At 33.8% G+C, this 140,273-nt stretch overlaps 11 protein-coding genes and 3 pseudogenes across 13 annotated transcripts in view; 7 read left to right on the forward strand and 7 right to left on the reverse strand.

Moving 5' to 3' along the window:
* LOC145616152 (uncharacterized) overlaps positions 1-562 on the forward strand; it is an 11,540-nt gene extending 10,978 nt beyond the window's left edge. Inside the window, exon 4 of the mRNA XM_081670850.1 lies at positions 1-562. This exon is cut by the window's left edge and continues 1,823 nt beyond it. Coding sequence (XP_081526976.1) covers positions 1-431 — 431 coding nt within the window. The 3' untranslated portion in view covers positions 432-562.
* Positions 563-6,659: 6,097 nt separating this feature from the next.
* Positions 6,660-8,720, forward strand: LOC145618005 (scarecrow-like protein 30 pseudogene; annotated as a pseudogene).
* A 5,381-nt stretch (positions 8,721-14,101) lies between these two features.
* LOC145618260 (scarecrow-like protein 30) lies at positions 14,102-17,048 on the forward strand. The gene has a single exon (XM_081673036.1). The coding sequence runs from the start codon at positions 14,543-14,545 to the stop codon at positions 16,607-16,609; it is 2,067 nt and encodes a 688-aa protein (XP_081529162.1). The 5' UTR covers positions 14,102-14,542; the 3' UTR covers positions 16,610-17,048.
* A 5,063-nt stretch (positions 17,049-22,111) lies between these two features.
* Positions 22,112-24,818, forward strand: LOC145617318 (scarecrow-like protein 30 pseudogene; annotated as a pseudogene). The gene is made up of 2 exons (XR_014107706.1): positions 22,112-22,288; positions 22,513-24,818. The product of XR_014107706.1 is annotated as a scarecrow-like protein 30 pseudogene (transcript).
* Positions 24,819-26,523: 1,705 nt separating this feature from the next.
* On the forward strand, positions 26,524-39,079 carry LOC145618193 (ABC transporter G family member 31-like). The gene is made up of 24 exons (XM_081672978.1): positions 26,524-26,852; positions 27,106-27,226; positions 27,322-27,410; positions 28,547-28,631; positions 29,167-29,329; positions 29,608-29,684; positions 29,783-29,927; positions 30,037-30,338; positions 30,427-30,708; positions 30,950-31,266; positions 31,371-31,531; positions 31,614-31,717; positions 31,812-31,962; positions 32,095-32,157; positions 32,243-32,355; positions 32,450-32,782; positions 32,874-33,164; positions 33,250-33,333; positions 36,913-37,046; positions 37,152-37,379; positions 37,611-37,782; positions 37,918-38,005; positions 38,253-38,419; positions 38,522-39,079. Exons 1-24 carry the CDS (start codon positions 26,524-26,526, stop codon positions 38,786-38,788), a joined length of 4,266 nt encoding a protein of 1,421 aa, XP_081529104.1. The 3' UTR covers positions 38,789-39,079.
* A 7,110-nt stretch (positions 39,080-46,189) lies between these two features.
* Positions 46,190-49,920, reverse strand: LOC145618636 (sucrose synthase-like). The gene is made up of 13 exons (XM_081673408.1): positions 49,844-49,920; positions 49,558-49,666; positions 49,304-49,455; positions 49,018-49,210; positions 48,599-48,934; positions 48,409-48,504; positions 48,141-48,314; positions 47,929-48,045; positions 47,668-47,834; positions 47,344-47,568; positions 46,700-47,263; positions 46,448-46,586; positions 46,190-46,245 (listed from the first exon to the last, which is right to left on the reverse strand). The coding sequence occupies exons 1-13, from the start codon at positions 49,918-49,920 to the stop codon at positions 46,213-46,215; spliced, it is 2,382 nt and encodes a 793-aa protein (XP_081529534.1). The 3' UTR covers positions 46,190-46,212.
* Positions 49,921-51,308: 1,388 nt separating this feature from the next.
* On the reverse strand, positions 51,309-53,483 carry LOC145618229 (scarecrow-like protein 30 pseudogene; annotated as a pseudogene).
* A 3,420-nt stretch (positions 53,484-56,903) lies between these two features.
* LOC145618099 (uncharacterized) lies at positions 56,904-60,514 on the reverse strand. Its single transcript, XM_081672888.1, has 5 exons — positions 60,354-60,514; positions 59,979-60,082; positions 58,530-58,611; positions 58,339-58,421; positions 56,904-57,639 (listed from the first exon to the last, which is right to left on the reverse strand). Exons 1-5 carry the CDS (start codon positions 60,393-60,395, stop codon positions 57,393-57,395), a joined length of 558 nt encoding a protein of 185 aa, XP_081529014.1. The 5' UTR covers positions 60,396-60,514; the 3' UTR covers positions 56,904-57,392.
* A 257-nt stretch (positions 60,515-60,771) lies between these two features.
* Positions 60,772-63,545, forward strand: LOC145617299 (ubiquitin fusion degradation protein 1 B-like). The gene is made up of 10 exons (XM_081671991.1): positions 60,772-60,845; positions 61,052-61,091; positions 61,399-61,479; positions 61,796-61,820; positions 61,966-61,998; positions 62,082-62,203; positions 62,316-62,446; positions 62,533-62,756; positions 62,858-63,117; positions 63,226-63,545. The coding sequence occupies exons 2-10, from the start codon at positions 61,089-61,091 to the stop codon at positions 63,319-63,321; spliced, it is 975 nt and encodes a 324-aa protein (XP_081528117.1). The 5' UTR covers positions 60,772-60,845; positions 61,052-61,088; the 3' UTR covers positions 63,322-63,545.
* A 912-nt stretch (positions 63,546-64,457) lies between these two features.
* Positions 64,458-67,021, reverse strand: LOC145617302 (suppressor of disruption of TFIIS-like). The gene is made up of 9 exons (XM_081671995.1): positions 66,856-67,021; positions 66,245-66,315; positions 66,098-66,163; positions 65,895-65,992; positions 65,750-65,787; positions 65,542-65,629; positions 65,111-65,440; positions 64,938-65,003; positions 64,458-64,844 (listed from the first exon to the last, which is right to left on the reverse strand). The coding sequence occupies exons 2-9, from the start codon at positions 66,300-66,302 to the stop codon at positions 64,701-64,703; spliced, it is 888 nt and encodes a 295-aa protein (XP_081528121.1). The 5' UTR covers positions 66,303-66,315; positions 66,856-67,021; the 3' UTR covers positions 64,458-64,700.
* A 755-nt stretch (positions 67,022-67,776) lies between these two features.
* Positions 67,777-74,438, reverse strand: LOC145616574 (ATP-dependent zinc metalloprotease FTSH 10, mitochondrial-like). Its single transcript, XM_081671325.1, has 8 exons — positions 74,077-74,438; positions 73,727-73,958; positions 73,552-73,623; positions 71,723-71,862; positions 70,058-70,537; positions 69,130-69,897; positions 68,811-69,038; positions 67,777-68,396 (listed from the first exon to the last, which is right to left on the reverse strand). Exons 1-8 carry the CDS (start codon positions 74,125-74,127, stop codon positions 67,917-67,919), a joined length of 2,451 nt encoding a protein of 816 aa, XP_081527451.1. The 5' UTR covers positions 74,128-74,438; the 3' UTR covers positions 67,777-67,916.
* Positions 74,439-77,608: 3,170 nt separating this feature from the next.
* Positions 77,609-79,094, forward strand: LOC145617868 (uncharacterized). The gene has a single exon (XM_081672623.1). It carries the CDS (start codon positions 77,736-77,738, stop codon positions 78,912-78,914), a length of 1,179 nt encoding a protein of 392 aa, XP_081528749.1. The 5' UTR covers positions 77,609-77,735; the 3' UTR covers positions 78,915-79,094.
* Positions 79,095-85,574: 6,480 nt separating this feature from the next.
* On the reverse strand, positions 85,575-92,856 carry LOC145617495 (abscisic acid 8'-hydroxylase 2-like). The gene is made up of 8 exons (XM_081672202.1): positions 92,473-92,856; positions 91,935-92,253; positions 91,592-91,741; positions 91,059-91,316; positions 90,019-90,108; positions 89,530-89,715; positions 88,239-88,357; positions 85,575-86,208 (listed from the first exon to the last, which is right to left on the reverse strand). Exons 1-8 carry the CDS (start codon positions 92,730-92,732, stop codon positions 86,115-86,117), a joined length of 1,476 nt encoding a protein of 491 aa, XP_081528328.1. The 5' UTR covers positions 92,733-92,856; the 3' UTR covers positions 85,575-86,114.
* A 29,259-nt stretch (positions 92,857-122,115) lies between these two features.
* LOC145617727 (uncharacterized) lies at positions 122,116-126,159 on the reverse strand. 2 transcript variants are annotated; one of them, XM_081672471.1, is made up of 4 exons: positions 124,117-126,159; positions 123,981-124,012; positions 122,887-123,705; positions 122,116-122,366 (listed from the first exon to the last, which is right to left on the reverse strand). In XM_081672471.1, the coding sequence occupies exons 1-3, from the start codon at positions 125,071-125,073 to the stop codon at positions 122,910-122,912; spliced, it is 1,785 nt and encodes a 594-aa protein (XP_081528597.1). In that variant the 5' UTR covers positions 125,074-126,159; the 3' UTR covers positions 122,116-122,366; positions 122,887-122,909. The 2 variants fall into 2 exon arrangements, with proteins under 2 accessions (XP_081528597.1, XP_081528596.1); XM_081672470.1 differs by having other exon boundaries at positions 122,116-123,705.
* Positions 126,160-140,273: the final 14,114 nt, after the last annotated feature.

The following is a 140,273-nucleotide window of genomic DNA, read 5'->3' on the forward strand; positions in this document are numbered from 1 at the left end:
TCAATCCTGATATCTTTATGCACGCGGTTGTCAATAGCACATCGAGTGTTCCATTCTTCCTAAATCGATTTAAGGAGGTCATGTTTCATTACTCGGCCTTGTTTGATATCTTTGAGTCTACAATGAGTAAGGAAGATAACGAGAGGTTGTTACTCGAGAGCAAGATATACGGGCCTCAAGCATTGAATGTAATAGCATGTGAAGGTATAGAGAGGGTTGAGAGGCCTGAAAGCTATAAACAATGGCAAGTTCGGACTCAAAGGGCAGGGTTTGAGCAAGTAGGATTAGACCGCGAATTATTGAGAAGAGCAAGGGCTATGGTTAAGAGGAGGTTTAGAGAAGAATTTAGTTATGATGTAGATGGAAATTGGGTGGTCCAAGGATGGAAAGGGAGGATCTTGTATGCCATTTCTTGTTGGAAACCTACTTAAAGAGTTATTGTTTTTGTATGTTTTTAGCTGAGTTTATTGTCATGTCATATTACTGACCATTTTGTACAATTGTATTGTGTAGATGGTAGATAGTAAGCAATTCATAGATGATATGATATTGTTATTTGTTACTATGTACTTATGCTTCCTCACTATTTTGTGATAAATGAAAAATTAAAGACTATCACAAATTTTTAGCCGGTCTACTTCAGCCCAAGTTTGGTTTCATAGTGGTCCTAGCACGACTGGTTGGGCCATTTTTGTAGGTATGTCTAGACTTATTCTATGAAATCATCTTAACTTACGTATTACTTGTATTGTTTTTGAACTACTTGTAAGATAACTTAAGTTAAAATTAGATAAGACAAACAAACTTTTAGGGTTTGTTCTCTTCAACTAAATATTATTTTAGTTTAGTTCAATTCAATTCAGCTCCAATCAGTTCACTTCAGTTCAATTTCTAATTTCCTTCTCTCATAAATAATTCATTTCAGCTCAATTCAGTTCAGTTCAACTCCAATCAATTCAATTCAATTCAGTTCAGTTCAGCTTAGCGCAGTTCACTAAATCAGAACATGCCCTTAATTGATTTTTTATTTTATTTTATGATATTTGGACCAAGTTTTTCAATATACGTAGTAGTTTTTTGAAGGGAAGTTTTTCACGTCACATCACTTCAATATACTTATATGACATCATTATAAATATAGTCAAGTCACATTCACATTATTACACTTATATGACATCATTATAGTTAAGTCACATCACATTATTACACTTATATGACATCACTATTAGGGGTGAGCAAAAAATCAGGGTACCCTGAATCGGAACCGGAACCTGTTAGGAACCGCAGGTTCCGGAACCGGAACCTGTACAAGAGGTTCCGGTTCCGGGTAGCAAATTGGAGGACCTGTTGTAATAGGTTCCGGATCAGGTTCTCAAATTTTTGGAACCGGAACCTGTAGGGTATCCTGTACCTGATAAAAATATCACTTAATTTTTAATTATACACTAATTTGTACTCTATTTTTAAATAATATGTATCAAAATTGCAATTACAAAAATATATATATTAAATTTGTTAGACAACTACTATTAGTTTGTCTTATATGCGAGTTGTAAACATTATAAATTAGTGACTAACCATTTTTTTTATTAAAAAATCTACAAAAAGTTAGTGAGTATTTTATAATACAGGGTACCCTGAATCAGAACCGGAACCTGTAGGTTCCGGTTCCGGTTCCCAATTTCTAGGAACCTGTTCAACAGGTTCCGGTTCCGGTTCCCATTTTGAGGAACCTGTTGCAACAGGTTCCGGTTCCGGTTCCTGGAATTTTTACAGGGTACCCTGTTATGCTCACCCCTAATCACTATATTTCATGAATGTCAAAATAAAGTCAAAACTCATTCTTGGTACTTTATGTACATCTTTATCAGCGTCTAATGGTTTCAAACCTCCTTATATGACCCCAGGAGTCATCCAACACATTCAGTTCATTTTTTGAAAAAATGTCAAAAACTAACCCGAAATCGTGTATTATAGCCTTCAATTTTGGCCAATTTTCCACTTATTTTAACCCGGAAATAAAAATTGTCGAGATACTTACCATGGACCCTAATACACCCCGGGAGTCTATTTGGGTGGTTGCAACCATCCAATATGCCTTTAAACGGTCAATTTACCCGTTCGCACCTTACACCGATTTCGTAAACTCAAGCCTACCACAGACATTTATGACAACATATAATGGTCATATATGCTTCCAAACGACATATATGACCCTGAGATGTATCCCCTAGGATCTCATCACTTTTCGCCACCGGGCCTTGTAACCTCCAAAATTCCTCAAAAAGCGTGGATAATAGCCTTCAATTTTGGAATTTTTTTTTACCTTTTTGCGCCCAGAAATAAAAAGTGCCGAGATGTTTACCATGATCCCTAATATCCTCTGGGAGCCCATTTGGGTGGATAAAACCATCTAATATGTCTTTGAACAGCCAGTTTACCCAATCACAACTTGCATTAATTTCATAAAATCAAGCTACACCACGGACATTTATGACAACATATAATGGTCATATATGGTTCCAAATGTCATTATATGACCCCGACATGTACGCCCAAGCATATCAAGACTTTCCAATACCGGGTCCCGAACCTCTAAAATTCCTCAAAAAATGTGGATAATAGCCTTCAATTTTGACAAATGTTGACTTTTTGGGCCGGAAATAAAAATTGTTGAGATGATTATCATGGACCCTAATACCCTCCGGTAGTCCATTTGGGTGAGTGGAACTATCCAATTTGCTTTTAAGCATCCAATTAAACCATTTTCGTACACGCCTCTTGTATTGGCTATAAGCTTCCACGGGGCCTTTACGTAGCCGAATAATGGTCATATATGGGTTGAAACAATATTATAAAACCCCGTGATGCATGCCGTAGTGTTCCGTGAATTTTCGACATCGGGTCCGGACCTCCTAAATTGCTCCGATCTCATGTATAGTTGATATTAATGTTTTTTTTAGAAGTTGGAAGCAAAAATTGCATCCAACATATTATTTTTTCCCTGATTGGTTAGTGATATTACATTGGACATGTTCCACACTAGATAGAAAATTTGAACATTTGACTATGTAATGGTGGGGTAATTTTTAGTTATGGAGGATAAAAAGTTAGTATTGTTAGCTATTGAAAATTATAAGTAGTTGTTAATAATTTGATCTATACTTTAAAGAAAAAAAATTATTAATCTTTTTATGTAACACCTACTTTATTGAACACTCACACTTTAAAATTATTTATTTTCACAATTAATAGCTAACAATTATTATCACAGTTACAACTAACTCCACAATTATAATTTGCCAAACATACCCATTGTATTATATTTTCTAAAAGAGTTGCATTATTAATAATTAAAAAAAAAAAAAAAGTTGCAACTTTATATACATATTACATTTATATACTACAAATTTTTTTTAGTCTAGGGTTGCACATTTGAATGACTTGTCTTGCAAAATTGGCAATCTTGAGCATCAATCAAGTTTTATCACTTTCGTGACTATACACAATGGAGTTCCATCAAAAACGATGCAAAGACATAAACTTATACGGGAGTCGTTCAAATAAAAGTGATGTCATTAATTAGTTTAAGGGTATTTAGTACGAGGTATTTATTGAAAATTTACATCTCATAAGGATGATTTTAATTGTTGAACGACAATCAAGTCACCCCTATTCATTCAAAAAGAAAAAAAAATTCATAGAAAATGTGGATATTGTAATAAATTTATTTTAATACGGAGTATGTTATCTTTGTATACCCTCTTTGTTTTTAAAAGTATGTATGTTCTTCCTAAGATTAAGTAGATACTCGTAAAATGTCATTTTTTTTTTTTTAATTTTTTATATAGGAAAATAATGCCCTTAAATTGTGCAACCATGACTCCTTGAGTTGAAAACTATGTGGGACGGCGGCTAAGTTGTCATTTGTTTAGGTCAGAACTTCAATTAGTTTATCTAATTTTTTGTAAACTGATTATAGAATTATAGAGACTGCAAGATTCCAAGTATCTAACAACTGCAATTTATAGCACTCAATTTTTAATATTGCGATTGCGAGTTTATTCATTGAAGATGGTTTTTATACTCCTTATTAATTAATTCCTCGAAAAAAAATAAAATAAAAAATCCTTATTAATTAAATCATAATGCATTGGCTTAATATATTCATGTTTTTAATTGACGGATACATTTAGCTAAATTTGACCACTATCTAGATGTATTTTTGGCCGCCAAACACAATCAAATAAAATATACTCTTATATTTTGTTATCATCTCACTATAATCAACAAAAGTTGAGTATACTTATTTTTCAGAAGTTTCAATACATTTATTTGTGCATGTACAAGCATGCTCCCTTCAGCCCTTCTCAATAAGTTCAATAATTGGAGCCTACGACATATCAATCGAGAGACAAATTGAGCTATGGACTTCATTATATTGTTATTGTTAGTCGTTATTTATACAGTGGTACGTATGTAGTATGAAAGTATAAATTACAACAAAAGAACATATATGTAGGAATTGAGGGAGTAAAACTAATGGTATCTTTCTCTTAAAGAGGTAACTTGCTTGTACTATCCACTTTATGCTAACCCAATAAGGCCAAATACATGCACCATAATAGGAGTAGTTAATTAAACCACTTGAACGAGACCTAGAGCTTAAAGAAAGTAGTATTAGTTAGATTATTTTTAAGTGTAGATAATTATGTTTCAAAAAAAAAAAAAAAAAAAAAAAGTTTAAAAAAGTGTAAGAGGTTAGCTACCTGATTAGCATTAATTAAGACAAAGAACTAACATTCATGTCTAGATACATAGTCTGGAAACAAAGGTGTTGGATTTGGATGTCATACATTATAAATTTTTTGTTTTGTATTGCTTTTCTTTTGGACATAAGCTCTCTGTTTTTTAGAATCACCATTATTTATTTATAAAAAATTTACAAAATACACCCACATAGATTGAGCAGGTACCTTTACAATCCAACATAAGCCTTACAGATTTTCTTCTAATTATTATGAGAGATATTTATAATCAAATTAGGGCTTATTTTTTTTCTTTGCTAGGTAAATTAGGGCTTTCTTTCTTCACCTTCATCTTTATTTATTATTACATAGTATTATTTTTTAAAATCATATAAAAAGGCTTAGATCAAACCAAACTAGATTGATTCTTCTTATTCTTATTTTCTTACCGCTGTACCCTGAACCCCCCTCCCACCCACTTTTTTTTAAATGCAACACTTTGACTTGCGAGGTAGAAAATTAGGCTAAATTAGCTAAAATGTTATGGAGTATGTTCATACATGAGGTTTGTTGAATAATATTAATTTAAAATAGCAAAAAATAGATACTGCCTCCATTTTTTGTCAAACAAAAATCTTGAGATATTCTAATACAAAGTATTTTTGTTGAATTAAAACTAATTTTGTTAAACTAAACTTATTTTTGTTTAAGTTAAAACTATTTTTTTTACTGAATATATTGTTTAAAGTAAAGGGAACATAGTCTTAAGTTTTTTTCTTATACATTGTCATACATTTAATTAAGGTCAAGGTGTAATCAACTAATCAAATCAGATGATTAAACCATATAAGACCAAACGGCGGAAAATTCAATAAAAAAACACCTCATTTTCAGGTGAAGTGAGCAAAACCTATATATCGAAACAAATAACAATTATGAAAATCATTTTATTATATATGCCTTGCTTACCTGAATTGGCTGTAAGAAGATAATACATCGTAATATATTTATAGCTATATATAAAATAACTATCATATACGAATTATTATGGAGTGTCATTCAATATACATGTTTTTCAAGCCAAAAAGTGTCTACTTTAAGGGTTTTCGAGTTTACCTTCTACTAAGATTTATGACAATATAATATATTTTTTAACATGTTAAGAATAAGATTAGGCGAAAGCTAACGAACGTCTCAAGTGCATTGGATAAGATAACTAAAAGTAGAAATATTCAATTAAAATGAATATTAATTACACTAATCAACACAATTTGACATGCATAATAAATACTTATCTAATGCCCTGAGTTCGTTAGCAAGATCCTTAAGATTAATACTACTTTAAGTCTGTAAGAAATATTATAAATGCTAATCTAACGCCCCCGCGTTCATTAGCAAGATCCTTTACTATACTTATGGAATTTGTCCTCATATATATGCAAATCAGATAAAACCTAGGATTTAGGAGCTTTGGGTTAAAAAAATTAAATTATTTATGTACTCCAATTTGCCATTCTTCTTTGGCACATTGACCATAATTAAATGTCTCGATTTCTATTTGTAGCTCCTTCCATGAAACTTCATACTACGTACTACACTACACTTTCATAATTCATATTTCTATCTATTTATACACCGGTTTTAATCGAATCATAGCCACATTCTTGATTCTTCAGTATATGTTCATTAATTCCTCATTTTTCTTCGGCTAATTTGGTCACCACTTTTCTAACTACATTTCAATTTGTTAAATTATCACTTGATTTCTTGATTTTTGATTGATTTTTGGTTAATTTTGTTGTTGGGTTACTGGGTTTTGGTTTTCTGTAATACCCACCAACTGTTTGATCATTTGCTTGTGTGAAAAACCATTCATACTCTGTTTTTTTTTTTTTTTCCACTAATTGCACCATGAATTCTGTACTTGTTGATTCTCATCCCATGAACTTTGTCTTCAAATTAAATCCAGAAATGGGTTCAAACCCAACTTTTGGAAATTTCATTCAAAACCCTGAATTTGAGAAAAATGAGAGTCAAGTAAGTTCAGAAACTCCTCATTTGATTAGTGAAAGTACTTCTCCACTTGATCAAAATGAGAGTAATAATAATAGTTTTTTGAAAATACCCAATTTTCCTGATCATTGCCTTAAATTCATAAGTGATATTCTTTTAGAGGAAGATTTGGATGAGAATCCTGCCTCTGCACAAGAGCATTGGGCTCTCCAAGCCACTGAGAAATCATTGTATGATGCACTTGGGGAGTTATACCCTTTTCAACATTTATACACTCCTTCACTTGATTGTTTCGCGTCATCTCCGGATCGAAACACTATATCCCTAGATGATAGCTCTTCCGGAAATAGTTTTAGCTCTTTTGAGTCTGATTGGGGTCACAGCCAACCTCAATTAGACCTCACTACTGTCAATGTGGATGACTTTGTTCAATCCTTCTTGGAATTGAATCCACAATCCTCTGGCTCGAGCTCTAAGGATGGCGATGATGAGGAAGTAAATGATGTTGTTGTCCTTAAGAAGCCCTTATCGACTGCTTCCAAGAAAGGGGAGAAGCCGGTTAAGGGCTTAAGGAGGAAGAAAAGTCGTCAAAGGGATGATGTTGATTATGAAGGAGGAAGGTGTAACAAACTTCAAGCAACTAGTAGTGAATATTATGCTGAGTTGGAGCAGTATGATGATATATTGCTTTGTAGTGAAAACAAGATGCATGCCTCTTTAAGTCCCAAAGAATGTTTAGTTGTCGAGTCACGTGGTAAATTGTCCAAGACAAAGGGTCATGGAAGTAGAGGTGCATGTGGGAAGAAGCAAGACATCAAGGTAGATGAAGTGGATTTAAGGAAACTTTTGATTGAATGTGCACAAGCGATTTCAAATTTTGATCGTAGGACGTCTAATGAGCTGCTTAAGCAAATTAGACAGTATTCCTCGCCACATGGTGATAGCATCCAAAGGGTTGCCCATCATGTTGCTAATGGTCTAGAGGCGCGTTTAGCAGGCACTGGCTCAACCATCTCTACTGATATTTGTGATATGAAAATCTCATCATTCGATTTCTTAAACTCCTACCGGCTTTATGTCTCAGCTATTCCTTTCAAAAGAATGACTTACATTCAGGCTAACAATACTATTTTAAAGTTGGCTGTGAAAGCAACCAAAATCCACATCATTGATTTTGGTATATTTTTGGGTTTACAATGGCCCTCCTTCATACAAACCCTCTCAAAAAGACCAAATGGTCCACCAGAACTTCGTATTACAGGAATAGACTTTCCCCAGCAGGGTTTTCGGCCAGCAGAGAGGGTTGATGCTACAGGGCACAGGCTAGCTGGTTATTGTAAACGATTTGGTGTGCCCTTCAAGTATCAGGGCATAGCTGAGAAATGGGAAAATATACAGCTAGAAGACTTAAAAATTGAGGGCGACGAAATGGTGATTGTGAACTGCATGTTCAGGTCTGGAACACTACTTGATGAGACAGTTGAACAAAATAGTCCGAAAGATGCATTCTTAAGGTTGATAAGAAACATTAATCCCAATCTTTTCATACATGGAATTGTGAATGGTACATTCACTACTCCATTCTTTATCAATCGATTTAAGGAGGCGCTCTTTCACTATTCTTCTGCATTTGAAGTGTTTGATGCAACTTTACCTCGCAATTCACATGAAAGACTGTTGATTGAGAGTGAGATGTATGGGAAAGAAATCATAAACATTGTAGCATGCGAGGGTTCGGAGAGAGTACAAAGGCCTGAAACATACAAAAAGTGGCAGGAGCTTTCATCAAGGGCAGGATTAAAGCAGGTACCATTAGACAGGGAGTTTGTGAGTAAAACAAAGGCAATGGTGCAACAAAATTATCTTAAAGACTTTTTCGTGGATGAAGATAGGCATTGGATGCTCCAAGGTTGGAAGGGAAGAACCTTCTGCGCCCTCTCCTTATGGAAACCCTCTTGATAAGATTGATAACTAACTATTTTCATGATCATATACTTGTAATATCAATGTATCAATCTATTAATATGATGTAAATATGTAATACAAGTATACAAGCTCCAATTCATATTAATTAATAATTTTTTTTAGTCAGGTTTGCAATGCACAATTTCAAAAACAATAATTTTTAATAATCAATTCTTTGTACTAAAAGTATTATAAAAAGTTATACGGATTATACATTCAAATGAATCTAACAAAAGTAAGTCAAAATGACTTAATTATGTGAATAGAAAGGGCTGAGAAGCTCAATATTAAGTACGAACTTGTATGTAAGAGTATCATTTCAAAGCTATACATACTACGGAGTAAATTTTTAATTTTTAAGTGACTATGTAGAGAACTGAAAACAAGGTAACTTTTTTTTTTTTTTTTTTTTTTAAATTACTGTATTATTTATTATAATAAATTTTCAAATGTTGAAAGAACTAGAGACAAGGCTGCATGTATCCGAACCTCTGCAAAAGTTTAATCAATACGGTCTATGGAGTACATAATTTGTTATTGATCATCATTTTGTTCCTCATGTGCAGCATGATTGATCACACTGATGCATGATACTATCATGCAGAGGTGCTGGATGCAGGCTGATAAGCTGGCTCACTGAAGTTTCTAGAACCTTCTAGAGTTCTTGGTGTAATAACAGAATATATATGTCTGTAAGACTGTAACAAACTTAGAAATTAGTTACTAGTGTCCTACTAACAAACTCAGGGAGTTGGTTAGTTTGTTAATGCAAGTTGTTAGAGTATCTCCATTCTGTTGTAATGAGCTGGATTTAGTATAAATAGCTCAACCTTGATATAAATCAATTCATTTTTGTTTTTTTGTAAGTATTGCACTTTCACCAGCACATAATTTTACGTAAACTAATTGACTTAATAAAAAAAGACATAAATAGGAGTCGTAAGGAAAAGAAATAATTAAAAGTAGCAGTGAATTTAAGTGTGAATCATGAAAGGAGACAAAAATAATGTTTACATGAATAGTTTGATTGTCAAAAAAACGGCCGCATTAATAAATGTTACACTTAAAAAAATCAGAGGAGTATTGTCGCCGTGCATAAGTAAGAAATTTGATGCTAATTGGGTCGTCTTGGTTGAACTACTAAGGAAAAGTAATTGCTCGAACTTTTTTCTAAGGCCTAATTAAAGGGTGCTGATGCAGTCATATTTTGGTCAGTCAAAGACTCAAAGTAATAAATGCAGAAACAAGGAGATAAAATGAAAAGAAGTTGAAAAAGTTTGTAGGATGAGAGCTTATAAATATACGCTATAACACTTGGATATACTATTTGACTAATAATGCGCAGCTTTATGTGACAAGTTTAGTGGGAATTTTAGGTACTAGTCCCGCCGCATCTTGAATTGGTGTCTTTAATGCTTCATTTTAAAGATTTTCAAGTTGAAAGCTTTTACCAAAATTGTAATCATAAGCTCAAGTTCTCAACATCGATCCAAAACCTTTCAACTTATTAGTCTACCTAAAAAGTACTATGTCACTATTCTAGCTCTCGTATCTTTAAATGTTATTCTCATGTCAAATCTTGCAATTATGTAGTATTTCAAATTTCAATTTAAGATAGGATTTTCGTCTTTTTATTAATTTCCAAGTTAATAAAAGAGTAAAACTAATAATGTACTCCACTTTGTATTTTATTTGTTTCAATGAGTGGCTAATTTTCTAACAAGATATTAATTTTTTGTAGTATAAATTTTACTATAAGATATGTACGGACAAACTTGCAATCATAGAAAAATTCTAATACTCCCTCCGTGTTTTTTTAAGTGATACACTTTGACCGGCACATGGTTTTAGGCAATTTAATTGACTTAAATAAAATAAGAGGTAAGTGGGGTAGTGGAGTATTAAAAAATTGTTAAAAAAAGATAGTGGGGTTAATAGTTTATTGAAAAGTAATGAATGTGAGAGGAAAGATATAATAAAAAAGTAGTAGTGGGTTTGGGTGGGATCATGAGAGAAGAAAGATATAATATTTTAATGTATTTTTTTGCCAAAAAAGGAAGTGTATCACTTAAAAAAACACGGCCGGAAATGGAAAGTGTATCACTTAAAAAAAACATGGAGGGAGTAACAGGGATAACAACAATATAATAAATTCAATTCGATAAGTAATTAAAAAAAAAAAAGTATTCTACCTCAATTAAACTCCCAAAAATTCAAGTTTTTTTAGATTGTAATATAATTAAATTAAAATTAGATAGATATTCATGCAACCTAATAAAGCTTAGGGTTCAAATTGTTTCAAATTAGATAGATGTTAATTTTTTTTTTTTTTTTCTTTTTCTTTTTTTTTTTTTTATAATTTTATGAAATAAAGTTGAATTCTCCTAAAATTCTGTAGCACTAGCAACAATTGCAACATCTTATTATACAGTAGACTAGTCTTAATAGAATCATTAATTACATACTCGTCTCATACATACTCGTATAATTTTCCTAGCTAAGATTTAGCATGTCCCTTAAATCCTTGCTCGTGCATTATGAATCCATGTACCAGTATTAGAAATGATGTGGGGTCGGCGGCGAAGTTGCCATCTTTGTTTTGGTCAGATGTTCAATTAATTAATCTAAAATTTTGTAACTAATTATCAAGAGTCCAACAACTGCAATATACCCAATCAATTTTATTAAAGATGCTTTTACATCAACTAATCTTTTCTATGTTTTCTTTTGGCCAATCATAATGCATTGGCTAAATTTGACCACTATAAAAAATGCAATTATACTGACTCTGATTGGGTATAATTTTTTAATTTTCTATGTTTTCTTTTGGCCAATCATAATGCATTGGCTAAATTTGACCACTATAAAAAATGCAATTATACTGACTCTGATTGGGTATAATTTTTTAATCAAATAATCTCAATGCACTGAGGAATTATACCTTTTGGGGGTGACACAAAAACATAGATAGACTGGGTATTTTTTTTGTAATCCTCTCACTATAATATATAGCACTACTTCAAAAGTTGCAACAAATATATTTGTGCTTGTACAATCATCTGATCAAAATTATTCAGCTTGTTGTTTGACCATGGTAATTTTACCTTTACTATATCCCACCTAAAGTTGAATTTTTTTTCTTTATTTATTTATTTATTTTATTTATTTTTATTTTAGATGTACTAGAGCGTAAATGTCCAAGTGTGTAACCTACAATATTTAGGAACATAACGAAATATGAAAACTATATTATGTGAGTTACTACGCATCATATACTAGAGAAACATGTAATAAAATAGGAGTGAGTTTGTCTTTACTATTATTGATAGCTAAAGTATGGAACCTTTGGTCTTGTAAATGAACCATATATTCCTTCCTTCTTGTATGGATCGCTCATTAGGATCCATATCCATTTTCATATTTAGCAATTCATTACTAGAATTTTAGCTACTACCTCCGGTTTTTATTACTCGCAATAAAAGGGTATTATTTGTGAGACATAAAATATTCCTTTGTTGCGAGCAACAAGACCCGGAGGTAGTACATGAAATCACTTATTATATATATTTTTTTTTCATAAAAAAAGTCACTAATTATAAATGATCAAAACTAATTGTCTCTTTCTCTTATAAAAGGCAACTTGCTCATGTACAATTACTAGTTTAATTATTTATAATCATATGTATCCATTTTATGCTAGGCCAATAAGGACAATTACATACAACATAGAAGGAGTAGTTAATTCAACCACTTAAATGAAACCTTGACCATAGTTTAGGAGGTTAGCTTTAAGGAAAAGATCATGGATGTCCAGATACATACTCTGGAAAGTGGAAACAAGTAAGTTGAGATTAGGATGTCATTTGTTTGCCTCACTTTTAAAAAAGTCCCTCTAATATCTCTATAAACTACTTCATCCGAATCTATATAACTTTTGTCTCCTCTAGCTTTTATAGCATCAACATTGACCAAATATTGGTTTTTCTTACATGTAGAATATAGTAATATACTGCGTTAATATTATACTTCATACAACATTCAACTAGATATAATGTACTAAGGGTCTGTTCTCATTGACTGAACTCAGCTGAACTGAACTGAACTAAACAGAACTGAACTTATTAGAGCTGAACTGAACTGAACTTATTAGAGCTGAACTGAACTGAATTGAGTCATATGAGAACAGGCCCTAAGAGGTACTTTTACAATATAAATTTAATTTGTAAAAGTGTTCCTCTATATAATGAGAGACATTTGTACTATGTAATCATAGCTAGATTTCAAAAGATAATACAACTGTTAAAGTTATTTACAAAGTATTATATTCGTATATATAATATATGTATGTGTTGTTTATATATAATTGCATAGTTGAAAGAAGATTAATGTATTTTGTAATAGATTAGACGACACTCCATATAATGTTAAAATGTATTTTGTTTATATATAATGTATTTTTAATATATACTTCGTATATATACTAGTAAAATATAGAGCATCATTTATTATTGATGATATCGTCCTATAATGTTAAAAAGATATGGAACTAATATTGAATGAAAAATATATACTAATTAGTGTTGATTTAAGATCATCCAATAAGAATTATAGACATAGGAGGAGATGTAGGGACTACCATACTACTTGGCTAAGATCTTGTTTTATTTACCTTATTTTCATTTATTTTTTATGAAAAATTAATCGAGATTAAGGTTGAAAATTCAAATAGGTATAACTAAAACATGTTCGATAAAATTAAGTTTTAGTAAGAGTTAATAAAGATAACTCAAGTTCAATTTGCAACTAAAATAACTAACAATATGACAAATTATTTCGGCTAAGTTCAATTACACCGTAAGTAATTAAGTGAAAATCAACCGAATAAATCACACCCCGATATTTGATTATTGTAGAAATTAGAGAGTGTGTCATGTATTTGTTGCACATCATTATAGATGTACCGTGTACTATGCACCAAGCTGTAAATTAAAAGAAAACTTATGAGTTGTTAGATATATATGTATGTTGAGTAAAAAATGTTGTTATCATATTACATAAATACAATTGAAATTTTATGAGTGTATGTGTTTATCAATAAAACTACATTTTAAAAACATATCCTCTTAACCATTAAGCAAATCAATAAAAACAACTTTCGTAATGACATGTAACCATCTAATTGGTCTCAATTTGTCATAACTACAAGAAATAATAACAATCATGCAACAACCATCATACTATTAATATTATATACTCTAAATTTAGCAAACCCTTAAACATATTAACGACTATTCCTCTAGACTTTGTCCTCACATAATATATGATAGTCACATGCAAATATTTAGGATATATGAACTTGGGCAGCAAGAAAGAAAAGTAACAACTTATTTCTCAAATTTGCCTTTTTTTTCTTGGTTCACTCAACATTCTACTAATGCTGTCTTTATCACATTGACCATATTTAATTATCTTCAAGCTCCTTCCATGAAGCTTCATACTTCTACTACTACAGTACAATTTCAATCTCTACTTAAAAGGGCTATAATTCTATTCAAAGATACAATCTTGAGTTCATTAGTTTCCTCATTTTTCTTCAGGTACTTCTATCAATAATCACTTTTCTTACTACATTCAAATTTCAATTAAAGCTTGCTTCTTTCTTTCAATTTGTTCATTTATCCCTTGATTTCTTGTTTTTTGATTGATTTTTGGCTGATTTTGTTGGTGGGTTTTGGGTTTTCTGTAACACCCACCACCTGTTTGATCATTTGCTTGTGAGAAAAACCATAAATACTCTGTTTTTTCATTCTTCTGCCATGAATTCTGTACTTGTTGATTCTGATCTCATGAACTCTGCCTTCAAATTCTACCCAGCAGAAATGGGTTCAAATTATCTAAAGAACCCAACTTTTGGAGATTTCTTTCAAACCCCTGAATTTGTTGAACCTCAAACCCTTGAATTTGAAGAAAATGAGAGCAAAATCAGCTTAGAAGCTCCTGATTCGATTAATTTGGATACTCTTTCAATTGATCAAAATGAGAGCAAAAGTAGATGTTTGAAAATACCTGATTTTCCTGATCATTGTCTTAAATTCATAAGTGATATTCTTTTAGAGGAAGATTTGGATGAGAATCCTGCCTCTGCACAAGAGCATTGGGCTCTTCAAGCCACTGAAAAATCTCTGTATGATGCTCTTGGAGAGTCATACCCTTTCCAGAATCAATACCCTCCTTCATCTCATTATTCCCCGTCATCTTCGGATCGAAACACTCTATCCCTAGATGATAGTTCTTCTGGTAAGAGTTTTAGCTCGTTCGAGTCCAATTTGAGTCATAGCCAACCTCAATTAGACCTCAATGTGGATGACTTTGTTCAATCCTTCTTGGAATTGAATCCACAATCCTCTGGCTCGAGCTCTGATGACGGTGATGATGGGGTAGTAAATGATGTTGTTGTCCCTAAGAAGCCCTTATCGACTGCTCCCAAGAAAGGGGAGAAGCCGGTTAAGGGCTTGAGGAGGAAGAAAAGTCGTCAAAGGGATGATGTTGATCATGAAGGAGGAAGGAGTAACAAACTTCAAGCAGCTAGTAGTGAAGATTATGCTGAGTTGGAGCAATATGATGATATATTGCTTTGTAGTGAAAACAAAGAGGAGGAGGCCTCTTTAAGTCCCAAAGAATGTTTATCGACGACAAAGGGTCATGGAAGGAGAGGAGCGCGTGGGAAGAAGAAAAGCATCAAGGTAGATGAAGTTGATTTAAGAAATCTTTTGGTTCAATGTGCACAAGCAGTTTCAAGCTTTGATCTTAGGTCGGCAAATGAGCTGCTTAAGCAAATTAGACAGTATTCTTCGCCATATGGTGATAGCATCCAAAGGATTGCCCATCATGTTGCTACTGGTCTAGAGGCGCGTTTAGCAGGCACTGGTTCGACAATCTCTACTGATATCTGTGATATGAAAATCTCATCATCCGATTTCTTAAAATCCTACCGGCTCTATGTCTCAGCCATTCCTTTCAAAAGAATGTCCTATTTTCTAGCCAACAATACCATTAAAAAGTTGACCGAGAAAGCAACCAAAATCCACATTATTGATTTTGGTATATTCTTGGGTCTACAGTGGCCTTGCTTCATACAAGCACTTTCAAAAAGACCAGATGGTCCACCAGAACTTCGCATTACAGGAATAGACTTTCCTCAGCAGGGTTTTCGGCCAGCAGATAGGGTTAATGCTACAGGACGCCGGCTATCAGGTTATTGTGAAAGATTTGGAGTGCCCTTCAAGTATCAGGGCATAGCTGAGAAATGGGAAAACATAAAGCTAGAAGACCTGAAGATTGAGAGTGATGAAATGGTGATTGTCAACTGTATGTTCAGGTCTGGAACACTACTTGATGAGACAGTAGAACCAAATAGTCCGAAAGATGCTTTCTTAAGGTTGATAAGAAGTATGAATCCTGATCTTTTCATACATGGAATCGTAAATGGTACATTCACTGCTCCATTCTTTATCAATCGATTTAAGGAGGCACTCTTTCACTATTCTGCTGCATTTGAAGTGTTTGACGCAACTTTACCTCGCGATGCACATGAAAGATTACTGATAGAGAGTGAGATGTATGGGAAAGAAATCGTTAATGTTGTAGCATGTGAGGGTGCGGAGAGAGTACAAAGGCCTGAAACATACAAAAAGTGGCAGGAGCGTGCTTTAAGGGCAGGATTACGGCAGGTTCCATTAGACAGGGAGTTTGTGAGTAAAACAAAGGCCATGGTAAAGGCAAATTATCTTAAAGACTTTCTCGTGGATGAAGACAGGCATTGGATGCTCCAAGGTTGGAAGGGCAGAATCTTCTGTGCCCTCTCCTTTTGGAAACCCTCCTGATTAGAGTTATAACTATTCTCATGATCATATGTTTGTAATGTCAATCTGTAATATTGTAATATATAATTCAGTTTTTCATCTGTTTCACGGCCTACGATTTTAAGTCAGACTTTGAGCCTAGAAGAGCTTAGATTCAAATATATCAGAAAGGGCAAGGTGCAATGTCACATCTGACATTTTGACTATACCATGCTCATATACTATTGCAGATCACTTTCTACTTGATCTATTGGAAGGTCAATTAGGAGGTTTTTCGTGTAATTTATCTAGGATAGTATTGTAGTCTTTGTAGATGGTCTTAATTTATGTTGTAAAAGGGAGGCTTCTCTGTAATCTGTATACCGTCTTCCTGCAAATCTGTGAGAAGCTTTGTTTTGCTTCTTATTGATTGATGATTGTAATACAAATGTACTGGAGCACATGTTTATAATGAAGCTTCTTTCAAGCTAAGAATGATATAGAATACATAATTATGAATTCAGATCAGATTATGTTGTTTTGGGGGTGACTTGCAGAATCAGTCTATTTCGCACCATCATTTTCGAGTTTCAGGCTGAGAAATCTTAATTAAAAATAAGTTCTGATAGAGACCATATAGCAACATATGCACTGATGTAGTATCACACGGGTGCACATACACATGGAGAAAAGAAAATGTGAAGTACAGTGGTAGATTTGAATGAAACATAAAAACAATAATATAAATCACATTCTCAAAAATCTCAACAACAAAATTATAGATTTATATTAGTTCACATTGTTAAGGTAGTCTAATGTCTGTCTCTTGATTGGCCTGCACATAGGCCCCAAATTACTCATAGTTGCCAACTTTGAGTTGGTCAAAGGTTATACCGAAGTATTTATATTACTCATATTACAATTATTATAAAATTAGAGTGTATCTGTGTTATTACACATGATAAACTAGTTTGCCTTAAAAAGTTATTTGGGAAGTTAGTAGGGATAGTTATTTACGGAGTTAATGTTTCTGTACGTATTTTTTAATAGGGTGTAGATTTGGAGCAATCCGGTTGAATTTGACATAATTATTAATAATAATAATACTACTCCATTGATTTATTATTTTTGTTTGAGCAAGAGGGGGATAACACTGGTCAAAGGTTTTCTTGATCAGCAATTCAGCATATACAAGTATTAACTTTTTTGTTTTTATTATTTTTTGAGGGGATATAAAAAGAAGGCATCACAGCTTAACAACTAACAAGTACTAGTAGGACTTTGACTACTTTGGAAGATTCAAGATTAGGTGCTACTCGTATTAATTTAGGGTGAGGGTCATCAATCTCATCATTTAGTTTTATACCCCGCATCTTTATAATTTTCATGAAACTTTTAATCGATGTTTGGTCAAGTTACTCAAGTATCATCAGAACATGTTGCACATTCTAAAATATTACAAGTATTTTTGACTTTAAATGGTAAAAGTCTACACGTTAATGTGAGCAAGTATCAACCATAATGTGATTGAATTTTGAGTTATGAATATAAACTTTTTTTTTTTAATTTTTAATTTTTTATTCAAGTGTTGGAGAGTTTAGAGAAGCAAACATCAAAATAACTAAAGTAATTAAAATAATCGGGGTAGGATGTTATCGATGTCGATATGGTAACAACGGATCCGGGACAGGTCACACCACGCCCCAATGAATGCTTCCTATACCGGAACTAAGGTCATATCGTATATTTTCTATGCACGATTAGCCACGTGGTCAGTCACACTCTCCGCCACATGGAAGCCTACCACTTGCTTGACATACAAGTTACTCCTGATCATCTTCCTGTAAATATTTATGATTTTCTTATTAATAAGGTAGAATCTCTTACACAAAATTCTCTCTTGAATTCTCTCTTATCTCCTTATTCTCATAAACTTAAATTGACTTTATCATCAGAGTGGTTATTTTCGATCAACTAACCCATCTTGATTGTGTTTTTGTGTTGTGCTTAGCTGGATGATAGGTCTTTACCGATCTTGGATACGAGTTATTGGAGCATATCTAGAACAAAATCTATTTTTATTTTTAGAATTACAAATCACACTTATCTAATACTTTAATAACCAATTTTACTCTTACATTATTAATTCATCAGCGTGTTTTGTGCGACTTATCACACCATATATATGTGGCCGCTATAACACTGACCGAGAATTCCCTATAACAAGGGTTTTAATTTATTAGTATAATTTACTTTATTTGATTTTTTAATATGAAAAATGAAAGAAAGTATGGGTTGACTGTTGAATATTCAAACAGTATGTAGTATTCAACTGTTTGTTTGCTACATTCGTTGACACTAGACAATTCTATCCGCAACTTGGATAGCAAGAAATAACCAAACCACGATGATCTTACTTTTACCAATTTATCCCAAATATTTGTCATAATCACACGTTGATAATGACATTTAATTTGTGTGAACCCGACCTGTTGGATTTGATTTTTGTCCTAGTCTAATTCAATATCTTTTTGGTTAGATTGAAACTAAAATAGAATACATCCTCTTTCAAAAAAAAAAAAAAAAAAAAAAAAAAAAAAAAAAAAAATTAATCATGTAGAGTTGGCAATCTTAATGAATTATGAAGTAGGTCAAATAAAATATGTACTCTGTGTAAAAAAACCTAATAAATCAATCTAATGACACACCAGTTGTAAAATTTATAGCATTTCATACTACTCATACTTCATAGTATACGGAGACATGGAGTATTTTTAAGGAATTGTTATTAAATTAGTTGTGCAAGGATGCATGAATAGTTGAATGAAAGGTTAATTGGAAAAAAAATTACACTTTTACAAATGAAAAAAATTATGGGTCTGTTCTGATTAATTGAACTGAGCTGAATTAACTGAACTGAATTGAAAATTTTACTGTATAAGAGAAGAAAATTAAGAACTGAACCAAACTGAAAATAATTTGAAGAGAATAGACCCTACATATATCATTACCCAAAAATATTTTATATGTACAAAATCTTTAAAGCTCATTTAAGTATTGAAGAATCCATATTCAAAAAGTGAGTGCATGGACTATGATGAGATGAGTAAAGTAGGAAGGACTAATTAATAAATTAATGCTCCAAATTACCAATAATTCATGCAACTTTAATCATCCAAACCTTAAACTGAGGTTCCTGGGCTACTTCCTTTTAAAATATTTTAATGAATGAAATGTCCAGATTCATCTATCTCAACTTTTAGTGGACCCCAACTCTTCTCTTCAGTCCACTATAAAAGTGCCGGCAGACAAAAGCATGCCATTACGATTTCCTTTAATTATTTTGTAATGATCCTTTTTTTTTTTTTTTTTTTTTTTTTAGGTTTAAAAATATGGTAATTATTGATTAATTTTATATCATGACGTAAGCGCACTGGTAATATAACATACGAAGTACATAATACATCTAGCTAAGTAGTTTGCTCATACGCCCACATCATTAATACAATATTATTATACAAATCTCCCATCTAATAATTTTTTTTTTTTTAATTATAATAATGGACAAATTTGTTCACACAAATTTTTCAAAAAAGGCGAGTATATGCTAATTTACTATTAAAAGGGTTAAAATTACTATAAACGTATTTAAAGTTACCTTTGTACTACAAGAGTTACATACTTTTCAAATAATAAATTTTATCTTACAAAAAAACTTATTATTTATTAGATTAATTATATTAGCTTTTATATTAGGTAATACTTCCTCCGTTCTTTTTTACTTGACCCGCTTTAACTTTTACACTATTCATGACCCCTCCTTTGACCATATTTTGTGAATAATATATAATGAAAAACATATTTGTGAAAGATTTTTTTGAATTCGTTTCAATAAGTATTATCATAATATATAAATTTTATAATTTTTACTTATGGAGAATTAAAGTTATTGGTCCGTCAAGTTTTGCATTAAGCGTGATAAAAAAAAAACAGGTCTAAGTAATAAAGAACAGAGGAAGTAATGAATCTATAAGAAGTTACACATTAAAATAAAAGTTAAAAGTTACTCTTTAAGTGGTTAAAGTTACTATAAAAATAGTTAAAGTTACCCTCAAATTAACCGTCTTACAATAAAATTAATTTAGTTGAGTTGTTTATGTACTTGTATGAGATTTCTAAGTAGTAGAAGTAGTACTCTCTTCACATTTTTTTATTGTTACATTCAATTGAAATCCTTTTTGTGAGAAAAAAAAAAGATTAAAAGGAATATTATATGTTTTTATGTACGAGTGGTACATAAAATCTCAGTATTAATATATGCGCATTTCCCGTTCAAAAAAAAAAAATGCGCATTTAGTACTTTTAATGCATAAAAAAAGGGTCTAAACACACATAGTAATATTTAACGCAAATCAACTTGCTAAGGTTGACTTTGTTCAAGTCCCACTAATTACATTTGCTCGGAGGAGGAGATTTCCTAACCCCTCCCCTCTACCGTCACAAATTGTTATGTGTAATTACAGTGACTCAATCTTCTATAAGAGGTGTTACTTCAATAAGATCTACGTGCTGTGCTATAAGCCTATAATGCTAGAATATTCACTTGTGCGGCTTTCATCTTGTCGTAGACCTTGAGGACTTGACCCTTGGCCCAACAATAACCTTTACTTAATCAATAAAAAAAAAAAACAATAACCTTTACTTAAATTAATTAAAAGTCCGTAACAACATGTCACACATAACACATCATACAATTGGTGAAGTATATTACTTGGACAAATCTAAGCCGCATTCCGCATTCACACTATATCAAGTTCCTCAACGACCGACGTCCATTCAATCAAGCAAAAGTCAACAACATAATTCTAGACTTCCTTAGTCAATTGAAACCTCTAGACCACTTTGGCCCATGTCCCACCATATTCGACATTTTGAATTGTAAAATAGTTTCTTCATCTCAAAATAATGGTACTCCATAACATTTAACTTAATACTACGTATATATATTTCGTATGGTTTATTACATACTATAGAAATAGATTATACTCGTAGAAATTTAATATGCTAGAAAAATATATCATACAATCAGAATAACAAGCAACCGAGTAATGCTTATAGCGTGCTCATGCTCGTGCTCTTAGATCTAGGTCATTCAAGCTTATATATTGAGCCACTAAGACTTGAGCTTTAGTAGGCTATATCTTAATCCAGTTGAGAAATGACCAGGTCAACACACAAGCCTATATATTAGGCTCGTGTTAAATTCAAGAAATTTTGAAAATTGATTTTTAGGTAAATCATATGTTCCACTACACTAGCATACCTTTTGTGTTATGTCTGGGTAACAAAAAATTTAACCAAACTCATATCGAAGTGAAGAAGCCCTCAACCCTAACACGTCCAACTCTACGCAACTTTGAGATCGAAATGCATCAACAAAAACACCATTATCAGTTATAGACGATACATTTATATTATGCCCCACGGGGCCAGGTGACACTATTCTTTTTTTGACGGAACACTATTCCAGAAAGAGTTGATTTTATTTTTGTCTGATACTTGTATATTATTCCATTGCTCCTTGAAAACTCATCTTTTTTTCGAAAACATCGTCATCTTATTTTATAAACAAAAATGAAATCGGGTTCTGAGTGATTGCTGGTCACCCCCTTTGACTATTGATCTTGAAATCATTTTCAACAATTCTCTCTGTTCTTCCAGGTACTAATCCTCGCACCTCTTATCCGTTTTTTTTTCTCCACTAAATTAATACGGAGTACTAGTAACTTCCATAGTTACCCAGAAAACCAAAGTTTCAATTTTTATGATGTTGGGTTAATTTCTGTTTTGATTGGTTCTTCATACTTCTAAATAATTGATCTATCAATCATTTAATTGGTGGGTTTTGATTGATTTTATTAATTTGTTGTAAATCTGTATTGTAGGACGATTAAGATTTCAGACCCACCACCTGTTTGATAATTTGTCTGAGAGAAAAAATACCCAAAACCTGGTTTTTTTTGGGTTTTATTTGATGTATCCTGTTCTTGTTGATCCTGAATTAGTGAGTCATGAATTCAAATTCAATCCAGATTTGATTTCAAACATTAACACCCATCAAAACTTTGGAAATGGGATCTGCCAAGGTGAAATCTTTGGAAACGATGTTTTGGTTGATCAAAAACCCTCATTAGATGATTTCAATAAGAGTTTCATAAACTCAGATGTGCCTGATTTTTCTGATGCTTGCCTCAAGTTTTTAAGTGATATTCTTTTGGAGGAGAATTTGGATGAAATTCCTGCTACTGTACAAGATTATAGGGCTCTTCAAGCTACTGAGAAATCTTTATATGATGCTCTAGGAGAGGAGTATTCACCTACTGATAAACCTACATCATGTTTAGATCAAAGTATTGAAAACCCAGATGATGTTTTAGGTAGATGTTGGGATAATAGTTTTGGTGTTGGGTCCAATTGGGTGCAAAGTCAAACACCATCTGAACCTTTTCTGAGCTTAGATGATCTTTCTCAATCGTTCTTGGAATTGAATTCGCAATCATCAGGGTCGAGTAATAGTGATGATTGTAAAGATGGGGCAGCAACTTCTCCTGTTAGCACAATTTCATCACTTGCACCAGAGAAAGGAGATAAGGTGGTGAGTAAACCGAGGAGGAAGAAAAACCATAAAAGAGATGATGGTTCTTATGGAGGAGGAAGGAGTAATAAGCAACAAGCTTCGTCTAATGAAGATTATGTTGAGATGAAGCAGTATGATGATATACTTTTATGCAGGGAAGATAAAGATGATCTTGCTGTAGGTAATAAAGAATCCTCAGCAACTGATGTGAGCAAGAAGTTGCAGGAAAAAGGAGTGAAGGTGAAGGGTAAAACAACGCGTGGTAAGAAACAGAATAATATAGTGGAAGAGGTGGATCTGAGGACACTCCTCACTCAATGTGCTCAAGCAGTTGCAAGTTTTGATCTTAGGACTGCAAATGAGCGGCTTAAGCAAATAAGGCAGCATTCTTCTCCATATGGTGATAACATCCAGAGGCTTGCTCATTACTTTGCTAATGGTCTCGAGGCACGTTTGGCTGGTACCGGCTCAACAATGTCTGCCAATATTGTTGATGCACGTATCTCATCATCGGGCTTCTTGAAAGCTTACAGGGCCTATGTTACAGCGGTTCCTGCTAAAAGGATGTCATTTTTTCTGGCTAACAATACAATCTTAAAGTTGGCAGAGAAAGCAACAACAATCCACATAATTGATTTTGGTGTGTTGCTAGGTTTGCAATGGCCCTGCCTCATACAGAATCTAGCAAAAAGACCTGGTGGGCCGCCTAAACTTCGCATTACTGGAATAGACTATCCTCAGCAAGGATTCCGACCAGCAGAAAGGGTTGAGGCAACAGGGCGTCGTTTGGCAGGTTATTGTGAGAGATTTGATGTGCCTTTCCAGTATCAGTCCATTGCACAGAAGTGGAACACAATACAACTAGAGGATGTTAAAATTGGGGGTGATGAACTGGTAATTGTCAACTGTATGTTCCGATCTGTATCATTACTTGATGAAACTGTTGAGGCGGACAGTCAAAAGGATGCTTTCTTGAAGTTAGTCAAACAGATAAATCCTAGCCTTTTCATTCATGGGGTTATCAATGGGACTTATAATGCTCCATTCTTCATCACTCGATTTAGAGAGGCACTCTTCCATTATTCTGCCATATTTGATGTATTCGAAGAAACTCTTCCTCGCGATGACCATGAAAGGCTGCTGGTTGAAAGTGAGGTGTATGGAAAAGAAGCTTTTAACGTCATAGCATGTGAAGGCGCTGAAAGGACTCATAGGCCGGAAACATACAAGCAGTGGCAGGTGAGAACATTGAGGGCCGGATTTAAGCAGCTGCCATTAGACAGGGAGCTTGTGGGTAGAGCAAAGGCCATGGTAAAAGCTAATTACCACAAAGACTTTGTAGTGGATGAGGATAAAAATTGGATGCTGCAAGGTTGGAAAGGAAGAACCCTATGTGGTCTTTCAATTTGGCAAACTTGCTGAAACTTCCTCTGCTTCATAAGTTTTATGTAATATGTAGCACCCCCGTCCCCCACCCCCTCTCTTCTCTTTCCTTTTCTTTTTTTGCAATTCTCTCTCAAATTTTTGGTTAAGATTTCATTTATTTGTAATGTAAACATCTGGAAACTTTGTTTTTATGTCTCTTGCTCTTTTATATAATTTGTTCTTTGTATATATCCTGTTTCTGCCTAAATATCATAAACTTTTGTAGTTTGATCCAGGGCTAATCAATTGCTTGAATCAGATTTTAGGTGTAACTAAGATAATGACAGGAACAGCAATGATATTTGTGCTCTATTATGGATTTCTTAGCTGACTTGTTCTTTTAGCTGTCTATGTAGTTGATTCATCAGGAAATTCTAGGGTGCAGGTAAAGCATTGATTACCATTGCTATAAATTGTGGCATTGTATTTGAGCTGTATGTTGTTCATAGAGATTTATCCTGCTGGGAACTTATCTAATTTGGTTAAGATACATGTAAATACTGGATGTTAATTTGTATGCGAGTATGCACTTAGTATAATGCTAGGTACTTCGTATTGATTTAAGTCATGTGATTTGCGGTTCCTGCTCCCTGAATTTGTGATTCGCACAGTTGCTCAAATTATTGAAAAATGATTTGGTTGAGGGGGGACAGTGGTTGATCCACCTTCCATGGATCTGCTGCACTTTCATTTGTTTAACAAACCTTTTGATGACAAAGTGACATTGCACATTGTTTAAATTATACTTGGAACACCATTGCAGCTCTGAATTACAAGCGCCAGAGGATGATCTGCATCACTGTTATCAGCATGGGCACTGCATGAGCAATGGAGCATCCATTTATCCAGATATGGTACTCTTTCCAGTTATCAAAACAGTATACCACTCAGGCCTCAGGGTGTCTAATGCACTTGAACATAGTCTAGTAGTTTAAGCAGTGTGACCTAGCCATACACACACACGCACACAGCCTGTCAAGTTTTTCCTACTCTGTTTACGTAAAGCTTATGGTGTGAAGCTCTGCCGGAAAGGTATTATTGAACTTCTAAAGACTCATAGGCATATTAGCATATAGCACTCAATTTGCTTTCATGCAGTCTTGCAAAATTCATACGTAGTATTTTGCATTAGTTTCCGTTAGCAATTTAGCATACCTTAGCTTGTACAAAATTCTCATAAAAAATGTTATGTTTGACTACTGAATGTATCAGTAAAAGACAGTAATCTCTTTCTTTTTCCCTTCAAGATTATTAAGTCCACAACTTTACACAAATGAGGCTTCATCTGTAACACAACAAATGTATACTCGTAAAAGCCTTAAATTAATCCCTCGCAATATACAATCAATCGATCAATCAAATACAATATTATATTGGTATGCTCTTATACTACTCACACTGTCACACACATTGCGTGTGTTTCTAACCTTACATGTAATGATAAATTAAAACTTGCAACCCAATGACGACCAAGACCAAACACAAAATCTTCTTTGCGTGGTGTGAATCATCAGTTCATTACTCTACAATGTTGCAATATCAAGCATAATTTACGGCCATATTTATTTTTTTTAATTTATTTTGAAAGGATAAAAGTAGATTAAAAAAAATACTTCTAGAAACACAATTTTTTTAAAAAGAAAATCTAGAAGACTAGAAATAGCTGTATATTACTAAGAGATTTAATTTCGAAAATAATAACAAAATAAAAGATAATTTTACAGAAAAGTATAGTAGAATTTAACTCACCTTCTACTTCATAATTTCATATATACTCCTCCAACATTCCGTACAACATTACATATACAAAAACCCTTTATTTTTTCTTCATAAAAATTGTAACCTCATAAAATCACACGTACAAAAGAGAGAAAGATCACACGAAGGTGTTTCCATGGAGGCCTCGAATGGCAGCGAATACTTCGAATTAGACATTAACGACTTAGAATCTTCTTTCCCTAAGCCTTCAAACGCCGAAACAGTTGCTAAAGACGAAGATGACCTTAATTGGGCTGCTATCGAACGACTTCCTTCGTTTAAACGATCCAAATTTGCTCTTATACGTCGAAACGATGATGTAGGGGATGGAGAAGCGGGAGTTTCTACCATAGATGTCACTAAGCTTGATCGAAATCATCGTGAATTAGTTGTAAAGAGTGCTCTTCAAACTTCTGAACAAGATAACTATAATCTTGTTTCGGGTATTAAAGAACGGTTTACAAGGTATTTAATTTGTGATAATATATAAACTTTGGATTATAAATTTGCATGCATGAATTGAATTTGTTAGGCAAATCTTGGAAATTTTTATTTTTAACGTGAGATTTATTTGATTTCTTGCACTTTTCTTGATTTCTTGACGTAATAACTGTTGTACACATAACCTTGAGTTGAACCATGTAACATGTAATTGTTAGTGTTCATCCGAAAAAGTTTTGTAATCGTTTTATTTTATTTTTATGTAAATTTATTGTAGAGTTGGATTGGAATTACCGAAGGTAGAAGTGAGATTCGAGAATTTAAATATTACCGCGGAAGTTCAAACGGGGAAACGAGCTTTGCCTACATTGATTAATTTTACCCGTGATAAGATTGAGGTTTAATTTTGATCTAAACTCTTTATTATTTTGCAATCAAATAGATTATCTTATGAAATTTGATTTGGATTAATTAATTTTCGTAATATTTACAGGGTATATTAAAATTTTTGAGGATATCTCGACCTCAAAGGCATACATTAAATATCTTGAATAATGTCAGTGGATATGTCAAGCCTGGAAGGTAATTTTCATGCATTACATGTAGAAGTATTGTATAAGATATAGAGAATGTTTGAGCAAGTTTAGTAACTTCGTATGTGTTAATAGTTCTAAAAATTAATTGTTATTTTGTCAAACAAATTGCATTTCACATTGAAACGCCTGAAATTTTGGATGGTTGGATTTTGTGTGAGTGCATGTATAATAAGGTTTATTTCTTTAGTGATGGATTTGTAGTATGATTCTTAACTTTTTTGTATGTACTAATGGTAATGAAATTGCTAAGTTTGTACACCAAAACACGTGCTAAAAGATAATTATTGATTATTGATTATTGATTAATGATTAAAGTATTAACTTGCATACACTAAGGTCACTAACAACATTTTAAAAAATTGATCTTTCAAAGATATGTATTGAGACGAGTACAAATGTATTTGCACGTAAAGCATGGCTATATTATTAGTACGTATAAATCAAACCTATTAGATAAAGTTTGTTAATAGTGGTAAAATTTAAAGAATGATAGTTTTTGTAAAACAAAAGGAGTACCTTATAGATTTCACAATCAAGATTTATGATATGTTTAAATCAGAAATTATAAGTACAAATTAGATCGTTTTATAGGTGATTTTTTATCACTAATTGCTAGGGCCTGTTCTCATTTACTGAACTAATAAGAGCGGAGCTGAACTGAATAAATATCATAGTTTAATTAAAAAAATTAAATTCATGTAAAGTATCAACAAAATAAATATAGTAGGTGACATTTTATCTGAAAAAGAATAAAAAGTTTTTACCTTTTTGTTTTCCGTCGTTAAAACCCAAAATAGAAGTAAAACCCTAACCCCTTTTCTTCCCTCTTAATTCCGATTTCCGGCGACTTTCGACAACTCTGCTTTCCATTCGGCGGCGATTTCTATCTCCGGCAACCGCAATTCTCCGACGACATTTAAGATGGGCATTTCTGACCGAATTCGACTATAAAAGTTCCGAATTTTGGAGCTTTTATCGTCGAATTTGGTCACTAAAACCCATATTACAATCCTAAGGAAACAAAAATCAATCATACTATCAATAATTCGGAATTCAAAATGATTTTGGTATTAATTATCTATAATATTTGATTAATTAATTGATTAATTTGGAATGTTTCAGGATGACATTGCTTTTGGGGCCTCCTGGATCAGGCAAATCTACCCTGCTACTAGCTCTTGCTGGAAAACTTGACAATTCTTTAAAGGTCAACATTACTTCTTCTTCTTCTTCTTCTTTTATTTTTTTTTTATATTTATTAATTTTTATTTATTTTTTTAATATTCTATGATTTTCAACTGTTAATATATTTATTATTATATTTGTGTTCATTATAATTTAAATACTGTTTATTAAGAATGCACATGCTTAGTTAAGTAATTGAAGCATTGATGTTACTCATCAAATTTGCATAATCCTTTTAATGCGAATTACTCCCTCCGTCTCCTTTTGTTTTCCCGAATCTCCTTTATGGTCTGAGTTTAGTTCATAAAGTAACTAATCTCGAATGGGACAAATAAAAGAGGGCGGGGGTGTATTTTTTTTTTTACATTATTTAATATAATGCAATGCATGTGACTGTTAATGTATATCTTAGTTTATTAATTGTTATTGAAAAATTTATGTGAATTGTGGATTAGCAGACTAATTAAGGTTTTCAGTGTGTCTTGTTGCTCGATTGATTGTGGATTTATGGGAATTAGACTAATATTCTGTGGCCTATTCGACTTTTTCGTATGCAGAAAAGTGGAAATATAACATATAATGGCCATGAGCTAAGTGAATTTTGTCCACAAAGAACTTCAGCCTACATAAGTCAAACAGATAATCACATTGGTGAGCTAACAGTGAGAGAGACTTTTGATTTTGCTGCTAGATGTCAAGGTGCAAGCGAATCCGTTTCAGGTAAGGTCTGCAACTTCAAATCAGTGCATGGCAGTGGTGATCGAAGTTATTTATGTTGAAAGTAACATGCTGTAACAATACTAATTAAGTTCGGAAAATTCTAACATGTGGTTGCAATCTATGTAGTGTTTAAATTTGTTTTACTTGCAGTGTTGTGTGTTCTTAGTGTCCTAGATGGTAAACAAAGAACACAGTAACAAGTAGATGCTTGAGGTTTTGAGTCAATTATTTTTTTTCTCTCGCAATTGTAAGTATTGAGTATGGTATGTGATTTGCAGGATATATGGAGGAACTTATTCGATTGGAGAAAGAAACAAATATACATCCGAACCCAGAAATTGATGCGTATATGAAGGTTGTGTTTTTAGAAATGACCTTGTTCTCTATCCCTTACATAGAGACTAAGCTCAGGAGTTTACTAATAATGTAATTATTTGATGACATTTACTCCAGGCGTTATCAGTGGGTGGAAAAAAGCACAGCATTGCGACAGATTACCTTCTCAAAGTTCTTGGCCTTGATATATGTGCTGATACAGTAGTTGGTGATGACATGAATCGAGGGGTTTCGGGTGGTCAAAGAAAGAGAGTTACTTCAGGTTGTCTATTCTTTCATTCAACTGACTATACTAGTTGTCAACTTTTTAGTTTCCTTTCAAATGACATGCACTGCTTTGCAATCTTTTGATGCTATCTCACCTAATGCAGGAGAACTGATTGTTGGGCCGAAGAAAACACTTTTCATGGATGAAATATCAACTGGATTAGACAGCTCGACTACATTCCAGATTGTTAAATGCATGGGAAATTTTGTCCACCAAATGGACGGGACAGTGCTCATGGCTCTACTTCAGCCAGCACCTGAGACATTTGACATTTTTGATGATCTGATGCTCTTGTCAGAAGGTCATATGGTCTATCATGGCCCTCGTGAAGATGTGTTGGATTTCTTTGAATCTTTAGGATTTCGCTTGCCCCCTCGTAAGGGTGTTGCAGACTTTTTACAGGAGGTTTGATTATTATCAATTCATTGTCTTTAAAAACAAGTTTAGCTTATTCATTGAGTTAATTAACCCTTGAATTTGCCTTTCTTTTTAGGTTACCTCTAAGAAGGATCAAGAGCAATATTGGGCAGATCTTTCAAAACCTTACCGATTTATTTCTGCTGAACAAATTGCTGAAGCATTTAGAAATTCTCGATTTGGAAAGATGGTTGGATATACTCTATCTAATCCGTATGATAAAACAAGGAGTCATCCTTTAGCTCTGTCCAAAACAAAGTTTGCATTACCAAAATGGGAGCTTTTTAAGGCATGTTTCTCCCGTGAAGTTCTACTGATACGCAGGCAAAGTTTCCTGTATATTTTCCGAACCGTACAGGTATAAATGCACATCTAACTATTGCACCTTGATTACAAGAGTTCATGATTGGCTTCATAATAAACATGGTAGTCATACATACTTATTAGTGGATAACAATTTTTCATAGTACTTTTAGTTTTCCACGTAAGTCTTGTTTGAGTTGTTTCTGTAATCTAGTCTACAAAATCTGTTTTCATAGTGCATGTATCAAATGTTTGTTGCATAAATGATCAATTATCTTCCTATTATCATTTGGCAGGTCATATTAGTGGGATTTATAACAGGAACAACTTTTTTAAAATCAAGGCTACAGACTACAGATGTGACTTATGGAAATGTCTATCTTGCATCCCTTTTCTATGGGATCACACATATGATGTTTAATGGATTTTCGGAGCTGGCTCTTATGATATTTCGACTCCCGGTCTTTTACAAGCAAAGAGACAATTGCTTCTATCCTGCGTGGGCGTGGTCACTTTCGAGCTGGGTTCTGCGTGTTCCGTATTCTGTCATTGAATCTGTTGCATGGTCGTGTGTTGTGTATTACCTGGTTGGATTTGCTCCTGCAGCTGGAAGGTATGTCTGGCCAGTAAAACTTCATCGAGATATATAAGAAGTAAATAGTCTCATATAATAAGTCACACCAATTTATTCATAATTTTTTTTCTTACTTTCTGCAGCTTTTTTCGTTTTATGCTGCTGCTTTTTGTTATTCACCAAATGGCATTGGGTCTCTTCCGGATGGTGGCTACACTGGCAAGAGATATGGTCATTGCGAATATATGCTCTACAGCTTCCCTGCTTGTTATACTCTGTCTATGTGGCTTTATTATTCCAAAAAGTAAGCCTCTTGAATCTTAAAAGTTACATGAGATACTGTAATTTTAAGGTAAGCTACCCTAACTGGCTTATCTACATTTCAGCTATGATAAAACCATGGTGGATTTGGGCATACTGGGTGTCACCCTTATCCTATGCTCAAACTGCAATATCTGTGAATGAATTCTCGGCGACAAGATGGATGAAGGTAACCTCTTCTTTTCTATCTCTGGCCTGCAGAGTAATTTTAAAATTCCCAGCAAGTAACAAATAAACTTATAAACTTAATATGTGCATTTTAGGCCTTAGGAAACACTACAGTTGGGCAGAATGTTTTAGAGTTGCATGCTATACCAACAGATGGTCATTGGTACTGGATTGGAATTATTGCTTTATTAGCGTATGTATTTCTGTTCAACAACATTGTTACACTAGCCTTGGCCTATCTGAATCGTAAGCACCTAATGCTTTATTTCTTTTTCTTGAGTTGGACTTTTACTTGAGGAGCTGAAAACAAAGCCTTGCTTTCTTTTAGAATATAAATTAATTGTATTCGGGTTGTTTCTCATATGTACTTCATCACAGCACTAAAAAAAGCCCAAACCGTGATCCCAGATGAGGTCTCGGATGATTCCGCACATGGTGAAGGTCAGTCATCTTCTCCTCTAGCATAATAAGCATATATAATAACTGTTGAAAGTATTGCATTCTCCTAAAGTGTGTACTTATGTAGGAAAAGATGTGGCGATTACTTTGAACAATGGTTCTAAGAAGGGAATGATTCTTCCATTTCAACCACTTAGTATGACATTTCATAATGTCAATTACTTTGTTGACATGCCAAAGGTAATGACACCTGTTTCATATGCTTGTATGTTAGATGTGAAATAATTGTTACTAGCTCAGGTTTATTTGATGTTGTTTTTTATGAATTGTATAGGCCATGAAGGCTAAAGGTCTACCAGAAAAGAAGTTGCAGCTGCTTTCAAATGTGAGTGGAGTTTTCTCTCCAGGAGTTCTTACTGCTTTAGTTGGGGCAAGTGGAGCAGGAAAAACTACTATGATGGATGTGCTTGCTGGCAGGAAGACAGGAGGATATATAGAAGGTGACATTAGGATATCAGGCTATCCAAAAGTGCAGCATACTTTTGCCAGGATCTCAGGATATGTTGAACAGAATGATATACATTCTCCTCAAGTCACAGTGGAGGAGTCGCTCTGGTTCTCTTCTTCACTTCGCCTTCCAAAAGAAATCAGTAAAGAAACTAAAAAAGTTAGTCCTCTTGCTGAACATTACTTGTTGACATGGCTTCCTAATTTTTTTAGTTCCTGAATTTAATCAGTAAGCTACTATGATGTTGCAGGAGTTTGTTGATGAAGTGATGAGGCTAGTGGAACTTGACAATCTTAAACATGCTCTGGTGGGATTGCCTGGTACTACTGGCTTATCAACAGAGCAAAGGAAACGACTAACCATCGGTGTAGAGCTTGTTGCAAATCCCTCTATAATTTTCATGGATGAACCGACATCAGGGCTTGATGCACGAGCAGCAGCTATCGTTATGAGAACAGTCCGTAATACTGTTGATACAGGACGAACAGTAGTCTGCACTATACATCAACCAAGCATTGATATATTTGAAGCATTTGATGAGGTTTGGCTATACACGTTCTCTTATCTGCAATTAAAGAATCATGCAACTTTGAAAACCTATATGACATTCACATTTTGATGCACAGTTGCTTCTTATGAAACGCGGTGGACAAGTCATATATGGAGGAAAGCTTGGAGTTCACTCATGCATAATGATAGACTATTTTCAGGTGAGATTATTGATTAATAACCTTGGAAGTGTCAGTACCTTCAAATTTGGGTTTATTATTCCAGTGACCAAAACTGGACATTAGTATGATTTTATGATATTATGAAATACAATTAATCTACTGACTAACTCCGCCAGTGGGTTTCCCGCTGCCAGTCCCAAGCCTGGATAAAGGAGGAGGGTTACGGTAGGCCAGTGACAGCCAGTATAAAACTTCGTCACATCCCATGACATGAGCCAAACAGATATTTTCGTGGGGGCGTTCCCTACTCAGCGACGCGCTGCACTTCCTAGACCCGGGTGTAGTGATAAGTATGCAAGGGTTGCTAGGTCGTCGCCCAGAAGCGACGCGCCACATTGCCCGAGTGTGGTGTCAAATGAGCAAGGGCGTGCCATTGGGGCGTTCCCTACTGAGCGACGCGCTGCACTTCCCAGACCCGGGTGCAGTGATAAGTATGTAAGGGTTGCTAGGTCGTCGCCCAGAAGCGACGCGCCATATTGCCCAATTGTGGTGTCAAATAATCAAGGACTTGGAGTTGGGATCAGGAGGGAGCGTGGGAGAAAAGAATTTAGTTTGCGGATTGGTTCTTGGAATGTGGGGTCTCTTACGGGAAAATCAGCAGAATTGGTAGAAGTAATGAAAAGACGACGCGTGAACATCATGTGCCTCCAAGAGACAAGATGGACAGGAGAAGGAGCTCGAGGCTTGGTTTTGGGGTATAAGGTATGGTATGTTGGGCAAGAAACGAGCCACAGAACAAGGAATGGTGGAGCTAGGAACGGAGTTGGTGTGGTTCTCGATGAGAGGTTGGCAAAAGAGGTGATCGAGGTCTATCGGAAGAACGATAGGTTGATAAGGCTGAAGTTGCTATGTGGCAAGGAGATTGTGAATGTTATCAGTGCTTATGCTCCCCAAGTGGGTTTAGATGCAGAAGAGAAACGACAATTTTGGGAGGACCTAGACGAGGTGGTGCAGGGTGTCCACCACTCAGAGAAGTTATATATTGGAGGGGATCTAAATGGGCACGTTGGGGCGAGCCGAGATGGCTATGAGAGTGTCCATGGAGGCTTTGGGTATGGGCAGAGGGACGCCGGTGGTGAAGCTATTATGGATTTTGCCCAATCATATGATTTAATTTTGGCTAATACTTGGTTTAAGAAGAGGGATTCACACTTGATAACTTTTCGGAATGGAGCAAATGCAACTCAAATAGACTTCCTGCTCACAAGGAGCATAGATAGACAAAGTTGCATAAACTGTAAGGTTATCCCAGGGGAGAGTGTGGTCACCCAACACCGGCTATTGGTAATGACTATTCGTCTGAAAGAGAAGGCGAAGAAAAAAGTTAGACAAGAAGAACCAAGGATAAGATGGTGGACCCTAAGGGATGCAAAAGCTAAGGTTTTTACAGAAAAGGTAATTGAAGAAGCGGATTGGGATGGAGAGGTGGATCCGGACATGACCTGGTTACGAATGAAGAACTGTTTCCTAAGAGTGGCCAAAGAGGTCTTAGGGGAAGTAAGGGGAAGAACTTCGGTACAGAGAGATACTTCGTGGTGGAATGAAGAGGTGAAAGCAGTAATTAAGCAAAAAAGGGAATGCTATCAAGCCTTAGGAAAATGTAGGAGTGATGAAACCTTTGCAGCGTATAAGGAGGCTAAGAGTAAGGCAAAGGCAGCTGTTCGCCAAGCAAAAGAAAAGGCATATCAGGAGGTTTATGAAAAGCTTGATTCCAAGGAGGGAGAAAGGATCATTTATAAGATGGCAAAGAGAAGACAAGAGGCAAGGAAGGATATTGGCATGGTGAAGTGTGTCAAAGATAAGAACCAAATGGTCCTAGTGCAAGAGGAGGGCATCAAGGACAGGTGGAAGGGGTACTTCGATGAATTATTTAATGGAAGTAATGGAGTTGTGATAGGAGATACCTCTATGAGTGATGAAGAAATCAACATGGAGTATGTGCGAAGGATTAGGAGAGTAGAGGTGGAGATTGCACTGAGGAAGATGAAACCTAAGAAGGCGGTTGGCCCTGATGGGGTACCGATAGAGGTGTGGAGGTGTTTGGGTAAGATTGGTATTGATTGGTTAACAAACCTTTTCAACAAGATATGGACGGCTACAAGGATCCCACAAGATTGGAGGAAGAGCACCTTGGTCCCGGTTTATAAAAACAAAGGAGACGCTCAAGATTGTTCTAACTATCGAGGAATTAAGCTTATGAGCCATACTATGAAGTTGTGGGAAAGGGTGATTGAACAAAGGTTGAGGGCATGCACAAGCATTTCAGATAACCAATTTGGTTTTATGCCTGGGAGATCTACTATGGAGGCAATCCATTTGATAAGACAAATGATGGAGTTTTATAGGGTAAAGAAGAAAGATCTTCATATGGTCTTTATTGATTTAGAGAAGGCATATGACAAGGTGCCAAGAGAGATACTTTGGTGGGCAATGTTGAAGAAAGGTATCCCACGAAGGTATGTAGACCTAGTTAAGGATATGTATCGGGATGTGTCAACAAATGTGAGGACATGCGGAGGGTTGACAAAAGATTTCCCTATTACAATCGGATTGCATCAAGGGTCTGCATTAAGCCCTTTTCTTTTTGCAACGGTTCTAGATGAATTAACTAGACCAATTCAAGATGAGGTTCCATGGTGTATGCTGTTCGCAGATGATATCGTTTTGGTGGATGAGACTAAGGATGGGGTTAATGTCAAGTTGGAGCAATGGAGGCAAAGGTTGGAATCTAGAGGGTTTAAGCTAAGTCGGAGTAAGACTGAATATTTGGTATGTCGTTTTGGCACTCAGAGGGGGACAAGCAATGAAGTGGTGAGTTTGGATGGAAAGGATTTGACCATGAGTGAATGTTTTAAGTACCTAGGGTCGATCATCCAGAAGAATGGTGACATTGATCAAGACGTGACCCACAGGATTAAGTCAGGGTGGCTTAAATGGAGAGCGGCCACGGGAGTGTTATGCGACCGCAGCATTCCCTTAAAGTTGAAGGGAAAATTCTACAGGACTGCCATAAGACCAGTGTTGCTCTATGGTACAGAATGTTGGGCTTCTAAGAAAGAGCATATTAAAAAGATGGAGGTTACGGAAATGCGCATGTTAAGGTGGATGTGTGGAAACACTTTAAGAGATAGAATCAGAAATGAGGTTATTCGCAAGAAAGTAGGTGTGGCGGGCATTGTAGATAAATTAAGGGAAAATCGTCTGCGTTGGTTTGGACATGTAAGACGGAGACCCGAGGGTGCACCGGTGCGAAGAGTGGAAGAGTGGGACCATGGAGGGATTAAACGAGGAAGAGGGAGACCAAAGATGACTTGGTTGGAAGGAGTGAGGAAGGATATGAAGTGCATGGATTTACGTGAGGATGAAGTTTTGGATCGTAAGGGATGGAGGAGAAAGATTTATGTTGATGACTACACGGAATAATCAAATTTGGTTCATGTTAGCCGACCCCACTTTTGGGATTAAGGCTTTGATTGATTGATTGAATTAATCTACTGACTACTGTTAATTATGTGTATATTTCTAAATGGAAAATTTGGGGTGCTTTTCCTTGCTCAGGGAATAAATGGAATCCCTCAAATTCCTGATGGTTATAATCCTGCAACTTGGATGCTTGAGATTACCACCCCTGCCGTTGAAGAGAGACTTGGTCAAGACTTTGCCAGCATTTACAGAAATTCCAGTCAGTTCAGGTAATTTATGGGGGTTGCTACCTTTGTTTTGAAATAAGGTTGCTTCTTCAATATTTGTGTTCTCAATAATATTTTTGTTTTATGCTCATTGTGTATCAACTACAGAGAGGTAGAAGCTCTCATAGAGCAAATGAGTATGCCACCACCTGGATCAGAACCATTACGATTTGATACGACATTCTCTCAAGATATCATATCACAGTTTTGGCTTTGTCTTAAGAAGCAATTTCTTGTGTATTGGAGATCTCCTCAATATAATGCCGTGAGATTCCTATTCACTACATTTTGTGCCTTGGTACTTGGCTCTATATTTTGGGATGCTGGCTCAAAAAGGTAAGATACCTCTCTTGCTATAACATCTTTTCATACTAATAAATTTCTTCTTCTTGTATCTGATTTCTGATTCCAAATAGTTCCTTATCCTTTTTATAAACTACCAAAGTTTCTGCATCAGTAATGGTGATTCCTTTTTCACTTGGAATAAATTCAATCTATTATATCAAACCAATTTTTTACAATATGGATACCTATGTTGATTCCTTATGAACCTGTTCTAATTTCAAGGGATTCAATCATTAACCTGATTACAATCATGGGAGCCCTTCATTCTGCATGTTTGTTCTTGGGCGTCAGCAATGCTTCTTCTGTGCAACCAGTAGTTTCCACTGAGAGAACAGTTTTCTACAGAGAAAAGGCAGCTGGAATGTACACTCCACTTGCTTATGCAGCTGCTCAGGTGAAATACTTTCTATTCTTTCATAAATGATATACTCATGTTCAGTCAGGTGCATGAGTATCAAACAACTGAACATGAGTATCTAACATAGTAGGGAATATATCTATTTACATGCTTCCATTTATTTCGAATCAGGCTCTTGTTGAAGTTCCATATATTGCTGCACAGACATTGGCGTATGGCATCATCACTTACTTCATGATTGGTTTTGAAAGGACATTAAGTAAGTTGACTGTTTTTGCATCATATAATTTTTTTTTTTTTTTTTAAATTGTTCACTGAATTTTAGCATTTGGTAAATGGCCTAAATATGCAGAGATTTAATATTTTGGTGATGTCTTCCCATGTATCTGTTCCATCTTTTAACAACTCAGCTATTGCAATCTCATTAGCATTTTTTTTGGAACTATTATATTTCTTAATAACTGAAATCCTTCGGTTATAACTACAATTCATTGTTTGTTATGCAGAGAAATTTGTGCTCTATCTTCTCTTCACTTTCCTTACTTTCACTTACTTTACCTTTTATGGAATGATGTGTGTTGGCTTAACGCCAACACAGAGTATGTCAGCCGTCATATCTTCATCATTTTACTCACTTTGGAATCTGTATTCAGGTTTCCTCATTCCCAAAAGAGTAAGTTCTGTTTCCCCTTTTTGCTTGAATCTTAATGTTCATGGAATCTAGAAAAATCTTAATGCAACTTGCACTTACCGTTTTTTGTTTCTCTATCTGTAGTTTATCCCTGGGTGGTGGATTTGGTTTTATTACATCTGTCCTGTAGCGTGGACACTGCGTGGAATTATATCTTCACAGCTTGGTGATGTTGAGACTATCATTGTTGGAGATGGGTTTCAGGGCTCAATTAAGGAGTATTTGGATGTTCATTATGGCTATGGCCCTGGAATGATTGGTGTCTCAGCTGTTGTACTTCTTGGCTTTACGCTCCTGTTTGCTGGTGCCTTCATTGCTTCTATCAGATTCCTCAATTTTCAGAGAAGATGAGATGATAGTACTGGTATTTCTGGCAATCAGATATATATTAGAAAGAGATCTCTACGAATTGATTATAGTTAGATTATGTAGGATCCAATTCCAATTTTGTTTTTTCAAGTGTTGTATAGTTTAAGACTAGAAGCTTTTGTCTGAAATTATAAGTAGGAATATGGCATTTTTAGGATTCATGTGATTATGAGAAGTGTACTGACAGTGTTGATCATTTCTCATGCACGACTCAGATTTTCATCATTTCTTAAGCAAGTTAATTAATGCTAATTGCTAGCGTTTTCACTCTAAGTAGTCCAGGTTGGACAGAAATAATGTTCTAATTTGAATGACTTTGAAACCTACGTTATTTCAAGACTTGAGCAATCATCCCCTTAAAAGAGTTGAAGTATCACCTGTTTTACCATCTCATATGTCAACTAGCTGTTTATTTTTCAATTGCATTTCAGATCTTTAGCATTTGTTGCAATAAAACAAGATGATTAACGGAATTTGTTTGAATGCAAGTATGCCATGTTTAGAAGATGTGCCAGAACATTCCTTGATAGCTGTAAGGGTGGTGCACGCTACTGTACCAGAGATTGCCAAAGCTCTTGCCATCAGATTTGGGGTTCATTTGGCGAAAAGGCTTGGGTATGTTCGTACGTAGGTTGAAAGTGATGCCTCCAATGCTGTCCAAGCAATTAACAACCCGTGCTCAACATTAACTTGAACCCGAATATATCATCTATTAACCCACTCAAACCTGACTCACACACAACCCGAAACATGAAATTAAATCAGATCTGAATTTGGCTCGAATTGAACCCGACATATATTCGAAAAGGTAAACGACCCAGAATAAACTCAACTGAAATTGACCCTACCCGAACTTGAACCTAATATAAGGCTAGATTGACCCAACATAACCAGATCCTAATTTAACCCGAGACATGATTTGACCCAACCTAAATCCGACTTGAATACCTGAATCGACAACTCTACTATAATACACGAAATCGGAGCGATTTAGGAGGTGTTGTGAGTTGGTGTTGAAATTTCATGGAACACTACGGGATGAATCCCGGGATCATATAATATTGTGGGGACCCATATATGACCATTATCCGGCAACGTAAAGGCGTCGTGGGAGCTTATAGCCAATATAGGAGGCATGTACGAAAATGGGTAAAATGACCATTAAAAGGCAAATTGGATGGTTCTACCCACCCAATTAAACTCTCGGAGAGTATTAGGGACCATGGTAAACATCTTGGCAATTTTTATTTTCGGGCGAAAAAAATTAAAAAATAACAAAATTAAAGGCTAATCCACAATTTTTGAGGAATTTTTAAGTTTCGGGCCCGGTGGCGAAAAGTATTGAGACCCTAAAGCTGTCAAAATCTGACCCGACCCAAGGATCCGACCTTAACCGACAATGATCTGAACCCAGCCTGTACTCGAACAATGGGGTGAATTATAGCCTTCAATTTTGCCACCGGGCCCCAAAACCTCAAAATTTCCTTAAAATGCGTGGATTACAGCCTTCAATTTTGTAATTGTTAGAGTTCGCCCAGAAATAAAAATTGCCGAAATGTTTACCATGGTCCCTAATACCCTCCAAGAGTTTAATAGGGTCGGCAGAACCATCCAATATGCCCTTAACAGGTCATTTTACATTACCCGTTCACAAATTGAAGTGATTTCGTAAAATCAAGCCTACCACGAAAGTTTATGACAACATATAATGATTATACGTGGATTCAAACAAAATTCTATGACCGTGAGATGTATCTCTTAGGGTCTTAAGGCGTTTCGCCACCAGGCCCTCAAAAACCATGGATTATAGCCTTCAATTTTTAATCTTTTGATCATCTTTCGCCCGGAACTAAAAATTGCCAAGCAGTTTACCATGGTCCCTAATACCATCCGGGAGTTCAATTGGGTCAGTGGAACCATCCAATATGTCTTTAAACGGTCATTTTACTCATTCATAGTTTGCAGTGATTTCGTAAAATCAATCCTATCACGGACGTTTATGACAACATATTATGATCATATATGATTTTAAAAGTAATAATATGACCCCGAGATGTATCCTTTAGGGTCTCAAGGCATTTCGCCACCGGACCTAGAAATCTCAAAGTTCCTCAAAAGCATGGATTATAGCCTTCAATTTTGTAACTTTTTGACCTTTTTTTGCCCGAAAATAAAAATTGCCGAGATGTTTACCATGGTCCCTAATATCATTCGGGAGTCAAATTGGGTCTGTGGAACCATCTAATATGCCCTTAAACGGTCATTTTACCCGTTCAAAACTTTCAGTGATTTCGTTAACTCAAGCGTACCACGGACGTTTATGACAACATATAATGATCATATATGGTTTCAAATGGCATTATATGACTCCGAGATGTATCCCTTTAAGTTTCAAAGCTTTTCGCCACCGGGCTCCGAAACCTTAAAATTCCTCAAAAAGCGTGGATTATAGCCTTCAATTTTGTAATTTTTTGACCTTTTTTCACCCAAAAATAAAAATTGCCGAGATGTTTACCAAGGTTCCTAATATCCTCCGAGAGTCAAATTGGGTCTGTGGAACCGTCCAATATGCCCTTAAACGATCATTGTACTCGTTTTACAACTTGTAGTGTTTTTCGCCACCAGGTTCTGAAACCTCAAATTTTCCTCAAAAAGCGTGGATTATAGCCTTTAATTTTGTAATTTTTTTTACCTTTTTTCGCCTGTAAAAAAATTGCCGAGATGTTAACCATGGTCCCTAATATCCTCCGGGAGTCCAATTGGGTCTGTGGAACCGTCCAATATGGCATTAAACGGTCATTTTACACGCTCACAACTTGAAGTGATTTTGTAAACTCAAGCCTACCACGGACGTTTATGACAACATATAATGATCATATATGGTTTCAAACGGTATTATATGACCCCGAGATGTATCCCTTTTGGTTTCAAAGCTTTTCGCCACCGGGCTCTGAAACCTCAAAATTCCTCAAAAAGCGTGGATTATAGCCTTCAATTTTGTAATTTTTGACCTTTTTTCGACCGAAATTAAAAATTGCCAAGATGTTTACCATGGTCCCTAATACCCTCCTGGAGTCCAATTGGGTCGGTGGAACCATCCAATATGCCCTTAACAGGTCGTTTTACCCGTTCACAACTTGAATTGATTTCGTAAAATTAAGCCTATCATAGACGTTTATGACAACATATAATGATCATATGTGGTTTCAAACGGAATTATATGACCCCGAGATGTATCCCTTACGGTCTCAAGGCGTTTCGCCACCGAGCCCTGAAACCTCAAAATTTCCTAAAAAAACGTGGATTATAGCCTTCAATTTTGTAATTTTTTTGACCTTTTTTCGCCCTGAACTAAAAATTGCTAAGTTGTTAACCATGGTCACTAATACCATCCGGGAGTTCAATTGGGTCGGTGGAACCCTCCAATATGTCCTTAAACGGTCATTTTACCCGTTCACAATTTGCAGTGATTTCGTAAACTCAATCCTACCACGTACGTTTATGACAACATATAATGATCATAAATGGTTTCAAACGGCATCATATGACCTCGAGATGTATCCCAAAGGGTTTCAAGGTTTTTCGCCACCGGGCCTTGAAACCTCAAATTTTCCTCAAAAAGCGTGGATTATAGCCTTTAATTTTATTTGTAATTTTTTGATCTTTTTTCGCCTGGAAATAATTAAAAATTTCCGATATGTTAACCATGGTCCCTAATACCCTCCAAGAGTCCAATTGGGTCAGTGGATCCATCCAATATGCCTTTAAACGGTCATTTTACCCATTCACAACTTGAAGTGATTTCATAAACTCAAGCCTACCACGGACGTTTATGACAACATATAATGATCATATGTGATTTCAAAAGGAATTATATGACCCCGAGATGTATCCTTTAGGGTCTCAACCCCGAAATCTCAAAATTCCTCAAAAAGCGTGGATTATAGCATTCAATTTTGTAATTTTTGACCTTTTTTCGTCCGGAAATAAAAATTGCCGAGATGTTTACCATGGTCTCTATATCCTCCAGGAGTCAAATTAGGTCGGTGGAACCATCCAATGTTCCCTTAAACGGTCATTTTACCCGTTCACAACTTCTAGTGATTTCTTAAACTTAAGCCTACCACGGACGTTTATGACAACATATAATGATCATGTATGGCAACACCGAAATTTCATCCCAACATAGTGGATCTGCTTTATGCTGGGACAGTTGATGAAAATCTGTTTCGGACCACCACCTTGAAACTTAAAGCACTCCAAATTTGGACAGTCAATATCGATCTTCTTCTGTTGAAGAATAAACCTTTCAAGTATCACCACATGTAAGAGTTCCACATTGGTTGAAAAAGAGAGAGTTAAATACTTTATAAGGCTAAGGGGCTACTCCTCAATTGCCCTATGGTTTTGGGATGGAACCTCTTTGGACTTATGAAGTGAACTCTCTCTCTTGGTTTTCGGGTGCGGTCTAGACCCGTATTTAACATCTTCGTTCACTTGAATAAAATGTGCTACAAATACGTAAGTTTAGGATCGTATTTGATCTTAACTCAAAAAAATAATAGAGCACGCATCAACATTCCAAGAATTCATTTAACTCGATTTTTTTGTTTAGAAACAAATAATTGCATTTTCCAGTTTTTTTTCCCTACAAAACACCAATCTTTCATTTTAATTTCCCTACTTATTTTACCACAGTATTTGTTTTCCACGTTTCTTCTTCAATATAATCGTTCTTTTCTTTTCTTTGATACTAATTTTTCTCTTTTAAAATGGCAGGAATCGAAAATTACATAGTAAATTTGATGATTTCGGTTGAGAAATCAGTCCAACTATTGATTCGTTTCAACCCTTACAAGGGTGTGGCCTGGATTTGTTGTGAAGGTCTGTTTAACTACAATTTTTTTTTTTCTGATTTGTTTATTTGACGCAAATTTTGATAAATATCTTCTCTTCTTTTCTTGCTATTTTCTTTTTCTTTCATGTAATTTGTTTTATGTAAAATGACAGGAATTGTCGAATTATTACAGGGTGAATCTAATGGTTTCGATGGATGAAATTTGTCAAACCATTGATACGTTGCGACCAATATTAGGATGGCATAATCTTTATTTTTTGGTTAAGGTTTGATCTTCTGAATTTTTTTTCTTTTACCCTTGGTTAGCGTTAACTAAGTACAATTTTTTTCTTTTTACAATATTTATTTTAATGCAAAATTTAATACATATTTTGTTTCGAAAAATAAATAAATTTAATATAGACTTTGTTTGTTAATATAGGTGAAATGTTTGGTTTGTGGTAACAAGATTTTTGGAACATTTGATCCTAACGCACTAATTGTGCCCAGTCAGAATCAAATCTTCATTCTTTATTCGGTGTCCTTACGGGGTTAACAGTGGTGCTGGAGCAATCACCGTGCATTCCGTACACGAAGAGGACATATTAATATGACACAGGTAATTTCGTCGAGACGATTTGTGTGTATAAATACACAAATCGCCAACAGAACGCTTGGGTTAAGGGAATAAAGGCAAAAAAAAATCATGATGTAAGTCTTGGACTATTACATGTCACGTGATGCCTCTTTGCCCCAAGTCCTTGCACGCATCCTACTAGAATTACTCCTGCAACTCTAGTCTAGGATCCCCAAAGCACCTTAGCAAAGCTAAATACGATGCTCAAAGTTAAGTGAGTGAAGCTTGGAAATGACTAAGTAAGCAAGTAAGAGAGAACAAGAAAGATTGCTTAATAATGCTTTGTATTGCTTGAGAGATTTACAATTGTGTGGATGGATCTAAAAATGAGGGGGAAGCTCCCTATTTATAGTGCTCCCCAAGACACAGAGAATTCTACTCTAGATAGTTCTAACCTCCTTAAATGGAGAGTCCTAGAACAAGGTCAATCTAGAGAGTTCTACACGATTTCTAATATACTGCTCTCTATGTACACCGTCCTAGAATGATCTAGGCTTCTCTAGTCTACAAAGAATATTAGGATTGCCCTAGAAGATTCTAGAAGCTCCCGAAAGGCTCACAAACCTTGTAGCGCAATCTAGAACGTTGTGGGGCCCATCTCCAAAATCTTCCTCGACCATCGTCTTCATTGGGTCTAAAAACGGTGAGCTCCCCAGTTTCATCCCGTTTGGGCTTTATTTGGGCCCCCAAATGGCCTATTATTGCGTTATTGTCAATCGGGTGTTCACTAGGAAAATAGTACTTGAGCTAAATAAAGCTCTATAGGGGGAAGGTGCTTCCTAGCACCCACGGGCATCTCCCTTGGCCCGATATGTTGCCTAGTGCTCAGTTGACGTTGTTGTTGCCTTTGTGGGTGTGGGGACTTGAGTCGTGACATGCTCCCCCACCCAAGTCTTGACGACCCCGTCAAGGCCGTCCCTCAAACTCGGATATCTGGAAGCTTACAATGTCTCATTTTGTAAGAGTAAGTCATTTTATCTGTTTCCTCTATCACCTCCTCTAAAGAAGCACATGTCACATTGAGCTTCTTCTAAATCGATTTCTTACTAATCCTTCACTTTGTTGGTTTGGTTCATATAATCATATTACATTGGGTGTAATTGTGAAAATAACGAATTTTGAGCGGAAGGTATTTTTTTTCTTCAGAAAATAAAAAGCTTGTGGGCAATGTAATTCTGACACGTGCAATAGCGCCAGCTTTTAAATCATTTCCATTCTTCTAACCCACGCCCCCCTAAATGTGAATGGTGTGTTTTCAAATCTCACACACATTAGTTCTTTGCATATTGATCTTCAGATCTTGATGATATCTATCATGTAGATGTAGCTAGATTTTTTGAGTTTATTTCGTGGTTTTTCATTTGTAGGGAAGGTAATAAGGCGGCTCATGAGCTTGCTCATTTGTTTCCATGGTCAAGTGAATGTTGTGTGTGGAAATCGAATTTCCCGAGTTCTATTGTACCTATTTTGAATGATAAATCTCCTATGAAAAAATGATTTGCCCAGTTGAGGGGCTTGTTTCCAAAAAAAAAAAAAAAATATCACACTCTTAAAAGTTCACTATTACATTTTCTTCAAAAAAAAAAAAAAAAAAAGTTCACTATTACATTTAAAAGTTGAAATACAACTTCTAATTATTACTTCGTACAATTTAAGTTTTATAATCCAACTATCAATCTATATTCTATCAATCTATCATAGCCGGCATAAACATGATTAAGATCAATAAAACGAGCGAGCTCATTTAGAATTTACCTTTTATTTAAATATTGAATTTTCAATTTATTATAATTTTTGCTTGACACTCTCCAGAAAGTCTAAAGGACATACAAAACTTAAGAACGAACTTACTCAGACCAAAACTATAGAAATTATGCCATCCTAGGAACAAGGCTCGTAGCAACGTGCACCACAAGTTATATCCTTTACAATTTACTCCTCGGCAGCAAGAGGGACTGATTCCACCTGAAGAAATGCAAAGATAAAACATCAGATACAAGAAATTGTAAGATGACCCTGAAAATAAAAGTAAAGAGTACCATTACGATTTGCTGTACTAGTGCTGAAGACGGATAATAAGTGTCATTAATTCTAATTTGGTGTATGTTTGTAATAAAAAAATTAAATAGAGGTTTAGATCCCATATAGATGAGCATAATCAACTTACCAACTTGTTATACCCAATGGCCATCAACATCTCAATGTAGCGATTAGCCTTGCTCTTATCAGGCTTAGAAGTATACTTCGAAAAGCCATAAACCCCAGCGAGTGTGAGCAGCTTCTTTGAGTAAATTTTCCATGTATATCTGCATAATTTCGAACAAATCAGATGCAAAATGAGAGTAGGCATAGAACAATAATGAAAGTAGGGAACGAAAACAGTTAAACAAATTGCATTGTGCATAAATGTTGGGCTTACTTCTCCTGGATTCGTTCTAGTCCACCCTTTGAGATAAGCTCCCAATGGGTAGGATCAACCTTGCACTTCTCAAAGAATTCAACTATGAGTTCAGCTGCTTTACCACCTTGGTATGGATCAATATGAAACCCGGACTTGCCATGAGTTATAATCTCGGCAGGACCACCATTACAAGTAGCAAAAGTTGGCAATCCTGAGGTCATTGCTTCAATGACAGTCAACCCAAAGGCTTCGTAGAGAGCAGGCTGAACAAACGCCCCTTTTGTATCTGCTATGTACCTATAAAGTTCCCCATTTTTCATCCTGCTCATCTGAACAGAAATCCACCTAAACTGCCCATTCAAGTTGTATTTTTCTATGAGTTCATACATCTTCTTTAGCTCCTCCCTTTCCTCATTGTCCTGAGACTCTTTACTCCGGTCTCCAGCCACTATTACAAGGTTAACCAATTCCTGAAGCCTCTTGTTTTTTCCATACCACTCAACAAGTCCTGTGATGTTCTTCACTCGATCAAGTCTTGCCATAGAAAATATGATTGGCTTGTTTCGGTCTTTGAGCACACCCCTGTGTCAGATAATGACTTTCAGAATCTAAATAAGTAATGAGATAAGTTTTGTTAAGTGTTGGGGGAAAGATAATTTTACATGTATTCCTTGTTCTCAACAGAGCCAAAAAGCATTTCTTCAAGTCCAGGGTGTAGTTGGGTAAATCTCAACTCCTTTTCAGTGTATGGAAAGTAAATCGACACATCAGCTCCTGGTGAAACGATGTTGAATTTGGGATCAAAGACATTAATTCCATTGACAACTCGGAACAATCCAGGAAGAGTGAACGCCATGTGAGACTCATACTGTCCTACTTTGTTCTTACTGTGAAATAAAAGGGCATAGATATTATAATATAGCTAGAGTATAAAAAAATTGGTACAGAAAAAATTGCTCAGAAATGTTAGGAATGAGGGCATTTACTTTCCAGCAATTTCTTGAAATGAACTAGTAATGATGAAATCCGTGTAGTTCATGGCTATAAGATCAGCTGTGAACTGACAGGAAAAGTGGTACTTGTCCTCGAATTCCTTCCAATACACGTCTGAATTTGGATACTTTGTCTTCTCCAGAGCATGAGCAATCGTGCACTTCAAAAATATATATAACAATGATAGATGAGAGAAAATATTCCAACAATAAGTCTATAAACAAAGACGGGATTATATAATCAAGGGAACACACCATAGTAACTCCTAGTTTATATGCCAAAAGCATGGCAACCAAGTTCCCATCACTGTAGTTTCCAATCATCAAATCAGGTGTGGTTTGCAGCTCCTTGGAAAGTTCATTTGCCACTTCCTAAGGTTAAAAATATATGATTCTATCATTAAAGTTTCTAATTTGAAGGGTGTAAAGAGTAAAAATAATATGAATGATTTATATATGCTATATACCTCAGTGAATGTCTCTAGGTAAGGCCACACTTCAAATCTTGATATCCATTTCTTAACCATTCCTTTCTTGGTTCTGAATGGCACACGGATGATGTCAGAGTTCTGAGTTCCATAAACCCTCTCAAGGCGCTGCCCACAGGTGGTACCAGCCACATTTGGTAGCAGACGAGTGACCTGTTATACATATCGAATTTAGCAGATAGGAGAAATGAGCAAGTAGTTTCTATATATTAGGCCAAGAAATACGGGAACTAAAACATAAACGTACAATAAGGATTCGTGGGATTATGTCTAGTCCTTGCTGCTTAATGCGTAGTATCATTTCAGCCTCTAATGCACGAACTTGATCCAAGATATATACCACCTACAGATCATACATAAGAAATACATGAACTGAAAAATATAAGAAAATGTAATACAAAGTATTTATCAATTGATTCTTAGTTGTGATGATGAACCTGGCCACCAGTGTCAGGATAACCTAAGACGTTTTCCTGGGCAAAGTAACCATGAGGAGATAGAATAACGAGGTTGAAAACCAAAGGGATTCTGCTAAGAAACTTCTCGAGAGTGGATGGATCAGGAGCATTAATAAGGTCTAGAAGCAGGCTGATCATGCCCAAAGAGCGCTCAGCATTTTCACCCCATCCTCTCTCAAATCCAATTTCCTGGAGCTTCCGCTCAAAGTCAGAATACGGAGTAGTAGGAGGTTGAGCGAGTAGATATTCCTGTGCGTTAAGCAATGCAGACTTAAGAGCATTCAGGTCCTCAATTTTGTCATTCAACATCAAAGACTGCACCCAAAAGAAGGAAAAATTAATCAAGCATCAAACTTTGGTTAGCCATTAATTAGTAAAGTAGTGGGCTTCAATCTTACCTTCTCTTTATAGTGATGAGCTTGGAGAAAATCAAGAAGATTAGCCATGCCTTTTCTGTCTTGGAACATCTTAGCAGAAAGGTTGCAGTTGAGGAACTCAGCGCCATTCCCAATTGACTGGGGAAGAGAGGGAAGGTTCAATGATCCACAGGATGGCTCGAAATCCAGTTCGAGTACAAACTTTTCCTTCAAGCTGCATTACATTAAACCAAGATTAACAAAACAATCCTTGCTGAGGAAGAGGTTATAAATAGTGTATTTGATTGTTCAAAATGATAATGTTTACTTCTCATCGACCACCATCTCTTTGAGTCTTAGAAACTCTGCCGTTGTCAGTTCCTTAAACACAAGATTCTCGATGTCAAAAGAGATGTAGTTCCAGACACCCAGGCTCTGACGAATAACAAGAGCAATTGATGGAAGGAAAACTATTGCTTCCTGCAAAATTTTTTAAAAAAAATGAAAAAAAAATAATAAATAAAGGTCAGAGAAGCAGTATTACTTTCAGCATACAAGAAGAGATCAGTAAGGTTTTAGCACCTGGGTAGACCTAATAACTTCAGCAAAAAACCCATCAGCAAGATTCAGCTCTTCAAATGCAGCAAGCAGTTGCTGACGCTGAAGGATCGCTTTTCCGTGGGTCTCAACTCTGCATCAAGGTTCATAGATTAATAAGCATTATAAAGCATCAAATTTGAACTCGTATATTATATGCATTATCATCACAATTATGCAAGTAGTAAGTTGATACAATGTATGCCACCGCACTACCTCCCTCATGCCCTTCCACCCCCGTAACAAGATATGTAAAGCAAAGAAAAATCACCTCGAGAAGAACTTGAGAATCTCTTTTTGGTGAGTAGATAATGCTTCATCTAAACGAGCCTTAAGATTAGCAGCCATGTTATTGACTGAAGAAGGGAGAAATAATAGAGATAATTGAAATTATAAGTGACTAAAAAATATGTATGAACAAGGATGAAAGATTGCAGAATTTATAGCTGATGAGTCCTTTGTCCGAAAAAAACCATCAGAAGTATTTTTGGTAAATTTCTTACCACCAATGCTGACATGCTCTGTATGTGATATTTTAAAGATATTTTATCTACACAGCAAGAAAACTATACGTGTAAATTTTCTACCAAAAAGCTAAAATCAAGTCGGATAATAATATGAAAGTTTCCATATATGCATATATTCCTTTGAATATATTGCCCAAGAGGATTCACTGCTATAGTGCTATCCAAGAAAGAGATAATAAGTCGTGCAAATCTCAATAATTCTTCTATTATTTCTGTCAAAAACTTTACTTTCCTGTTGTGGAGCATTTTCCCTATGTTTACTCGAACCCTAGGGTATCAATCCTACACCCGAGTGTAATATCACACCTCTCACATTCTCAAGCTCACATGCATTGTACATGAGCAAGTGAGCTTTTTAGTTTGGACATACGTTTTGGGAGGGCCAGGGATTCAATGGTAATTTTGCCTTCACTGGTAAACTGCTTGGCTGCTCATAGATAGCTGACATGTTTTATCAAATAACTTATCAAACATGATCAGCGAAGATTAGTATATTTTGACAAAAGAGGCGGTTTCAGATTTATACCAACAGCTTGACAGAGTTTTAGTAGCTAACCAATGATACAACAGAATATATGCAACTTTTGACTCAGAAAATCAGTGCACTTCTGATTCATAGCAACTTTACATACCTTGAGAAACTATGCAATTGATCATTGTCATTTGCATTTTTCACGTAACTTCGAGCAAAGTGCTTTCTACAAACGAGCTGCATTCTGTAATTGAAACATGAACATCCTGTCATAGAATTAGCACTGTAAGATGCATATGCTGCAATGGTGTACCACTAAGGCACTAACTAGTAACCACATAGAATGTTTTAGCAGACTTATCAAAGCAAGTCATTACCTCACATAGAAAATGTAGCACATATGCCTCGAAAACTCTTTTCTGCTAGCTTGTCTTAGATCAGTTAGATATCGATGGAACCACCAGGACTGGATCCACTCTGGAAGATCCACATAAAATGGCAGCATCCCGAAACCAAAAAACAAAAAGATAAAAATTGATCCAAGCACAGGAATCACCAGGTACCTATCAAAGGCACCAATAATCGTACAAACCAAATAAAAAGACAGCATTGAATTGGAAAACATTTTGAAAGGGAAAAGCTGAAAAGGTCTGTATCTCATAGAATTGAATTCAGATTTACCAGCACCAATACATGACTTTGAAACTACTACAAAAAAAATCGAGTAATTTTGATCTATTTCAGCTACTACTCCGAATATTCATTTCCTTTGCAGCAGAAAGATTAACAATTATTTGGCATTAAATCATAATAGAATAAATCAACATGTTAATGTTCACTTTGATCATTTAAGTAGGTTTCCAACAGGATATGGCAAACAAAATCCTTCCTTTCCAACCCTGAACCAACCAATGCCTGTCTTGCTCCACCATAAAATCCTTCTGGTAATTTGCTCTTACCATTGCCCTGGCTTTATTTACAATTCCCTGATCCAGTGGTACCTGCATGAATCCAGCCCTCTTGTGGCGCACCTGCCACTGCTTGTAAGTCTCTGGCCTCTCAATTCTCTCACTCCCTTCGCACGCTACTATGTTCATGGCATCTTTACCATACAAGTAATTTTCAATCAATTGCCTTTGCTGATCTTCACGAAGCATGGTGGCTTCAAACACATCGAACAAAGAAGAGTAGTGGTAAAGTGCTTCCCTGAACCGAGTGATGAAGAAGGGAGCATTGAATGTTCCATTGACAACACCATTGATGAATAGATCAGGATTTAAGCTCCTTACCAACTTCAAGAAAGTATCCCGCGGGCTGCCAGCATCAACAGTCTCATCAGGCAGCCTTCTTGACTTATAAAGACAGGAAACTACAACAAGCTCATCCTTTTCGATGTTGAAATCTTCTGGCTTTATGGTATGCCACCGCTGTGCAATGGCCTGAAACTCGAAAGGCACCCCAAATCTCTCACAGTAACCTGCTAATCTTCTACCTGTCTCTTCAACTGTCTGTGCAGGTTTGAAACCACTCTTGGGATTATCTACTCCTGTAATTTTAAGCCTTGGAGGGCCAAGAGGTCTTCTTGAGAGAGTTTGAATTAGGCAGGGCCATTGGAAACCCATAAAGATGCCAAAATCAATAATGTGTATTTTTGGTGCTTTTTCAGCCAACTTTGCTATTGTCTGATTGGCTACATAATGAGTGGTCCGTTGGAAAGGGAGAGCAGAAACATATAATCTGTAGCCTCTCAAGATATCATAGGATGAAAATCGCTTCCAATCAGAAGCTTTGTATAGCTCTGAGCCTGTACCGGTCATACGTGCTTCAAGACCATTTGCAAAATAATGTGCTATCCTCTGTACACTATCACCAAATGGCGTAGCATGCTGCCTAATTTGCTTCAGTAGCTCATTTGCAGTTCTAAGCTCAGCGCTTGATACAGCTTCTGCACACTGAATGAGGAGAGTCCTGAGATCCACCACTTCTGTACTAGTCTTTTTCTTACCACGCTTTGCTCTACGCTTACTCTTGGACCCTTTTGGTTCTTCGTCCTGCTCTGAATCCTGATGACTGGCATCCTTAACCGCGTTATTGCTGATACAGGTTAAAATGTCATTGTTGTCTTCCTTACTAATCATCAACGCGTCATCAAACTTCTCCATTTCCGAATATTCCTCATTATTAGTAGCTAGTTGTTTTGCACTCCTTTCTTCCACCTGATCAGTATTTTCTCTATGAAGATTCTTCCTTCCCCTGGATCCATAAACCAGTTCTTCCCTACTATCTCCAACACCCTCATAATTCTTCTCCTTGTATGCTCGACTAATCCCGGAATTGACTACAGAGCTCAACTCATTGACAAATAGTGTGCTGACAGGAGAGTCTGCAACCCCATCCTTCAAACAATTAAAGCTACTGCTAGAACCAGATCCCTCTGAAGTTGACTCCAACACATGATGAGTATCGTCAATGTGTTGAAATCCTTCTGACAGACTTTGCTGGATCAGCCAGTTGGATTCGACACCGACACCATAGCAACCACTACTCCCCTGATTGCTGCAGTTTATGTTGAGATCATCTGATAACGGCCTTTGATCGGGACAAAGCGGGTATGTCTCCCCTGCAAGAACATCATAGAATGACTTCTCAGTGGCTTGGAGTGCATGATAATCCTGCAAAGTAGCAGGGTTATCATCCAATTCCTCTTCCATGAGAATATCATTCATGTATTTAAGACATGCATCAGAAAAATCAGGTATCTCTGAATTTTCTTCATGGGTTTGATAGTATTGATCATATAGTGGGTCATTTAAAGAGATGGGTTCTTCATATAAACCATAGTTTTGAAAAGACCCATTTCCATTGACAGAACTTGAAAAGCTTGGATACCCTTCTGCAGGGACAAAATACATTTTTTTTTGCACCAAAAATCAAAACTTTTCAGAAAATCAGGGAGTTTCTAACAGACAAAACATCAAACAGTTGGTGTGCAATGAAATAGCGAAACCAAAATCCAAACTTTCATAAAGATCAACAAGGAAAATCAAGTAAGTAGATGTTTAAATCGATAAAAGGGGGGAAATTGAGTAAAGTCAAAAGATTAAGGTAGAGATTTCAATAGGAATTTGAAGAAAAGTCAAAGGATAGACATTTGTGAAAGTGTTGACTTTTAACTCATAGATTCAGGTATCTAATCATGCCAAAGAAATGTTGATATGATTATATATATATAGGATTAAACATCCTTTTATTAAAAGTAAGGGTGTAAATTCATGAATTTATAGTATGACATAATCTAATACAAATTACTTATATTTTTAATTATAACCAAGAAACTTCCTAGAACATGCTTACATAGTTACATAAACAAGAACAACGACTCAACATTAAGTTGACTGCTACTCCGTACGCCACTTTTGGTTGCATAACATGTTTTTAATGAAGAATTTAATTTGCTTGATTAGCTAAAAAGTGTGATTTAGTCTTGCATTAATGTTACTGTCAGACTATCAATGATTCTGTAATACAAATGCAATATTTTGATCAAAAGAGGCTAGAGATGAGGAACACGAGTATAGTTTAGATCTGATTCGAGTTATGTAGAGTCATGTTTGTATTAATCACGGATTTGAAATTGTCAAGATTATTTCACTCATTTAATCCAAGTGTGTCTTTTTAACTATTTATTGAGTTTGGAGTTACTTCCTACGGTTCCTATGAAGTTCATAATATATAGAACATGCATAATACAAGTATTTGTTTAACAAATTATTATACATTATCATTGATATTAGTATGTAGATTGAATTATGATTTACCTAACCAATATTTATGGTCATGTATCCATTGCAAATAGAGGAGGAACTAGAAATGGAACAATAATCAGTTTCAAAATTGTTATAAATTTAGAAACAGTAACACACATCTAATCATTAACCTTTTTAATAACATAATATACCACATTTTAAGTTAAATCGTCAAATAAATCTAATGTGATTATACGGAGTATTTCATAAGTTAATCGACAATAGACCAAGTACGATCAACCCCAAATTTGCTCAAATCAAACCAATCCCTACTTGAAAATGTGATGACCCCTTTGCCAAATCTTCATAGTATCTATTATTCCAATAATAAGACATACCAATTATATCATTTTATAAGAATTATCTCTTGATTGGCCAATGGTCGTCCTCGGAGTTAACGGAATAATTACCGCCGTGACTCAAACAAGATAAAGTACATGTGAAATGTCAAAATATGCAAGATTCAAGGTTGATGTGTCGGAAACAAAATCTTAATATATGAGCCGCATAATATCTCTTAGGATCTTCATTGATTTAGATCATGTGCGATGTGCTCATTTGCCGTCCATTATGTACTTATCTCCAATTACTCCTATAAAATATACCATATACAATCATCTAAACATGAAAGTAATGAAACGACTTCAACTTACCCACAGTATAATTTCAAAGTACAAAAATGAGGCAAAGTGATTGTTATGAGGTGCTCTTATTTCGAGGTACGGAGGTTTAAGCGTCATTTAGTAGGACCCCGTGATACCAAGTTTGTGATTGAAACCATCTATTGTATTTTTTTTAATATCAATACAACATTGTTATATTTTATTTTTTGACGGGAATATACAACATTATTTTAAAAAACCAAACTCATTCTCGGTACTTTACAACACCAGAGGATACCCTACACTGCTACACATCAATTTTGGAAAAAAATTTCCAAAATTGATCCGAAAGCATAGATTATAACCTTAAGTTTTGGACAATTTTGACTTTTTCAAACTTGAATAGGAAAGAGGTCATTTGAGTTGTTGGAAACGTCCACTTTGCATTTACTTTACTAATTTAGCAATTTACATATGTACCTTATTTCATTCACAATAAGCCACCCCGGGTCTTTATGTGACCATCTAATGGTTTTATATGGTTGTAAACAGTGTTATATGACCTTAGAATATTTTTCCTACCATTACTTAAGTTTTCAACACTAGATCCTAAAATCTTTGAAAATGGTTGGGTTTCATGTATTATAAACCTTCAAATTTGATCTTCAAAAATCATTTTTGGTCTCGACAACATTATACACCGAGGTGTTATCCAAGGTTCCCAAAGGACCTCGGGAGGCTTACTTCTTGTCTGGAACAATCCCATTCATGCCTTGTTCCACCCTTTGGTATCATGTCTTTAGACAATATTCTCAACTGTCAAAAATAGGTGTTTTTTTAAGGATAATTTTTTTTTTTTTATGCGTTATGCCCATTCTTGCACCCATTCCTTGTACGCATGCCTCGTGCACATGATCCTTGCCTAGGCCCAATGGTATACCTTCCACTTGGGTAGTGGCAACAATGACGTTTAGGCCTTGCTTGGGCACAACAGTAGCATTGCCCCAAGGGTCTGGCATTGGATTGTCCTTGGGCAGCAGCAATAGCATCAACGCCTCACAGTTAGGCATTATGCCTTAGCTTTTTCTCCTGCCCCATCAACTCCACTTGCAACCTCATGTGCACAACTTTACCTAGTTTCTTAACAAGAATGAATTTTATTCTTGAACAAACAAAAAGGGAAAGAGAGAGCATCGACTTCTTAAAATTTAAGATTAATAAAAAATAAGCTAAACGACCATGATTAATTTGATTATTAACAATTGACCAAAACGCTGTTGTCAAAAAAAAAAAAAAAAAAAAGAAGAGACCAAAACTGCATAACCCACACCAATAATATAGCACTGACCACTCACTTGACTGAGTCTGAGACAAACGAAGAAGCGTCAACAGTGACGCATTCTCATTCATCTGGCTGAGTTGACTCAACAACCTGAACAGTCAACTGCTTTGGCTTAACTCTCAAGCTTCCTTCCAAGCATGGGCACCCACCACTACATTCTAGAACATCCCCTTTATTTTAATTGTACGTTTATTTTAATTGTAAGTTTATTTTAATTGTAAGTTTGTTAATCATGTTATCCTGTTGTCATTTAAGGATATCTTCATCATTGAAGTTTTCTTTGGGACATTAGTTTGATTTTGGTTAACAATATCATTGACTGTAAAATATTGATGAGACTGTGAGCCTTCACAATTTGAGTGACCGTCTCAAAGGCCAAAACTAAAGTAGATGCAGGCATGCAGCCACTTTGCATGCCATGCCGCCCTTGAAAGGCACACAGAGCCTAAGCAAGCCGTGGATTAAGCACTCATCAGCATGTCAGGGCACCCTTCAGTCTTGCTGCTTTATCTAGTCCATAGAGACGTGAACAAAACAAGCACAAAATATTCTCAAATTGGCATAATTTGCACCATTGTTGAATTTAGACTCTTCAGATTATACAACTGAAAATTTCACTGAATATCAGCAATGTCAATTGATTCTTGCAGAGTTGCAGGAAGAGCATAAATAATAAATCACAAATTTTTGGACAAGGAAAATGCTTTTTATGTATCATCCAATAAAAAGTTTCCTTGACAAACTAACTGATAAGTATTCCCCTCAAAAAAACTAACTGATAAGTATACACGGGAAATTGATTTTGGCACACCTTGAATTTATTTAGGCACACCCCTATGTGAGAAGAGCATAGAAAACTGTGCTCTCACATGAGGGGTGTGCCAAAATCATTTCATGTATACACGGTGGTAGATAACAACAAACTTTTCTAAGTCAAATAAAAGAGATGTGACATCATTCTAAATGTCAATCTGTCAAAATGAGCTGACTAACCTCCCCTTCTCTTGCTTTGAGACTTCGGGAGCACCAGAATGTTGTAGTCCAGTTTATCTCCCTTTGATTACGAGCGGACTAACCTCCCCTTCTCTTGCTTTGAGACTTTGGGGGCACCAACACATTGTAGTCTAGTTTATCTCGCTTTGATTGCTTGTGAGAACTGTTCTCACTTGGAGAAGGCTGCTTATTCCCTTGACCATCTTTCTGCAATTTCTTGGGCTTGTTTTTCTTTGACAATGTCTCAGGTTGTTTCCGTTTTAGATCTTCGTCAACATCAATGGTGCCCTTATTAATATCAGTACGATCTGATGTGTCATTTTCCCTGTCAAGGCAAATATATGAAGGCTCACATTTTCTATGAAAACCCAAATATGATACTTACTTGCCTAAATAATAACTTAAAGGTACTTGTCTAAAATACAACTCCAAGTCTTTAAGATAATTGTCAAAATTATTTATCGAGAATAGAGCTGCTTTTAACACACAACACAAACGATGTTTTGGGTCTAATGGACTATAAGAGGAGTTTTTTCGGGTTTAAAATTGGAGTTTCCGAGGAAAAATGTATAACAGATAAACACACGTGTCACGCATTAGTTATGAACATGTAGAAACAGTAATCCATCACAGTTTAATTCCACTATAATTTTGGATAACAAAAGGTCACCTCTAATTTAGGTCTGTTTTCTAAGGCCCAACAATACAGCTACACTTCATAAAGGTCAGATTTCAAGTCCTTGATATGTTTCATGTTTCAAAAAACTCAGGAGAATCCTCCTTTAGAGTTTAGACACTATCACTAGGCAATTCCCACTCTAAGACCTCTGCTGTAGCCACCTTTAAGTTCAAACCAATATAATCGTTTAACAGAAATGATGGCACTAAAGTCAAAATATAACAAAGGTGATTATCAACATTTTTTCTTATTCTAGTTCCCTATAACTTCAGGAAGTCACTTATATCTTTCCATGCCATATCTATAATGCTACACATATAGTTGACAGTGAAAAAAAAAATATACCTGTCCAAATTTCTTCCTGTTTGAAAACTTGACGATGTTGATGCTTCTGCTTCATGACCGTTAGCCGCTTCATCTTTCAGTTTCTACCAATTCAAGCTTTAAAATGAGAGTAGAAGACAGAAAATAAACACAGGAGAACAAGAGGATGATAATTCTTGAGAAATATAAGGCCACTCAACTAATATACTCACATCAATAGTTGGATTGAAGTTCTGAAATGACATGCGACCTCTTACAGTCCCTGGATGGGGGTCTCCTTCCATAATGACCACACTGCAAATTAAAGTGAAGTCAATGCTTCTGTATCAGCCACAAACAAAGGGCAAATATAAATGCTTTTAATCAAATCTTCATGCTCAAAACTCCAGGTCAACCAGTCTAAACTCTTAAAAATAAAAGATCACAGCCAAAATCAGTTCATCAAGCTGTGATGACACCTAAACCAAACCAAACGAAGAGCTATAATGTCAATGCAAGACTATTCAAGAAAGACAAAAAGTAAGATGGAGTTGAGCAAAAACTGTACATGTATGAAACTCATATATTTCAAGATTAAGGGGAAGTGTTCAAAAAAAAGTAATCTAGAAAATCTTCTGTGTCTAGAAGTACATGTGTAAGATTGTTTTCAATACAAATGAAAATGACAAGAAAAACCTAGCACAGGAAATGATATAGTAAGCCTAGAAAGAATTGATGTGAGAAGGTTTAATTCACTAGAATTCAATACAGTTTACAACAAACACCACGACATAGTATTAATACCATGTCATTAGACAAGTTAGGGAGTTAAATAAAGATCTCTAGATGCAATTAATCAACCACCTTACCCATTACCCTTACAACTTAACTGTTTGGACACAGTCATAGGACCTTTCGGTTCCAAGGTAAAAAGAAAAAAAATGCACGGATTGTTCAACCATCTTCCACAAAACTTGAAGTTCCCAAACTTGTTTCCTACAAAACTACAGAAGTAGCTTACCCAACGAAAATTGGGTAAGTTGCACCAACATAGATCATCTATTGCCCAAGTTACAAAGTGTCCTTAACTTGTTAACTTGCTCTACTGACTCAAAAACAGTTGTTGAAAAAGTTCCGATGGCTAAAAACTGACAAGTAAACTGACAATTTAACACAAACGAAATTCACCCTCGTCGACTCAATGCCTGAAAATATTATCCTATGGAGCAACTTCTTTCGACGAAGTCATTGCTGGATATGACCATAAAAACCCAATAGATTTTACCTAAGATTAAGGGCTTGTTCTCATTGACTGAACTCAGCTGAACTGAAATGAATATTTTATAAGAGAAGGAAATTAGGAGCTGAACTGAACTCAGCTGAACTGAATTGAATTTCAACGTAAGAGAACAGGCCCTAAGTGACCTCTCCCCAATCAAACCTATTTCCAGCACTATTCTCTTTCAATAGAGGCAGCCTTGCAAACCATAATAAGTCCACAAAAAGCCTCCTCCAAAACACACCATGGTGGCGGTACCAACGGCTAAATCTAACTGATTCTTCAGTATTGTAATACAATTTAAACTTAAAATACACATGCAGTGATAACAAAAACACAGTTCATCAGCTTAAAAATAAAACAATGTTGAAAGTTGTAATGAAATTAAGTAAAACACCCCTACCATTTTCTACTAACATTACTAGGGAAATTAAATTTCCCATCCAGCTTGGTTTCTTCCACTTCCTTCTTAGGTTTCTCCTCTTTCTGAGCTCCCCTTTGCATAAACTTTTACACAGCAATTTCCCAAGATAATCACACAAATTAGCAACCCAAAAAGGCAAAAACATACTAGAAAATTTAATAAGTTCAATTTATAACATCAATAAATTAAAAATAAAAATTCAAGACCTAATCTTTACAACAAATCTCAACTGAAAACACTATAATAAGACATTCCCAGATGAAATCAAGAAAAAACCCAGTTCAAATCTCAAAGAATTTAGCAAATTTACAAACATTAAACACATAATTACAAGAATTATCAGTATAATTTTACCTTCAAGTTCTTCAAAGTAGCCGACATCTCCCTTTTCGCCATATTTTCTCTCTCCTAAAGATGCAATCTTTCTCCCAAAACCTCTGATTTCTCTGGTTAAAATCAAGGGTTTTGGGTTTTGGGATTGCAGGACCAAAAATAAGGGTTTGGTTGCCCAAAAAACCTCGAGGCAAAAACACTTCAAAGTTTCCTTATTTACCAAAATACCACCTTTTTATCTCCTGTTATGCGGCTTATTTTAAGAAAGCTGGAAACACGATATTATTGGTTGATTTGGAATCCCAAGGATCAAAATATAAAATCAACGGTTTTAAAAGATATTTATACTAATTCCCTATTTTAGGAAACACAGACGATAATATTCTGAGAAACTATAAAATCCTTAACACCCTTATTTTCTCTCTCTACCTCTCATATAAAGGGATCTCTACTTCAAAATTTTATCTCACCGTCTTCTTCATCTTCATTAAAATTATTAAAAGAAATTTCTGGGTAATCTTTTTATATATTTAATTTCCTCGTCATTATCTTATAAAGTTTAATTTTTGTGGGGTAATTTTTTTTTTCTTGTTTATTAGTACTTCATGATAAATTATGATTGATTATTGGAATTTTGATTTAAAGAATTGAACTTTATTGTGACTGTTTTTTTGTTGCAATCAACTCATCTTATTTAAGTTTTTCTGTGGTTTTGACAGGAATTAATTGGTGCTAATTTTGTGAATCTCGGAAATAATGGTATGTGGAGGTTTAAGGATTGATGATTGTTCTTGTCGCTTAATTATGATTGTTTTATGTTGCTAAATTTAGTATTTTTTTTTGTTGGATTGGTGATTTGATTGGAGTTAAAGAATTAAGTTACTTGTAATAAAGTACTGAAATTAGAGTTATGTTGTTGTAATCGGATATGATTTGTAATCTGGAAATCAGTTTTAGAAGCACTTACACTAGATGGTTGGTGACCAATTAAGTCAAGCAATGACAAATTGTACTTAGATTGCTTGAGATCTCACTATTAGTGACGGGTTTGTTTCGATTGTTGCAGTCTTATAATGAAGATTATGGTCGACACGATTCGACATTTACACAAAGTTACCGATGTTACCCTGCCTCTTTTATTGATAAGGTTTGTCAAATGAGCAGAATTGTGTTTTGTAACTTCACTTGTTGATGAAACTCTAGTCATACATATGATAATCAGCTTTGGTAAATGATTCGCGATGTCGCCTTGACCCTCAAGTTTTTATGTGTTCTATATAATTGGTGAATATGATTAATTTGACCCTTAATTAGACTAAAGAAAACTGAATACTTGTTTTCTTTCCCCTTTTACTTTCTTGTATCTAGTAATTATATTGAATTAGTTCACTTGTACATTTATTGCTGGCAACAATGCTTTTCCTATATCATGATCAACTCATACAAGTCTTCTTTTCTTGCAGCCGCAACTGGAGAAGGGTGATAAGAGTATGTATATACATGACAGATTTCATGACTTGCACATATTTTTTTCATTTACTTGAATGAGATAACATAGTTGTGACTTTTGCTGCATTTCTAGTCGATTTTTATGAAAATTCATTTTGTGAACTTACGACCTTCTCTACTGCAGTTATAATGCCTCCATCAGCTCTTGATCGACTAGGTAAAAACTGTTTTCAAGTACTTCCCTTCAAAATTGTGTACAAAATGTGCTTTCTGCTTGAAATAACATCTGTTGTTCTTTAGCTTTTCTGCATATCGAGTATCCAATGTTGTTCGAGTTGAGCAATCCATCTGCTGATCGTGTCACTCATTGTGGGGTGCTGGAATTTGTAGCTGATGAAGGCCTAATATATCTTCCATACTGGGTAATTCTTTGCTTGATCTTGTTGACTTGGGCATGAAAGACAAATCAGGGGGGGTTGACTGTTGAGAGCTATAGAGCAGTCTAATACTGAGTGTTGTTTTTCCTTGCCCCAGATGATGCAGAATATGCTTCTCCAGGAGGGAGACATTGTGCAAGTTAAGAATGCTAGTCTATCGAAGGGAAAATTTGTAAAACTCCAACCTCACACCAAGGACTTCCTTGATATATCCAACCCCAAAGTCGTGTAAGCTGCTAGCCTGAGCTCGATAGTTGATTGGAAGATAAGCTTTGGATCAGTTTTTCAGTGGTTGTTTATTTGTCTGCTTGCAGCTTAGAGACTAGTTTGAGGAGCTTCTCTTGTTTAACCACTGGAGACACAATCATGGTTGATTATAACAACAAAAGATTTTTCATTGATGTTGTGGAGACCAAACCCTCATCAGCTGTCAGTATTATTGAGACTGACTGTGAGGTTGACTTTGCACCACCCCTTGATTATAAAGAACCTGAGAAGCCATCGCGTCCAACACCAACAAAGAGATCAAGGCCAGAAGGTTATTTTTCTGTTCATAAAATTGGGCACCCCTTGAAAAGATTTCCTTTTTGGAATTTTTATGTCTACTGTCTAGAAACTAATTATATGATATTTCTATAGTTGAAGAAGAGCCAGATAAGAAAGTTGCCAAATTTAACCCATTCACGGGACCAGGGAGACGCTTGAATGGAAAACCTTCAACAACTACTGATGAAACAGCTGAAAATCCAGAGTCAAGTAAAACTAAAGCAACAGAAACCCCTGCTTCTACCCAGGGCAACAAGAATGAAGCACCAATGAGCTCCACTAGTTCTACTCGAAGTTGTGGGAAGCTTGTTTTTGGTTCAAGGTCAGACCAACCTGCAAATGGGACGCCAAAAGTACGTATATATTCTTTGGGCTATCTTGTTTCCATTATATGTATCATCTTTGCTTTGTTCTGTTTTGTGATTCGTTTGGCTGATCCAAATGCATTTTCTGTTTTTCAGAGTAATCAGAATGTGAAAAAGGAAGAGCCACCTGTAAAAGCAGAAGAACCAAAGTTCCAAGCATTCACGGGGAAGAAATATTCACTGAAAAGCTAAGCTTGGAAAGAGGAATTATAATTCAGTGATGTGCTTGAAGCCCCCAACTTACTGATAGTTTGACTCCCACCTCTTTTGTTATAATTTGGCTAGGTTCTAAGAACTTGATCTTAACCGATAATTTACATATGATAGGTTTATAACCATGTTGTTCAATGACTGTAAAAAATCGTAATTGGTTAGAGCATTTGGCATACAGCAATTCATAACTTTAATTTCCTTTCTGTAATATTTTTTTTGGCTACAGCCTGCAACACCAAAGTCATGACTCGATGAGTTTACAATTTAGTACCAATGCATATTTATATCAATATACTTGCCATCTCGCTGTTCACCCATCCTTCACCAGAAACACAACTTCCCAGTATTCGTCTCAACTTCAACAATCATCTTGACTGCAATATTACAACTATAGGGATAAAAACCGCTTTCCCTACAACTTCTAGATAAATGGTTAAATATTACATTGAATTGTTGTACGAAAACTAGTTTATCAAAAATCCAACATAAGGAAGAAGGGCAAGTATGGCTCACTAACATAAGGAAGAAGGGCAAGTGTGGCTCACTGGCTTGTAAACTTATTGTTCAAAGTAATACAATAGCCAAAAAGTTGAGCAAGAATGAACATTTTCCCAATAACTTACTGTAAACAGATCATAATTTAATAATTGTCAACCTAAACAGGTAAGGAATGGATGTGACAGTGACATGTAAATAAGCGCCTAAGAATTCAACACCAAAGAAAGTGGAAGTACAGAATATGTCAACCAAATCTCCTCAGCTATGTCTAAACTATACAAGACAAACCAAGTAAAGGTCATTCATTCAAGAATGTTCCATAACAGAATTCCAACCTTACACACAGCACATCGAAAATTCAACTTCCTAAATCATGGTCGCAGTAAAATGTTTCCTACCACTAAAAATGTCAAGTCGCTATCATCAAACTTTACTGTCTGAGTATGATGGTCTAACCATGAGCCATTTCGCGTTGTGACTTTTATACGAAGCATAAATTATGTGCAACTTCGACCTTAATTACATATACTTCGTAGAATGGAAATTTTCAATGTAAGTTGCTAAACTCTTGAATTTGAAAGTGAAACAATACAACATTACTACACATGACATAACCATTGATGTGCAGATCAGATAAGAAGAGCTACGACATAGAATGAGATACAATATGAGAGAACTTTATTCTAATAACAAGGAATACATTGCGCCAAAAGGCAATAGTAAGTTTATATTGACACCAAATTCAAAGGCTACTCTACATCCACATAATTATATTCTTTAGTTATATGATAAGACATTGCAGTTAGTAAAATCGGAAAGATGGGAGAAAATCTAGTTTATCTTTGATTCTAAAAGTTAACTTAAGCCTCCACTGCAATCTTCTGTGGATAACTAACATTCTCCAATCGATCTTCACCTACCAACAGCTCCGGGAATGCCTCTTTGATGTTGTGTATACTTTCTAAGGCATAATCTGCTCCTACAGATTTTTCAGATTTTCCAACCTGCATTGATTAGAGCAAAAAGAAATTAGCTAACATCAAACAAGACATTAACTTCACCACAATTGCCAAATTCGGATGAAAAATCAAGCTTACCAAAACAGTATGAAGACCCAAATTTTTACCAGCACTAATATTGCGAACACTGTCATCAAAGAACAACTGTAATACAGGAAACAATATCACTAGGTTAATTCATGCAAATAACATCTCAACATAAAAAAATTGCAGACTGTAAGATTGAACACTAGATGGAAGTACAAACTTACTGTTCTTTGAGGGTCAATTTCTGCTATCTTGAAGGATTGTTCAAATGCTGTTTCAAAAGGCTTACAGACGACTGGTGTTGGTGGAAGAGTAACACCAGAACTAGGCTGATATTCTAAGATATTGAAAATTTCAGGGTTGGATACCGAGCTCTGCAAGTCTGAATCTCCAACAACAGGAGAATTATCTTCAACTGCACTCACAGCCACAGGCACTTTACCCTTGTTGGTAGGATTAAGTGTCTCAAAACAGATGATCTTTTCGAAACAATCCTCTAAACCTAGCCTACGTAGAACCTCCGCAGCATGACGCTCATCAGAGTTAGTGAGAATCTGTGCACACCACCATAGTTAGAACTTAGTACATCTAAACAGCTATATAAACACTTCATATTCCTAATTCTTCAGCTCATTAGAAAACCAAAGGAAATTACCAGTTTGCGAATAGGGAGACTGAGTAATAGATTCCTCAAAACTGGATCAGGTTTCAGCAAATCATAAGGTAACTTTCCATGAACCAAACTGCAAACCAAAAAAAAAAAAATCAGACCAATATTCTGTTTCAGATAATCAATCTGTCTCTAAAAAACAGTCTAAAACAATTCCATCTATTATAATGATAGTGAATTAGTAAAGTTATACCTGTGGTAGTGATCATAGTCAAAGTTATACCCGACTGCCTGGTGACAAGAAAAGTTTCAAATTAACGCGATCATTATACAAATTTTCCCGAAGATACTAAAAAATTAAACCAAGAAGAAGTTCAAAAAACAGATTGAAATCATACCCTAAGACCAGCCATTGTAGTTCCATAATACTTGTACAGAACATAGCACATATCAGGAACTTTACTCTCTTCTATTCCAAGCTGATGAATCATGTAATCTAAAAATATCACCAATAAAATTAAAATTTGTCAAATTCAATACTAATAAAAAAGAAAAAAATGGGGAAATGACAAATTAGAAAAATAATTCAAGAATAAAGTACCTTGGATATTTTTGGAACAATGACCAGCAATCCCAGAACTTAGGGGATAAAGGGTATCATCAAGATCTGAAAATCAAACAGTATTTAAGTTTTCATTCTTATTCAGTGAAAATCAAATTAAAAAATTGGGTGAACAAAATAATTTACCAAATAAAAGGCAGTCATATTTGGCAGGCTGGTTTCTGTGCTCTAATTCGAATTCCATTTTCAACTAATATCTGCATTCAAACCAAAATTTATCCAGAATCAACTATCATTCCCCAAGAAAAATAGTGTCTTTTCTCATAAAAAAAATCCACACTAAATGGCAGCAAAACATTTTCTTTAAATGATCTTCAAAAAAAACAAAACTTTTTTAAACGATAGGTTTTGTATACAACGAGTATTTCGTATTCAAATAATATTGTATGAGAATCCATCACACGCGAAACTGACATTTTTCCGTATGATTTAGGGTGATTAAGCATGTTGTATAGTGTATACTCTAGGATTTTTCTAAGAATGAAAATGCAATCAAAAACTTTAGACACGCAAAAAAAGTGCCAATAACAAAACTTTTCTAGATCAAACATACATTAATCAAAACCAAATTCATATTTCCATCAAATAATATCAAAACGAAAACCAAAAGAACCCCATATTTCCAAATTTAATATAATTCGAAACCAACATCATTAATTTTCACAACAATTTGACAACAATAAATCAAAAAAATAAACAAAAAGGGAATAAATTCAAAGAAATGAAAAGGTACAAACCAGATCTGAAATGTCGGCAATGAAAAAGCAAGGAAGAAGAGAGAGAAAATAAAAGAAGGAAGGCAGAAATTGAATGCCTTGAAAATAAGGGGTTTAAATAGAGGAAATCTGAGAAGTTGGAAAAATGGGGGTTTAGCCGTTAAACGTAAGAAAAGTTTCATGGATATAAATTTTTGTTCCCTCCTTTTTTTTTTTAATTATTTTTAATTTTGGTATCAATACCGGAAAAATAAAAGAGAAATTATCAAATGGGTTATTTACATGTGTCATAGTCAAAGAATGGGTGCCTTACACGTGTATTGTGTATGGTTGAGATTTCATTCAGATTTGGATTTGGATTTGATGACTGAACAATTTTTCAGAACTCGTGCATGGACGAGTTTATTATTAAAAAATTGGTGAATTTATTAAAGTTTTTGATTAGATTATGAAGAATTTATATATTAAATTAGTATGGGAATTCACATGGAAGGTTAGGATGGTGAATTTAATTGTCTAAACTCTAAAGTTAACATGTAAACATAATATAAAACGAATTTTAAGTAGTGTTATAAGAATATTAGATTTGATTCCCGACTTTTTACAATGTCTAGTCTTGTTAAATTCATCATGAACTTTTTCACTATCTCGAATCCTTGTATCTCAAGCAAAAAGATGATAAAGTACGTTTGATCTAGAAACAATTACCAGTATTTCTTATTTACATTTGTTTTCATTCAAGAACATTATACAATGTAGTCAATGATTCAATTCATTTTATTAGAGCAAAAAAATACCAAGCACACAGATCTGCATCTCACGCCCCTATAAGATGCACCATCAAAGACATTAATCTACACGGTCAGGGCAACCATTATTTCTTCGGCATAGAATTTGTCTTCCTATCCGAAAACATGAAGAAAGCAAGAATTGTGGAGAAGGTCAGCAGCAAACACCAAATTTATCTCATTGAAGAAATAAGATCTAAACAGTGTACAATGCGAAAAATTTCATTATACACCTTTTTAACGAACCAGAGAAATATAAACCATATACAACACAAAAGAAAGCGTTCTTAACTACTATGTGGGGACCACATCTGGTATAAGAGGCGATGATCCCTCATCCTCTGACGTCCGTTTCTCAGTTTCCTGGCTAGTTTTCTCACTTTCGTCCTGGAAACCTTGTTTGAACCTATCATAGTTTGTGAGCTCCGCGGACTTGAAAGGACGTTCACCTAAAACTTTAAGCAAGTCCTCTTGATGGAGGACTTCTTTTTCAAGCAACATTTCAGCAATTTTAGCGACAGACTCCTTGTGTTCCTCGATCAATTCAACAGTCCGCTTGTATGCCTTGGATACCCACTCTCTAACCTCTTCATCGATGATTGCACCAGTCTTGTTACTGTAGGGCTTTGACATTTCAAAGCCATCTTCCTTTTGGGGGAACGAGAGAAGACCCACTTTGTCACTGAAACCATAGACTGCAACTTGGGCATATGTCATTTTGGTCACCTTTTCCAAATCATTCTGAGCTCCCGTCGATATTTTACCAATCAGAACCTAACAAACCAGAATTATAAAAATTCATGTCAAATGCCCAGCAAAAATGTTTTCATACCTACATTAGCTCAATTCCTCATAACTAGGAGATATATATCAAGCTCAGCTATCATCGTAAACCCCTTCGACAGGAATTGATAGTCACATATAAAAAAGTGGAGTGCTATTGTAGTTAAGAAATAGTTGGCAGCTTTCCTAATACAGTATTTTTAGATTATACAGTAGCCACAAAGTTTAAAAGATGAGTAGATAAAAAAAAGACAACGCATTTCAAAAATACTCTGTAATTCAATTAACCTGCCAATATCTATCAAATAAGGGGTATCTAGGTAGGGACAATGTGAATGAATTCCAGATACAGGAAGTATAATTGTACTAAATGTAATTTAGCACAAGGGAAAGAGGTGCAAGTACCTGTTCTGCTGCTCGGCCACCCAGGGTCATGCAAGTCATGTCAAAAAGCTGCTCTTTGGTCATAAGAAGATTCTCATTTGGAACATATTGTGCAAATCCTAAAGCAGCTGTTCCACGGGGAACTATTGTGACTTTCAACAACGGCTCTGCGTGTTCTAGGAACCACCCAGCAACAGCATGCCCTGATTCATGGTAAGCAACAGTCCGTCGTTCAAGCTTGCTTATTACCTGCACAGCCAAAAAAAAAAAAAAAAAAGATTAGGGATTCCCTCTCTTATGAAGTAAGCAAAGCTGCAATTCAATTAAACTTAAACTATACCCTGTTTTTCTTCTCTAGGCCACCGATAACTCTATCTATAGCTGATTCAAAATGATCCATAGTAACCACTGTCTTCTCGTTCCTTGCAGCAATCAATGCAGCTTCATTAACAACATTTGCTATGTCTGCTCCAGCAAATCCAGGAGTAAGTGCTGCGAGCCTTTGCGAGTAGTATGAAGGTTCATGATCAAGCTTAACCTTTTGCAAATAAATCTGAAAGATCTGTTCCCGGCCTTTAATATCAGGTTTGTCAATGGAGATCTGGCGATCAAATCGACCAGGTCTCAACAAAGCTTTATCCAATATATCTGGCCTATTTGTCCCAGCAAGAACCACCACTCCAGTGGTAGTTCCAAAACCATCCATCTCAACAAGCAGCTGATTGAGAGTGCTTTCTCGCTCATCATTAGAACCAGAAAATCCTCCACGTCCTCTAGCCCGGCCGATAGCATCAATCTCATCAATGAAAATAATGCTAGGTGCACATTGTCTTGCTTCCTGGAATAGGTTTCTTACCCTGGATGGTCCAACACCAACAAACATCTCCATAAAATCTGAACCAGATATGGAAAGAAAGGGTACACCGGATTCCCCAGCAGTGGCCTTAGCTAGGAGTGTCTTTCCTGTCCCTGGTGGGCCAACCAAAAGAGCACCTTTAGGTATTTTTGCACCCAAATCTTCATACTTCTTCGGATTCTGAAGGAAGTGCACAAACTCCATAATTTCTTGCTTTGCCTCATCACAATCAGCAACATCCTTAAAGTACACCTGAACAATGGCTAGTAACTTGTAAGCGTTGAAACAAAATGCCAAAATGTAGAGTATTAAAAAACTTCAACAGCCACAGGCATTACAGTTTCCCCTCAGTTGGAATAGTGTATAATTAACAATCATACATCCATATTCAAAAATTAATTAAGAATCTAACCTTATTCTTAGCATTCTTATCCACTTTTGTAATTTGGGCTTTTCCAATATTAAAAATTCCACGAGCTCCTCTTCCACCAGTGCCACCAACACCTAGTCCACCTTGCATCCTCCTACCCATGAATAAAAGTGATCCGAGAATTAAAAGTGTAGGTGCAAATCTCATCAATTCCTGATACCAGACCATTTCATTCGTATACGTAACAGGCACATAATCATGGGGATCAATCCCCAAGGCCTCCTGGGCTTCCTCCAACTTTTCTTCAAAGTTTTCAACACTTCCAATGGTAAAATAGTACTTGTACTGGCCTGACTGACCTCTTGAAGGTGAACCACTGGTAGGCCCTTGTACTTCATCATTGGTTGTCTGATTCCGTGGTGAGCTCCTCACATAAACTTTAGCGACTGATTTATTGGTGACAACTATATGATCAACTAGACCAGGTTCCAGAACCTTATTTTTGAATTCTTGGAAACTAATCTGCAAGAAATAAACCAGAACAACCATCACGCAAAAGTAAATTGAGAGTATAGACCACTTAATAAAAGCATACACAGAGGTGGGAATATAGCAATAAAACATAAATCAGGTGAAAAACCAGCCATTATATAGCAGAATATATCAACCAGTCTCAGCAATAAGCACATAACAGGACAAAGCAGCATGGAATACATTTTATTAAGTAATACAAAATAAACAATATCATAAATTCAGCAGTTAAGATAATCACAAAACTAAAGCTTTCTTCAAGAAATTGAGACATGTAAAAGGTTCTATATAGAGATAGAGCAGAAGAAACACCCAGAATGACTGAAAAATATCCTAAGCACACTGAATAACACTCTGTAGTCTGTACAAGAACTGGTGCCGAAAGAGATCAGTGCCCACACCAAATTAATCAGGGATTGCAAAATTAATAATAAACAAATAAACAATGAATAAAAGAAGAAAATCACAGAAGACAGATTAGGCAGAAGGTCTTGACTCTGAAAATTACATCAAAGAGCACTCTGAAAATGTAATTAAAAAACCACTCTACTCCCAAACAAGTCAACGACTAATATCCGCGCCTTTCAGTTTGCCATCTTCTTCATAAGCCAAATCCAGGTGTATAGTAACTATAACATAGACAGAAATAACTCTACAAAGTTGCAACTCTTGCAAGGGTACACCATACACGGCATACACTATTCTAGCAAACTGTCACCTTTCAACAACAACGATTTGTACGGATATGTAAGTTTTTAGGATGAAAAGAAATGCAATACTGCATAGTCTGACAATAGTTCCATCTTTATCAAAAGAACACTATGATAGTTTGAGCACTAAGCATTAATATTTTTTTTTGACAGGTAGTCCTACTAATTGCCTACATGGCCCATAAGGGTTAAAAAAAGGATTAAAGATTATATTCTGGCCTTGGTATTGCATAATCCGCACAAAAGGGTCTAAAGTGAATTTGTTTGGGGTTGAAGATTATAAGTTTAAAATCTATATATAAATAGCGACATGTCATAATTTATCTGAGTCATTTCGTAAGAAAAAACTGCAGTTCTAGCTCTGAACTGCAAAATTGTTTTAGGTCCAACAAAAAGCTAGAAGAATGGCTGCTCTATATGATCATATGCAAGATAATGTGAAAACAAAGTCATTAATATTTCTTACCTGCTGCTGCTCACCAGGACCAAAAGAAAATGTTGAGAGCAAAAGCCCGAGCATCAAAAGAGGAGTGAGCAAATTCTGAAACTGCTTCATAAATGCTTCTTGAAAATTTCCTTGATCATCGGTGTTTGAGTTTGATTCCTCTGAAAATTTGAAATGACAGAGAATTTAAATTTGAATAGATTGGTAATTCTCTTGTTTCCTATCCCATTATGACACTAGGTCAAATTAAACTCATCTAGCTACTATCTAATCCTATTACAACTTCCATTGTTTCCACTTTGACACATCACCTCTACCAGTCAACAATGGCCATCAAAACCCTGCCTAAAATTTTATGGAGTAACTATACCTAGCAAGCTACATATTTTAATTCTATGAGCCTACAATCAAACAAAAACCATCATCACCATAACCTTTATCAACTCCACTTCACTGCCTGCAAGTTGCAGACACTAAATTTTTGTGGATTGAGAGAAGAGGTAAAATCAGCAGTCACAATGGTTAATCATTATATAGCACAATCTTTACCCAGAGTGGCCATAGTTCCTTAAGTCGTTTCAATCTTAAGATTCCTGCTCCCTTTATAAATACAACTTGTATGATACAAGTTTATCTACAAGGTTTCCATTTATTAGATCAGCCTACCTAAGACAGCATCAGGTAATCAACACATCCACATCCCTAACAGGAGCCAGATTATCACATAATCACCTTTTTTTTTTTTTCCCCTGGTAGCAAATTTGATCTTTCATTCAGATGAAATCTGCTTCGCCTAACTCAAGTATCCAAAAGTGTATAATATCCCAACCCCTGGATTTTATACATCTAAATGATAAACATAGCATGAAATGAAATTTAAAGACACTCCATCAAGAAGCTCAATGTTAATACATCTCATAATGTAACCTCTTGAGAAATAATAAGATAAGTGACAAGAATGTAAACTAATTCAGGCCCCACGTATATTTTTTAACAAGAGTAAGACCTTAAATATCCTGACAAATTTGACAGAAATTAATTCATAAGTACCCTAAATACAAAATAATATTATAAGGTCATATGATAGTGATATATGTAAAACAAAACCTGATTCCAGGAACAACTACAAACATCTGAGGAAAATCCTATAAGAGCAAAGCGAGCATACTATTTTTACATGACATCCAATTATATCTTTCTTTTCCAAATGGTAACCCATTCTGCACAATGTTATGGTATGTAAGCTAATTTAATCATTCCAAGATTCCAAGTGGCAAGAACCTAGAGGCTGGAGCCATCCAACTCACTAATGACACGATCTTAAACAATACTGCTATAGAAGCAATAGAGTCATTAGCTCTAATTCATACCAACACACCAGACCTTCACAGCTAGTCAGTTTCAACAACTAAAGAATGAAGCTCAAGTACAACCCTAAAACTTCACATCAATCAAAGCCTTAATCCCATAAGTGGGGTCGGCTAACATGAACCAAATTTGATTATTCCGTGTAGTCATCGACATAAATCTTCCTCCTCCAACCCTGAAACTTTGCATGATAAAGCTAAATAGCTAATAACCCAAAAGGTAATGAACCCTGCATCAGAAGCTCAGGTGCACAACTGTATGTGAAGACTTGCTACTCCCCTAATTTAATTAACATATATATACCGAGCAAGAGTGATGCTAAGCTGATCAAGAGTGTAGATTGATCGATACGCCAACAAGAGGGTAATCCAAACAATGTTTCTAGCTATCTTCTACTTGCATTGCAAATACCCCTAAATATACCTTTTTCTCCAATCAACAATCTTCATATACAAGCAACAGTATAGAGAAAATGAGTATACCTTTAGACTCCGATTTCTGCTCATCCGTTTTCGGTATTTCCTTCTTATCCTTAGGATAAAAGTTTTCATAGTCTGCAAACATTCAATTCAAACAACAAGATTAAAACTTGACTTCATAAACTAGAAAATAATCAGAACTTCCGAAATTAACCAAAAAAAAAAAAAAAAACCTTACTCTTTTTCTTAGGGGCTTCACTAGAGAAAAACCTACACAGTCTAGGATTTGCAAGCATATATTTAATATCAGATAAATAATCCTTATTTTGAGCTCCAATTGAAGCCAAATAACTCCTCAGAAACCCTAAATTAGGATCAAATCGATTTACAGAGGAATTAACACATGGAATTCTTAATACACTTTCATCAAGAATCGCTGGCCTCCCTTTGTAGCATCCATTGATAAGATTCTGCAATCAAACCAACAACATAAAAAATTAAAAAAATCCCAAATCAATTCCCTTCTAAAACCCACTTTTTTCAGCAAATTAATGGTAAAAATCATTGAAAAAGAAGAAAAATCAATACCCTTGATCGAGAAGAACGAGAAAAAGAACGACCCAACTTAGAGAATATCATAATTATTGTTATTCGTTCTTTTTTTTTTTTTTTTTTTTGGATTGGGTTTGATATATTGGGAGATACCCAGATGAAAAAATACACAGATCTGATGGAAAAAAAAAAAAAAAAAAAAAAAAGACGAGAAATGTGAATTTGGTTGAAATGAAGAAGAAAGTGGAGAAATTAATGGGTGAATGATATTAATACAGAAAGGCCTGAAATTTCATGAAATCATGGCCGGAGATTTTTATTTCAAAGACGAATAGGGTTTCATAACTTCGGTAGTTCTACGCTTAAGAAGAGGATTCAGCTCCTTTTTTTTTCTTTTTTTTTTTTAAGAATTTTTGGTTTTGAAATTTTTTTTTTTTTTTTAAATGGTTTTTACGTAGTAAATAACTTGATTAAGGGGTTTTCCAAAAAAAAAAAAAAAACTTGATTAAGGACCTCGATTTTCATATTGGCATACACTCATACAATCATATTACTAAATATTGGTTAAACAAAAGACACATACTCCGTATTAAATGGTGTGATTGACTAAAACGTTTGATCAGACCGTCTGACAAGAAACCAATTACGTAGTACGAGTATATATAAATGAAACATTAAAATGAACAAAAAAATACGGAGTATTTAAGGAGTGATTCTTTAAAGGTTGATATTTTGCGCTATTAACTGACTTGATAGAAATTTTGGAGAATTATAAATTTATAGCCCTTTGATGTACTTTTAGGAGTTTTGATAGATGTGCAATTTTAAAATGATCAAAGTTGCTTGTGCAATTGTGCTAATATACTTGTCAATATTTTTATGTCAATGTTTGATAAGAATGAAGTACATTTTTTTTTTTTTTTTGGAACTTAGGTTGTAAACTAATTGTGAATATGTAGTGAGAAGTTGAGAACAATCCTTAACTTGTACTTCGTACATATAATGAATGAACAAATGGGTTACAATGTGCATTACAAACAATTAGATAGTTATGATAAAATGAATATATAATTCATAAACTAAACTCCATATTTTTCTACGTTTGAATGAAATTTCTAGAAATATATTCATTTATTCATATAATCAATTTCATTGTCAAGGTAATATGTTTGTGGTATATATATATAGTAGTAAAAAAATTTAAGAACAATATTGCACTAATTTATATTTTACAATACTTATTGACACGTATATCGTAGAATCTCCGTTATCTCCCTTCATTCTTTTTAATCATAACTTTGTGCTTTTCATGCTTACCAATGGACATTTTATAAAAATTAATATCATCAATTTTACAATTAATTTTACATTTGTAAAATTATACGAGTATAAGTTAACATTGTTAAAGCACTAATCGAGACAAATATAACAAGATTTTACATGACTAGTAATAAATTACAAAAAAGCATGCAGTTAAAAAAAAACTTTTGTGAATAGCTTAAAATTTCAAACCTTGCAATTAAAATAAATGGTCGAAATACTTATATACACATATATTACTTTGCTCTATAGATAATACCATTCCAATCACATCCCAAAAGTTGTGTAGTTAGAAAGTGTAAGCTTTTAAGCAGCCAATTGTGGACTAGTGATTACATGTACTTGCCTACTTGGTTTAGCTACTAATTTATTAGAAGTAAATAAACAAATAATAACATTTCTTGATGCCCAAGCCAAGCCAGCAGGCTAATTGACCTGACGTGGCCCGTTTTAATGCTTCCTTTGAAATCAAATACTTGAACATCCAAATGAAAGAAATAAATGCTGTCATTAATAAATAATAATAATGATAATACTTCCTCCGTTCCTGAAAGAACGATCCATTTAGCCTAATTTTAGTCCCAAAAATAATGACACATTTGTATTAAAATACCCACCAATTTGAACAATTTTTGTGTAAAATTAGCTTTCACATGGAGTAAAAATTTGATTTTCAATGTAATTATACTACTTTCTCTCTCTATTTTTTACAAACCCCATGTAAATTTATCTTTCCAACATACTCTTACTTCTTTTTATTTAACTTTCTTAATACCCTCCTTTCAAAAAAAAAAAAAACTTTCTTAATACCCGCGTAATCAACCCAAAGGGTCGTTCTTTTGGGGACGGAGGGAGTAATATATAATAATGCAGCTCATACTAGGGTATGTTTTGCTATAGCTAGAGGAGTGGAGGCCCAGATTATATCTCGGCTTCCCACTAATTTGTTGTAGGTTGTTTGACTTTTGTTTTTGAGATATAATAATAATAATAATAATAATAATAAATTTTTTTGGAAAAACATGTGCACCAAAGAGACACTTTTTGTGCACTTCACAACTTTGCTATTCAGTTATAAGGAGATCATGTCAATTCAAAACTCTACTTACCCATTGCATGGAGTGCTTGAGTGCTTCATGTCAAACTTTACACCACCTATTGCATGATTGCATCTACAATACTACATCTTCTCACCTTACAATAAAAATTTTCAACAAATACTAGTATTAGTTATATATAATCAACTAGGTTAGATCCCGTGTCATGTACAATGATCTTTAGTTATATATTTAGTTATATAGTATTGATTGAGAAGTATTACTGTACTCCGTATAATCATAAATTGGTCGAGAAAATAATAAAAGTATGAAATATGTTAATTTGGTATTTGCAATTTTAATTTTACCTTCCAATACACAACTAAAACAAAAGTAGGCAAAAAATTTGAGCAATATTTTTTCTTATTGTAAGAGTATTTTAAAATTTTGATTTTTGGTATATAATTACCCATTTTTTTTAGAAAGATTTGTGAATAAAACTTTTATTTTAAATATAATAATTACTACATGTTAATATGGAATATTTAAATAATAATAATAATAATAATAATAATAATAAAATAATTTTGTAAATGATTTGTTTCCTTAATTGAAATATTTTTTTTTAGAAAAAGAAAAAAATAACTAAGGACACACCAGGAGATGACACGTGTCATTGCTGGTGTGTCTTTTAGTATATAGTATTGATTGATTGATTGATTGATAAATAATACTAACCTTCTAGCTAAAATTAATTGAATTAGTGAAGATTAATATTTGTTAAGTAACAAATTCAATAGTGTATACACCCGCCACTAATTAAACTTTAGTCATTAGCTGATATTTAGATCTTGTACTCTTTAACTTATTATAAGTAAATATAATTTCAATTCAGTAAAATAAATTAAGTTTAACAAAGCATAAGTTTAGGTTAGTAAATATAAATATTAATTAAACAAAAACTATATTGTATTTCAAAAAAAAAATGCTAGTGAATTTTAACTAGAGAGAGCAAAAAAAAATTAGAAATATCTTTCAAAAAAAAAAAAAAAAAAAAAAACCTACTAAAGGGAGTTTATAGTTTGGGTCATACAACATGCGAAAGGAATATGGGCTTGTTTCACTAGTCCATTGGACAGAAACCATATTTCAGCAAACTGTTGCTTCAGATGAGATGAGATGAGATGAGATCCAACAAAACAAACCTTTTCTTTCATGTCTATCGTTTTTCTGTCTCTCTCTCCTTCTTCCTCAATGCGATTGTCCCTGAACTTCTACTCACACTGGTAAAGATCACTACTTTACAGTATCAGAGTTATCTAACACACAAACCCTTCAATGGGCACTCCATCTGCTGCCCTGTACTCTACTAAATACCCTCTGAGTTTCCAATTCTCCAGCAAAATTTCAGCTAGGCATTTCAACAAACACCTGGTGTGCCAAAGACAATCATCCGTCTCCTTTCCCAGTAGCGCGGTAAATTTGTCAAATTTCTCTGCTTTTTCGTTAAATTCAGCTAATTTTAGGCGTGCCCATGTTCTTCAACCTGTTAAATGTGCTTATGCTGAGAACCCCAGTTCAAATTTTCAGCCCCAAGTGATTTTACAAAATCTTAGGAACTTGTCTTTTGATTCTGTTAAAGGGGGGTTGTCTGAATTGACTCCAATTGGTGCTATAAAATGGGTTGGGTTTGCTGCAGTTGCTATTGCAGCGGTGAAATGGGCAGTTAATTTTGTGTTCAACCCTTTTGTTTGGATGTACTTTAGTTGGTCATGGTTATTTTGGCCATGGCTTGTGGCAATTGGGCTTGGGGTTTATGGTATTTATAGTTTCCGAAAGCATTGTCATGGCGAAGCTAGTATTGTTGAGCAACTTGCCATTGTTACTTCTACATTCACTTGGCTTACACTAGTTCCACCAGCATTTTTCAATGGGTTTTTAGAAGGATGGCCATTTGTGTTCTTCTTTGTTTATCACTATTTCTTCTTTCTCAATGTGAGCATTCGGAAGCGGCTTTATGGGGATTATTTTCTTAGGTCATATGATACCAAGTGGGATGTGAATGTTCCTAGTTTGTACCGGGGTTTGTTCGGTGTAGGAGTTATGATTGGACATTGGCTTGCAGCATTCGAGGGGCCAGAATTGCATCTTATTCCAGGGGGATGGAGCAACATTGGAATATGGGGTCTCATAATGGCTACGGTTTTTATGCATTACAATGCCTCATTGTACCTGGCAAAGTACTCAGAGAAGATTGTAGAGCCGACTTCAGTTGTTCAATTTGGGCCATATAGATGGGTTCGTCATCCTATCTATGCATCCACGATGCTTTTGTTCCTCACGTATTTTGTGTCACTCCGGGCTCCACTGAGTTGCCTTTACACAATTGGCGTTTGTATACTGTATTATGATCAGAAAGCAAAGTTGGAGGAAGCATTGATGATAGACACATTCAGAGAGAGCTATATTGAGTACATGAGCAAAGTTAGGTACAAATTTATTCCTTTTGTTTACTAGATATGTCATATGATTCAGTACTAGTATTAGGTGTTTGTGATAATTGATAGATGCAATGGAATATGAATTATTATAGCATTTCCTCAACGCGCACTTACTTCTATGGTTGTTGATTAAATGTTTTTTTGGATCTAGTTAATCAGTTCCATCTTTTCTATTCATCATACTCAGCTAGACTTGTACAATATCATCTTCCTTCCATTTCCTCTCATTTCATTGTTTATCTAATTGGGAGAAGCATGGATTTTCTATATTTGTTTGCAAATGATTAGTATCTTAATGTGCTTGTTACTGCAAATGTCCTGCAAAATGTTTTAAGACTATGAAAAGAAAAACTTCTCTCAAGGTGTGAGAGTTTTATGTTTCTTCATAGCTCTAGTTGAAATTATCGAAGTGTAGGGTCTATATTATGTACCAGTACATGCTGTAGTTGTAATCTACTGCTATAGTTGTTCACTGTTCTTCCAGAGTCTAGATTGCATTAGCTTTGTCCCAATAGGTTTATCCTCAGATTTGTGTAATTTTTTTACTTGGGGCCGTTGGGAATATTTGGGAGTATTGGAACAGAGGTCTCGAGTCAAAGGTCAATTTGCAAACATACCTTATACTGATGCAGTAATTTACAATTTTTGCATTTCAAATTTTGCAGTAAGAGATGTTGTATACACCAGTACATACTAAGCCTTTTCCCACTAAGGTCCTCATCTTAGCTTTTAGGCAATGCTAAAAGTATCCTTGCTTTTCCCTTACAACTGCCTTTTGTTTCCTCTTCATCTCAGTATACTTGGGCTGATTGCAATTAGACAGGCTTTGACAGGCTTTTGGTGACTCTCTTGATTATTGATCTCAATTCCAAATGAATATGGTTTTGCTTCTATCCTATTCATCACATTATTGCTGTAACATCTTTGTTGCCCTGACACCTCCCCCCTCCCCTCCCCAAACAAAGATACTTTTGAACATTGGTAAGTCCTAGGCTGCCCTACAGGCTGCAATCATCAATGCATATTTCCTTGACCTGTAAAATCATTTTGTAGAAACCGGAAGCTAAAGCCAAAGGCATTAATGTTGGGGGGTTCACGTCACCAGATCTCAAGTGCTCACACACACACACACACACACACACACATGAATATTTGGTGGAGAGAACTATATATGGAAGACAAAAAACCTAATACAATTACTAACGAGTACCACGATTCAATTTATCAATTTCTTGTGTTATATTGATAAATTGAGGGAAGATGGTTCATTAGCATATTAGAAAATTATTATTTTTTACTTATTGCAAGAAATCAAAGAGATCCATGTTATATTTGAATAATGCTATTTTCCTGTGCTGTGAAATACATTCATATGAGGCTTTAAATCAGGTGACTTTGTTGTTCTTTTCTTGTGCACCTTTCAAGAAGGATGGACTGAATTGAAGTTTCTCTATCTTGTCCATGTTTTATGAGTAGTGATTTATTTGTTTGATTGTTTTTATTGCTACAACCTAAAACAAAAATGAGAAAAACCCCACGATTCAAAATGGCTATTCCATTACAACTATTGACTCTAAAACATTGGGCCAACATTGAAACTAATGCTCCTTAACAATAACCTCTTCATTCTGATTACTCAATAAATTTGAACATCTTCGATCCTATCCTCATTCAACGCAAGTTTAACTGTAAGCCATAAAACTCACAAAAGTCAATGACAAAGCTCCTCTCAGAATAATAGCACAATTCACATTAAAAATTTAATGTCGTAACAATTAGTAGAGTGGTATAGAATGATTGGGGAAAAATTCACATTAGAATAAAAAATGCCTCAAATCTAGAACTTATTTCCTTAGAATGCACACATCTCTAATTTTCTACGATTTAACCTCACAGGAAAAATTATTGCGCAGAGCAGATCCTTTTTTTCCCAATGAAGGTGTATGATCATATCTGACCATAAGGAAAATTCTATCTGTTAAAGCACTATGAACCATCTTAATGGTAAAAAAGTTCTTAAGCTTAATATGACATTTTAATATCCTTCTTTGTGCCTCAATAATCAATTGAGGAAATGTATCATTGTGAGATGCACACATGATGGAATATTTAAGGATATTAAGACAAGTTAAACCCTATAATACTAATGCAATGCAGCCTTAATTTCTAACATTAACCATTCCATACACTGAGTTTTATTGAACTAATATACTAAGGATTACTAACCACCTTTACGTGAAATCTAAAATCAATTAAGTACATATAAACATTTAATCATTCAAAATCTGAAAGCCAATCTTCAAAAACATCCAGATTAAGTCTCTTAACTTCAGTTCCAGCCTTCCAGGTCTCAGCTGCATGTCCAGCAATATTGTTTCTTGTATGTTGCCACAACTTACTTTGGTGTCTATCTCTTGAGCATCATCAAAATCTATTAGGGTCAAATCTTTGATTTTTGATGAAAAAGGAATAGATATAGGATGAGGTTGACGTCCAAGCTTCGGTTCTTAAACTCTGTTAAATGGTTTTGCTGGTGTCTGATGAGAAAGTATCAAGACTGGGTCCAAATTTTCAAAAGTTTTGCAACGAGGATTAGGGGAGTCAGAGTTACATAAAAAATAAAAATAAAAAATAAAATTTGACAAATCATCACAAAGTTTTATTACGAGGTCCTAATGAAAATCATCAATTAATGTTATTACTCAGGATTGTAAAACTAAGCACGTGATCAGTGCTCATTTTCAATGTACTGTTGATAGAGTATGCCCTTGCAACAGTTGGTGATGGATATCTATGGACACTGTGAAGATATCGTGTTGATGTTGGCCTTTGTATTGTTTAAACTATTGTCCATATTCTGGATTGTCATATTAAAGTGATACAAGAGGCTTTTGCCAAAGCCATCCAAATTAAATCAAGTCTTTTTCCATTAGTTATGGGCTTCTTTGACCTCTATATTGCCATTGGACTCTCTAATGTGTAACATCCTCCAATTCTCACCCTCAATAACTTGTATAGCTGTTAAGACTGCTGAATCCACATAGCCCATAAACTTTTTCTCCTAGAAGTCAATTACTTTAACATGTCCGTTCTTCAACCAGCCTCTAGACCAGCTATGCTAAGAAATAAACAGTCATGGGGAATCGGTGAGGTCAAACAATGTAGCCTTTTTCTTTATTTTTTGGGTGGGGGTATGATCTGGAAAAGGCAGTGAACTATCTCCAGTGTGCTAACAACTCTGAATTACAATCACCCCATAACTTTCTGACTCTGTAACTTTATCTCGATTTAATAATCAATCTATCAATTTTGCAATAACACCTTTAAATATTTGTCTTGAATTTGGCACATTCAACCTGAATTCATGACACTAAATTGATGTAACATGAAAACTTTCGATATAGAATTTTCTCCCATAAAAAAAGTTTCTTTTTCTTTTTTTTTTTTCTAATTTAAAAAAAACCTTTAATAGATTTAAAACTTCAGCGCCAAAATCTGTCTTCCAGCCCATTTTAGTAATAAATGATTATACGGTTTGTGGGCAGTAGCTGGACCTTCTGTGTTTGGCAGGATTTTCAAGACTTAAAATTATTCTATTTTTGCTGTTATAGCTTGAAAGAATTGTCTGGTCTTCGTTCTTCTTTGTGAAACAGGAATTTGTAATACATAATGTTATTTTTCTTGCTTGCATCATAGGGCTTTGGTTCTGATGTATTGCCAATCTCTTTAGGTCTTTTTTTTTTTTCCCTCTTACCGGTCAGAGAAAGTGGCCAATGATTTTTAAACATGTTAAAAGAGACAATACTACTGATCCTTTGCAAGGATGAGAAACTCATGAAAAGGTTTATGAACACTTTTACGATTGTTAGTGTGTACAGTAAGGTTCCCCCTCAGCCCCCCTTCCTCCCTCCCAATAATTTTGTTAGAACTTACACTGAGTTGTAGAAGAAGTGAGTAAGACATTTTGTCATTTTATCAGATATTTGTCATTCATTACTTGTGATCCCCTTTTTCTTTAGACGTGTCTTTTACATTTTCCATACTTCGGGAGACGGATATAGACGTTACCAACTTCCTATCATCTTAACATTGTGAGAATAGAGACTCTTTTTAGCAATATTTAAGGTGCACTAATTAATTGTGGCAAGCTTTGGCACAATGATAGACGTTTGTCCATACCATTGTCAATGGAGACCAGAGATTCCAGCCTGGAATTAACATTTTGCTATGCTTGGTGGGCGATTTGCTTATAGTTAGGTGCTCTCTGATGCTGAAATGTGGGGGCAGCTTTCAGGTTTGTATTTGTCCTGCATCTTTGTGGCTACCACTGGTCTTAAAATTTGGTTTCCGTCCTGCATTCTGATATATATGCATTTATGTGATTGTATACATGTATACATCATTCACAAACAAACAATAGGTTTTGTCCTGCTTTCCAAAGGGACTGTGTTTGGTTATGTGCCTATGTGGTTATTAAGCTAGAAGTTTTCTGGATCTGAAAAATCTTATTTGCAATTTAACTGCATTGCAATCTTGGATAAGAAGGTTCTCCTGTTGGATAACTGCATCTACCGTTATATTATAGCGGACAACTTGTGTGCTATCAATGACAACTCATTGATGCTTCTTAGCTGAGGTAAGCAGCTGTACGGAGTTATTCTGAAAGTGACTTTTTAGTAACTATGCATATTATGGTCACTGTATGACCTTTTGCTGCAGCTCTCTGAAATTCGTGTTGTCGCTGCTGTTCATGTCGACTGTAGGAACATAGATCATAAATTAGTTATGAGTTGCTTTTTTCATATAAGCTTACAAAAAAGTTTTGTCAAACCATTGTATAATTGGGCGAGAATTTATGTTAAACAAGCAACTTATAAGCTGCCAAATCTCTTATGGTATGTTGGCTTATAGTAATGTGATAATTAGAGCAATGATAACTACTTCACCTTGACTGTTAAGAGTGGAGGGTCACTATCTTTTTACTGACAGTTCAAGGATGACTAGTATCATCCTAGAGTGGTTCAAGCTTTTCATTTTAGAATTGTTACTGAAACTGCTTGCTGACCTGGGAACTGGATGTATGTCACGTTGCATATGAAATGGACATGTAGATATTAACTTAGTAGGAATGTTTTTCTGGGATGCACTGTATTTTACTGATTGAATGAAATAATCAGTCGGCAGACAGACTGTAGATGTACTGTGAATCTGATATAACTCCTTGTTTTAGCTTGGCTATTAGTTTGATGTGCTATGATGCCTATGAAACACTGACATTGTTTGAGCTGAGATGCAGCAGTAACATAACGGTTTGCAATGCTATCTGAACTTAGTAGTCCTAATCTAAACTTATGTGTTTGTTTTTCTGCATTATCTGAACTTATTAGCACTGTCACGAGCTATGTGAACTTATTTTACCTGATATCATGTCATTGATGTCACGGAAACAAGAAGATTGGAGATAGAGCTGAAATACGAACGAAGACACACAATCCTACCCTGTACTCCACACAACTTGATCCCAATGTAAACCTTATTTGTAAAAAAATACTGAAGTTGTGGAGCTATCTGAAGTGACCTTTTATTAGAGTTAAAATTGGAGGAATTTTGTGCAAAGATTCCATTCACATTAGGAGAAGCATTGTCATTCGCCACATTACATCTTGTTTTTATATGGTATGGTTTTAATGTTTATGCTTTATTATAGACAATTTGCAAAACTCCAAAAGCCTAGTTTTTTGTAGGATCAGGTAATTTGAGGAAGCAGATCATCCAATTACACAGTATCAGCATCTTTTTTTTTTTTTTTTTTTCCAAGAAAATCATTTTATTTAAAAAACGATTCGACAGTAATTTATGGATAGTCTAGATAAGAATATTGTAATTTTATGGATAGTTCCTGTTTAAGAATAACCAATTGTATTTCTTATATGTCTCATTAGGCATTTTTTTAATAAGTCTGCCTTAAAAGAAGATAGACCTAATTGTCTTTGCGTATCATTCTTTCAAAAAGCAAATGTATTTTAATTAGGTATACTCAAGATTATATATTCACATAAAATGTGATTTTTTGGGGGGACATGAAATTATTGTCAAATTGTTAAAAACGACGAATCTACTAGATAATGTTAGTTGACAAACTATGTTCTCCATTGTTGTGGCTAAATGTAGATCGACTTGAGGAGTTATCAGCGTGTTTTACTCATTTAATTTTCACTTGTATGAACTTATTAGTTCTTATTCAATTTTAAGATAAATAAACTTGGATACGCGTTGTAGCTCTTATTAATCATTATCAAAACTTTATGATTATAACTTATTATTCTTTATCTGTTATCCAACATATTTTTCATATCACAAACTACAGTAAAACAAGGATCCTTCATAAGTTGGGCCCTTGGCAATATGACTTCACAGACTTCTGAGTTTGGTGTCCCATGGGTCACATGCACATTTCTCATGGGTTTCAAAATTGAAATATCCAATTCCAAATTGTGCTTAATTTTCACCCAACGTGGCAATCTAAGGTGCACTACCAAATTTGAAGATAATGTTACATTATTTTTTAAGGATAAAATAGAAATAAAAATGGTGTATAATATTTGACTTTATGCAAAATTAATATAAACAAAATTGATTGTTCAAAAGAAAAAAAAAATATAGAAAACAAAATTGAAAACCATAAAATGAAGATGGCTAATTTATTTTGCATCTTTTAAAGGCCACAAAGAATTTCAGCCCAAACTGAAATCATCTTTAATTTCTCAACCTTTTGGATTTCATTTTCCCTCTTCACAAACTTACATTATTACTTACATTAACTATCATCTTAATGATAGTGATACCACTAGTCTACTACTAATCTCAATGGAGGATACATAATTGGGCCCTCCCCCTAAAAATTAATTAAATAAAAAAGAGATAAAAAATAAAAAATACATGTGCATTAAAACTTCTATGCACATGTAAAAGGAATATTTCCAAAAAAAAAAAAAAAAAAAAAAAAAAAAAAAAAAAAAAAAAAATCCGAAAGGATTAGTAGGAATTAAAAGAAGGTTTAAGAATTAAAATGGAGTACGTTGCCTTCTTTGTTGGTGGCTTTTGGTCCCTCCATCAAACACTCTTTACATCATCTTCTTCTTCTTCTCCTTGGTATTATTGTTCATTGCTTAAACTTAAAAATGTTATAGCTATATTTGCTCCAAATTTATTTCAATCACTTTCGTGGATGTACCATTATGGGAAAACCATGCTTCGGAACAGGAAACGGTCCATATTGTATTCCATCTTCGTCTCCTATAGCTTTCCACCTGATATAACATATCATAACCACATTCAGTCTATATTGTTTTCGAAATATGGTTGTGTAAATGCACAAGACATGGTAACATTAGTTCAATGTTATTCAGTATTTCCATCATGCACACATTACATCTAAATGCACCCGTATACACATGAGTACATGACACATATGGTGCACGCACTATACACAAAGCGTGTACCACTGTAGTTTATATCAACTAGGGTTATGTTCGTTTTGTAAGATTTGATGTGGAGAGTTTATTGATCATGTATGAGATCTGAAGATATTAAGTCTAAACAGCTGGCAATGAAGTAGTTTGATAGCCATTTGATTGGTAGAATGATAGTAATAATTTCATCACTAGCTGGCAAACCACATATCTCTGACTAATAGGCTAATCCTAGTAGGATAAATAATCATTGGTAGATACTAATATCGTTTACAAGTCAAATAGGACCCAAACACTCAAAATTATTCTGTGATTTTTGTCAAAACATATAATTTGTTTTGATGTGGATGTAGAATATGCTCTTTTAGTGTTTTAAAACCGTTGGTTTATCTTTAATTTGTTAGTTGTATAATTTATTTATTTATTTATTTATTTAGTTATGAAATGAAATTAAGTTTGTATAAATATATGAATTATGTCCTTGCTTGTATGTGTGTTGATATGCAAGTTTGAACTACCCAAGAAAGAAATCATGTGCACTCTCACTCATCATTGTTGGTTTTGTTTTGACTTTTGATATTGATACATGTTATTGATGCTTCATTTTCATTTATCTTCACAAATCACAAGTGTGTTTAATGTGTGTATAAGTTAAGAAGTACTTCCTATCGAGAAAAAGAAGATGTATAACTAACTATCATGAAAAATTGGCTATAAATTAAGCAACATTCACAAACCCTTTTGATTGTACATTGAGACAATCTCATTGTAAAATGATCATGTAACTAAATGACTAACACATCACTATTAGATTGGTAGTTTCTTTGACTATTCTGATAAATTTGATTTCGAATAGTAATCAAAATGACTACTCGTATATCAACTTATATGAAGTTAATATTTAGCAGGATCTTATTCGGTACCATCACTCAATCATGTTATCTCATTGTTAAGGACCTTTCAACCTCAAAACTATGGAGTATAATGATATGACTACCCTAGCTTCTGAATAAGTACCATTACATTGAGGACCATATCTTAGGACCACTAAATACAATTTCAATTGAGCCTCAAAATTCTTAAGTACAATTATATCTTAAAACATAAAAGGTCAAAATATTGCAAATTCAATTGAGTGTTTGACCCCATATAACTCCACAATGCATGACATTCACGTGATTAGATTCATTACATAGTAGACTAGCTAAGGCTAAGTATTAGTGTACTACTCCCCTCTTCCAAAAATTTAGGTCACATTCTTAAATAGGGTATTGGTGGGCCAGGCTCAGGCCCACTGGGCCACAAAGTGTAGGTTACATGGACCATCTCCAAAGCTTAAGGAAACCATAAGGTCGTGGTCCAATTTTGGTCCCAAAGTCTGTACAGCCCACTCACTCAAGCTTGATTATTGTAATTTCTTATGCTTTTTTTTTTACCCAATTATTGTACTTTACTCCACAAAAAAGATCCTTTTTTGTTCTCAAAGATTTTGTCCATGAGAAGGACCATGACACTCACTCATGACTCATCTTCATGGCCTCATCAATTTCCTAATCTTTCCTTGCTCCTGCCTATATGGCGAGTAACACAAGATCCATGTTGCCAAAATATCCCCTAAGTGAGACTTGACTCATCTTATAAAGTAATTTTCGATACATCCAACAACATTTTGGATGCGCCATATTTAATTAAAATAGGGACTATGATATTGATATCATATTTAGGTTTCTTTTGGAAGGTAAGCATAAAAAAATACTACCTCCGGTTTTTATTACTCGCAACAAATGTCTCACAAATAATACCCCTTTGTTGCAAGTATTAAGAACCGGGGTAGTACAATTATGATTTAGAGGTGAAGAGAGATTGACCTGTAGGTGGTGGTGAGATGGTGCACGAAAATTAGCATTTCAAGCTTGGCTAGCTCACTGCCTGGACAAGAGTGGACTCCATTACCAAATGGCATGTATGTGTTAGGTCTTGGCGGTACCTGCACCATTTGTTTTCATACGTTAGCAAAACGAGATCACTCATGTAAGAGCAGAGTTATGTTCAAAGGAGAGGGGTCAATTGACCTCAATTAATTCGTCACATTTTAGTTTTAAACAAGTTTATGTGAAATAATAGAGCATTATAATCAGAAGTGTGTAGAAGAGGAGTTTCAAATAAATTACTTTGTAAACAAATGTAATAAAGCCTAATAATGGGAGTACATAATTGATTTTTTTTTGAAGAACTTGGGAGATAAATTTATCTAAATTTGACTTGAACTAGCTTGAAAAATACTCCAACTTCATTAGAACGCAAAAATCATTGATTCTTTATACTTACATGATCTTCATGTATTCTATTATGTAATTATTATACCACAAGAAGATTGATAACACAATAGCACACATACAAAAATTATGCAGAAAATTAAAATTAAAATTAAAAAATTCCAAGAGAAAGTCACGTGCTTTGATGCTAGTAGTCTAGTAGAGATCTTAAAGAGGGTCCCTAATCTTCCAAATTTCCAAAGGCCTGAAAACATGAAGATTCATATATTCCACTGATATTGACACTTACCCCAAGTCCCTACCATACATAATCTAGTCATTGCAAACCTTATATTTTCAATCCCCTACATACCCCAAACATTTCCATTTTTCATTTTTTTTTATACTTTCTTTAGTAAATTAAACTATTATGTTTCAAATTAAATTAACCTTTTTTGTATTTTCTTAATTTTACTATTACTGATACAAATTCATATATAATACTCTGACCACAGCCATTCAACCACTAGTCTCGAGTAAATTCCATTTAAAATTAATATTACACTTATATACATAGAGATTATCAAAGATAGCACAACTGATCTTCTCATATTCAATTGAAGAAATAAACTTTTTTATATAGTGTAATTTGAATAGCTAGCATCTTGACTAAGAAAATAAATACTCCCCTAGTCATACAATACACGTATACGTACAACCAAAAGACATAAGATATTATTTCAATACATTACAAAAATAAAAATATCTTAGACATAATCTTTGACTAGTAGAGTAAGATTCATTAGTGTTGTAATATGTTTGCTCATAGAAAATTGACATCGATCTACTTCATTCTATAGTCTTTTTCATAGATTTATTTAGATAAACTCGAAATTACAAGTACCTCAAATCTTGAAGGGTCAAACTTTTCAGGTTGAGGGAAGAATTCAGCGCAATGGTGAATGCTTCTAAACAAGGGTAGCACTTTCCACCCTTTTGGTATCAAATACCCTTCAAACTCAACATCGTGGACTGCCTCTCTAAATGTAAATGATAGTATACTTGCTGTTCTCAACGTCTCTTGAATCACCTACATATACAACATTACAAGTTTTAATTTTCGCGTAAAATATATTTATAAGTGCATTTCGCAATCTCTGTACATTGTTTTACCATTAACACCTTAATTGTGGTTTAAAAACAATTAAAACTTGATATTTTAATTTAAATGTATACATTAAAATGTACCTAACGAGATTTTATATGATACAGTTATTTCTTATACAAAAAATAAATAAAGATACGCAAATTATCAAATTTACTTTGTATTAAATCATCAAATTACTTAATTAAAATGGTATTGAAATGGAAAAGACAAAGTGATGATGAATACCCGGCTAGTCAAAGGCATGTTCCTAGTGTCCTCCCACGTAAGACCACGGTTAGCCTCTATCAGTCTTTGTCTAACTCCTTCTTGTTCCTTCTGCAACCCCAAATAAATAAATAAATTACTCCGTAATAAATACATATATAAAGTACGAAGTATATACTATATACATACAAAAATACATTATTAATAATGTTATATGTAGTACGGAGTATTAAGGTATTTTTTTACCCTATTGTTTGTATACGTTTTGACAATTTCTTAATTTTACTGATTTTTATAAACATACCGTATTTCCTTGAATTTACTTTAAATGTTAAAAGTTTGACACGAATTTAAATAACAATTAAAATTTAGATTTGTATAACAAATTAACAATTCAAAATTTAATTTGCTAGCTAAGCTATTTGTAAACGTGAATTGTGACGGCTGATGAGATACCTTAAGAATTATTAAATCTCAAAAATTTCTCAACCAAGAAACCACCACATAATCAGGAGCATAATATTTATTTTATGACAGTATTGTTATTTTAATACATAGTGAATCTTTTGTTGCTTAGAAATGAACCAAAACAGGCAACTTTCATGGAAATCTAAGAAAAGACAAATCTCAAGTGTTTAAGCACGTAACTATAACAAGTATGGACTAGTTGATTCACATGTAACAAACTACAATTTGCCCGTATCTACAATTCAGATTATATCATATGATCCCGAGAATTATTCAAATCAATAAATTAATTAAAAGGATCAACTAATAGTATATACTAATAATATCCGTATCCTCAAATTTAGATCTATGTCCGTATATATGATACATATACATAATCATCCGTTAATGAATCAATTACATACAAAGATACTCACATCATTATTAAATACCCGTATTGCATCAAATAAAAAAATTATTAAATACCCGTATCATTTTGTACACGAGTAATTATTGACTGTATGTCTTACTATCTGATGTACGTAAATTTATATCATGTCTCACGTTAAATTAGTGCGATAACATTAGAGAGTAGAGTAGGATAAAAAAATTACCGTGACAGCTTCGAGAAGATGTTGATTATCATGTAAGTATTTGAGAACCCATGTGATGACACTAGCAGTAGTATCGTGAGCAGCGAAAATGACTCCAATAATATTATCAGCAATTTGAGAATCGCTTAATTCATAATTACTTGATGTTTCTTGTTCTCTTGATTTAAGTAACACTCCTAATAATCCTCCATCTATGTTGTTATTTTCCTTTCGTTTTGCAATAAGCTTCCTTAATGTCCCATTTAGAAGCTTCCTTGCCTATAATTGACAATAAAACAATAATTAATTATATAATATAGTCACTAATTAATTTTGTTTAATTAAAAAGTAAAAAATAAAAGGGGGGTCGGGAGTAAAAGTTAGGTAAAATATGATTTTAAGTAAATATGTCACATATCTAGTCTTACATAAGAGTCTCAAAATTGATATGGACAAGCGTGAAAGAGTTTAGGTAAGAATTAAGTTGTTTTTTTTTTTTTTCATGGAATATGAAAAAACAGGATAATGTGGGGTTGAAAGAAAATGAAATTAACCTTCATAGATTTGTGAAAAGGAGTTCCCGGGAAATTTAGGGGCATAGAATTGTATCCCTTCTCTAAGCATTGGTACAATTGCTTGATGCCTTCAATCTCCAACTCTTTTTTGTCACCAAAAGCCGAGATTATTGCCACGTCGAATGCATACTGGTCAAAACATTTTACCAACCAAGTTAGTTGATATTGATGAATAAGAACGAGGCCAGGTATTAAGGTAATCATCTTAATTAGTTTGAACTCACATATTTATATGAATTTTGAAATTTAAAACAGAACGCGATTTGAAACATAGAAGGTAGTTTCGAGACATAAACGAACCGACCATATTATGTATATATACCTTCTTCATCTCAACTAGAGTGTTGATGGAGTTATTCTCCCAAGTAGGAAGAAAGTCGAGGACAATATTTTCAATTTGAGAGACGGCACCCTTAAGAGCACAAGGAAGAAAAGAAGCTTGAACAAGCTTCTTGAGCTTAGAATGGTAAGCTCCTTGGTGGAAAAACAAAGCCTCAGGACCAATCATCTTCTCCTTGCTAGGTGGATAAGTTGGCTTAAAAAGATGAGCTTTACTTACAAGTACTATCTTTGCCGCTTCAGGACTTGATACCATTACACATGGACATCCCAATATATGAGTCTTAAATATATCACCATACCTACCCAACACAAAAACATGTATGTTAGCAAAAAAAAAAAAAAAAAATCCATGAACATGAATCGCGCATATTCCCTGACATGACGGCTGCTTTATCCAGAATTAATTGTCACGTTGATAATGTAATATGAACTGGTTGTGACAATGTGACAACTTAATCTGAACAGTTTTGGTCTAATTCATAATATAAACTGAAAGCGCGCATTAGTATATATTGTACCTTTTTTTTCTATTAGAGAAGAAGGAGTTGGGATTTTCAGTGTAGAGCTTAAGAGTTTCACCAAGATAAGGCCAACCCATAGACCCAGGGGGTAGTGGTCTTCTATCTTTGGGGTATAAAAACCATAGTAATTGGAAAAGAATAACAAGAAATAGTAGAGATAAAAAGAAGAGAAATAGTGAGATTAAGAAAGAAGTTGAAGGAGAAACAACAAGAAGGAGAAGAGGAGAATGAAAGGAAAGGAAAGAAGAGTATTGCATGGTTGTTGTTGTTGTTATTGTTGTTGGCTTTTGGGGAATAATAAGGGGGGGAAAAACAAAGATAGGTGGCAAAATAAGCGAAGGTTTTATTTTGTGTTGTTGAAAATTGCTGTTGTTGTTGTTGTAATTGTGTGGGAATAATGTTAGTTCAAAGTTGAGGTGAAGTGGGGGGGCCTTTATATAGAGAGGGAGATAGGTGAAGGCTAATTTTACATGACAAGCGTCACCCTTTCTTTGGCAACACTTTGCTTCTCCCTGTTAGGGCAGTTTTTCTTCCCCTCTCTTACTTCTCTTTCTCTATAATATGGTGGTCTTGAGTTCGTTTTCTAGGCCTACCTTACTAATAATATAACTTAATAATATAACACTAGAGTTAGCACTTAGTTACATCATAGTTACACGGTACGTACAGTGGGTCCCTTTTCGGATTTTATATTATTATAATTTAGGATGATTGGGTATGTTATAATTTGAAGATTGAATTAGAGACCTGATGGTGAAAAACGAAATTTAGAATAATATATAACATTGAATTTATTTGTATAAAAATTAATTAATATGAAAAATGAAAGTGACATCTATTATCTTAAGTTGGTTCCATCCATATATTTCATATTACTCAATAGTTAAAAATTGTGACATGCATGTTATGAAATGTCATAGTCATATCTCTTCTCAAAAGTGTCCATCTACAAACGAGAGGTTGGATTAGTGACTAGAAAAAATAAATAGCCATAGAGTGAGGATGATTATAGATTTATTGCATTTATGGGACTATATTATTTTGGTTTTACAACTTAAGTGCATCTATATTTTGTGATCATATATATATAATCATTTGTGGATGTCTTTGTCTTAGTATGAGTTATATTTTCTGAGTGGAATCAAGATTTACCATAATTTAAATAATGAATCACTCTAGCTATATTTACGAATAAACTATTTAATTATGTGAAAAATCGTATAACATGTTTGTGAATGAATGAAAATTGATTCTTTCATCAAGCTACATTATAGATCTATTATAAACTTATATTATTAGGTTAAGCGTGTGTGGGAAATCTCATGATATACTACAAACACAATAGCTAAATTTGAGTAGATCAGATAATAGTTATTTTTTCTTAAATCACATGAATTTGTATCGTTTAGCTCATTTACGACCCCTAACTAATTTCCTGGGAAATAGTCAATAAAAAATAACTACATTATATACATTTGAGAAAACTAATCATCTTTAATCAGAAAAATATTTTTTACTTTGTACTGTAGAAAATTAAATCATATTGCATACACTTTATATTAACATTATTACATGTACATATATATACACACAAAACCTTATTAAGAAGTCCTTAATGTGAAACTATTATTTAGTGCATGTATATTTTACGTAAAGGCATATATAATTTGTCGGATGTGTTGTCAGTGATCAATTGTTTTTTTATTGTTAATAAGATATTCCAAACCTTACATATAAATCGAGACAATCTCATCAAATGTCTTTTTATAGATTAGTGGTATACATCTAGCTCGATTGTTAAATTAAGTTTTATAATGATAATTAAATATGTAGTGCAATCCACCTTATTGTATCTATTGCATGCTAAATTTGTAGCCTGATTACTTATTAATGTACCTTTTAGCTCATAATGATGATGACGACAATTTTAATTTGCTCCCATCAATTGACATTATTTTGATAATAAACCCCTTTTGTGGAGATAGTAACTCTTTGTACTTAATAAAAATCACATATTATACATTTTTCTCTAAATAAAAAAAAAGAAAAAAAAAATCAAAGGTCAAATGGTCAAATGGTTCTTCTTGTTTGCATTTTATATGATCTCCAATGCACACATATTATTACTATTGATGATATCATTATTTATGTGTAAGTAAAAATTATACTCGTAAAAATTCAACAGTTTTAAAATTTTACATTGAAATGAATGCAACATGATTATCCTACATGCTAGTGTTTTTCTAATGTCTGAATTATATATAATTTACAATCATAATTTGAAAACTTTGACCACATAATTTAAATAGTGCACATGAAGAAAGTGTAGTGCAAGATTGCATTTTAGTCAAGTTATTCTCAATTGTATAATTAAGTTGAATTTATATACCTATTTTTTTTTTACTTATTTTAAATTAAACTAAACTTAAATAACTTGATTGAAACTATCTATTTATTACTTCATAGAACTTATTTTAGCTATAGATTGAAATAGGATAATCTTTATTTTTCTTGCCAAACTTAGCTTATCTAACTAACTTTATCTTCCCTATCAAAAAAAAAAAAAAAAAAATCTTTTCTAAATTTATTTGAACTTAACTCGCTAGTTTTCATAAATTATTAGATAGAATAAGATGAATAATATGCATCTTAATACATAGTGTACATGGAATTATAAAATATGTTTGTCCATTTCAGACTGATAAACCGAATAAATTAGGAATTACGGAGTATGTTTTGTCTAGTATGTTACGTATAAAATCCCTCATACAAAAGATGACTTAAGAATGTTATCTTTTTTAAGTTGAAAGATCGACGAGTCGGCACATGGAACGTTGAACGTAATAAGTGGCATCACAGAAAATGTGTTATATGCAAAAGCTTGAGATATTTAACGTAGAAAACATCATGTTTGTTGAGTAACGTAGTTACGTGATCCCCCTAAAAATGGGAGAGTGTAGAAGGTGTACGTGTGAATTTGAGTTGCTGCTTTGGGAGTTGGGATTTTATTTCTCATTTAAATTAATTCCATCTTTCTTCTTACTATTTTCAGTTTCTAACCGCCTTACATGTTATCCATTTCTCAGATCTTCCAAATAATGAAGATGCTTCATTTGTGGTTTCATATTTGTCTCCTACACACCCTATTTCTTTGTACTCCTTATTAGAATATGTTATATGAAATATTTTCTACTCGTGAGTTACGTATCCGTAATTCAATTACTACCTCATTTCATATATTATTTACGACGATTAGACATTTTTTACTCAAATTGTTGCAAATAATATGAAATAGAGAGGTATGTAGTACATTTTATGATTGATAAATGTTCTTTTCATCAAAAATATGATGAGCACTAATATATAATACATTTTTATTTTGGATTGATTACATATTAACTCCATTTTTACAACTTATTAGAAAATATGTATTATGAGATTATGTGAGATTTTGTTATATTTTTCCAAAATTTCTTTTGTTATTTTTATTATAGCCCCGAAATTAAAGATATATATTTTGTGCTCTAAAATAATTATATGAAAAAAATTATACGTTGTACATTTCTTATATAGCTAAGGTGAGCAACATTTTCTTAAGTAGAGATGTAGAGTACATCATGACACAAGTTTTCCCGTGATCTCATGTCCTAATATCAACATAACATCTCAACATTTCAGATTCCCTTTCTCTTCCACTCTCCAATTACGAGCATCAATTAAATTAAATCAGATGTTGACTAAAATTCAATTTAATTTTGTATCTTAAATCCAATTGTAACTTAAATTGAATTCTTTCCATACATTAAGTTTTTCCGTACCGTCCAATATATGTATGTGAAAATGTGGTGTCAAGTGTCCTACGCCTACTAATAATAACTAATAAAGTTTGATGTATATGATTATCTAATCATGGGATACTCTTATATAAAATGGTGTATAAATCAAATGTCTCATAAAAGTAGAAATAATATTAGTATGAAAATTCAATGATTGGAATAAGATTAAATATAGATCAATCAAAAAACATATGAATATCTTAGTGAGATTTAAATGAAGGGTCCACTCTCAAATTAAGTTCCAAATGCATATTTGGTGTATATAACCATGTGAGTATGTGACCTTTCTTTTTTGGTGGGTGGCCCAATCACTACATAATGTGTAAGCTGCTGCTTGTGCAAATATTTTATGAGTTCAACCTTTGGAACGACATTTTGAGCTAGTTACATACATTAAAATTAAAATGTGATTTGATTTGTACGAGGAGCCACCTCTCTTCATAGCTTCATTCAATCCAATGACGTTAGATGTTGCATTTGAATCTTCGATTGCGGTTTAGTTCCTTCATTTTGAACCACACATCGATTTTATTGGGAATGGTTGAACCTAATTGCTTACACCATGAAATACGTCAATACGATAATCAAATGTAAGTACAACGAAAGAATTTCATGTGTACTAGGAAAAATAGTCATGTCTCATGTTAATTCGTTGCTCATATTGATGATAATCGAATAAGATTGAAAGAGGACAACTAACATATAAAGATATGACTATATGAGTAAGCTAAGTCTAGTTAGAAAATGAGATCTTTGCCGACCTAATTCCAATATAGTTACATGTTCGGTCTTCTCTTCTCCAATCTCCAAAGTTTCCCTTTGTGACCAGATTAAAATAAAATCATTAATTAAAATGTGTCAATTATTTTGTAAAGGACTGATTGAGGTAAGCACACATATTAAACTTAATTTCAATCTATATGGAGATTAGTACGTTACACGTGTAACCTTAATTAGCTAGGAACACGATTCTTTGGAACATTCTCTTCCCCTTGCATTGTTGGTAATATTGGATTGGTATAACACTTGAGCTCACTTTCTACATAAGTTCCAAAGTTTGACAATAACAATTAACAAATTAACTACATCACTACAATTGTGATTTGTGATTAAGCATAGATTTTTATGTACATGCACATGTTTTCCTCTAACTATAGTTTATTTTATAAGCAACTTTCATTCAAAATGATCATGATTAGTTGAGTAAGACACTTTGAATTAAACTTTGCTACTCGTAGTTTATAATATTACTTACATTATTAATATAATTAAGAAAAATGAAGATGACGGACAAAAGTTACTTAAATTAGTAGCTTTATGCAGCTGCTGGAGAATCTTGACACACTCTTAATCCAAAGACGGAAAGTAATGAACCAAAGTGACACGTGGATAAACAGAATTAAGTCCACGTAAACTAAATGAATCTCTAAGAGATCACCAGATCATAGAAGAAGTATACGTGTAAGCATATAATTGGAAGTTGCATGGTAAAAGAGTGAGGTTTTTGATTAATTCGTAATAATAGTAATAATGGGTAAGCTTGACCTTTGAACACGTTCAAGTGACTTCCATGTGTGATTCTGTAGTTGAGATCATCATTGTTGTTGTTGTGAAAGTACGACTACACACTTTCAAATTTAAAAGGACTACCAATCATACATAGTCTGCCCTTTTGTTTTTTTTTCCCCTTCTCTCCATCATGGAATGTACTCTATATAGTTTTATTAATTTATGTTCTCTTCAACTCATATTGGCTCATTTTAGGATTGATCAGATTTAGATTATATTGCATTAATTTATCGTTAGATGTAGTTCCATGGTTAAAATGAAGTAAATTTCAACATTTTACAAATTTTTATGAATCTAACAAAGTAAAAATATTCTATTTTAGATTCAATGTACTTCGTATAAATAAAATCATAGGTTATTTAGATTAGGAAATCAAATCAGACCCAATCAAATTAAGTCAAATAAGAAAAGGTAAAATTAATTCAGGTAAATTGGATTATATTGCCTAAGTCGTGACATCATGCATATATCTGATTATTTTTTATCATATACAGTACATATTTGATCGGTCGAAAGCCTCACACTTTAATATAATATGATCATTAATAATGTGAAAGAGAAAACACAAACATGGGAGCTAGTGATCAAGTCGATTATGTTTTGGCGTTTTGCATCGATGTGAAATTATATAATTTTTTTCCAAATATTTCTATATATGATTCTAATCTCTTAATTAATTAAGCATGACATATGAATAATGATGGTTAGTATCATACTCATGGAATGAGGTCAAATATTATGTAGTTATTACATACATTAAAATGAGCAACTTATATGAATAATATAATGCCATTAATAACTTTGACAGAACAATACTTGTAAAGGCAAGAAATGTAGAGTGTGAAGATTTATAAAGTATAGTATAGGTTAAAGAAAAAGAAAAAAGAAGCTGAGTATGCCTACAAAGGAGAAAGTGATTTTGAAACATAAAAACAAAGGAAAAAGTAAAAATCAATGGTGTATGTTCAAAATCCAGTTTCGATCTTATCTCTCTAAATCAAATGTCTATTCTCGATCAATGAATGATTTTCAACGTTCAAGTTTACAATGCATGTTACAACTTTACCAAATCACCTATAGATAAGGTATGATGGAGGGATTACGAATTTAATTTCCATCAACCAAGTGTAATGATTTTTTACTTCTTAAGTAGTTGAGTGTAAATATCTTTTAATCCTTTTAATTTTAGTAAAGGAAAATCTAAAAGTACAAAAAACTAGTATAAAAGGAAAAAAATTGATGTTTTCGATCCATTAGTTTGATTAGATGTTAGTAGTATATTAAATAATTAAGCGAACATCTTAAATTATGTGCATCATAATTTTACAATAATAAGGGTCTATTTTGTTCATTTTATTTTCACTTGTTTCATGTCTAATAAGTTTAGAAGAAATAAGTTCAGATAGTTCAGTTCAGTTCAGGATAAATAAATTCTAATAAGGGTTATCTAAGTTTAAATTACAACTAAACTGAGTTTTAATAAGTTCAGATAAGTTCAATTTAGTTAAGGTAAGTTAAGTTAAATTCAAATAAGTGTAAATCATATAAACAGACACCCTAAATGTAATCCTGATGTGTTAATCCTATATTTCACTATATTCATACGGAATAATCTAATAACACGTGTGTATTAGAAACACGCCGGGGAATAAGAACCGACCAACATGGCACAAATGTTGACAAAAATAATAATGTGACTTGTAACAATTGGTTTCATCAATGGAGACTTTACCATTAAAAGTTAGCAATATAAGATGGATAATAGCCGCAAGCTAATAATAAGTAGATATGGAAGGTATGGAGATATGCCATAATAGGGAAAGATATAGTTGCAGCCTTTTTGACAAATTAAGAGTGTTACAAATCTCTTTCTCGATGTAGACATTTTTACAAGAGCATGCCGCAATTTTTATCCAAAGTCATATCCGAGATCATATAGCAAGATCATATCATATATATATATATATATATATATATATATATATATATATATATATATATATATATATATATTCATATCATATACAATAAGATCCAAAAATAAATATTACAACTTGATTTTTATTTTTAATTTTTTAAAAAATTTGTTTGGAAATATATGAGATGATGTGCCGTAGGCCAATTGAACTAGATGAATAATTGGATGATTGGTTGATGTTGTCTACAAATATTTTGTCATCGATCGTGAATTATGATATGATATGATTATATTATATATTAATGGATGAAATGTAAAAAGGCAAAAGAATAAATAAAGATAACAAGAAAAGTGACTTTTTTCCGTACGTGTTTTAAGATCAACGAAGAAGAATATTTTAGGAATTTATAGTATGTGCCTTTTTCTTATCTGATGTTTATATTCTATGATTTTGCACACTTTAAGTAGTAGTAGTATCAAATATTATTGGATTGTGATGCTGTACCTTTTTATTTTATATCTTATTTTTGTGTTGTGGATTGTGATTTGTGAAGTTGTACTTTTACGTTGTCATTATTTAACGATCTATCAGTGATTCAGTGATAAGTTTAGCACTCAAAAAGAAAGAATTTTATGGCGTAAGTTTGTGTAGGATTTGAGCATCTGCACGAATCGTTTTTGAGTTATAGAAGGCTGACAGTTGCCACTGTTTATTTGATTTAAGACTCTTTGGGAGTGCTTTTTAAAAGAGTATAAAATAACTTGAAATGGTCCTCTACTATGGTATCAAATTCAACGTAAGTACGTGATAAAAAGTTTATGAGTTCAAATCTCCTCCATCCCCACTATCATCAAGTGGAATATTAAGAGCTGGGTATAAAAAGGGCTCTTGCTGCATGCATCCACACTATAAGCCCAACGGGCTCTCGTATGAGGAACTGAGGAAGGCGTGATAGAATATAAAACATAACACCTTTGGATAGGTTTGATGTAAAAAAAGAGTGTTGACTATTAATCTTTAATTAGTTAGGGTGTTTCATTGAGAAAGGACTAAGATTTACAGGAGAAGTTTGAGTCTAAAAACTACTTTTAAAAGTGTAGATTGTAGGAGTTTTTAGGAAGAGGGATTTGTGAATGTGATGGTAAATGACTGTTTTACCTTAAATTTTGTTATTTTACTCTCATTTACCACAGATTCCCCATTCTTATGAGTCATTCTACTAATTAAAATACAATAGCATTAGCAAACCAACCAATATTTATATACGACTGTCTATGTAACCAGCTAGTCAAACTAATTAATACAATTTACTAAGAGCTAACATCTAACAATTAACAATTGACCTTTAATTGTCAAAGAAGACTTTAACCGAGTTTGCATTTAATCATGCAATGCACAATTAAAATGTGAATCATATGATTTTGCATTATAAGACTTTTTCATTAGATTTATGCTATACGTTTGTCGTTTTGTTAATAATTATTGTAATAATAATTAGTTAGAAAAAAAAAAAAAAACAATTTGGTAAAGAATTGAGAGGTGGCTTCCAATTTGAAAACTTAATATAGGAATATAGGACCATCTTAAATTTAAACTAGCTAGAAATAGATAGGTGCCAGGGGTTGGTTTGATTCGGTTGGACCAGTGATGGAGATGCTCATAAACTTATTAGACTTAGTCTCCAATATTCGGTAAGCTACGGGCCCATTTCCGCGAACCGGCCCACATTGCACCAACCACAACTTATAGGCCGGTTAAACGTAAAGTTGAGTATTTGTATTGAATAGTTCTTTGTTAAATACTACTCGTACATCCCTCGTTTTTAAATACTTGTTTCATTTCTCCAAGACACGTATATTGATGCTAATTTTTATCAATAATATCTTTAATCATTAAAAAGTGTAAATCCTAACATTTGAAAATTAATAATCTATTCATTGAGACGATTCCAACAAGTATCCCACAAGACTTTTTTTTTTTATTACATATAAATTACAAACATAAATCAAAATAAAACAAATAAAAAGAGCAAATATTTAAAAACGGAGGGAGTATATTTGTTTCATATCATTTACAAACAACGTTAATTTTTTTTTTTTTTTTTTTTTAGTAAGAGATTAAAGTAGTGGGCATATTTTCATTTTCATCCCTCAACTCAAAAAAAAAGTGGGCATGTTTTCAAGCCCAGATTATTAAATTGGGCCTGGTCGATAGATTTGACCTAACCCATCCAAATTAATTAAAAAAAAAAACCTAGGCTTGGCTGTTCAAGTATATTCTCCGTATCAATCAATTAATTCTAGGACTTTAAAATTTCAAGAAAAGTGTTTGAAGTAGTGAGACGGGCTGAAGCCCATATCAGATGTCTCCACTTCCTGGCCTTCAACTATGGACTGTGATGCTTGTATGGTTGTATGGTTTAGGTTTTTTAAATAAAGTATTTTTTTTCGCACGGGAAAATATAATCAATTTCATGAATCTATAATGAATGATTGAATATCAAAATAAACGAGCATATAAAGAAAATAATTGTAATTTAGTTAATATATACTCACAGTTATAATGACATAATTAAAAATGCTAGAGAACACTATAAAAAAGTAATGACATTTTTTTAGTTTACACCGCTTATTCGTACAAGTTTAACACGTAATACTCGTAATACATACAAAACCAATACTTGACATAATCCAAAAGATTCATCTAATGCAACCTCAACTCATAGTATGTATAATTAGAGGTGTCAAAAGCACACCCGACCAGACCCGATCCGAAAAATATCCGATTCAGATTTGGACTCACGTGGACATAGCAATTTAGTATGAATTAACTTTAAAAATTTACGCGACCCGATCCGACTATATCAGACCCGATTTAATTATCCAAATAGACACCCCTATGACTTACGTATAACAACATATGATACTCGACTACTCGTACATAAAAATTTAAGATACGACGTCGGTGGAGAAGTGGAGAACATACCTAAAAGTGTATATTCTGGTGTCTCACCGACCAAACCTCAATTCCTGTTCCCATTAATAATGCCCACCCCACTATCCTAACCTCAGTGCTCCTTGCTTCTCTTATCTTATTTCGCGCCATTTTTGAATCAACTTCCCAACTTACGGTAGTTAACTTCACCACGTGTCATCACCACGTAAGATTTCTCCCTTTTTCTCTCGTCTTGCCACCTGTCTCTGATCTCATGCTTAGCTGTAACCTCCTTCCACCACCGATTTTATCTTTTTTTAATTTTAATCATATCCACTTTTATGTAGCAACTTCCAGAGCACGCTAAACACTTCCAAAAAAAAAAAAAAAAAAAAAAAAAAAAACTTATATATATACACACGTACATTGGACTCTTTTCCTTTGTTCTCGCTTTCTTAACCTAAAAGACTAAACCCTTTGTTTTCCTTAAAAATTATGGAGATTATTAAGGAGAGTAGTATGAATATTAAGTGTGATTATGGTTATGATTATGATTATGGTTGTACGACACCGAAGCACGACGGATGTCGTATCCCGGTATCGGAAGCGCCACCACCGGCACCGAAGAAGAGGAGGTATTCCTTTGGGAATAAACGAGTTGATCCGCCTAAGAATGGGTACTTTATTCCACCTGATTTGGAGCTTGTTTTCACACCAATTTCTCATGCTAGGGAAGCTTGTGCTAATTAAGTATTATATTATAATTAGATTATTATGGGTTTTGGTATAGGGGATTATTATAGGTAGTTCGGGGTTTATTTGGGTACATATTCATCATAATTTTGTTTATATGATTATGTAATATATAGTTTTTAATTAGATGAATCCTTTTTTGATCGGTTGGAGAACTTGAAATTGTAACATATTTTATTAGTTACTACTCCGTAGTTCGTTAGTTTTATTTTGGTGTTATTATGCTATTATAATTTTATATTTTGCAGGATTCTTAAGTTAATTTGTTTCATTAATTAATTATTAGATTGTGTTTGTAGTTTGTTTAATCAATTTTGCTCGTTGAATGTTTTTGAAGTATAGTTTGGAAGTACAATGTTGAATTATTGTGACGGCAAGTACGCAAAAATATAGGGTAGAGTAATGTAAACTAGTTTTGACTCATTATCAATATCATAGCCTAAAATTACTCATAATTGTCTCAATTTGTAACTCAACTCGAATTTATTTACAACAATGTCAATATATTTTTTTCATAACTCATTACACATGGCCATGACTTAGTCAACGCATTCTTCTTACTTTGACTCATCCAAATTTCAATTCAACTTCAACCGACTCTACAATAAATAAGTTGTACTCTGTTATGACTTTTTTTATCTTATTTTGATAAATTTATTATTAAATAACGAAAAATAGTAATAATGGTTGAAAATTTTAATCTTTTCCATGTGATGATTAAGGGTCTGTTATATTTAGTTCAGTTCAGCCCTAATAAATTCAGTTCAATTTAATTGAGTTCAGTCAAACATGTCTTAAGTGTGTGTTGTATGTAACACTGATGTTAGAGGGAGTAATTTCAGATTAGTTCAATGAGTTGGCATAGTTCATTTACAAATTAAAAGATAGAGCTAGACTATAACTCAATATTTAAGTAACAAAAAGATAAGATTAGATAAAGTTAAATAAGGTTTTATTAATATCCTCTTTGATTCTAAATTCTATGTATAGGTTAAGTTTAAGATCAGTTGATAATTTACTACGTACGGAGTATATTTTTATTAAGTTAAAGATTACAGATAAATATGAGAAGTCAGGGTAAATGAGAACCCACCCAGCTTGGTCAGTTGCTGAGTTTGAGTACATTAAGAAAACAATGTCATTCCAATTAGAATAGAGTATCATTTATAAGATAATCAACTATTAACTTCCATTAAAAAAAAAAGGTTACAATTTTGTCATCATTATCACTAGCTTCACTCGTATGATTCTCTCTACTTACTAACTACTAAGCCCAAGCTACTTTTAAATTGGTGGATCTTCAAACTGGAATTTACTGTTTGGGCCTGCCCAATGCATGGCCACCATCTCATACTTTTATAGTCTTGGGCCACTAAATTAATGTAAGTCATAAATGGCTAAATGTTTATACTTTTTAATCACAACCAACTTATTAATTATTAAAGACAGGTTAAAGTGAGGAAAGGTAAGCATTTAAACCCCCCACCCAGTTTTGTATCAATCTCTTATGGATAATACAATTGCCTAGTAATACGTCTTGTGTGCAGCTAGCTACACCATGTGGCCGGTTGTAAAAGAACAAGGTAATCTCTATAACACAAACCAAGTAACCCATGTAACACTGCTTAAGTAACCTCTATGACACAGACAAAGTAACCCTTATAACATTGACCAAGTAACCCCTAACACAAACGAATTAACTTCAATTATAGCCGGTCATACCGTGTGGCTAGTCACATAATTTGTGATTGCCTAATTGGTATCTACTCCGTATTATTTGTAATTATTCTATTACTAGAAAATAAAATTGGTATTTTTGATGGTGTTAATTTGATTACGCCCATGTGAACTAATAGTCTCACATCGGAAAACAAGAGGGAGGATGACTAACTTATAAGCCTATAATTAAATCTAGTGGGTTACTTTTATCAATTAGCAATCTGTTATAAAATGTAACCATACAAGGCTTGTATATTGTTACTCTTGACATTTTCTTGAAGTGGATCAACCTGTAGGAGATTATAGGTACTAAATGCGGAATTAACATGAATCATATTCATATAGCACCAAACCAAGGATCTCATGCATAACACATAAAGAAGTAAGAATTATACCTTTGGAGCGTGATTCCACGATGATCGAGCAAGAACAATAGGGAGATAAAGAACCCCACGTGTGATTCCTCTACTTAGTCCACGAGCACAGATTAAACCTCCACTAATGCTAGTTAGTTGTGACCGAACGCTTCAATCAACCTTCAACGGAGATTAGAGTGACGAACACACCGCAACACCACCCACGCACCACCACACGCACCACCAATGGAGGGGAGACGCACGGATCTAGGGAGGAGTAGAGGAGGGCCGAAAGTGAGAGAGAATTAGGGTTCGGGATCTCTTGGTTGCTTGTCTGACAATTTCACAGTGTGTCAAATTGTTATGTCATGCAACCCTAGGTATGGTTTATATTTATAGATCATATCTAGAAATAAAACCATGTCCAAATCCTAATTGAACTCTACTTACATTCCAAGCCCAAACATAAGATGTGTCATATACTCATGAGGCCCAATAATGGGCCTTCAACTTGTTTAACCCAATACTCTAGTGTGTGACCTTGTAGGATCCATCCTATAAGGCTTTGGACCATTTGACAAGCCCAAAATCCAATTGTCAAATCTAGCAACAGACATTGGCAACCTTATAGTATGAACTTATTATCTCCATAACTGTGATCCTATGATATATCTAGTAATTGCACTTATCGAAGACATAACTCCTTCAATCTCCCACTTGTCTGAGACAAGTGCACAATATTCAAATTCCTTAAGTCAATGTGTGTCGATTTGATAATATGATTGCATCTCATGTCGTGATCATATTAATCTACAAATCTTTCTTGAAAACTGAGTTAGAATTACAAAACAAATGGTTACTATGTAATCCATTTGAGCACGGCCATGCATTTTCTGAATTCTCCCTCTTCAAGGGGCCAAGACACATTCCTAATTAAATAGGTAGACTCAATCCAATCTTATGGCAACCAAAGCTCCCACTCAATTCATGAAGTGACCGGGAAACATCCTTTATAATCTCCGGTTAAGGTAAGACGTTTGAATGTACCACAGTCAAAACAATCATTGAATAGAATCAGTGTTCCACTCATGTCAAAGGAATCCACTAATATATCCGGAAGTTCTATACTTGAACTTCAAAGTAGGTCTATAGTTCGATCCTGCATCATTCATGCATATCCATGTGATTGACCGAGCCTAATCACTATGCTCCCATAGCCCATGAAACCGAGCTATCCAATCAATCTTACATGCTAGTCCATTCATTGAAATCATTTATGTCCACTTTAATGATTTCGAACTAGGAACTCAAATAATATGTGGATTTTGTTCACCTGTGGGGTTTCATACACCAGGTCTCTATCTGATAGATAACCTGATGAGCCCATCAATCCATAATTATTTTGGACATTTTATTTAATATTAAAACCATAATTAAATAAGAGAAATAATAGAATTTCTGATTAAATATAATTCTGCAAATGAATGTATTACATATGTAATTTATTTTCTCAAAACAAAATACAACTTTTAATTACATCATTCGCCTCAATCCAGCTTCATTAGCATGTTTCTCATGCTTTGGAGTTGGAAGGGGTTTAGTAAGTGGATCAGCGATATTCTCATCCGTGTGAATTTTGCACATCTTGACATCTCCTCTGTCAACGATCTCTCGAATGAGGTAATACTTCCTCTCTACATGCTTGGATTTGAAATGTGACCTAGCTTCTTTCGATTGAGCAATAGCACCATTATTGTCACAAAACAACTCGATTCCCTTTTGAGCACTTGGTACTATGTCCAGCTCAATCAGGAACTTCTTTATCCAAACTGCTTCTTTAGCTGCTTCAACAGCAGCCAAATACTCTGATTTTGTTGTAGAGTCTGCGACAGTGCTTTGCTTCGAACTCTTCCAGCTCACTGCTCCTCCATTCAGACAGAAAATGTATCCAGATTGAGATCTAAAGTCATCTCTGTCTGTTTGGAAACTCGCATCCGTATAACCTGTGACAACCAATTCCTTTTCGCCACCATACACTAGAAACATCTCTTTAGTCCTTCTCAAGTACTTAAGGATGTTCTTGGCAGCTGTCCAGTGTGCTTCTCCTGGATTTGCCTGAAACCTGCTACACATGCTTAGAGCATATGCAACATCCGGCCTTGTACAAATCATGGTATACATGATTGATCCTATTGCCGAAGCATAAGGTTTATCACTTACTCGTCTCATCTCCTCCGCCGTTTTAGGGCACTGAGATTTACTGAGAGTGATGCCATGAGACATGGGGAGAAATCCTCTCTTAGAGTCTTTCATGGAAAATCTATCAAGAACCTTATCAATATAAGTCTCTTGACTTAATCCAATCATCCTTCGAGACCTGTCTCGATGGATTTTGATCCCCAATATGTATTCGGCTTCTCCTAAGTCTTTCATGGAAAAACAACTCTTCAACCATTCCTTGACTGACTCAAGCATTGGTATGTCATTTCCCATGAGAAGTATGTCATCCACATACAAGACTAAGAGAACTATGCTGCTCCCACTAAACTTCTTGTATACACAAGGTTCCTCTTCACTTTTGACAAAATCAAACCTTTTGATTGCTTCATCAAAACGAAGATTCCAACTCCTGGATGCCTGCTTTAATCCATAAATAGATTTCTCAAGCTTGCATACCTTTCTAGGATTTTCTGGATCTTCAAAACCCTCAGGTTGTGTCATATACACTTCCTCCTTCAAGAACCCATTCAAGAATGCGGTTTTGACATCCATCTGCCATATTTCGTAATCGAAAAATGCGGCAATCGCTAGAAGAATCCGAATGGACTTAAGCATTGCTACTGGGGAAAAAGTTTCATCATAGTCAATACCATGAATCTGTCTGAACCCTTTTGCAACTAGTCTTGCTTTATGGATGTAGGCATTTCCATCCTTGTCTGTTTTAATCTTGTAGACCCATTTGCAACCAATGGGTTTTACCCCATTAGGCAAGTCAACTAGGGTCCACACTTTATTTTCAGACATTGATTCCATTTCGGATTTCATGGCTTCAAGCCATTTATCTGAGTTGGGGCTCACCAAAGCTTGCTTGTAGGTTGTGGGTTCCTCATTCTCCAATAAGAAGATTTCAGAATCCTCAGTTAACAGAACCTCGACAAACTGTTTGTTTCTGATTCTGGCAGACCTACGTGGGGTATGAGCAACAGTAGAAATTTTCTCTCCAACTCCTTGAAGATTTTCGCATGAATTAGATTCAAGTGGGGCGATAGGAATCTCGCTGGTGGAATTAGCTTGCTCCGACGCATGATTAATCGTTTCATGCGCCCTCGCCTCTGATGTGGTGTTATCCACATCCATTTGTTGCTCGTCTCGAATTTCTTCGAGAACCACTTTACTCCCACTTGGCTTTCTAGATAGAAATTCCTTTTCTAGAAAGACACCATCGCGAGCAACAAACACTTTGTCATCATCGCGATTGTAGAAGTAATACCCTTTTGTTTCTTTGGGGTAGCCCACAAGGAAACACTTGTCTGATTTAGGGTGTAGTTTATCGCCTTGTAAACGTTTTACATAGGCTTCACATCCCCAAATCTTGAGATAAGACAAATTTGGAACTTTTCCTTTCCATAATTCATATGGTGTCTTCTCAACTGCTTTGGATGGGCTTCTGTTTAGTACTCTGGAAGCTGCTCCTAATGCATATCCCCAGAATGATATCTAAAGATCAGTAAAGCTCATCATGGACCTAACCATATCAAGTAGAGTCCTATTTCTCCTTTCTGACACTCCATTTAATTGAGGTGTCCCTGGAGGGGTTAATTGTGAAAGTATTCCACAATTAATCAGATGTTCATCAAATTCTTGGGTTAAGTATTCGCCACCACGATCAGATCGTAGTGCCTTAATTGTCTTCCCAAGTTGGTTTTGTACTTCATTCTGGAACTCTTTGAAATTTTCAAAGGCTTCCGACTTGTGCTTCATTAAGTAAATGTAACCATATCTACTTAAATCATCAGTAAAAGTTATGAAGTAGCTAAATCCACCCCTAGCTTTTGAACTCATTGGTCCACACACATCTGTATGTATGAGCCCCAAAAGGTCACTAGCTCTTTCACCTATACCCGTAAAGGGTGACTTAGTCATTTTCCCAAGCAAGCATGACTCACAGTTTTCAAATGATTCATAATCAAAAGAAGAAAGGAGTCCATCCTTATGTAATTTCTGGATGCGCTTTTGGTTAATATGTCCAAGCCTACAATGCCATAGGTAAGTTGGGTTTGAACCATCTGTTTTCTGCTTTTTATGATCTATGTTGTAGACATGAGTTGTATATTCTAAAACATACAAACCATTAATTAACTTAGCATTAGCATATAACATGTTTTCTTTCGAAATAAAACAACGTTTGTCTCTTATTTCAAATGAAAAACCTTCAGTATCTAAAACTGGAACTGAAATAATGTTTTTAGTAATGCTGGGAACGAAATAACAGTTATTAAGTACTAAAATTAATCCAGAAGGTAGTCTCAAATGATAACTCCCAATAGCAAGTGCAACAACTTTTGCTCCATTTCCTACTCGAAGTGTTACTTCTCCTGGATCTAGCTTCCTACTTCCTTTCAAGCCCTGCACGTCATTGACGATATGAGCACCACAACCGGTATCAAATACCCAAGTGGAAGATGAAGTAAGATTAATTTCTACAACAAAAACATCAAGTAACTCCTTACCTTCTGTTTTCACTGGTGTATAATGGGGACACCCTGGTGTATGGACTTGCCATCCACCACAATAGAAGCACTGGCAATCTCTCCTTATCAGGTACTCCTCAGCATGGTTAAGTAAGATGTTGATCAAATTCGCTGATGATCCCTCATCATTATGAGAAAGTCTCACAATGTCAAAACCAGCATGGAGCGAGAACAAAATAACGTCACGTGCAGAATCATCATCGATCGGTTTCCCGAGGACATCCATTTGGTTGATCATATCAACCAATTCATTAACATGGTTCCTCACAGACTGACCAGGCAAGAGTTTCTTTGCCATTATCTTACCATGAATCCGGTAAGTCTCATACCTTAAACTGTCAGCCCAGGAATAGTAAATCTGAGGGATCGAGTTAACGATCTCTCTTACATTTGGATCATTGACACCTCCGCTACCCAATGCCCCCATGCCACCCCTACAAATTGAGTTTCATTGGTAAATCTGTGTTGTCATATAAGTTATTCATCTACAAACAAAAACAAAACGAGGCAAAATTCAATAATAATGTTTAATAAATTTAAAGTACCATAAGTAATATTTTATTGGTAACTTTAAAGCATTTTATTCAATTTTAAATTGATCCCTATCGAATAAAATGATTCCAAGATCCTTTATTTGTGCAATAATTAACCAGAGTGAGGCCCTGCAATCAACCATTACATTTTCAAGGTGAGTAAACTCTTTACTGATTACAACTCTTGTAATTCTTGGTTGAATAATTAACCATCGCATGTTTAATTATTACTCTTAGCTTCAAGGTTCTAAACGCTTTAGGTAACCTTGTTGAATATAACCAATTAAAAGTGTAGATATGCGGTCCTACCCCCACTTCCCCAAGATATATTATGATGCTCTGCTGAGGGCCGACCCATCACAAACGATCAAGGTCTTCGTCGGGTTTTTAATTGGAAAAGCTGCATCAATATTTCTGGGATCTAGATTTATTATGTTGTGATTTTATAGTGAACTCTAACGCATCATCAAGCAACATAAATAAACCTAAACATGCATGATCTACTAATGCAATAAAACATGACATAGTATGGCCCCTTAATCCTAAGAAAACTAATAAAGTAGAATGCTCCCACTTGGATCTTCATGGATCTCATCCATCTTGCTACATTGGGTCTTCACTTCATTGGCTTTTGGATCAACTGCAACCTGTAAATATATTCTATTCTATCTACTACTTAAATAAAATAAAATAAATTACAAAAAAATACTCAACGGTACGCAGACCGTATTTAGATTACAAAAATACTTCACGATGCGCAGATCGTATTTTAGAATCTATGGGCCATACTAGTCTATATATAGCAATAAACAATATCATATATTATAAAGTGCCATATAATAAATCACTCATCATGCTTTCCTAAACTACAACATCGAATGTCTATAATAAAGGAAACATGGCTATAAATATCTCATATTTTAATTAATTACTGTAATTAGATAATATTATATATTAATCATGACCAATTATAAAATATCATATATTTTAATTTAGGTATGAGATAGAATCAAATCTTATTTGAAAATATGGAATATAAATCATATTTATTTTCCATGATTATCCTAACTAATTTAGGAATTCTATCCTAATTACTTGCCAATCATATATTTTAAATCAATTATTATCCATAAATAATTATGAGATAATCACATTATTTAATCAATTATTATCCTTATAGAATCTTTTGCTCCATAATTATCCAAACTTAACAAAAATAACAACTTTAACTTTGTTAATTATCTTTTCAAAATTTAAACTTATCTTTTAAAATTTTTGAAATCTGATTTTATCTAAAATAAAATAAAAAACAAAAATTTTTTTTTTTTTTTTTTGAAAAAACCGCCAGCCGGAGCCGGCCACGGTGGCTGCTGCCCCTGCTGTAACGCAGGAACAGCAGCAGCAGCAGCACACGCAAGGCTGCGGCACTGCTGCGCTGCTCCTTGCTGCCTGACCCAGCCCCGCCCCCTCCCTCCTGGACCACCAGCAGCGGCACCACCGTGGCAGCGCCACCCAGCCGCGGTGCTGCTGCTGTTTCCCTTTTTTTTTTTTTTGATTTTAATTAATTAAAACAAAACATATTTTGTAAAAATCAATTAAACTTTATGTGGTCCTATTAATCCCAAAATTAAATCATATTCAATTTTGAAATTAGGGTTCTTGATGAAATTAATCCCCAATTTAATTTAACATTTAAATTAAATAATTTGACCATGAAAAAATTCATAATTTTAACATGTAATCAAATAGATTAAATTCCTTAAACATATTACCATCGAAATAAATCAAAATTAAACACAAATTTCACAAATTAGGGTTCAATATTTCGAAATTTTCGAAATTAGGGTTTAGGGGTTCGAATTTTTTTTTTTTTTTTGATTAATTTGGGGCAAAATCGGATCAAATTATGCCTAATATGGAGCAAATTAAACACCTTTAATGATTCTATATTGTTAAATCACATTTAATATAACAATTGACTCATAATTAAATTATTCTCCCTCCTAATTGAATTAAAATTGTGGATTATCAAAGAATTATTACTCAATATATGTAGATGCAAGAGGCTAACTGATACCACTGTAGGAGATTATAGGTACTAAATGCGGAATTAACATGAATCATATTCATATAGCACCAAACCAAGGATCTCATGCATAACACATAAAGAAGTAAGAATTATACCTTTGGAGCGTGATTCCACGATGATCGAGCAAGAACAATAGGGAGATAAAGAACCTCACGTGTGATTCCTCTACTTAGTCCACGAGCACAGATTAAACCTCCACTAATGCTAGTTAGTTGTGACCGAACGCTTCAATCAACCTTCAACGGAGATTAGAGTGACGAACACACCGCAACACCACCCACGCACCACCACACGCACCACCAATGGAGGGGAGACGCACGGATCTAGGGAGGAGTAGAGGAGGGCCGAAAGTGAGAGAGAATTAGGGTTCGGGATCTCTTGGTTGCTTGTCTGACAATTTCACAGTGTGTCAAATTGTTATGTCATGCAACCCTAGGTATGGTTTATATTTATAGATCATATCTAGAAATAAAACCATGTCCAAATCCTAATTGAACTCTACTTACATTCCAAGCCCAAACATAAGATGTGTCATATACTCATGAGGCCCAATAATGGGCCTTCAACTTGTTTAACCCAATACTCTAGTGTGTGACCTTGTAGGATCCATCCTATAAGGCTTTGGACCATTTGACAAGCCCAAAATCCAATTGTCAAATCTAGCAACAGACATTGGCAACCTTATAGTATGAACTTATTATCTCCATAACTGTGATCCTATGATATATCTAGTAATTGCACTTATCGAAGACATAACTCCTTCACAACCATTGAAGATCTGTCACATAGAATTGGTTGCGTTAAAATTACAAATGAAACATAAAGGTCCCTTGTTAGAATTAGGTACCAGATTTCGCAAATAAGAGAGCATGGACCCATCACTTTTAAGTTTTGACAACCGTGGTGATGGCTGATGAGTAGATTTGGAATATGCCAATATTAATAATCTACTTTAGGTATTGATGCCCTTCTTCTCTTTATACTTCCATTTTACTAGTTTACAACACTTAATTCCGGCATTATATGCCCTTGGATTCTCCTGAAATGGGTAGCAACTAGCAACTACCGAGTTGCACCAATTGGAGGAATTCGACAAGGATTATAATTTTGGGAGATCATATTAGAACGAGCAAGTGTTGAGGTGTGTAACGTTAAAGTTACTATATATTCCTTTAAAATCAAAATATTACCGTTGTCCAAGATTATTGTAAATTTATCTCGTATAGTATGCAAGAGTTATCAAATCGTATTATTACTATTTACAATTGTTAAAGTTGCATATTTATGTTGTTACGAAGCAAAGGCTTTTACGACTAGTCATCTTCACATAACATCTCATGTAAATATTAATTTGACTATATGATACACGACATGATACTTCTTGTTTATTTATTGGATGAGATCGGCCTCACCCAAGAGACTAGTTGCCTGGTACCCCGACCCCAATCCATTAACTCCAAATAGATCAAATAATCGATATCCCACAAATATAAGTAATTAGGTATCAATAGCTATAAGTGTCATTCTTCCACTTCCAAAGAATAACTTTATTTTTCAATCTTGTAATCTAATTGAGGATTCATTAGTACAAGCGTGACACAAGGATTAGCTTTTCAATTCATGCTATCACTAAATGGATTTAGTGTCAAATTAGATATTAATATCTTAAGCTAGATTGATTCCTTTTTACTGTTTCAACCATTTTTTATAGCCTTAAAGCCCCTGATAGATTGTGATGATTAAAATTGATAAGCACTTATATATAAAATATTAAGTCACTAATATAGCCCTAATTATTCTGTGATTGTTTAAATATAAACATGATTATAAATGTTTCCTCACATATGCATACAATGATACAATCTATTAATTTCATTAGATTTAACATAATAGAATCATATTAGGCATTGTTAAGGTCTTAAGGAATTGAATTCAAACACCCGTCTAAATGAATTGGGCCTCATACCGTTATTTAGGTTAGTACTTATTAGCGGTTGGTGCAATGGTGATTGGGGTTGCACTTGATAGGGAGGACCGCGTGTTCGATCCCCCACAACAATAATTGAGAGGAGACTAGAACCTAATCATTCAAAATTGAGCCCACATCCAGATTATCCCAAAGTTAAATCAAATGGAACATCCAAAAAAAATAAAAATTATTTAGTTACCATCAGTTTATCTAGTGAATTATCTAATTTTGTAAGTTCATGTTTGACCTAAATGCTCTTATATGCACTCTAAGCTCCAAAGATTTAAAGTCATCTTTGTACACGCGTGTATAATAATCATATGTAATTTGTTATTAATTTTTATTTTTCGTAAAAGTATCATTACCATGATGGTATAGTTTTCGCTTTTCGAAAAAAAAAAAAAGTATTTTTTTTGTAATACGAGTACTACATTATTTTTCATAAATGAACAAAAAAAAAGTTAGTACTACATTATTTTGAGTATTTTTTAAGGTTATATCTTTAAAGTTCTCAAATTTAATAATTAAATAAATTTTAATCATTAAAATTTTGACTCTAAAAAAATTCATTGAAATATAGTGGCATGGTGGGCTTGGCAGCTTTTAACTTGGTGGTGCTCATTTTACAAAATTGTACCCCTAATACTTGATCAAACCCTAGTTATCTAAATTTTCCTTTATTTATTGCCCTTTTTTCCCAACCTTCAATTCACTTTACTCATAAAAAAGCTTCACCCTTCTTCTTCCTCAATATAATCTCTCTTTAATTTCATAGTTGGTGTTTGCAGATGCAGCATCATCAAGATTCACAAATAATCCTTTTCTTAATTAATTGATTAATTAATTGATTAATTTTATTTATATGAGAATCTTGATGATGCTGCATCAGCAGATACTTGACTCACTATCATCATTTTTGTGCTCAAATTTCCATTCATCTGTAAGGAAATGAGTATTCGAACTCGTTTCGAGTTACTTATGAATCGGAGACCTCCAAGGTAATATATGTCTCAATACTCGTATCAACGGAATACTAGTTAATAATTAAGCTTTGTTGATAAATTTTGCTTTAATTTATCTAGTCTTTTTTTGGGTCGTATGCTAAATTTAGGTTAATTAGTGTTGTGAAAGTAGCGATTTTCGAGTTCTTTATATGTCAATAAATTGATCCTTTAGTTTGAATTTGATATATATCTGCCTTGTTAATTGTTTTTACATATTATAAAATGTTGAGATTTCATGAATTCATGACCTCATTTTCAATTCGATTTTAGTCTTAGCAAATTTTGTTTTGCTTTGGCATAAAGATCCTTTGCATTACCCCTTTTTCGCTATCGATTAATTTTCAAATAATTTTTAAACAATGTGAATGGTTATATATTGAGGTATGTGATTCTTTGATTGTTGCAAATATGGATCAATGTTCAAAATCCATTTAATTTCCTTTGCTTTCCTCTCTAATTTAGTAATTTTCGCTATTAAACTAAAAAATACATTTTGAATACTTGTTATTTCAGATAAACTATTAGTGATGCAATCAAGTACTTAACTTTGGAGCTCCAAATTAATGCAGTTTTTAGCCCTTTAATTTCATTCATTATTTTTTAAGAGTATGCAAACTTTCACTTCATTGCAACTCACCACTTTTGAGTGTGTGATCTCAGTGTTTACTAAAAAATGATAATATTTTTCGTTTTTTTTTAGTAGAATATATTACTTTTAAGTAAGTACATGAAACCATTTTTCCTCAAAAAAAAAAAAAAAAAAAAAGTACATGAAACCATTAAACTTAAAAACGCCCTAAGGTAATATATCAAAGTCTCTGAATAACACTTTGTTGTTCATTTTTGTCTACCATTAAAAATTATGTAGTAAATTCTTTGGTTTAATTTATTACTGTAGAAATATACTTGTAACCTAGTTTCAATTTTGAAAATATAATTAGAAAATTCACATGGTTTGAGATGATAAGGAGATTCTTATTTGTAGGTTGGTGAAATATTAAATGGTCCAATTTATCCCACTTGGTATATAAACTTGTTTTATGTGCAACTTTTAATTTGGTGGGAAGCAATATAATGTTTGTGTATGCTGCGCTGAATTATTGAGTTTCTGATGTATGAGTAGTGATAGATGTGTGTGCACTCACCTCTGTGCAGTCACTTGTTTTGTTCGATCTACTTGCTTGCTTTGCAGCTCTATGTGTTCCCACATTTCCCTTTAGTATAGGTAATTTATGTTACTTTTGATTAGTGTTCTAAATCATCATCAATTGTTAAGTGAAACAATCAACTCTTGATAATGAACAATGTTTTTAAGCTTATTAATTGATTAATGAAGGATAATTAAACACTCAACACAAGCTCGTGAATTAATTTTAATGTCAATAAAGATTGAACTTTTAGAGACGAATAAAGCTAACATCAAAATCCTCTACAGAGTAATGAGTTTGTTTTCGCCAGACATCCAAAGAATTGTCAGGGTTACTTGGTCAGGGCCCAGGGGTTACTCAGTCATTAAGGGTTAATTATTCGGTCAGGGGCTACTTGGTTAGGGGTTACTAGGTCGGTCAGGAGTTACTTGGTCAGGGATGTCAATCAGGGGTTACTTTGTCAGAAGTTACTCGTGTGTTAGCTGACAAAACTTGACAAAGATTCTTTTTAAAACTAAGGTCCACAACTAAATTGATATAAAGTGTCAAAGAAAATAAATTACTCCTAGTTACTGTGAGTGGTATTTGCAACTAATATTTCCATAATACAAAAGACTTGTGTGGACTAGAAATGAGTCATGAGTAGTCACTATTTAGGCACTATTCACTTTACCTTAAACAAATAATATTAACTTCACCTTTAAAAAAAATATTAAGTAAAAATAATTTCAGTCCAGTATATTAATTTCAATTCAATAAAAATAAGTTCAATTCAGTATAAATAATTTCAATTCAGTTCACATCAACAAAAACAACTTCAATTCAGTTCAATTCAGCAAAAATATTTTCAGTTTAGCAAAAATAATTTAAGTTCAGTAAAAATAATTTCAGTTCAAAAAAACAATTTCAGTTCAGCAGAAATAAGGTAAAGTGAACAGGGCCTTAAACTTTTTTCATGATCGTGTTGATTAATTAATTTTCAATTTTTCATCGATCATTTAAAGACTCTGCTTGTTTTGTCCGAAATCATTTCATAGGTTATATACTTATATTTCTTTATATAATTTGAGTAAGAGATAAAAGTTGTTCCCCAAATATAATAAAATAGCTTTCGAAAACATTATCCTTTCAAAAAAACTCCTTACCTTGCTAAATGCAAAGAATAGTGAGTAGTAAACAGCTTTAGCAATTAAGATAGCTTTATACAATGAGAATCAAATGGCAGGTGAATGGTGACATAATCGTACGGAATTACTTTTATCATTACGCCAAATGCCAGCTTCAGGTGACTGCTGTCTCTTGACATGATTCGTTTTGCGGCCGTCATATGACCTCATCACTATCTCTATGCATTTTTTTTTATTTACTTTATAAATTTTTATTATTTTTTTCAAAAGTTTAAGTTTGAAATTGATTTTGTAAAAAATTACTTGCACCTAGCTTAGTCAAAAATTAAGTAATTGATCACATAGGATATGTTGTATATGCTTGAGCCTTGAGGTCGATTAATATTGGTCAAACCATAAGTTAGCTTAGGCTTAATTAGAATAGCTCATTTTAATCTCGTAATACATAAACTGTTAGTAAAACTCGTAAAATATTACTTCGTATTTGATTAACAAGAAATTAACTTGTTTTTTTATTTTTATTTAAAAAAAAAAAGTAATCAGCTAGTTTAGAGGTCTAATATATATACGAATCGGTCACAACTCTCATGTATAAAATTTCTGATTCGATATTTAAGGATCAAAATGATATACAATCCAAAAATCTATATTCATAGCATGCCAAACCAAGCTAAGAGGGATAAACGAGACATAGAAATGGAGAACTTAAAAATTACATCTGAGCACTTTATTAGTAGTTTGTTAGCAATACTTTGGGTGAATATTAGATCATTAACACATTTAAATAATATCTACAATGTACCAAAAGAACACTAAATAATATATAAAAAGATTGAGCGAAAACAATGTACACATGTAATCATAATCTATGCATTAATATATACGAGTAGTTAAAACGATATCACGCCCACGATCCACCAAAGTAGAGTAGTTTGTAAATGAACATTATTCGGCTTCTAAGCGCATCATTTCCTTGACCAGACATCCTAATTCATTCACATATTGGCAGTGGATTCTTGATTCTAGATTAGGTCAATGATATTATTCTAATTGTTTAATTGGTATGTTCATTGCCTAAAATTCGATGTTAATGTCCCCTACATTTATCGAAAAGAATGTAAATATTACACCAAGTTACAAAGAAACAGAGTTCATGTCAAAATTATTAAACATTGTCGGATAATATTGGCATGTATCAGAGATCACATTCAAAAATACGAATTCAGTGCCATTATCACTACGGACTATTTTAATTTTCTGAGAAAATTGGCTATCAATCATGGCTATAAATGACATAAACACCTTAAACACCTCCGTTTTATCATTCAATAAATATATCCATACGGCACGAGAATAATCATCAACCAAAGTCAGAAAATAATGTGCACCACAAGAAGAGGGTTCATTATACGGCCCCCATAAATCACAATGAACAATTTCAAAAATACGAGAAGCTTTATTTTCACTTAAAGGAAATTTGTCCCTAGTGTGTTTAGATCTATGACATACTTCACAATCTTTATTTAAATGACCCCTAGAGTTGCTAAGGAAAGGAAGGAGCTTTACAACTTTTTCGGAAGGGTGTCCCAATCGTCTATGCCAAAGCTTCAAATTGGACAAGTCTTCGATTGAAACGGCCGCTATGGATGCCTCCTCCCGAAAATAGTATAGTCCATCTTTTAAATCACCAGTGCCAATCACCTCCCTCGTGCGTTGGTCCTGTATAGTACATATGAGAGAGTTAGTTATGACTTCACAAGAGCTAGTAGAACATAATTGCGAAACCGAAATTAAGTTACAATTTAATTTAGGCACAAAAAGAACATTATAAAGAGTGATTTTGTCAGTGAGTTTGACAACTCCTTCCTTCATGGCAATAACATTCTGTCCATCCGGTAGTCCCACATTACAAGGAGACACTTCACGCACGTCGGTCAAGCAAGAAAGATTTCCGGTGACATGATGAGAGCATCCGGTGTCGATAATCCACTTACCATTCACACGATGGGGTGGAGGTTGGGTGTTCCCCATGATGGTCTAAATTTTTTTTTTAAATTTTGTTAAAACCTTAGCTCCGATACCATGATAATATTAAGAGAATTGGAAGAATTTAGAAATTATATTTCTTGATCAAAACCATCGACCAACATGAATATTTATACAAGTCTTGCCCCTTAGACTCCAAGTATAACAATTCTATCAAGCTTAGGAAACTAACAAACCTTTCCTAAGATAAACTAGAAATATAATCAAATAATATATCCTAAAGATATGATAAAGATATGATAATATCTTTCCTAACAACACGTGAGTAGCAAAGCAGCAGCCAAACGGCATAAAGTTGCCATTACACATAATATTTGTGCTTTATGTTTTTTCTTTTTAATAAAATGTTTCTCTTTTGGTAATGCAACTATATTGGGTAAGAGCCTAAGAGAGGATGACTTTAAGGATAGGCTATCCTTTTCTATTGTATCTAATTTTAATTTATTTTTTTTTGGGTTAAATATTATATCCAATTATATTCACAAATTTGGAAATATAATTGTATTATTGCATTTGCTAGCTTGTTAATAACAGGAGGTAATGGTGATGAGTTCCACAGGTAATTTTTTGCAGAGATAATCATGTTCGTAGTAGTATACTAGTACATGTTATTGTTTTTATTAGTTGTTTAATTTGCTCAAAATAGATTTTTTTTTTTTTTTTTTTTTGTCGAATATATTCATTAACACCAGTTATCAATCAATCAATCAAAGCCTTAATCCCAAAAGTGGGGTCGGCTAACATGAACCAAATTTGATTATTCCGTGTAGTCATCAACATAAATCTTTCTCCTCCATCCCTTACGATCCAAAACTTCATCCTCACGTAAATCCATGCACTTCATATCCTTCCTCACTCCTTCCAACCAAGTCATCTTTGGTCTCCCTCTTCCTCGTTTAATCCCTCCATGGTCCCACTCTTCCACTCTTCGCACCGGTGCACCCTCGGGTCTCCGTCTTACATGATATTGATAGTTTGATACATGTGTTTTAGGATGAAGTTGCATTACAACAAAAATTTAAACATCGACTTTCCTTGTATTGTACAAGTATATACGGAGTACTAATTTTTGGGAAAAAAAAATCATGTTTTGAATTTTTTTTTTTAATACATTAATAAATTTGGGGGAAAAAATAATAAAAAAAAAACACACTTTTCCAACCCTTCTCCGAGCCGGACCTCAGAAGTGTAGATCAAACTCGCAACCCAACAATAAGACTATCAATTTAAGCCTATCTCAATTGAGCCAATTAGCAATCCAATTGGAGTTATGTAATGGACTTAACACACAACTCCTAAGGCTCAATTGCGATTATAATTTACAGGCTATGTAATTTCCTTCCCTGTTTTATTAGCAGTAGAAAGATGTCAAATTTCAATTTAGATGCATCACTTTCCCTTTTAATTAATAAATCCTCTCTATATATATCACTCTCATATCACATGAGCTCTCTCTCTCTCTTTTTTCCCCCTCTATCTCTCTACTCCAACATTTGCCTAGAAATCCGCAATTTTTAAAGTGATGCATCTAATAAAAAAGGAGGATGTAAAAAACAAGAGGTGTTGTTCTGTTGTATGCAGTATGGACATCAGATATTTTGGGGAGGAGCAAACATGATCCATGAAAAGCAAGGAATGTTATAAGTGCAGTGGTCAAGATCACATTTACTCCCACCATCTGAAATTAATAGTCCCATTGTCGACTCCCCCCACCCCACCCCACCCAACCAGAGCTGTAAGAGTTCATATACAAGGGTCCCTTAATGAATCTTTAACTCCTTGAGCAGCTCCAAAGGATTTGCATATAATATATAGAAATTAAAGAAAATCAAGCTCAAGTAAAATTATTATGTGCAAATATGGCCAAATACTCTCAATCAATCATGCCGAATATCAAGTTCATACTATAAAATATCAATCACAAACACAATTAGTTCAAATGGATCTGACATGAAAGAATATTCCACCAAACTGTAGATAGCAACAAAACACAAATCCTAATCATAGATAACAACCAACTAAAATTCAATGATTAACATTGATTAATTTAAATGACAATTAAACATTAGTCTTCTGCTTCCTCTTCAATATCTCACTGATCACATCGCATAGAGCCTTTTTAAACTTGTAATTCATACCTGAAACAATTAAAATTCAACAAGTTACTTTGCACTCATATATATACATAAAATGTAGAACAAAACCTGGCACAATAGCATGTTAATCACTATTAATTACGCTTTGATACCAACAATACCTTGCACCTATGTTTTCAATAAATGAAGCACATTATAATCATTCAGTTCAAATGATCTCTCATAGATTACCCAAGTAGGTATCACAAACTCCAAATAATTTTATATTGAATGTATCATTCCTTCCTATAATCAACACATCTATCTTCAGAAACAGAATTTACACACTAAGACAAAATTTTCGACAAAACATAATAAGTATTACCTTGGAACCTCAAACTATTCTCGCAGCAATAACATAACAATAAACGAAATATAAATTCCCTACAGACCAAGATATCTAATCAAAGAAACCCAAGATCATCACAATCACATTCAACAATTATAAAAACACACATATCACTCATCTTAGTAGCAACATGATATATTCATATGTATTTTAAATAATTGCAGGGTTACATACTCTGGGCTGGATCAAATGAAAAGCTAGATATCAAATTTCGTCCACTTGATAGATGCTTGAAAACGAAAGTTTTTACCCTTAGACTCATCTCGTGATTTTTTGGAATGTGTTCTTTTCGGACATCGTGGGTTAAATGTCTGCACATATTGCACAGTCTCAATATGGTTACCATTAAGTAACACATGCAGCTTTGCTGAAACAATCAGTGAGCTATTTCCATTAAGTGGCACAGCAACCACTGATTTTGACAACGGTATAACACCAAGTTTTACAGCCTCTTCCTTGCCCTTTTTAAAAACCGTACTTCGGTAGTATTTCTTCTGATAGTGTGTGCTGTATTTGTAGCTGCTATAACTTGTAACTATCTTCCCATAAACTTGATAATTTACATTATCACAATAAGTAACAGGATCTAATGTAGACTTGAGTTTACTTTGAAGTGCATCACTGAAAATAGTGTAATGAAGAGCTGCAAAACCATGTTTGCCCCGGATTATTGAACACATGCGCATATTATAAACTATATGTGCGTTGCTGAAATCATATTCCACACACCCACAACTTATTCCACGACCCTCGCCATCCTCGAGGTCGACGTTAATTGAAAAATGATCACCGCGATAACTACGTCTAGGCCCCGTTAGATTTACGGTTTCATGAGAATTGTGATATCCCAAGGCTCCGTCAAACAGAACAAAATCTTCATCTTCATCACAAGCCGAGATCTGTCTTGTGATCCCTTTGCAACCATCATCACCATAAAAACAAATGGAGACCGAGAAAATCTCCATATATGCACAACGATCATTGGATACAATCCTGGAGATCGAATCAAAACTTAATTTTTGTATTGAAACTACACAATATATAATAAGTCATCGACTCAAACAATGTACTATTTGATAAGAAAATAGAAATATTCCAAAATTAAATCATATCAATGCAACATTACTAGTTTACAAAATATTATTGAGTAATGAGTATTGAATATTTATGTCACTTGAAAAATACCAATATAACCAGTTATCTAAAAAAATCAAATCACTCATTCATCACAAGTAAAACATAAAACCATTTGTAATAAATGTGCTTACCGATATAATGGATGATCTTCTTTATGTATGAGCTACAATAAGAGATAGAACACAAAAAAACAAGTTAAATACAATACCCAAAACAATTTTTTTTTTTTTTTAAAAAAAACTACAGGAAGTATTTAAATGCACCAACCTTTCCGTTCTTAATAGTGTCATACTGAAGCTCAGAGGATAGATACTCCGGAAGGAACCTTTCTCCACGCCCCCAATCCACGATCAAGCGGAAATGATATGCTTCCCCATGGAACTCATCCTCATATGGTGTTTGGAACCAATCTAAGGGTTCAAACTTGGACAAATGTGTAATTTTATCACCATTAACCTCGAGGTTTACTTGAAATTCAAGAAAGGAATAGCTTGGAACGGCAATGGAAGCCAAGTTATTTAAAACGGGCACCCCAAAAACCAACTCCTCTGATCCATCTAATAATAAACGTTTAATACTTGAAAGATCACTCATCTTAGTAGCACTAGTTATGCTACCACGTAACTGAGCAGGAGCAATAATATTCTCAGAACTCTTGTCTTTCTTATTCACAATGATACCCACGTTGGCTACTAGTGCACAACGGAGTAATACGAAATCGAATGAAACCCACAAACCAGCAGTATTAAACCAATATGTTTGTACTTTGTCATATAATACATGTAGAGTGCAATCGACATCTTTAAAATCATCAAATATTATAACATTCTGACGCTTATCTTTGAGACGAAACTTCAAACGAAATTTTGGAAACATACAGCGCGGACCTTCAATGTCATAAGTATTCAGAATAACTGTTGTTTTGTCTTGTGAATTAGTTGGATTGTGAAGAAAAACAGTCTTTGCTTCACTTTTCTTTCGACGAAAGAGAGAAAACTTGTTTTGATTGTCATCAATGAGATCAATTCGGCCATAAATTTCAAGATGCGGAAATGTATAACCAGAGGCAGTATCAACATCTTTAAAATTGTGGCAGCCTACTTTAAAACAGAGAAATTCAAATAATGGTGTCCCTTTAAAATCTGTATCATGGTGATCAAAATTCGGATTCATTTTTTGTAATAAAATTGTGTCATCCGGAGGACTAGCATATGACTTTGGCATTATGATCAGCACAAACTTTTAAATAAAACGGATGTTCAATAAATTACTGAACATTCATTATAAAGTGACAATAAAATGCGCAAAAGTTACTCTAAAACGCAGAAAAGTTACTCTGACATATATATAAGAGTTAACATATATATAAGAGTTATTTATGCTCCATTGATAAATTTGACAAAAGTGACACTAAATGTGACAAAAGTGACACTAAATTTAACAAAAGTGAACCCGATGTACAGTAAATTACTGAAAACCGGGTGTATATAAAAGTGATTGTATGATCAGACTGCAATTTCAAATAGTAAGCATATTAGGTAACAAGATAAAAAATAATAATAATAATAATAATAATAAATACCTAAATTAAGCTAAAGAAGTCTAAGTTAGTTAATCCTAGGAAATTTTGATAATTACCACCATATATTGTTGTCAAAATTGAAAATACCACCTCAAGTTTGTTTTTTTTTTTTTAAATTTTACCATTGAGATGACGTCATTGTGGATCCACAATTTCGTTTTCCCTCTCTTACCCACGATTTCCCCTATTCTTCTACTCCCTTTTTATTAATTTTTTTAAAATTTTGTTTGTTCCTTCAATTAAAAATTATCCACTGATCATAAATTTACTTTTTCAATATTTAATCACTCTGCATATCTGTAGAAAATCTATTCTTGTTCGTAAATCAGATGGAATTTGAAATCTAGCAATTGAAATTCTACTATTTCCCAAACAAATATTTTGTAATTGAATTCTAAGAATTCAAATTCTGAAATAAAAATCTTTCTTTTGTAATGAATTGAGTATATCCAAACACAACCTATAACAAGCAAATTAGGATCGTGATTTTGTTTTCTGGTTAATTAATGTAATCGCTAGTTATAAACTTAGCATTTAAAACCAATAATTCAGATATTGAAACTCTACAACACTTAATGCACAGACAATTACATGAAATTATTAAATAAGATGAAAGATAAACACGAAATTGTGAAATTGATATAATGATTACAAAAAGAAACAACTTACCTGAGAAGCTGCAAGTATTAGAGATTCAAGTGCGATTCAACGGAGAACTTTGAGTGAGAGAGGAGAACAGGAGGAGGTAGTGCTAGTTTCATCCGCCTTTTTGTTTTTATAATTGAGAGAGCAATTCAATGGGTCGAAGCCCAATTAATAACCCTGATAAGCCCATAAGCCCAACTAAAAGAGCCCTAAAACAAACCTATAATATTACGCAGTCCACGAAAATCAACAACAGCAATAATTTGTGCACATATATTAATTGTTCCATATCCATTACCTTCATATTTTTGTGCACATATTTCCGTGTTTGATGTTCATATACGTTGTCTTTTATTTCCATATATATGTGTTGTATGAAGTAATAATTTGTGTATAAATTTTATCAATTTGGTATGGAAATAATGATTTATTTGGATGTTGTGTATTTCCTTCTTTTGTTGTTTAATATTTAATTATCAGACAAACTACTGAAAACCTTAAAGAAACTTCTGAACATCCCCCCAAAACTATTAAGCAACTGCTCCTTCAATATTTTTGTTCATAAATTTTGGTCTTGTTTGGCAATTGGTTGTTGGTTGTTTGCTGATTTGATTGGTTGATTTGACTGATTGTTTATATTGGCTTTTTTTGTTAGCTGTTTGACTTATTATTAGTCTAAAAAAATGTTTGGTAAAATTTGATGTTGGATGTTATTAGTAACTTAGATAGCTAAAAGCCAAAAGCTACTCCAAGTAGCTTTTTCATTTTGGCTTAAAAGCCAGCTTTTCAGCTGGCTAAAAAAGCCATTCACCAAAGACAATTTTTGGATGTTTTAAGCCAATAAAAAAGCAATTTACCAAACAAGCCCATTCTGTTTCATGTTCATATTCAATGTGTTATATGTTCATATATTTTGGGCTTTATGAAGTTAAAATATGTTTGCGTGTTCATTGTTTTTCATTATGTTGTTTATTTTATCATTAACAGTCCAAAGACATCTGAACTACCCCCACAAACATCGGAACTAACCTCACAAACTTTTGAACTACCCCACAAACATCTGCCCAACCATCAAAGACATTTGATTAGACACGGGAAGCAACAAAAAACCCCCAAAAACTTCTGATAAGACACCAGAAGCAACACAAAAGCCCCTATAAATTTCTGATAAGCCCTAAGAGTTTTATGATAAGCCCTATAAAAGAATACCTACTTTCATCTCTCCTCTTCTGTCTCCGTACCCACCTTTCATCTCCCCTTCAATTACGGAATTACCCTATCCTTCATTTTCTCTATCCTTTCTATCTTTTTCTTCCCCAATTGTTGGACCAAAAAAGCTTGGTCTCCAGCGATCTGATTTGAGGTGCGGTGCGTTTTGCTAGTGATGGTGGAGTTCGCCCATTATTAAATTGATTTGCGGTGCGCCACTGGTTGTGGTGGCCGTGGAGAAGATTGAGGTGGTGGTGGGATGAACATTTGAAGAGAGAGAAAGTGATGAGGGGAGGAATTGGCGATAGTGGTGGTGGTGGTGTATATGTATCGTCGGTGAAGGCAATTATAGCTTTACAAGCAGTACATTTCTTGTTTGTATGGGTTGATTCATTGGCAAGGATGGCGGAAGGCTTGGTTGTTAACTATACATTGTAACACCCCCGATTTACTAGCTAATAATAAACAATAAATGAAGGAAAAATAAACAACCTTTAAATAAAATTTGCGGAAGCATACACCTAAATCGGAGGTATCACCGCCACACTCAACAACCTGTCAAGTGTTTAGGCTTACAAAATCCCAACTGTACAACTCAATAAATCTAGGTGATCTATTTGTACAACTTTACAAACTTGTTATAACAAACTAATCGAAACACTTGAGCTCCTTTAGCTACGACCACTTGATCAACCAGTTTAGATATACTTGACTACTCACCATTAAAGACAAATTCCAAAATAGATCGTCGCAGGACCACCATAAGAAAAAGACATTGCCGCAAACACAAATAGCACAATAAAACAACAAACACGTCAGCAAAAGCTGAGTAATCACCACATATCATAATACAGAGTATAATAGGATAATCAACATTAATAGCTCACTTAAACAATGTAGTTTAGAACTACATTACACATTGTACTCTGAAAATAACCTTTACCAACTCAACCTCAAATAATAATACGAACCTTTACTCAAACAACTCATATAATCCATAGGTGTGCCATGCTTGTTTTTCTATACCTAGCCTTGGACATGGGTAATTTGAATAAAACCAACAAGTATAAAAACTTGAATACTCCCAATAACTAGAAAACACCTTGAACCAGACCACATACGGGCCATTTCCCACTGTAGGGGACCATAGAAAAATAAATAATAAAGATTGTACCTCATTCTTAACTCATGATTATTACCCTCTTACCAACAAGCCAAGGACTAAGTTAAATAACGTCGAGCCTCAAACCAAGAACAAAATAATAATTCTCAACATTTTGATCTTATACTCGATCAAATAATCATAAACTTGATAATAAATAGTATCTCAATAATGGCACGAGTTCCCAAATTACATGACAATTCGATCACAATATCTCAACTCTTTAAAAAAATACTAATAACCCAAATATAATAAAATCTCAACCCTAAAAAGATACTCTGCATTAAAAACCCTAAAACCTCGATAAAACAATACTCCCTATAACAACAACATTAAAAACCCTAGAAATTATAACACAATCAATCAATATAATAAAATAAAATAATACAACAATTAAACCATACATCATCGTAAATTAACCATATGTTTCCGAAACATGATCATTCATAAAATTTCACATAATAATAATAACCATATGTTTCCGAAACATGATCATCCATAAAATTTCACATAATAATAATATAGAGTACCATCGATAAACAAATTATTACCAAACATGTCAAATAAATTACACATAATAATAATAATAATAATAATAATAATAATAATAATAATAATACAACCACATTAATATCAAACAAATCCCAAAGATAAAGATTGATGGTGTGATTACCATACGAGCAAATTAGCTTCGGACTACGCCAAGAAATAGGATTGGTGTTTGTAGGCCTTGATATTAAAAAGAAAATATCTTGAGGCTTCTCAATTGATCTGATCATGAAATAATCATCATATAAAACAATAGATATGGATGATGGAAATGGTTGAACGAAAAACAAAAATTAAAAAAGAACATATTATGATTTTGGTATATGAATAATAGGCATAAAATTGGAAAACGGCCGACTGCTATATTGCTATCTTTCTCTTCTTCTTCTTTTTTTTTTTTCTTTTTTTTTCTTTTTTTTTTATAAAATACCTTTTAAGGTTTAAAATAGTTTATATACGTTTTGAATTGTACAGTGCTATTTGAACAAGATAGGGTTTTAAAACTTTACGAACTCTGAATAAAAATATGAGATTAGAAAAGTTATATCATATAACTAATATATAAAGCTAAACTTTTTGCTAGGCGACGAGACACCGACACTTGGCATTCCAACTTTTCGCCAAGTGTCGTGCCACGTAGGATAGAATTATATAGAATTCAATTTGTAGGATAAAAAAGGTAGTTTAGAATTTTATTTTCAATCAAATTTGGATAGAATTCTAGGATAAAATTGTTAATTTAGAGTTTTATTTTTGATAAAGTACCAATATTTCATATGTACAAATTGAATTATAATTTTATTAAAAAAAAAAAGATTATAACTGTCATAAATTATCCTATAAATTTATTTTTTGTATCATAATATTTTTTTGGAGCGAAGGAATTAGTTCAAAATGTACCTCATCCATGGTTTATAATATATTCTAATCAATTAAAATAATATACTTCACAATCTAATATAATTTTATTACTGTGTGTAGACCTGTCAATCAGGTTGAGTCACGAGTCATTTCAGACAAGGTCAAAAAAAAAAATCGTCAATATTATTATTATTTGTCATTACATGTCTACAAGTTTAAATCATCACAAAAACACGTCAATTTCTAACTAATTTTGTATTAATGATATGTTTTAAAATTTGACATATAGATTAAAATATATCTTCAAATTTAATAAACAACCCGGGTATCGCACGGGCACAAAACTAGTGACAAATAAAAACAAACTATATTTTTATAAAATATATTATATAAAATTATAAAATATTCGGGTATTAGTGTATTACATACATTTTAAGTATTTTTTACTTGTAGATCTTTTTTGGATTGAAAAATAAAAAAGGCTTGTTTGTTAAATATGTTGGCAAAATGAGAGGCATTATTATTTTTTTTGAGTGGATGAGAAGTTTGTTACCCTTTTGGATATGGGATTCTTGTTTTTTTGTTTTTTTTTTTTTTTTTTACAAAGAAGACTAAAAAAGCATTAAAAAACATGAAAAAGTAACTCCTTACGACGAACAACACCAGCAAGAGATTGGGCAGCACCCACTAAGGATCTAGAAACCTTGCAGATGGAGCAGGCAACAAAAGAAGGAATAGTATGACGCATTTCATCAACAAGCCATCTTTCTGCAAGAGTGGGTTTGTGACTTAAAAGCTAATAATACAAGTTTTTTAAATTTAAAATATTCATTTATAAACGTGTGTTCATTGTTTAGACTTATATGTTCAAAAAATCCATTCAGTTGTTCATATTTTTGTTTTCAGGCGGATCAAAATTGGAAGCTAAGGGTGAATTTTGTGCTAAGGGCCTATTCTCATTGACTGAACTGAACTGAACTAAGCTGAACTGAAATGAATATTTTATAAGAGAAGGAAATTAGGAGTTGAACAGAACTGAACTGAACTTATTAGAGCTGAAATGAACTGAAAAAAATTGTATGAGAACAGGCCCTAACATTATACTAAGTAACACATACAGAGAATGACGTAGAATATACAAGGCTACAAGAAACTATACTAATCAACACAATCAGAGAACGACGTAGAGTAAGGATGCCTACAAGAATAAATGATCGAGATTGACTTTATATATGTTGCAATTGAAATATTAATTACCTTACAAAACAAATGTATTTTTTAAGGTTATTTAGATTTTAACACCTACTAAAAACCCAAAAATGATTTTTAACACTTAAAAAAAAAATGATTTTAACACCACCCAAATTTCAAAAAATTGGGTATTACCACCACATAACTGATTCCGTTTCCAAATCCGTTAAGTAGGGCCATACAGACACGTGTCGCTTTATTATTGGCCAAAATAATAAAAAAAATAACAAAAAATAAAAAATTAAAAAAAAACCTAAAACTACCCCAGCCACCCCAACCCCACCACCGCGCCACCAGCATCGTCCCCCAACCCGCCCACTGCCGGCGTCCGGCGTCCCAGAGAATCGCCTGGCACCGGCGACGACCCCACCCTCACCCCCCTTTCCTCCACACGCCGGTAGGGGTGGGTTTGGGGACGGCGGTGGTGGCGCGGTGGTGGGGCGGGGGTGGCTGGGGGAGGTTTTAATTTTTATTTATTTATATTTTTTTAAAACAAATAAAATAGTGACACGTGTCACTGTGGACCACATTTAACGAAATTTTTAACGGAAACCGTTAAGGGGTGGTAATACCAATTTTTTTGGAAATTTGTATGGTGTTAATACCCTTTTTTTTGGAGGTGTTAAAAACCATTTTCGGGTTTTTAGCAGGTGTTAAAATCTAAAAAAAAACTTTTTTTAATATATTTAAATTTGGGATTGATGTAGCACAAGTGTGGTTTATCTTTTTATAAACAAGTGTGGTTTACAAACGATTATGTTAATATATCTGGGAGTTAGTTCATATATATCTTACTAGTTGATCATCTTTCTCATCTATTATGTTCATATATTACTTGTTCATTTTTAGAGTTTATGTTTAGATCTAAAAAGTGTAAATAAAAATATAAATCTTAAAAATGTAAATAATATTGAACTTCATAATGTGTAATGTATACTTTTCATTTTTTTTTTCTAAATGAAAATTTATAATCAATTAAAAAAATGTAAATTAATTGTTTTGTCAGACATTATTGTTAACATTTCATTATAACGTGAACAATTAGGAGATCCACCAACAGTAGACCATCCATTCCCTCCATTGTGCCAACATCAAAATACATTAAAAAAAAAAATTACAAAACATTAATCTAACCAACTATTTGTACTTTCCCTTCCTTACACAAAACCAAACTTAAAGGCAAAATCATTATACATATCATATGCTTCTTCATTACTTTTTACTTGTTTCTTCACTAATTCAGATTCTTTGCTTTTCACAAAAACAATTGAGCTGTGCTCACTAAAATATAACAAATAACAACAAGTAATAAGAATTTTCAATCATAATCATCACAACATATGTTCATAATCATCACATTAAATGTTCATTATAATTGTTTAGAATGTTCATAATATACAATCATTATAATAATTAAAAATATAAATTATCACAATATATGTCACATGTGTTCATAATCAATAATAGATTTGTTCGTAATAAATAACGAAACATATATGTTGATAATAAATATGTAAAATATTCAGGTTTTCAACACTAATGTTCATATAATTCAACTTTCAATGTATTATAATTCCACTTTCAACATAATGAAATGAACATTTCAAAAATATATATGAAAACTTTAAAAATAACAATTAGTATTAAAAATGAACATGTAACAAAAAGTTACGATCATTTAGGATATTAAAAATGAACATGATTTTCATATAGGTTCAAATTCATGCATGGTATATAATAATTAACGAAAAAAATAAAGATATAATAAATTGTTGAAATAAATTCTTTTTATGTACTGAAAGTTCATTTTGTATTAGATCTTCATTTTTAAATTAGTACGTGTTCTTTTTTTTTTTTTTTTTTTTTTTTTTTTTACAGAAATTATACTCGAGTTTGATTGTAATTATTCTAACTCTAAAAAAATTTATATAATCTAATTGATCTTGATTCATCACAGAGAAAGCAATTATTGATTTTTTCTCCAAAAAAAAATGATTGATTTTTCATAGAGAAATTAAAATAGTTATTGATTTGTAACATGATTGAGAATCCAAAGACTATCAAAATAAAAAAAAGAGAGAGAGAGAGAGAGAGAGAGAGAGAGAGAGAGAGAGAGAGAGAGAGAGAGAGAGAAAATGATTACAAATTGAGCAATTCAATTTTTTTTTTTTTAAAAAAAAACTAAGCAGTTCAATTACTATTCATATTTCCCTCAAAAAAATTACTATTATTCACATCAAAATCAGAATACCAAGAATTAAAATTACAAAATCAAAAACTAAGTTATCAGAGTAAATTGAAACTCATCAAATTATAAATTAAAAAACAATTATATAAACCCATCCAAAGTCTAACTTAATTAAAACTAATTATAAACAACACAAAACCTAACCTTCATTGATTATCTCATTAGGATTAGCAACCAAATCTATAGTGATGTAGATAATAGAGGAGAGAGAATATTGAGACAAAATTATTATTATGAAAGTGAAGAAAGAGAATCATAAAAAATAAAACTTGAAGAAGATGATGGAGCTTGTGTTTCATTCAGTGGAGGCTGCGTTTGGCCTTGATGCAGCTATCTTGGCTGCATTAGTATGCAACCAAGAATTTGTAGAAAATCATGGAGTTGGCCCATTCGTAAAGAAAGGGATTATTGTAATTTTAAGTTAGAAGACATACATCATGTGGCCCACTTAGTTATCTTCCTATAAAATAAAATCTGAATAATTAAAATTAGTTTTAAATAGGAATATTAGCGGGTGTAAAGTTTACGGACTAACTAAAGAAAAATCAAAACTCAAAAGTAAAGATTACGGACCGACCTCTATAAAACAATGAACAAAGAAAGTAAAATTTACGTACGGACCATGTAATATAAATTGGTATTCTAGGATTTCTAGGTACAGCTAGATTCGTGGAGAATATAAAGATGACTTACTATTAGTGCGTTTCTGGTGTGGTTGGCCGCACCATGCGATAGGGTGCCAAAATCAGCAAATGACAAAGTAATATAACCACACCAACCTAGTAACCCCTAATAACCCATCTGGTAACCCCTGACCGGACCAATTAACCCCTAACCAAGTAACCCTGACCAGGCCAAGTAACCCCTGGTCAAGTAACCCCTGACCGGACCAAGTAATCCATGACCAAGTAACCCCTGACTACTGGACCTAGTAATAACCCCTAATCGGACCTAGTAACCCCTAACCAAGTAACCCCTGACCGGATTTAGTAACCCCTAACTAATCAAGTAAGTAACCCCTAATCCTACAACACCTCAAAGCCTTAAACTCCACTACACCACCACTACCTCCCGTACCCACTGTCCCACGCCACCAGCTCCAGCCCCAATTGTAATCCCCCGTATTTTTAAATATTTTATAAATGAAATTTTATTTTATTTATAATATTTATTTGTACTTTTCTGGAATTTAATTACAAAAGTTTCAAATTATTAATATTGGTCAAAAATTATTTTAGCACAAACTATTTTATGAACCTATGTTCTACAATTCATGATCATACAAACAAAGCCTAGTCCATTTCATTTACCTAATTGGCCCAATAATTTTATGAGGCCCAATCTTCTTACTTACCCTACAACATTCTCTCCTATAAATACCCCATTAATCCCCAAAAATTTCCCACACAAAAATGTTAGTCTATTTTCTCTCTCCTTTGTTTTATTAATTTGTATAATTATAACTATTGATTTATGGATTTTGATTTTATTGTTTGAAAGTAATTTAATTAGTATCAAGTTGTATTTTGACGACTAAACTTTATAATTTCAGATTTTATAAGTATCATAATTTTCAGATTTTGTAAATTTTATAACCTAGGGTTTTTAGTTATTGAAAATCATGATTTTAGGGTTTTTATGAACAATTGATTTAGGGCTTTTATAGTAATGATGTTTTGAAATTTTGGTGATTATAACTAATGATTAGTTTAACTTAATTCCAGATTATTTTGAACATGTAAATTCGTGTTTTAGTTTTTAGATTTTCGTTCGTTAATATTAATCCCGTTTTAATCCCGATCAGATTCTGAACTCATCCGATTTTGATGAAAAAGTAGTGTTTTCCAATTTTAACCCTATCGTGGCCAAATTCAGCCTCTAACTATGATTTTCGAGCAGTTTTTGATTTTAACGAAATTTTTTTTTATACTTAAAATATTATCCTTGAGTTTGATTAATAAAATTAATTATGTTTAAAGTTAATCAAGCATCAATATATGTTTTTATTGAAGTTTTAAGTGTTGGAAATAGTTTCTAAGTACTACTTTTGATGTTTTATAAAGAGGGTTCAATCACCCATTAAAAAGAGAGATTTTTAGGGGTTTTTATATAATTTTCAGATTTTTATTAGACTTTGAACTTGCTGTAATTTCATGTATAAGAGTATATTTTAAGGTTTTTATGAAGAAAATTTAAAGAACTATATATAAGCAGGCCCGTATCTGGGGCAGGGCAGGCGGGGCGGCTGCCCGGGGCCCCAGAATGGGAAGCCCAACTTTGTTAAAATTGGTTCCATAATTGAAGAACATAAGTCTAACACTCTAACCCATTATATTTCTTTAAATGCTCCCTGTAATCTCGTATTCTCGCACTCCGTATCATTGAAAACAAAAGATTTTCGTTTCCAAAAAAAATTACTCCAAAAGTTTCCAATTCCTTAATAATCACATCAAAATTTCCAATTTCCCGATCTAATTACTCCAAAATTTTATTTGACTCCCTTAATTCACTTCAATTACTTTAACCCATATTCAAATAAAATACATCATGAAGAGAGAGAAAGATAACTATAATTCTACAAATACTGTACATAATATAGTGGGGGTAAGAAATTGAAGGTAGTTGACAAAATGATAAGAAAAACATTGAGCAGATCAATAATGAAAACTTTCCATTCAAAAGCTTTTAGGAATTCATCATCGTGACTCTTAAAGGTTCAATTTATTTGTTCCTAATTTAATTATTAGAGGTTTATGTAAAATTTTGATGTGCTCCCTTCGTGTTTTAATAAGTGTTACACTTACCAAATCCGGCCGTATTTTAATGTGTTATATTTACTCATTTTAATAAGTAGTTATGTTTTTGATGTAATTGTTATAAAAAATTTTTGTGTGTCAATTTTTGCCCTGTGTTTAGAAGACAATTGTATACACTATGGTGGAAGCAGATTGTGTTAGATTTTTTTTCAGATTAAAATATACTTGTATATAATAAGCAGTATTCATTTTATCATTATTTGACATACCTTGAAATAATATTCAAAAATTTTATAACATCACTTTTAATTTACATTAGGGCCCCGATTTAATAGTTCGCCCCTAGGCCACCAAAATCTCAGAAACGGGGCTGTATATAAGCCTTTAATTTTAACTAAAGGGAAGGTTTTAAAGTGTTGTTTGATTTGGATTTTGAAGGTTTTATAGTAAGTTAGTATTGCTGTAAATTTGATTGATTGGGAATTGATTGAGATGTTATTATTTGGCTTAGGAGAGGAGTTTATTGAAGGTGATTTCTAGTTAGTAAAGTGGCATACCAATTCGTTTGCTCAAGGTACATATGAGTTACGAAACCTTTCTTTTAGGTGCATGTTTAAAGACGGATCGAGAACTTAGTATCATGTATATGATTGACTGGGTTAAATTTTTTGGTTATACATTGTGAATTTCAAATGATGTGCACTATTTTATAATGCAAGTATTATTTGTGCTCTAATTATGCAAGGTGCGTTTAGAGGCAAAGGTATGTGATTGGTAAAAAGATTAATTTATTACTCATTCATGATTATGCAAACAGGGTGAGTAAAGGAAGGATTTAAGTCTTATAAGACAAGGTTAAGGTTTTGGGGTGCCTTATGCACTCAAGGTGTTTATACACCGAGGTAGTAAAGGATTAAATAATAAGTGTTGTTTGTCACTAATAAATCAAGAATTGAAATTGGAAACTTGTCTTGTCTGATTAAATTGTGTTTAGAATGTTTGTATTGTTATGCATATGAGTCATCACCAAGTCTAAACCTGTAAATCACGTAAAGTGCAAGATGGATGAGCAATAAAACTCTGGATTGGTGCACTTCTGGAGTAATGACAATCAGGGGTTGGGGTACATGGAGTATTAGCCGTGTACTTTTCTCGAGGCCGTCTGATCTACGAGTCTCTTATTTCAAATATTTTTCAAAACTAGGAGTTAGGTGAGATCTCATACTAACTACGGTCACGGAGTCGCGCCCGTGGTCGTCGTTGGATGTTTATTGATGTTTCCGAAAGGAGGCATGGGGTTTTTCTTTTATTGATGTTCCAAATGGAGCATGGGTTGGACAACCTTGTCTATTGCGTAATCCAATGAATAAAAATAATGATTTACCTATTATTAATTAATGGAGTCTTAGTAATATAAATAGTTGAGTCGTGTGTTGAGTCTATAATTTAATGATGCATGATGATTGATTATTAGTAGCATGTTATGGATTTCTTAATTTATTTTGCAGCTTGTATGTACTCAGCTTTGCTGATTGCGTGCTTTGTGTGTCTTTCTCTGGTCATGGCATTCGCCCTTCAATGACCCTGTGACGATCCAATTTTTACACTTGTAATATTGGGGAGCAGAATTATCACAGGTTCTTACATATGCAGCATTCATCAGGGTTGTGGGATCTTGAGTAGAGAGTTGGTTGTCTGCATTTTATTTCTTTTGCAAGTTTGAATTTATTTTAATTCGATTTTATTCGACACTATTTCTTTTGGGTTTGAATTTATTTAAACACTGAATTTAATCACTTACTACTTTTATTGGGTTTTGAATAAGGGCCTTAATGGTTCCAAGTTGTATGACTTAATTTGGTTTCATTCGTTGGTTTTGAAATTTATTTATAACTAATTTAGTTTTTCCGCTGCTATTTTCTGATAAAGCCTTAACGTTTGAACACGTGGTGGTAGCACGCTAGTAATTCTCTTGAATATTGTTCAGGGTCCTCAGAGGTTTAAAGTGAGAATTATTGGGGTGTTACACCAATGATGTTGTACACCTGCACTGTCAGAAATAAATTCCTAAAAAAACCAACTAACAATGTAGTAGGGTAAGTAGGGTCGAATCCACAGAGAGATGACTATTTAATCTAACCTCTAAGAATTTGGTGGAACTAAACATGTCACGAAATTGGATAAAAAGAGTAATCTAAATCAAAATAGGAATAAAATAATTAATAAAAAGTCCTAGGGTTGTGGTTCACCATGCTTATAGTTCTAAATCTATCAAATATCAATAACAATTCAATCAATCAATTTTTTAGAGCAACTGCTAAGCCTACGGTCGGGTCTTAGCGCTCTCAATTCAACATATGTAGTTCGGTCGCTAACATAATCAGAATTGCTAATTATAGGTAAGCCTCTAAAAGTAAGATATTTCGATTCAAACTCTTATTAAAAATAATTAATCAAACAATTGATCTGGTTGCAAGATTAACAATAAAACACTATCAATTAAAGAAACAATAATCAAAATATTAAAATTATCAATCAAGATTCATCATATAAACATGAATTCACAAACCCTAGAAATAAACTACTCTAGCGCGAAATAAATAATCAAAACTAAATCTAATAAAGAAAGCATAATTAAAAGAGAGAATAAAATACCTTAATGAATAAAAATAGTGAACTCAAGACCAATTTATGGAGTTATCCATGAGAAACTAGGGCTAAGAAAACAAACGTAAAAACGGCCTAAGGGAAAAATAACAATCCCTCAAAGTATTTATAATATCCTAAAACTTATCTAAAACTAATTAAAGAAAAGAAATCAGAAAATACAAATTACACAAGCTGCATTACTATTGGGCGATAGATGATGGCATCGCATAAAATCGTAAGTGAGGTCGAAGGATATGAATCAACGAAGGCTTGTGGGCTGCTCGCCAAAACCCGTGGGCGTAGGCATATCTTGCGGCCTGGCAGTAGTACCTGCTGGTGTCGAGTGGTCGCGGGACAGGGTCGCAGCAATTATCCTGCGGGTGGCTGACTGCATCACTTGGATTCAAACGCCTATCTAGGAAGCTTCTTGGGGCGTGTGACCTATCATTGGAAAGCTCTTCAAGTCTAGTTTCCAAAGCAACTCGAACCACTTCACTTCAATGCAATCTGTAGAACTCAAATTATGATCAAAAGAGTGGACAAAGGTCAGTTTTACCATTTTGTGAAACATCGTTTTTCTTTGTTTCTAACTCAAATTCAATTCCGAAAGGTGCATAATGATCCTTGTGGATGCTGTATTCATTACTCATTCATATAAATCTCAACCTAAGCTTCCACAAACACATATCTTTCATTGAGTGACCTCGATTCATCGACTTTTTATCCTTTCATTGTCCGATTTTTCCAAAATTACTCCGAAAGCGTCCAAATAGTTATAGAAACTACCTGAAACATTAAAAAAACACAAACGAAGAATAATAGAGCATAAAAGGACAACTTATGCAATTGCAACCTACAAAGAAACAAAAGACTCAAAAAACAACTATAAAACTAGCATAAGCGTGCCTATAAACTCTGTATAAACATGACTATCACCCAATGCCACCACCCCCAGTTCGCCTTCAAATTTGCAATTCGAAATTTGTACCTAAATCTCTTGATTTTCGCGACAAAGAAGGTGAAGACAAAGATGATGATGACGATGGAGGTTTGGGTTGATTTCGTCGGCAAAGACGAAGACGACGGCAGAGGTGACAATCAGATTTCTTGGGTTTTGCTGGTCGGATGTTTGGGTATTGCGGTTGAATTTCAGGGAATTCTGGGGTTGAATTTGCTCTTCCTCCATTAGTACAGGTTATTTGATTTATTTTTAAAAAAATAAATAAATCGTGGCTGGCCACACGGTGTCCATACAACATATGTCGTTCTTGGTAAGTATTATTGAAGTATCCATACATTATTATATAATTGATTGAAATTCTAATCATAAATTATTCAAGGAAAAAAAAAGCATAATTCGATGATTTGATATTCGCGTTTCATTATTTAAGCTTGTAAGTTCTATTACATATTAAAAAAAATCAAAATAAATTATATAATCTTGTTGTAATAAACGTATATAGTATATAATATGTCTTTCCTACAAAAAAAAAAAAAAAAAGAAGTCCATAA

Source organism: Chenopodium album, chromosome 26, assembly GCF_948465745.1.
Source record: "Chenopodium album chromosome 26, dcCheAlbu1.1, whole genome shotgun sequence".
In the NCBI taxonomy this organism is placed as follows: domain Eukaryota; kingdom Viridiplantae; phylum Streptophyta; class Magnoliopsida; order Caryophyllales; family Amaranthaceae; genus Chenopodium; species Chenopodium album.

Excerpts from the sequence above, each read along its gene's own strand:
- LOC145618260 (XM_081673036.1), top strand. The coding sequence starts at position 14,543 with ATGAATTCTGTACTTGTTGATTCTGATCTCATGAACTCTGCCTTCAAA.
- LOC145618193 (XM_081672978.1), top strand. The coding sequence starts at position 26,524 with ATGGAGGCCTCGAATGGCAGCGAATACTTCGAATTAGACATTAACGAC. Across the intron at positions 28,632-29,166 it reads AACTTGACAATTCTTTAAAG|AAAAGTGGAAATATAACATA; the intron begins GTCAACATTACT and ends TTTCGTATGCAG. Across the intron at positions 37,380-37,610 it reads TGGGATGCTGGCTCAAAAAG|GGATTCAATCATTAACCTGA; the intron begins GTAAGATACCTC and ends TCTAATTTCAAG.
- LOC145618636 (XM_081673408.1), bottom strand. The coding sequence starts at position 49,920 with ATGGCTGCTAATCTTAAGGCTCGTTTAGATGAAGCATTATCTACTCAC. Across the intron at positions 48,935-49,017 it reads CTCATCACTATAAAGAGAAG|TCTTTGATGTTGAATGACAA; the intron begins GTAAGATTGAAG and ends TTTTGGGTGCAG. Across the intron at positions 48,505-48,598 it reads ATCCTGACACTGGTGGCCAG|GTGGTATATATCTTGGATCA; the intron begins GTTCATCATCAC and ends TATGATCTGTAG.
- LOC145618099 (XM_081672888.1), bottom strand. The coding sequence starts at position 60,395 with ATGGCGAAAAGGGAGATGTCGGCTACTTTGAAGAACTTGAAG. Across the intron at positions 58,612-59,978 it reads AGTAATGTTAGTAGAAAATG|TGTGGTCATTATGGAAGGAG; the intron begins GTAGGGGTGTTT and ends TTTAATTTGCAG. Across the intron at positions 58,422-58,529 it reads ACTTCAATCCAACTATTGAT|AAACTGAAAGATGAAGCGGC; the intron begins GTGAGTATATTA and ends TTGAATTGGTAG.
- LOC145617299 (XM_081671991.1), top strand. Across the intron at positions 61,480-61,795 it reads CTGCCTCTTTTATTGATAAG|CCGCAACTGGAGAAGGGTGA; the intron begins GTTTGTCAAATG and ends CTTTTCTTGCAG. Across the intron at positions 61,821-61,965 it reads ACTGGAGAAGGGTGATAAGA|TTATAATGCCTCCATCAGCT; the intron begins GTATGTATATAC and ends TCTCTACTGCAG.
- LOC145617302 (XM_081671995.1), bottom strand. The coding sequence starts at position 66,302 with ATGGAATTCGAATTAGAGCACAGAAACCAGCCTGCCAAATATGACTGC. Across the intron at positions 65,630-65,749 it reads GACTATGATCACTACCACAG|TTTGGTTCATGGAAAGTTAC; the intron begins GTATAACTTTAC and ends TTTGGTTTGCAG. Across the intron at positions 65,004-65,110 it reads AAATTGACCCTCAAAGAACA|TTGTTCTTTGATGACAGTGT; the intron begins GTAAGTTTGTAC and ends CCTGTATTACAG.
- LOC145616574 (XM_081671325.1), bottom strand. The coding sequence starts at position 74,127 with ATGATATTCTCTAAGTTGGGTCGTTCTTTTTCTCGTTCTTCTCGATCA. Across the intron at positions 73,959-74,076 it reads CTCGTTCTTCTCGATCAAGG|AATCTTATCAATGGATGCTA; the intron begins GTATTGATTTTT and ends GTTTGATTGCAG. Across the intron at positions 73,624-73,726 it reads TGAAGCCCCTAAGAAAAAGA|ACTATGAAAACTTTTATCCT; the intron begins GTAAGGTTTTTT and ends GAATGTTTGCAG.
- LOC145617868 (XM_081672623.1), top strand. The coding sequence starts at position 77,736 with ATGGGCACTCCATCTGCTGCCCTGTACTCTACTAAATACCCTCTGAGT.
- LOC145617495 (XM_081672202.1), bottom strand. The coding sequence starts at position 92,732 with ATGCAATACTCTTCTTTCCTTTCCTTTCATTCTCCTCTTCTCCTTCTT. Across the intron at positions 92,254-92,472 it reads TTCTCTAATAGAAAAAAAAG|GTATGGTGATATATTTAAGA; the intron begins GTACAATATATA and ends TGTGTTGGGTAG. Across the intron at positions 90,109-91,058 it reads ATCTTCTCGAAGCTGTCACG|AAGGAACAAGAAGGAGTTAG; the intron begins GTAATTTTTTTA and ends TTGGGGTTGCAG.
- LOC145617727 (XM_081672471.1), bottom strand. The coding sequence starts at position 125,073 with ATGCCAAAGTCATATGCTAGTCCTCCGGATGACACAATTTTATTACAA. Across the intron at positions 124,013-124,116 it reads ACACTATTAAGAACGGAAAG|CTCATACATAAAGAAGATCA; the intron begins GTTGGTGCATTT and ends CTCTTATTGTAG. Across the intron at positions 123,706-123,980 it reads GAAGATCATCCATTATATCG|GATTGTATCCAATGATCGTT; the intron begins GTAAGCACATTT and ends TTCGATCTCCAG.